The sequence below is a fragment of the Tigriopus californicus genome, chromosome 11 (assembly GCF_007210705.1).
Source record: "Tigriopus californicus strain San Diego chromosome 11, Tcal_SD_v2.1, whole genome shotgun sequence".
Classification (NCBI taxonomy): Eukaryota; Metazoa; Arthropoda; class Copepoda; order Harpacticoida; family Harpacticidae; genus Tigriopus; species Tigriopus californicus.
The window spans coordinates 5,720,349-5,864,527 of NC_081450.1; the positions used below are offsets into that span (position 1 = coordinate 5,720,349).

General features: G+C 43.2%; 6 protein-coding genes and 1 long non-coding RNA gene across 15 annotated transcripts; 4 read left to right on the top strand and 3 right to left on the bottom strand.

The window, feature by feature from the left end:
- Positions 1-369: 369 nt before the first annotated feature.
- Positions 370-73,879, bottom strand: LOC131890023 (protein turtle-like). Of its 6 annotated transcripts, XM_059239286.1 has the most exons (20): positions 73,528-73,879; positions 22,212-22,657; positions 17,484-17,617; positions 15,838-16,041; positions 15,634-15,741; positions 15,278-15,482; positions 13,413-13,700; positions 13,143-13,333; positions 12,832-13,041; positions 12,427-12,701; positions 12,187-12,365; positions 11,719-11,787; positions 11,289-11,366; positions 11,055-11,120; positions 7,655-7,858; positions 7,355-7,582; positions 6,699-6,731; positions 5,859-5,934; positions 4,749-5,343; positions 370-4,659 (listed from the first exon to the last, which is right to left on the bottom strand). In XM_059239286.1, the coding sequence occupies exons 2-20, from the start codon at positions 22,327-22,329 to the stop codon at positions 2,431-2,433; spliced, it is 5,490 nt and encodes a 1,829-aa protein (XP_059095269.1). In that variant the 5' UTR covers positions 22,330-22,657; positions 73,528-73,879; the 3' UTR covers positions 370-2,430. The 6 variants fall into 6 exon arrangements, with proteins under 6 accessions (XP_059095269.1, XP_059095270.1, XP_059095272.1 ...); XM_059239287.1 differs by lacking the exon at positions 6,699-6,731; XM_059239289.1 differs by lacking the exons at positions 11,055-11,120; positions 11,289-11,366; positions 11,719-11,787 and adding an exon at positions 7,965-8,045 and having other exon boundaries at positions 73,528-73,878.
- LOC131890034 (uncharacterized) lies at positions 22,549-24,510 on the top strand. Of its 2 annotated transcripts, none has more exons than XR_009374262.1 (3): positions 22,549-22,690; positions 23,088-23,565; positions 23,634-24,510. It is a non-coding gene; the product is annotated as an uncharacterized LOC131890034 (long non-coding RNA). The 2 variants fall into 2 exon arrangements; XR_009374263.1 differs by having other exon boundaries at positions 22,564-22,690; positions 23,360-23,565.
- Positions 73,880-77,707: 3,828 nt separating the features above from the next.
- Positions 77,708-97,741, bottom strand: LOC131890145 (calmodulin-like protein 3). 2 transcript variants are annotated; one of them, XM_059239437.1, is made up of 2 exons: positions 97,051-97,741; positions 77,708-78,297 (listed from the first exon to the last, which is right to left on the bottom strand). In XM_059239437.1, exons 1-2 carry the CDS (start codon positions 97,209-97,211, stop codon positions 77,970-77,972), a joined length of 489 nt encoding a protein of 162 aa, XP_059095420.1. In that variant the 5' UTR covers positions 97,212-97,741; the 3' UTR covers positions 77,708-77,969. The 2 variants fall into 2 exon arrangements, with proteins under 2 accessions (XP_059095420.1, XP_059095421.1); XM_059239438.1 differs by lacking the exon at positions 97,051-97,741 and adding an exon at positions 78,428-78,537.
- A 3,093-nt stretch (positions 97,742-100,834) lies between these two features.
- On the bottom strand, positions 100,835-107,133 carry LOC131890144 (putative phospholipase B-like 2). Of its 2 annotated transcripts, none has more exons than XM_059239435.1 (3): positions 106,990-107,133; positions 106,582-106,925; positions 100,835-102,442 (listed from the first exon to the last, which is right to left on the bottom strand). In XM_059239435.1, the coding sequence occupies exons 2-3, from the start codon at positions 106,816-106,818 to the stop codon at positions 100,928-100,930; spliced, it is 1,752 nt and encodes a 583-aa protein (XP_059095418.1). In that variant the 5' UTR covers positions 106,819-106,925; positions 106,990-107,133; the 3' UTR covers positions 100,835-100,927. The 2 variants fall into 2 exon arrangements, with proteins under 2 accessions (XP_059095418.1, XP_059095419.1); XM_059239436.1 differs by having other exon boundaries at positions 106,582-106,845; positions 106,926-107,084.
- Positions 103,270-106,575, top strand: LOC131890143 (cytoplasmic dynein 2 intermediate chain 1-like). Its single transcript, XM_059239434.1, has one exon. The coding sequence runs from the start codon at positions 103,637-103,639 to the stop codon at positions 106,433-106,435; it is 2,799 nt and encodes a 932-aa protein (XP_059095417.1). The 5' UTR covers positions 103,270-103,636; the 3' UTR covers positions 106,436-106,575.
- Positions 107,134-108,627: 1,494 nt separating the features above from the next.
- On the top strand, positions 108,628-142,801 carry LOC131889765 (cell adhesion molecule Dscam2-like). The gene is made up of 21 exons (XM_059238938.1): positions 108,628-109,164; positions 110,779-110,930; positions 111,014-111,192; positions 111,569-111,707; positions 117,021-117,206; positions 123,597-123,746; positions 124,286-124,412; positions 128,808-128,989; positions 129,061-129,885; positions 131,194-131,481; positions 135,393-135,512; positions 135,601-135,792; positions 135,867-137,889; positions 137,957-138,300; positions 138,518-138,712; positions 139,056-139,226; positions 139,447-139,641; positions 140,107-140,312; positions 140,684-140,872; positions 140,941-141,364; positions 141,454-142,801. Exons 2-21 carry the CDS (start codon positions 110,858-110,860, stop codon positions 141,582-141,584), a joined length of 6,339 nt encoding a protein of 2,112 aa, XP_059094921.1. The 5' UTR covers positions 108,628-109,164; positions 110,779-110,857; the 3' UTR covers positions 141,585-142,801.
- A 174-nt stretch (positions 142,802-142,975) lies between these two features.
- Positions 142,976-143,829, top strand: LOC131889766 (uncharacterized). Its single transcript, XM_059238939.1, has one exon. It carries the CDS (start codon positions 143,025-143,027, stop codon positions 143,736-143,738), a length of 714 nt encoding a protein of 237 aa, XP_059094922.1. The 5' UTR covers positions 142,976-143,024; the 3' UTR covers positions 143,739-143,829.
- The last annotated feature ends 350 nt before the right edge of the window (positions 143,830-144,179 follow it).

The following is a 144,179-nucleotide window of genomic DNA, read 5'->3' on the forward strand; positions in this document are numbered from 1 at the left end:
GAGGAGGGAGGTAAAGTTCGGCACCCGGGGGCGCAATGGACAGTGTTCCCGATGGCAGACCAGTCACGTACTGGTAGCCATAATAGGTGTGAACTTTGGGCTGAATTGCTGGAAGATACCCTGTTCCAACTTTGATCCGCCTTGGCCGTACAGCAGCTCACCCTCAAGCAACAACCGTCACGAGAAAACTTGATTCGGATCCGGTGGCCTGCTTATGGTGGCATATCCAAAACAATCTGTTTTATGACGATCCCATCGATAACAGACCGATGATTTCACCCGATCCGTCTGTAATGATTTGATGCATTTCTTTTTACCGAAGTCATTGTTCCAAGGATCAGGAGCGGGCGCAAGGCAATTCAACGTTTCTTTTTATTCCATGTAATCTGAGCTTGTTTTTGCTTCCCTTTGGTTTTTTCACCTTTATTGTTTGCCATTTCGAGGGCTGTGAATTAGGTCGTAAAAAAGCTGAAGGAACCACTGTTCAAAGTTTGAGGGACTTCTAAATCGGTCGGGGAGGGAGCTGCTACTGTGGTAGTAATCATAATGATTCATATTTCCATTCCGTCCTCGGCCAATGTGTCATTCATAGAAACGGAAGCTCGGGAAAGTGTCGGCTGATTAGCGTCTTTTGCCAAGGGGAGGGTAAAGCATGCACCAACGTTTGAACAGGTGCCATGATGTGAATTGATCGGAAGGGGGACGGATTTCAATCCAGAGTGCGCCATGCAGGATTGCAGGGTGCAACAGATGTGATGTGGCAAAATGGAACTGCACATTCTTGACGTCAGTGTGTATTTGCTAACGTTGCCATTTTGCAGAATATACTGCGTATGTCTCAATAAAGGTATCTGAAATCCGTCTACTGTGCGCTTTGTTAGAGGTTATTGAATTTTCAAATTAAATTTTAAGTCTTGAATGACCGAGAGGTTACTGAAAATGTAAAAAAGTTTTGTTGTTAAACATTAATCCGAATCAATCCTCTGAAACCTCTAACCAAATTCCAAGCTCAATCAATAACATTCATGAATTTGAGTCCATGCATGTACTTTAAGGTATAAAGCAACTAGATTCAACGTCTTGGTTTTTCGTTTGCCTCTTTGTCTGTTTTGGGAGAAAACAATTTTATGATTCTAGATTGCTTCTTCACTTGTAATAAAGGCTAGACTTCTCTTGTAAAAGAGGACGCCTTGTAGAATTCCAGAAGCGAAATTGTGATGGTATGTGCTTTCTGATTGATGTTAACGTGATCTTAATATTTAACTTAATCAACATTTTGACTGTGCGAATTATATGTGTAGAGCGCATATGTGGCGTCATAACATACCTGCGATTACTTGTCCAGGTTAGAAAGATCCGTATCAGACCAATATCTTTGTTCCTCTTCAAAAATTGTCGCAGGAGAAGATGAAGTCAAAACTTGTCAATCTATTCATTTATTTATTGTGCTGCACCATGGTTGATCATATCAAAAGTTCAATCGAAATCTGCTATTTCTCTTCAAAGTCTTCAAAACACGTTCAGTTCAAAACAAATGATAGAAACAACCACACATTCGTTAAAAAGACTTTTCAATCAAACAACATTGTCGCTAGATCATTCACGGCTGATAGCAGTATAGCTCTGAAATGAACCGCAACAATCCACATTCTTTCATTTTCATCAAGCACTCTACTCCGTGAATTCGAACTCGTCTTTGGAAATGGGAAGATTTGTGTTTTCTAATAGGGTGGTTTGAAGGTACACCACCTCCGTACAGGAACAAATGAACCATGTCTAGAATTATTCTCGCAAGTTGTTGGCTAGAAAACACGCAACCTTGGTGACAACTACACGGATGTTCGTTCCTCTGTTGGGAGGTCTCTTCTGAGACTTATTGAATTGTAAAGGAGAATGCAATCAATGGTAGGGGGATCATAAAAGCAGTCCCAAATATCACGTTCAAAGCGGGGTGGAAACGAAATCGATTTTGAGAAGCCTGGGGACAATGCAAAACAGTATTCGTCGGTTGTCTGTTCGGATTGATTGGAATGAGTTGACATTTACTTCTGATTAGCGGGTCAAGACATGAATCGATCAATGGAACTGAGTCGAATATAATAAAATTTATGAACAAGCAAAATCATATTCGCTTCTGATAATCTCTGGTATAGTTATAGAATTCAATCCTCTTGAGCAACACATCAAATATTATTGGTAGTAGACTTTATAGATTGGCTCCTCTGGGCGAGCTTTTACTTGTTATTTTAGTTATTCGCTTAAGGGGGTGGGGGGAGGAAAGAGATGATGATCAAGCACTGTAACAAACTCTCATAGTGTTCATTTGAGGCGCACTTGCTTAAACTTCTTAATATTGTTCTTTGAGTCAATAAGTCATTCAGGGAGGTGATGTTTTCTTTTCTTGTTCCAACTTGGTGCTTGAGTCACTCTTCAGATCAGACTCTCAAGTTTTGTGATGCCGAGACCATCGTTAGCTTCCGTCGAAGAATCGCCGTCTGCTCCGGTGCCGAGAGTTTCTTGATGTTGCTGCTGTTGCTTGAGCTCCATTTGCTGCTGTCGATACTCTTGAAACTCTTTTTTCATGGCTTGCACACGCTCATGGATGTTCTCCCGAGGTTCAGGTCGACCACGAGGAAACACAGGTGAGTAGATTTCCGAATCGCTGAACACTCTCTCACTTTGTGCCAATGACGCGGCCGTTCCCAATTCCAGCTCACGAGCCCGAGGGTTGTACCCCAAGTACGGGCGGTTCCACTGCCGGGGCAGGGCTTCTCGTATGTTTTGGTAATGGAGGTCCTCCGTTGGACTCCGGGCGTCAAACTCGTAATGACGGTCAATGCTGACGTCTAAGAGAGGAGCAGAATGCGAGGAGCCTGGGCGTGACTCGAACCTTGAAGGAGGTGTGTCGAGTGATGTGTTCAAGTCAGCTCCGGGAGTGACCTCGACCCTTCTGTTAATGGCCCGAGAAGCGGCCTGTGGTTTTGCCAGGAGCCCTAGGGTTTGATGAGGGGTTAGAGGAGGGAGGTAAAGTTCGGCACCCGGGGGCGCAATGGACAGTGTTCCCGATGGCAGACCAGTCACGTACTGGTAGCCATAATAGGTGTGAACTTTGGGCTGAATTGCTGGAAGATACCCTGTTCCAACTTTGAGTGGGGGCCAATTTTCATAAAATGGTTGGATAGGCTCCAGAATGGGTTCCAGAGTACTTTTGGAACTGAGATCAGGGGACATGAGAGAGGCCTGGTTGGCATTGGAGCCCGATGTTGAATGAGAGGAGGAGGAAGAAGTTTGGTGTTGCGAATTGTTTTTGCTAGGGATTCCACTCGAGGACGAGGATTCTTCAGGCTGAGAGAGACTTCCGCCGCCCAGGGTAGTTGTGGTTGTGCTCGGACTGCCCATTCGTTCCTTTGCTTTTTTAATGGCCTCTTGGACCTCTTCGAGATCATGCTGCTCGTGCCCATCAAATGTGCCACCATTGCTGTAGCTGCCCGGGGACGATGAATTGGTCAAGGCCGTGACCTCTGCGTCCAGAACTTCACTCACGAGGCTCAGCTGATCCTCTGCCCTTGAGCGACTCTGACCCGGGGTTCCCGGATTGTTTTTTGAACTAGAACTTACGCTAACAGTTGGTTTGTTGAGATCTTGTCGGTTGGCCAATTGTCCATCTATCACAGCTGAATGTCGATTTTGCTTGGATCGCGATTGAGCCAAGTCGGGAGGTTTCCGCTTGATTGGCCTGGTTGGTGGTTGCATGGCAGTCCTGCGGCCAGACATGTACTTCATGTTTTCATACTCGGGTGGAGCTTCACCGGCCGCTTCACGAATGGGTGGGGAGGATGTGGCCAAAGGGTTTTGCAGGTCCCATAAACGTGGATCCACCGCAGGTTGGACATACAAAGAATGCCAGTACGGAATGGTCGGGGTGGGCAAGTCGGGATATTGCCGAGAAGGCGATATACTACCATGTACGGGAGCGGGATAGTTCAAAGCATAGTTGGGAAACATTACGTCTGCGTTGAGGTAGGTATGGCCTGCGGCCCAATATGGGTGCTGGGAAGGAAGAGCGTAGGCCCGGGGTTGATTGGGTAAGCCTGGGTGGTGAATGTCGGCTTGAACCACACTCAGATTTTGCTCAGGCGTGGCAGAATAGGCGGGTGGTGCCTCCTCTTCACTAGGTAGATGTTCAGGAATGGTGTGAAGGTCTGTGCTTCGTTGAGTGTTTTTGAGGCTTCTGCTGGAGGCTGTGTTCTCCGCTGTTAGGTTTGGACTAGTTAAACTGAGACTGGAGGTGGGATTAGTCAAGAGGGTGCTGGGTATGGACCTCTCTTGATGACTGACAGAGCTGACGTCGCTGTAGTTGTGAATGGGGCTCATCCATGCGGTGAGCGGCACTTGCTGATCCAGTGGGCTGGACGCTCTCAATTTGACATGCCCGGCGGCCGTACCCTGATCGGCCCTTACCAGTTCAAGGTTACTGGTTCGAATGAGATTTTGTTGTGAACTGTTGCCATTAATGGTATTGATTGACGTAGAAGAGGGTTCCATGGCCCTGAGACGCTTCAAATCCTCCTCCGCCAATCGGCCCACTTGTTTGCTTCGAGGATGTGGTGGCTTGGGTAAGGTGCCAGAGCCATCACTGCCATTTTTGCCATAGACAACCTGACAGGAAGATTTCAACGCGTCAGACACCCCAATTTAGTGTACGGCATATTCAGTCTTCAAAACGAAAAATGCTGTGTGATGCTTACCTGTCGCCAATATATCGGCTCTGGGCGTTCCCACTCTCGATCCGCGCCTACTTTGTACATTCCACTTTCTACAACGAAAGCCCCCGGAGGCATATTACTATAGAGTCGTTCCGAGGTGTAACCGGCAATGATGGCCACACTCCTCGTGCGGAAGCGATTAGGCGGCAATGCCACTTCAAACCCGCCCTCATCGTTGACATCGTCATCCTCGAGATGAAATTTGCCATCTTTGGAACGTGAGATCAGGCCCCGGTTCCCCGAGCTCGAAGGGTATTCAACATGGAACGAGTATTTGACGCCACGTCGCTGTGATCCCAATTTGAACGGCCGAGCTCGTTCCTTGCCATCACTGTAATCCGGCTCATTGGACCAATACGCACGGTTGGAGTGAGTCTGCCCGTGGACGGTCTGGTTATTGTTGATTGATACGAGGCGCTCCTCTAAAGACATAATGCAATCAGCGGTTTGGTCAAACATTGACATAAGACCTTTCCGAAGCGAGAGAGATTTCTTGGTCGTTTGAGGTCGATACATGGGATGAGGATCGCTATTAGAGTGCGACATCCTCATAGCTGGAATTCCGCTCTTTCCATTTCTGAAAGAATTTGAGTCATGATTGACGTGGAAATCAAAAGAAATCAAGACCAAATGTGAGTCTCTTGAAGCTAAGTCACTCTAACACTCTACAGTAGACTACTTTTTTGAGACGATCTAAAAAAAAAACAGCAAAGTTGTGGGAGAACAAGAGCAGATATGGAATGAAGCAATGAAGAACAGGAGGATAGATGTCGATTTGAAGAAGTAAATTGAAGGTGCTACCATGTAGTAAAAAACACTTTATCGTTGTTGTGGTTGTTACTACCTTTCTCACTGACATATCCATAGGTTGGAAAGTTAGGGAGAGAAAAAGAGAAGAAATGGTCCAGGTTAGTCATCAGCTTGTTCACAAAAGAGTCCAAGGCATTTCGAATCTCGCATTTCCCAACCCATTGTGTGATTCGCGATCAAGATTCAGGTAATCGAAAAAGTCAATCACTTGTGGTTAGTTGATCATAGAGATCTTGTATGAGAGAATGTAAAAAGAGAAAAGATTGTAGACGTTCAAATTACCTCTTCAAAGGCACTTGTTGGCTCATTTGGCCACCATTTCTAGTTTGGGATAATCTGCATGCAACCATATTGTAAGCTGAAAAGCAATCAAAATAATCGAGGCTTAATGAATGTTTAGCGAGCGAGCAGAACCACTTCCACTCAAATGAAAACCACACACAATAAGGAAGGATGCCTGTGACCTTTTCAGAATTGACACTAGACGTAAAGCTTAGAATAAAAAAGAACAATCGAAATATGCTCTGTACATGTCCAAAATTTCAAAGATGTGACTGACTAAAATTGACAGGACGGAACATAATTTGACCTTGAAAGTCGGGTCTCAAGTCGGCCACGCTCCTGTTTTGTCGTCCATTCAAAATCCACTCGAACTGCGATAGAGACTTGTCAAACTTAGCATTTGGAATGGGATCATTGCCCTTGTTCAGTGCAATGTTCGAGATACTTTGGGCCATCCTTTCCGGTGCTTTGGTGACATATCTAATATTTGGTTTGGAAAGTCTCTATTGCAATTAGAGAAGTGCACGAAGGAGAATTCACATTTTTGGATTAGCGTTGTCATGGAAGCATTTGAAACGACTCTCCTTCGATACAGATCTCTACAAAACAACTCAATTTGGCTTTCGCCATGAGCAATCTGCGTGGTTTGTGCTTAGTGTCTGTCTAAGTGCCATATTTGTCTATCTAGATATATCTCTGGTTGGTCCCACATCAAACTGACTTTGATCCATGGATCTCTTTGAACTCGAGTACAACCGAGCACAATGGTAGGATCAAACAGATATATACAGGTACAATGTGATTTGGTTGGTTAACTTTGGCAGCGGTGAAACGACATACTTGGCACATTAGAGTTCTGGATCTCTTGAATGGCTTGAAAATTAGAAAAAAAGGTCTTGATCAGCATTCTCCTCGAGGTTAGTGGAAATCTAATCGATCGTTTGCATTATTGTAGTTGAGGAATACGCATTTAGACACATCAAACAAGGTTAATGAAAGGGCCCGTTGAATTCATGACTGGAGGTGGTAGAAACTTTAAGAGTTGACATTCATTACAATTCCTTAGATTTATGTTAACATGACTGCCTTGGAACCGTCATAAATCTCAATTTTAAAGAGGCTACAACGGTCCAAAATCAGTTAAGTAATTGTACTTGTGCAAACTGGCTTTGAAAAAAGGTAGCCGTCTTAAATGTTGTGCTATCACATTCATAGGGGGATCAAGGGGACCAGGGAGGTATCATCTTGGACCATACATTTCAGTACATGATTGATGCAACCACAATTCAAGTTGGTGAATTAAAGAATGTTCTTTATTTTGGTTTTATGTCCTTTGTATGCCCAACGAGTCGGAATTCCTCATCCGACACTCAAGTTTAACGAGGGTCAAGGCCAGTTCCATTATTCGTCCTCAAGGTCACCGCCTCTCCAACGAGCGATACCTGATGATTAGGTGCTGGCGAAAAGAGGACCTAGGCCAAAATAGTTCTGCTTACCTCTCTCCTGTTTCCTCCGCCTTCGCTTATTGCAGATCTTGACCGTGCACACAGAGAGAACAATGGCCACTATGAAGAAAAGAATGCCCCCAATGAGACCGGCCGTCACGGCTCGGCGTTTCACATTCTCCGGGAGATCGTAGGCGTGTTCCTCCGAGATCGAATACGAGGTCACCGAATGGCTGAACACGCGGAACAAGTAGGACTTGGCGGTGCCCATATTCTTAACTGGAACGAGAAAATCCGCCAGCCTTTGAACGCTTGTAGTTGCCCCCTATTTTCACTTTTGACTGTACTCACACATGTAGGAGGCTTCTTCTACATCGATCTTTTGATCGGTCAAAGGCTTCCATTTGCCTCCTTGGGAGTTCTTTTTGATCTGAATGGTGTAGTAACTCACATTGGAGCCCTTCGGAGGTCCCTGCCATCGAAGGACCCATCCTCCGGCTTCTTGGGTGAGCGATAGATTCGTGGCTGGAGGTGGAGCCTCGCCGGGGGGAATGTCTAATTTGTGGAAAATGGCTTATGAGTTCGAATTCTGGGTCAATAGGACGTTTTCTAACTCGTGGGATTACGATAGGTTGACTAGTGAGTGCAAGCAAGGATCTACCTTTGATTCTCGGGATCATGGGGTAAATGATCTCTCCGTTGCTGTCCCGTGGTAGGAGCTTAATATTGAAAACTGACAAATCTGGAACAAATGACAAATGCAGAGCAAAAGCATGCAAGAAAATAAAACGGGGACACACGCAATCAAAATATGGGTGAGCAATTAATATGGAGAATGGGTGCTAGTATTAACGCTTTACACTTATACACATTGGTGGGTTGAACACAATTTTGTTGACGTGATATTGATACACTCACAAATGAATATGACAGGAAATCACATCAGACCAAAGGAAAAATAAACAAGCGAAAGAAACAGAGAAAGAAGGAAAGAACAAGAGAGTTTGAAAATGGGCACCACAATCCATTGCAGATGTTGCTAAGTAAGTTGCTATTTTCAACCCAATGAAATCATTTTCAGATGTATCGAACACAAGCCAACGCGTCTTGATTATAATGATGATAATGGTAACGATTAGGCCGGCCAAAATTTGCAGAATGCAAATTTTGCCAAAATCATGCATATCCTATATTCTGTGCATTTTATCTGCAACTTTTGGTATTTTAATGCAATTTATTTTGCAATACAGTATTAGCTATATCAGACCGAAAATAACAATATTTCTGCATTGTTTTGACAGACTTCTTTACCACCCTTGGGAGTAGAAGAAGAAAAGCAGATATATTTTATTCAGCTTTCAATTCATACCGTACAAAATTTGGTATTTCATCCATTCATGATAATCCTTGAGAAATTAGGTCAATCTTGCGAAAGTTATGGGGTGAAATTATTTTTTTCCGTGCTTTTTTGTAAACGTTTTGTCACGAACTTACAAAAATGTCCATCCCACTGGACGTTATAACAGCCGTCCACATGGCTATACCCTCTTGCATATCTTGATATAGCACTGAACGTTTTCTATCTGATCATTTTTGTGAGGTATAACAAAAGAGACTGTTTTCGTATGTCATCCTTCTCTTCTCAACATTAAAAACATTTCTATGTTTGATAGTAGTAACAATGAATTAATGAAAGGGAGATTTCATGGGATAGTTAGCGTCAAAAACAAATATATTTCCAACGTTTTGGCCCAATTCATTTCTCATTTTGAGGCTAATCAGGATTACTATAAAACCCCAAAGTTCTATTTCATCATGGCCAGGCTACAGTTGACTAGAACTTAACTGACAAATAGAGTCCAAAGTATTAATGTGGAAGCAAAATCAAAATCATTTTCACTGTATGCTCTATCTTTGCCCTTATTTGCCCTTGTGTTTACACGTCACTTGTAAGAGAACACTCTTCCTTCATTATTGCATCCTAAATTTTGATTCCGATGAATTTTTCGTGACGAAATTATTCACCTTCTTATGATAAAGACTTTCCATTTTCAAATTATCTGTTATGAAAGCTAAACTAACCTTTTCAGCCCTTCTGAACTCTGTCAATCAATATAATTTAGCACCTTTACCTATATTTTTTGTGCAAATTCGGTAATGTTATATGCAATTTTGCATCCCTTGAACTTCAAATCTTGGCCGGGCCTAGTGATAATGATAATAATAATAATGATAATGACGATGATGAGAGCAGTCTCAATAATCGGTACTATCTCATATCAATGGATCATGATCCAGCAGCCGCTTAATGGTATCGTTAGCAGATCACTAGCAAGGTCGCCATCGCCGTGGACGTAAGTGCTAAATCATTCTATGCTTCGTTCAATAATTACATGTCCCGTTTCAAAGTCCATTCATTCTATCAATCTTTGACCAAACCAAAATAAGACAACAGAACCCAAACCAAAAAGCTGGGTCGAGCAACCGAATCAAAATGTAAAGTCGAAATGAACTCAAACCAAACGAAAGAAAGGAATCGTAAGCTATGAATGAATGGCGTCGGTTGGACCTAAAAATGCCATGCAAATGACGAGATAATCATATAATCAGACAAGAGAGATGTGGAGATAGAAAGAAGTTTCTAAAGAGAGAAAGAGAGAGAGTGTGTGAGAGTGAGAGGCAACCAATGGAGTGACCAAATCAAAAGAACCGACAGCAAAAGTCCCGTGACGACAATTTTCCGTGGCTTTGGAGGAACGGCAACAACACCAATTGAGTGCTTGCTTTCATCAAACTAGTCCTATCTTGGGATGAGATCGAGCTGCCTTCAAGACAGAAAGGATCCTAGTCGGGCAAATCAGGGTCTTTCTTGTCAATACACTAGTCAAGTTTCCAGGATCGATGGCCCGAGCAAAGACCTACTGGACGAGCCAAGCTTGTTTTCGTGAAAGTCACTCGAAATTCCGCAATCGTTTATTAGGTATTGCTTTTTCGAGACGATCCTTGAAAAGTTTCCTCCACAACCCTGTTAAAGGTGAGGTAGAGTGGACAAGAATAATAATATCCCCCAGACAGAGACATGCCCTTGACCGTAACAAAAGCAAAACATGTTCTTGTCAAGCAGGCTGTTTTGGATCTTTACTGAAAGTAGCACAATGCTGAGGGATTGATGAATGGCTGCTCCTTTCTTAAAGGTCTGACTTGAATCAACAATCAACAAATGATCTTCTTGATTATACATGATCTAACAGAGCTCGATGCCATCCCAATGGTCCTGCTGGACGAATGTTTGACGAAGCATCCAATCTTACTAGCGGCATATGTATCCTCCTCCTGATCGTAATGACCCTGTGTGAAGTAGACCTCCAGGTCATCATCAGTATAAAAATAGTAGGCAGCTCTACCATTCCCATTGCCATCGCCGCTTGCGCCATTATTATCAACCGGAATCAAAGCGCCTAAGTTGTCGTTTGTGTCGTCGTCACGGGGATCGGGATGCGATTTAGGGCTAACTTTACTATCGCTACGATCGGGCACTGGTAAATCGAAATTGAGGTCAATGCAGTCTGAATTGGACCAATACCGAANCTACCATTCCCATTGCCATCGCCGCTTGCGCCATTATTATCAACCGGAATCAAAGCGCCTAAGTTGTCGTTTGTGTCGTCGTCACGGGGATCGGGATGCGATTTAGGGCTAACTTTACTATCGCTACGATCGGGCACTGGTAAATCGAAATAATCTTGTTTACCCGTGGGGCCAGAACCACTGTTTCTGCAGGAGCAACCGTGAATTTCCAAATTGAGGTCAATGCAGTCTGAATTGGACCAATACCGAACCAAAAGGAGAAGTAGGAGAAAAAGAGGAAACAATAAGAATAATGGCGAAACCAGCGTTCTTGTGTCAGAACTTTGATGGAACGGAATGAAGTCAATTGCTTTTGAAAGTATTGCTTCTATTAAGAAAACTTATCATTGAGTACCACCTGATGAGAGAAGTTTCCTTCGAGCACCCCGCGGCTTTGAAGTGAGAGTACCATTTTTTCTAAGGCGACCACGGCAGGCTGCGACATAATAACAGTAAAGGAATACATCAAAAATCAGGTCAAAATCATACAAGCAAAGACTTTAAACCCCCCGCCCCAAATCAAGGAATAGGACCAAGAACATAAGTCATCAAGTTGAAAATAGCACCTTCGGATAAAGGCAAACTGGGCTGGGTTGACATTTTCAAGATCTCAAGCTGAGCTAAGTAATTGAGATTCAACGAGCTAAAACTCTCTATGTATTTATGTATGATCGATATGGCTCTGAATAACCGTGCTCATGTGTTGAAATGCAAAGAGGAAGAACGGTTTGATTGATGATTGTTCGTTTGATTCTTACTGGGAGGATAGTGCAACTTCTGCTTCTTACCAGTGGAAGTGGATTGTTCCGAGGGTGAGGCAGTAGGAGGGTACACGGACCACTCCAAACCCCCGTCAGCTGAAGAGCGTTCAAATTTCCCGCACAAAATTCATTAGATTGGAAGAGGCAAGAGCGAGCGAACGAACGAACGAACGAACGAATGAACGAACGAACGAACGGACGGAGAGGAAGGGCAAGAAGAACAAGAGGAAAGAGTGAGTCAGTGAGAGCAATATCAGAGAAAAAAGAAATGGGTGTGTTTGTGATGGATGGACGGATGGAGGGAGAGAGGGAGGGAGGGATGGATGGAGGAGGCGAATAGAGATATGATTAAGTGTGCCACAACTCCCATAGATTCCAAAGCAATGACATGGTAGCCTTGTATGGTAATGCGGCGCGATCGCCATGTAGCCAGTAGCTACATTTTGTTGTATACTGTACGTCAACGCAGAGTGTGATCGTTCACGCAGTCCTTACCTTTGGTTTGAGCTTCGATGATTTGACTGTACATCCCATCTCCATATTCATTGGTGCCAATCACTTGGAACTCGTACTTGGTATTCGATTTCAGGTTGTGGATGCGAATCTTCCTCGCATCCGGGGGATTGACGGCCAGTTCAATCCAGTTCGGGAACTTCGAGTCCTTTTCCCGATATCTGCAAGGGCAAACCGTTCAGATTTAAACCACCCTCAGGTTGACGTGGGTGTGACTCGTACCTGATTTTGTAAGTCTGCTGGCACGCGGCACACCCGCTATATCCGGGCATCCATTCGATGGTGACAGCAAAGGTCTGGGAATTGGCCACAGTCAAATTGGTGGGAGCGTGAGGTGTGGTTCGTTCAATTTTCAGCTCAGTTCGAGCCACAATGGTGGCCACCTCGTTTTCGACCACACACTCGTACACTCCGTGATCACTTTTGTGGAGAGCGTCAAGGGTCAGCTCTCCGTTGTACAATTTATGGCGTTTCCGAGGCAAATGATGCCCATCCACCTGAAAAAGAACACATCCAACATCGGCTCCTTGATTCTCATTCAGAACAAGCGGTGAAATGCATTCCTTGGCTCCAAAATAAGCCCCTCAGATAAGGCCACGAGTATCATGCTTCCCTCCAAGCGCTTACCCTTCTCCACGAGATCTTTGGTTTAGGCGTTCCAATAGCACGACAAGGCATGGTGATTTTGTCGCCCACGGATCGGTGATACTCCTGTTCTGGACGTCTGAGCATAGTTGGTGGATCCTTGATAATCACTTGCATGACTTTCGAGGACCGCCCTGTCCCATGAATGTTGTAAGGAGTACAGACGTAGTCTCCCGCGTGTTCTTGGGTCACCTGAGGAACAAAGAGGACGTTTATGGGCGTTTATGGCGGCAATAAATATTGCTTTTGATCCCAAATCCCCTTTTTGCTCCGTGTTATCGAGTTCCACTTACGCGATCAATGAGAATGGAACCATTCTCCATGGCCATCACTCCAGGCAGGCCGAACGGATCATAAATTCTTTTATCTTTGGTCCATGTGACAAACTGAATTGGAGGATTCGAATCGATGTAACACCGAATGATCCCCTGCAGTCCTCGCGGAATATATTGGACATCAGGATGGTACGTCACCCTGGCCGGATCTATTTATAGGACAATCAAATATATTGGACGTGATGGGGAGGGCCCAGATTATTTCAGACGAAAGGACATCAAACCTACATTCAATTGCTAGGTAAGCTGTGGCTTCGATGGGTCTTCCGATGCCGTTGCTGACTTTGCACGTGTAGCGGCCTTGGGATTCGGATTTCGCCTTGCGGATCACCAACGTTCCATCTGATGTAACAGACGCTTCGAAATTGGGACTCCTTACCGATTGAATCGGTATTCCATCCTTAAACCAGGCCACGGATATGTTCCCTGGATTGGCCTCACCCTTGCACTCAAAGCTGACGCCATGACCCTCGGCTGCGGTTTGATTCTTGGGCGGATCGGTTATTACAGCGGCGCCTAAAATCATCGTGAGAGACTATTTTTCAGAGAAGGTTACAATCGAGAAAGCCAATTTTTGTCTTTGGGCACCAGAGTTTTTGAGCAAAAAGAGGGTCACAGAGAGTCCCCGTGGAAGGCATTAGTTCAGGATTTATTGTCCAATCAGTGCATTCGGTGCACCTCGTTCGCTTCCAACAGATTACCTGGAACCTAGAGTCTAAATGGGCGACGCAAATGCTCATTAATACCTGGCAAGTTTCGGATCTTATCTTTTAAATTTACAAAGCACACAAACGACTGAAACCCTCTAAGAAATCCGATCTTGAAAATCCAAGCTATCTTACATCGTCGATGGTCAAATACGACCAAAAGTGAGCTTATACAGCATCCATAGTATGTATGTATTCCTCATTTCTCGAGGGCCAGCTACACCCATGTATGAAGCGCTTGTGACTTCATTGGTTTAGTTTTCAAGTACACAGTCCGCAGTCTTGTCAACGAGGTCGGTGCTGCCGAAAAGCATAAGGTAGAAAGGGAAGAGAGCTGGCGGTATCGCACTGACAACAACGAGGTCGATTTGAAGAGAGAGGGGAAAAGCCGTTGAGGCTGGAGAGGGACGGAGTAGAAGATCATTTAAGGGTCTTATCTCTTTTGCAATGACCACGAAAAAGGCATCTGCCCTGCAATTCAACGGATGCAAAAGTAGTAAGAAAAAGTTGCTGAAAGCCCGCGTTCCTCGTCATTTTTCGGGTCCAATTTTGAGAGCAGTGCAGCAAATAGGCGCCTGAGCGAACTGATACGAGAAAGAAAATGTTCCAAGTACGGATGGCCAGGCGAGGACGGGTAAGAAAAACACCAGAAGCAGCCAGGTCTTTGGAGAATGAGACCAAGTTCAAATGTAACTGGCTTGGGACTGGTGCAAGCCTCGGAAGCTTCCAAGAGATCCAGTGACAGATGGTCCAAGCAAGAAGCACTACTGAGGGCTTCTCTGTCCACGTTCTTTGCCAATGCACTCACTGGCTTGGAACGAAACTTCACAAAGAGGTGTCGAGGAACGAGGAGAGAATATCAAAAAATGTCCTTCCAGACCATTCCAAACTTCAGTGTCCTTCTTTTATTGTATTTGTTCAAGGTCGAAACGGAGCAGAGCTGGAGAGAGCCCACTCCATTCCAACGATGCTATGATGGGTTTAAATGCTTCTCAAGACTCTTAAGCTCTGGAAAGATAGATCCAAATCTCTCATCCATTATCCTGACAGATCCACCGCGCCTTCCTTTGAGGAGAGCGTTATTTCTAGAATTTTTCGAGAGAAGAACAATGAGGCGATCCTGCGATGAGAGAGAGAGAGAGAGAGAATGAAAGAGAGGGAGAGAGGCCTCATGATGCTTCCTGAAGAAAATGCCATTCCAGCTCAAACCTAAAGTGCGCCCTGACCTTCTAACCAACAAAACTGATGGTACAAATAGTGGAAAGCGAAGGGCGGGAAGGAGAAGTTTACTTCTTGACAGAGAGAAACGTTCTTTCTCGCAGTGGTCCTTATTGTCGTCGTCGTCGTCGTTATCGTCGACGTTGTTCTTGTACTTATCATATTTACCTGCCATCACAAGTTTGGTGGTAAAGTGAATGCTTCCATTGTAGACACCATTCCGCGCTATACACGTGTAATCCCCGAGATCACGCTCCAAAATGTTAGAAATCCTCAGTTCCGTCCCGTCATTGAAGACGCCGATCCGATGGGAGATCTGAATGGCCTTGTCTCCTTTGAACCAAAGGATCTCAGGCGCTGGAGTGCCCCCCGCCTATATCATGGGACACAAAAGAAAGCAGAAAAAGAAAAAGTATAGGTTCATTTCTGGGAAGGAAGTTTTTTGTCATGTCCTTGGCTAGTCTGGAGCTAGAGCTCTAACTGCTTTAGAACACTTATACACTATGTGGGTAGTCTGCACTCACCTCGCAACTGAGAATGGTCGAGTCATGGGTGTTGACGTACATGATCTCGTCCGGAGTGTCCATGAAATAGGGTGGCGCATGGACATCCATGTGGTACCAAGTTCCATTCTACGAAGAGCAAGTGAATGTAGGTATAAATGTACAGTTGATTCAAAGCAACTGGGGTTCACAGCTTGCTTTATGTATCTACAAAGGTCTTCTTACATTGGTGGTATCCGGTCCTCGGTTGAGGAAGAGAACCTCGCAATTATACCATCCACGGTCTTTCTCATTGACATTAGTGATGTTGAGGCTTGCCAGGCCGTAGATGGAGTCCATGGAATCGATTTTGCTGACTCGTCCGGCATACTCCTTGTCCACGTGGGATGGATAGTTGGCATACCAAATATAGATGGGAAGATCCTTGCCCTTGAAAAAATGAAATTGCCATTCTGTCAACCAAGAATGCGTCGGAGAAAATGGCCGAAGCTATTGAAATGCAAATGCTGACACAGAGCTGGTCTAATCCATTTCAGACAGACTCAACAATGGATGGGCCATTAGGCGGGGAATCCCCCCCCCCCCAAAAAAAAGAAGAGTTCTGCGAAGGCCGATAGGGACTCCAGTAACGATGAAACGACTTGTCATTATTCTGTGTTATCTGCCCTTCAAATTACTTCACAAAATGAGACTGGGATAAAAGATAGGGAACATGTTCCATGTCGTTGTACATTTGCGCACGGCAATCTTGTTGATGATGATGAGGTCTTCCAACCATTTGCAATTCCAGCTAATTGAGGTTAGAGCCAGATAACAGAAGCTAGGGATGAAACCATCCAATCCTTAACTTCAAGGGTTCGGAAAGGACACAACCATTCGAACCAACATTATCTCGTTCAGAAACTGACGTGGGACAAATTTCACATCGTGTCTTTAAAAGGGAGTAAAGATGTGACCCTCAATTTGCAAGTACTCTATTGTTACGAAAAAAGGCTTTTGGGTATGTGTAACTTCAATGCAGTTGAGCATGTTTACCACGAGCACCCTAAATCATAAATGTTGAGATTGTTGATCATAAGCATCATATTTGATGATTTTGAGTATGGCCTTGAAATAAACATTACAATGAATGAGCAAATTATTCGACTTCTTGTCGTGAAAGACGTGTCTTCAACCTTCTTCGAATTGCTCTGATTTTATCAGTCAGCAGTAACTGATGTCTTCGGCTCTTGCCCGAATAAACTCGACGTCAGCATTGCTTAACGAGTGCCCGTTTCATTCGCTTCTAACTCGGAAATCCACCTTCCCTAAGTGGATGATGGGATCCTCCAGTATGTGTGCACTCTGATCATGGAACGCCTCTCAAAGTGGATCGAACTTACTTCTCGAGAGTCGAGATAAGGCACGATGAGTCTGTGCTTGTTTCTCTGGCTCATTTGCTTTGATGCTCAAAATTGACATGGGATTTGGCTGGCGCCTGCCCCACTCAACGAGCATGGCCAATACACGCCCAACTCTCTCGCCTGGAGGAACGACCCAAATGGCTTGGCCTACATTGAAGGGGCTCATAAAGTGGAACGCAAGACTGGATCACGGAAATTTATGGCCGGAAAGCCAAATTCGAGCTTAGCAATGGACGACCAGCCTTGACGCTTTAATCCTTAAAGAAGGCTAGTAGCATGAGTCGGGAAACTCAGGGTGATAGTCGCACTCACATTTTCAGACGAGAGCTTATGCAGGTGGCCTGGTGGCCTTGAGGCCTTGTGGCCGTGAGGTCCAACTCAGAAACAACTCAGCACTACTCGTAACGCAAATTATCGTGATCATTACAACTCAACCTAGAGTAATACCGTTACTTTTAAAGAACTCACCTTTTTCCTGTACTGAACCACATAGGGCACGGCCTTTCCTTCGGGGAAGTGGACGTCACAATTGAAGACAACAGAGTCTCCAGCATTGGCAGTGATGTGGTCCGCTTCCGAAGGAGCGGATGGGAATCCCGGTACTGGAATAGAGAAACATGGGAGAGATTTTAAGGTCGTTGTGGTGTGTCTTCAGAATGAAGCGAGGTTGCACCGTCGAGTGTGTGCTTTGACTTTCCATTTCCAATCCTGACATGTGTCAAAAGTCACACCAAAAGATTGAGATCTTTCAGGGCAAGGCGTGAGTTTGCGAGGGACTTTGAAAGAGATGAAGAGCTATTCCATTTCACAAATATGATGGGAAAGAGTGCCAAATTCGCCGCTTTCGTCCTCGACAAACCTGTCCTTCCCCATGGAATCAAATCCATTTTGGCTAATGTGAAACGGTCCCTTCGGAGAGTTCCCCGAACATTCGGTGCCACTGGCATCAGATTCACTCGTTGACTCCTAACCCTATATACGTACCAATCAAAGCCAGCTATTCCTCACTTTTACCTTGGCTGAAATGGAGCCTCTTTCATAGGTATCAGTGGGAGTGGGAGCTTTTCATAAAAAAAGTCCCTCCCCTTCTCTCCAAAAAACATCAGAGCGACTCTTTCCGAATTCAGCGATTAACATTCACCAGAGAAGCACGAAATGCATTTTGCGCCGGATTTGATGATTTGCTTGCAGCAAGCCCGAATATTTTGTGTTCAAAAAGATGCAGCAAGCTAGCGTTAGACTACACGAAGCATCAGCCAAATGCTGCAAATGGCCAATAGTAGGACTCATTTTTCTTTCCATTTGCAGTCGTTGAGGGCAATGAATATCGATTGAATTAGGAGAACCATTTTATTTGGCTTCAAGTAAATTTACACAGGGATGCCAATTTAGAGCTTTATGAGCGTGACGGCTGATATGATGGAGCTGCGGGACCGGCAATGGAAAGGTTGATCATATCCAAACTCAATTGTGGACTTTACTTGTGTAAACAAGAGCTTGGAAGCACTGGCTCGTGATAGACAAAATAATGTCTCAGCTAGTCGAGGGCTTCAATCTGAGGGATCGGCCAGAAGAATCTTCCTTCAGTCCCTTCACCCCTTTCCCCAAAAAAACTTCATCAAAAAACTTGGGTACAACTTTCAATGGTGTGTGCGTCTGTGGCCTTTTCAGGTCCCAAGACAAGAAAAGAGAGGCTTGAAAGACCACTAAGGCCAAGTACTGGCGTCCCCCAAGTCCTTCTCCCCTTCAGCACCACCTTTCTTCGTAGTCATTTCTGAGCTTCCAACTTTTAGATTAAAGCCATTCTCCCGACCTCTCATCTTTGGTAAAATTCTTTGGGCGAATGTATCATTTTAATGAACCACAGCCTCATCGAGGTTACACAAAAAGTGTAACCCACAATTTGAAGCCTACGACCAGCTTCTTTCAGAAACTTTAAAATCTAGGCACGACAACATCAAGAATTTCGACTGAAAGCAAATATTACTGTAACTGTGCTTGAGCATTCCACAATGCCTTGTTTGAGCTCTGATCCCACTTCATGGAACGGGAAACGAGGAATAAAAGAGTTATCTGGCAGAGCGGCACCAAAATAATAATGAGCGCTTTCTCGTTTTTACATCTTTTTTCTCCGATACCGTGAGAACAAAGTAATGCTGCCAAGTTTTCAAGAGAATTCTTGTGAGAAATGAACAAGGGCAATGGGGAAACGTCGTCCTCATAGACGTGAGAGAGTCCAAAAATCATGATGGCTCATGGGGATCATCTTGGATTATGCCCAAAGTTCAGGTGCCTCGTGGATCTCTGCTCTCCTCAAAGTTTGCCTCTCCAGCAAAGATTTTACCCTTGCTTCCTCGTTCTGGCGTGGCTCGTTCTCATTGCTTCATCAAAGTTTCATGAAGAATTCTATAGTAGCAACGACTCGACTAGAAACACCTGGGAGTCCTCGCCAAATATGTACAGCTACCAACGATACTCGGACGCTCGCTCGCCTCGGCCTGAAAGATTGGCATCTCGAGATTACCAAGTCTCCCACAGAGCCACCGACGGTAATCAAAACATTAAGCCGTCCTTTTGGCCCCAAGGCTTGTTCCTCTGCGTCGACAACCGAAGGATATGCTCTTTACCGATCTGGGTTCCTAAATATAACAAAAGGTTCGGATCTGGACTATCCTCGTGTCATTTTGGAAACTGTCCAATAGCCTTCCATGACCATGAAGTCAGTGGTTCTTTGGCCAATGGGGGAGTGGAATTGGAAAGCCAAGGTTCTTTTTTCTTGTCCTAGTCTCTCGCCACGGTCATGCTACTCAGGAGCCTTTAAGTCCCAGTTTGGTGGTGAGAGATGTGGAATTATTTGTCCTCAGAGGGTGATTTCCCACTTTTTACTTACTTGGACGCTTTCTAAGAAAACAGATTCCCTTGGGACCGAAAAAGATCTGACGTTTCATGGTTGCTTTAGCAACCTTACTGTGTTCAAACTGGAGTCGAGTCGACTTTGCGCTTAGTGGGACCACTCTGATTGAAATTCTGAGTTCAATCTTATAGACGAGGTTTGGTTAAGGTTTGTGTGATGCCGAGGGCCAATACCTTTGTCGAGATAACTACGATAACTACATACAGACAATTGAATGCCTCTGGCAATCAGAGTTCTTAAGCTCAAATGCATTTTCGGTCCATGTCATTAATTTTGCTTGTCTTTTAATTTCCGATCCCGTATGTGCAACACCATCTTACTTGGACGTCTTGATGACTTCAATCTGTTTTGCTCAATTAAGGCCATTTAAATTAACTTTTTCAATTTTTCGCCGCTCAACTTTTGCAATACATGCTTTTGGAGAAAGGATTTGTACAGATTAACTTTGAGCCCCGATTATAAAACTCCAACAACCGAAATTTTGTCTAAAGTAGGCTAACGAGCTAAAAGTACAATCCTGCTTGGGTTCAAACCCATTTTAGAGTTCAAAATAAAATATGCCTCCACATAGGGAACAATGAGCTTAGAAGTCTTTTCAAAAGTATGGCAAATAAAAGGCGTTGAAAGTGGGCGTTTTGTGTCCGACCTCGACAAGGCCCTGCTCAAACTCAAGTGCAGTATGTACGTAATACAGCTGTATACTACAGAAAATGGGCCACTCTGACGAGGGCAGGATTCGCAACTTTTCCCCATTCTACTTTTCCACTTCTCCACTTTCTTCTCATGGTGAGGCCCTCAAGTTGAGCCTTGAAGCCCGATATGGGCCAGAATGGCAAATGCCAGTGGCAAATCCTTATCCAATTGGCGGGGCAAATGTTGGGGAAAGTTTCTGAAAATCTGTGTCACTTTCTGGCAAGCTCAAAACGAGGAACATGGGACGCACATACAAACTGGGATGTCTTAAAGTATCGCCTCTTGGCGAGCATATCTCCATGTTATCCTTGGACGGTGGCCAACTTTTCCACTAGGTCATTAAAATAAATCAAAAGAAACATCCACTTCCTTTAAGAACAACCATCTACTACTACTCCTCTCTCTCTCTCTCTCTCTCTCTCTCTGTCTCTCACATGCCAACACATCCGGACGCCATAAAAATATAAACAATTTAGACCATGTTAGTACAAGCATCACACATGGCACACCATGGCCTTCTTCTCGAGACTCGCTCGATTTTAGGCCAAGAAGAAAGGAGGAGACATTCTTGATCCATTCATTTATAACGAAGGCCTCATAATTCTACTAAAAAGCTTGGGCCGATGCAATCAAAGGACCGCAATGGAAAGACGGACAGAGGGAAACATGAGAATCATTTCGAGTCGACCGACATCAAGTCAGTTGAACGCATCAAGCTCCCATATTGGACATAATGATCACGATCAAGGACGATGTTCTGATCGAACGAAGCTTGTCCTTCTCGTTCGTTGGGGGCTGAAGGGGGAAATCTTGGTGACCAATGAGGAGGGAGACCTCGTGGGGTAAGTTGGTGTACTTGTTGTCGTCCAATTATGAGGCCGAGTCCATTCCAGTACCATTAAGGACACTCTCACCATAATATTCGAGAGCTGGGAAAATGATCTGGCGCTCTCCTAACCATCAAGGCTTTAAGGATGACCCCGGCAATGGAGGAGGGGAGGAACAGGGGGACACTGCAGGAATGACTAATGGTTGTCGATTCATTGAAGGGAAAAGAAGAAAACCAACTATCAAGCCAGGAAGTATGTTAACCAATGTCCTGCCTCGCCTAGTAATAATCTCACAGATCATCAAAGGCAAGACTCGTGCAAGCTTGGGATTGGAAAACAATAATGGATAATGTCGCCTCTGAGGTTGGGACCCGTGGATAGTGGGTTTAGCCAACAGGGTTGGGAACACAAGGTTGGTTGGTTGGTTGGTTATAAGGAAATGAGTTTCCATCTCTCCCATGAGACATGCTTTGAAGCATGCATTGAAGTCGGTTTCTGTTAGTCCAAGATGTCTCTTTTTTCCACTAGACCAGTACCGATGTGTTTATTGCCACCCAAGCCGCCGTCAGGCTATTATATTTCCATCTAAATTGCCCCCATGCTTGTAGCATTCATTAGATTCTTACCACACTAACATTCGTCTTGAAGCGGAAAAACAATTTGCCTGAGCATGCATTGTCCGTAACCTAGTCAAAATTCAGCACACTCACATATTGAGAAATCATCCATGAAATTAATAGAATCAGGAACTCGACTTACCAGTGTGAAGACATAGGGCAAGAATCACAAATAAGACAAGAGGGACCGAAGTTGGCATATCCGACACGCCCATAGCCTTGAATCGTCGTTGTGATCGCCCGGATGAGCTAGGAGACATTCTTCTGGCCTTGGTCCCTGACGTTGGGCCTGCTGTTGGCGGCAACCCTGACAAGAAAGTGATGAGAGCGGTTGTTGACCAACGCAGCAGCAGGCCATCCCTCAGAAGAGTGGGCGTTGTGTGTGCTATTGTGCTCGAGGCGTGGTTGTGGGCATTGTGCGCGGGGTTGGACCCTGAGAACGAGATGATGGCCTGCTGCTGGTGGCCCCCGCCGGAGGCCGCCGGACCTGGCCAATTATTCTCGGAACATCAAGGAACGGGTCCCTTTGGTCATCGGTTCAGTGTGTTTAGTAGACCCTGGCTCGACATGAAGGGCGAGTTGGCAATCCTGGAAGTATAAAAGAACCAAAAACTCGTTGAGGTACTTTCACTTTTTCTAGACAGAGGAGAGAGGGATATTTGAAGGAGTTGCGCCAAAGTTCCCCTATTTACTTGGGCGGAATCATGTTTCTGAGCGTTCTGACCTAAAGCTGTAATGTTTCCCGACTTTTGAGGGTTAATTTCCAAGAAGCTAACTCAACGATCCCACTTCATCTTGACATTGTATGTATCCGTCTAATTTACAAATACACTTCTCAGGAAATGAACTCCACTTCAAATTTCTTTGTCGGCACAGACAAAGATTTTGATCAAACATTTCGATTTCTAAAAAGATGGAGAGAATCTCATCGAACGTGAACTTAACCCGATTAGATTCCGTTCCAATACCAAGCATGGGCAAGTTCACAAGTGCGAGGAGTGGTCGCTTTTTCTTTCAGTCATACTTTGGATGTAGCTCCTATTTGGATGAGGTCAATTGAGCCGTGAAGGAGCTCAAATTTGAAGTGAATCATCGAGTTACAACATTTTTCAAGAGCTCTCAACGAACTGACGAAGCCGCACTCTTACATTGCGTATCAATAGAGATAGGGTCAGAATCAGCTTCTCACTCAAACCCAATCAGGTTGGAATCAATTGCGATTACCAGGACTCCTATTCGCGAGATTCGTTCGACACTGAGGCTTTACAACTGTCCTTTGAGACTTTCTAGGTTTCTTCATCGTCTTTGGGTGGCGCCTGCTGAGCTCCTCTCATCTTGGTCCAGATTTCGATGGCAAGTTCTTCAGGGTCTTAAACTTGGCCATGGGATTGCCAAGATTTAACCCAACGAATGACACAAAGAGGGAAAGAGAGGAATGAAACTAGTCAACCAAACCAGCGCAGAGAGCCAACCATACAACCGACCAACTGACCAAGGTCAATTACGACTTCCCCCAGAAATGGCGAACGAGAACGAGAGAGATGACCACTAATCCCAATTTCAGATCCAAGAGATTGCTACCATAGAGAGTTAAAAACTCACTCGATCCCCATAGAAAAAAGAGGATCTCTTCTTTTCCTTGACGCTGCAAAATCAAAGCCCTTCGAGTTCATTCGACCGTGGTCGTAGGATCCATTTCCCAAAGAACTGGACGCTCTGTCTGTAGTAAAGTGTCAAGCTGCCATCTGGCTCACACGACGATGACCGTTGTCATCCAACTTGGCTATTACAGAGCCAATTAACGTCTGAAACTCGTCTTAGGTTCATGCGTCATCACTCGACGAATGGTCAAACTAACCAACCTACCAACCAACCAAACCTCCAACTAAATGTTGGGCTGCCAAGGAAAATCGTTTTCAAGCACTCAGAAGGTCCAATCTAAAATCTGAACCGAAGGCATAAACCTTCCGGAGCCATTTGCTCGTTGAAATCCTTTGAAGTTTTGAATAGAAATCTTCAGTTGATAGGACTCAATCATTCTTAAACTTGTCACCTCTCTCATTGAGCCCTGATCCCAAATGGGTGAACCAAGTTCAACCAGATTGCAGGAGGAAGCGTTTGAATAATCATTAAACGTCCCTCTGAGGCTCGTCATGAATCTTTTCCCTTTATCTGCCCTCGTTTCAAACTTGAACAAAACCAATCCACAGGAAAGGGAGCTTGGCGTGTTAGGAGGTCTTTAAGCTTTTAATTGACCCGAATGAGCATTAGTTGGACCGAGTACATGGCAGTAAGAAGTAAAAGCAGAAGAAGTTGCAAACAGTAGTGGTATTAGCTTCAAAGGTTGTTGCTTCCATCCAATTGTGATCATGACCCATTTTGTTCACTTCTCCATTGTGGCGTTGTTCTGAACAATAAAACCTCATTCAACCAGGAGCGACTCACAACTCTACGACTCTTTTACTCTTCATACTTTACCGGACGTTTAAAGCCTGCTAAGACGGGTTCGTGTACTGTATTGTGAAGAAACTCTGAAACTACTACACTCTCCTTAACGGTCCTATTTGGCATTTGAAAGAAGCGCCATGTTTTTGATGAAGTGTCGACAGCTCGAGATGGATCGTTTTGCACACTTTGTACCCTAGTAGCTACTAGGTGTATTATGCGCTGAGAGGCAATAATAGCAGCAGCAGCAGCAGCATGAGCACCACCACCACAACGCTGAATGGCTTCAGCTTGAATTCAATGCCCACAAAGGCTTTCAAAGGATTTGAGCCAACCAATCCTTAGCTCAAAGCAGTTAGCGGAATCATCCAGCTTCGAGTTTATGCATGGACTTGTGGTTGGATGACTGATACACAAAGGTTGGTGGTAGCGATGTAGTTTTGGACTTCACTAATTCGATTTCACTCGGGCAAAGTACGTCGCCAGGTTTGGTTCCACATGACAAATCGTTCAATTTCAAGATCTTAATGATACCTGACGTATATTGAAAGCAAAGCGTCCAATGAATTGAAAGTGACGAATTGTTGCCATTAGCTTTTGGGAAAAGATAAGATTTCCTTTGTGTTTCCTCAACTAGTGAAACGACTGCCATTATTTTGACGTGGTCTAGTGTTCAGTTGGGTTGGAATATGTTCGCTGCCTTTGATAAATGCGAGCTTCATCTAGAAAATGTGCGTTTGACTCCGCGAATTGAATTAAATGGCCATAAATCTTTTGAGTACGTACATACAAATCTTTCTTCTGTCCCTTTCACAGTCATGTCACAACATTTCTGGCCCAATGTGAGTGAAAGATTTACTGCGTCAAAACCGCGAGGCAGTTCTCTTTTCATCTTTTTCATTTTCAGTCGATGCATCGATGATTTGTATTTGGCCTTCGAGCCATTCATGGCATCCCTGACCATAAATATGCTTAGCCATTTGTCAAGCCAATTTGGATGCGATGCCCATGTGAACCAGCATCAGAGATTGGCTTGTCTCTTTCGCTCTTTCTCTCGATATGTACGGAAATCAGGATATTCGAATGCATCGCCCGAGTTCGAAGGTTTTTTTTTTCTCTGACAACTTGGTCAGCGAAGAATGCCAGTCTAACATCGGGCCAGGATTTAAAGACAAGCCACGGTTGCCTTTGAATGGTTGGATCTGGGACATAACTTGGAATTATGGTAGTACTCGGGGGCCGTTCCAGCGGACTACCAAACGCTTTGTCCGTGCCTGGCAAGGCCGTTTTCAGCATCTGTTGGCACACCATCCAGAAATATGGAACGAACGGTGGGTGTCGTAAATCCGGAAATATGCCTCACTACGTTTTTGTGCTCTCTGTTCTTGTGCCGAGGACGAGGACGAGGAGGAGGTGGAGGACAATACAATGGATGAAAGAATTGCCAATTTGCTTACCTACGCGTACTCATATATGAGATTGCGAGGGACATTGGAATCACCTGCTTATGCGTTTCTTTTTTAGATTAAAATGAATCAAGGACATCCGGGAGACTTAGTTTTTGTTTAAACGGGAGAACGATTCCTTGTTTGAGAGTGACAAAGTCTCCTAAAAATGGCCCGGTTTGTTATCTTTAACATGGCTACTTGTCTCAAATTGGCAGTTCTGGTCCCGTCATGGCGAAGCCAATTTCAGAGGCTCTGGTTCCATCCAGATTTAATGCATGATACCATCGCTTTACTATGCCTCCATCAATTTCTTCATGCTTTTTCAGCTCATTTTTGAAACGGAATCTTGTGGTCTGATCCACTTTACTGATTTCAAATGGTCCCAAATTCATGAAGCATGAAGGGCTGCAATGTTCAAGGTTGGGATGGTTTTGAACTTCTTAAGGCCACATCAATTTTGGTCACTTTGGGCATAACCCTCCTTTAAGAATGCCTCTGGTATTTTGAGCCGGAATGAATCGAGGGCCAAACATGGAACCATGTTGTTCGACTAGATCCTGGAATGTTCATGTAAATGAACCCGGGCCAACCTGTCAAAGTTAAGTAGTGGCCTCAGCCTCATCAAGGATTCAGGGTTGCCAAGGGTGCCAAAGAAACATTCCAAGACAGACATAATCCAGCCAGATCCACCGGCCAGCGTGATCAGAAATCCTTGGGGTGATAAATGAGAACGCCATGAGAGTTGGCACCCAATCCTCTCCTTCCCGTTGTTCTTGAAGAGGACCAGACGAGTAGGGTATCTCAAGTTTGGCAACCCTGTCGTTCCCACGAGATGATCGATCTCGCAAGTTCTCCCTCCTTGACACCCACAGAGTGGCCAACATGGTCTCAACCTCGACTCATCTTGACAGGCTCTTGGAAGCTTCCTCTAGGCGTGTTTGTTCCACTCTCTGGACCTGACATGGCAGAAAATTATTATCATTCACCCAGTATTGACTGGAAATGTTGATTCTCGACTGTCTTCTTCCCTTTCCATCTGGCCATTTCGTTCTTCGCCTTCCCTTGGGTTCCAACCAAGTTTCAAAGGCGAGCAATTGTTGGAGGGCCAAAAAAGAGCCTCAATGGAATTTGGATCAAGAAAGAAGCCTCGTTTTTGTGGTTGTGGTTGTGTCTGAATGTGTTTCCTGTCATACAAAGGAGTAGATAGCTAGCAACAAGACGAAAAAGGTGTGAAGTGGAGATTGGAGGGCTCGAGCCATCTTTTGGGCTTCATTGACCTTTGTTGTGATCCGAGCAAGGACGGATGAATCAAGTGTCTGGCACTTCGTTCCTTTTCCACCTTTTATTCCATCGCCAAAAAACTCCCATCTTAGCACAGAGACGCCTTCATGGAGGAGACCATAATTCATATACTAGCCAAGTCTGAATGGGCCAAGAAAGCGCATAGAAATAAGTCCAAAATGAGCATCAAAGCTAAAAATATCTTGGTTGCTAGCTATTCAGAACATCAAAATGATAGCATGAAAAATGAAAGAGTTCTGGTGGTGTTTTTCCTTTTCGAGCCTCGCTCTCTGATGTGACAGGTTAATGAGGAGGGATTTTGAGGCAGTTCCATTGGAACATTTCAGACATGTGTTCCCCGTCCCAATTCTCCCAAGGGGTTCGTCAGACTGCCATTGTGGCTGCTCTTTCATCTTTGCTCTGGCCAGCTCCATCTTAAATCAAAATGATTTCAAAGCGTATAGACTGGACTGGCTAGTTGATGGTAGGCCAGTTTAAGCAATGAAAACATGGGATTTTTGAGCTTGGTTGGGTTCAATCCCTTTGGAATTGAAAGGTTGACCATCACTTTTTGTGTCTCTTTTAAAGCTAATTTCAATCCTCGTGCGAAGCCTTCAAACAGGTTTACGTAGATCCTAAGTACGCGGAATGGTCAAGTATTTGTTTTTCGTCTGAGGATATTTAGCCACTCATGAAGACAGGCGACCGAAGTGAATTCCGCTATTTGATCCGGAACATGTTTTTCAGCTCAATCTCCAACCGAGAGTTCAGGAATTTCATGCCAATCAGAACGTTCAGTCAGAGATTGTAATTTAGATCCCCCCTTCCCCCTCCAACCATCGTCAAGATCAACCAAGCGGTGGCAGGACACAGCGGACTCGCCAAGTGCCGAAGAGACGTCAAACCACAGCTTTCAACGGACCTTCATTACTCTGTTACGTTGAGGTTCGTTTGTTTATTATGGTGGGGAAACAAGGCCGTGATAAAATCGAATCTGCGAAAGTCAACTCGTCGGAAATTGGAAATATGCATGGAAATAGACCAAATGATGGGGCCATTTTGAAGGTACCAGCGACTCCACTTCCATGGTTCATTTTTCCTTGTCACTCCGGCAATGCGGAAGAACAGGAAAGATATTGAGTAACCAGGGGTGAGTAGAATGAGAATCAACCTCTTTCGAGAAGGAAGATTGGAACATTTGTCTTTGTGGAACAAAATACAGAATATTCATGCCATGATGGAAAGAACGTCTTTGGAGGGCTCCGTCCGATTCTTCATCCAGATAGTTTTACGTTGGATAAAAACAAGCTTCATTTTGATTGGAAAGAGGTCTGATGGGTTTAAGCGGTGGTGGGATGTTTTGGCTTGATTGGAAGCCATCGGAAATTTGATCGATTTTCTATGATAAAATCCGATAAAGTTAATGAGCGGATCGAATAGGGGGTCATTAGCTTGAAAGAGTTTAGAGGAGGATCAGAATCTCGAGTGCTTGAATAATTTGCCATTCCAATACGTTCTTGGCGAACTTTCCGATCGACCAGTTGCAAGGAAATCTCCCAAAATGGATCTGAATTCGAACTAAAAGAAAGAGTGAAGAAGGGATTTCTTTACCCCATTATGCCGTCTTCTCTTGAAGTTCAGTCTCTTTTTGAAGATTTGAGATTCTTTTATCATCGCTGATCAAAGGTTAACAGCCAGACGATGCTTCAACAAAGAGACCCAAATCCGAGAAAGACCTCCATGAACCACTTACCACTTCGCGATAAGTTCAAAGAAAGAACCATCCAACCTACCAACCAACTATTACGAGGGTCGAATGACAGAAACTAAACAATCGACCCGATGTTCGACTAGTTCATAACGAAGCCACCATTCTCGCATTTTTACAACCCAGGAGGACTCATCATCCTAGTGTCAGATTTCCGTCTTCCACAGACAATCATGTTCCCAAGCTTGCCGGGGTTGGCAGGTGACTCTCAAGCCCCCATTTCATTTCATTTCGTTTCAGTGAGCTCAATGTGTTCAAGAAGACTCGGGTTCCCTTTGTGTTCGTCTTCGTTTCGATTCTCCAGTTAATCTCCGGGATGAATCTGCATATCGGCCTACTCAAACCTACAGCCTTTATCCAGTCCGTGTCTTTCTCAGCCAAGGCGATTATTTACTGTAGATCGGGAATCGGGCTGACGAATGAATCCCAATTACTGAGCGAGAGTTTATCTCGATAATCCAAACTTCTTATTGATCCTTAAATCTGCAGAGGATCGGCCAGTCTGCCATCAACAACTGCGGTAGGCCATGGGACATAGGCATTGGACATGGCCTCTCCTCGACCCCAGGAGAGATGGCTATTGCTTATAATCAATGAACAATAGACGCTCCTCGCTAGCTTTGGGCATTCAACTAATTTGTGATTCGCCCTATCTCCGCTGGCATTGCAAGACCATAGCGGGATAGCGTCTTGTCGACTTCCCTCTTGAAATACAGATGAAGAACATGCCTAAGATCGGTCGAGCAACGAAGCCAACGTAGTTTTTATTGAAGGAATTTCTTCGTCCAAAGCCAGTCACCAGCCACCAATACCACCAAACAACAATCGAGGATGGATGGGTGAATTAATTAAGTCTGTTTATCTTTGGGATCGGTTTTAATGAGCGGAGGAGGAGGAAGACGGAAGAAAAAGAAGGGGGGTAGAAACTTATATCAGCCGTGTTCCTTGAGGGACACCGTTCAAAGAACACCTTGAATCCGCTCACGATTTTGGGGTTCCCTCCTCAAAGCTAGCTTGGTAAAGTTGAACTGAGAAACGAATGAGATCCAAGAGATTCATTGTAAGTGGCAAGAATGATATAAAGATGGGCCTCCCTCCATTCAACAGCCAGTGCTTGGATCCTTCCCTTTGAAAGGTTGGTTGTTTTGCAGAAACTTGAGACTTTTGGCACATGTAAACAACAATCAATGGAAATACATTATCTCTGGGAGGCAAAGACAACATTGAGACATATTAAGCCAAAACAAACAAAATAGCTTGACGTCATGCGGAGAAGAAGGAGAAATGAGAAACGATCAAAATATCGAATATGGTCATTTAAACACCGTTCAGCATTTTCCATGAGGTATTTCTTCCATCAAGAAAAACATTGGGACACCTCAGATCTATCTGGTGCGGAAGATCATTCATACCTTGTAAGAGTATCCGTCTACCTTTCCTTTCGCGCGTTTCTCTCTCGCTTACTCGTTAGTTAGGTTGACTAGCATAGGTGGATGGTTGGATAGATGGTTGGTGGGTTGTTTGCCTGCTTGCTTGCTTGCTTGCTTGCTTGGCTAGCTGGCAATGACCTGCTTTTGTGTGAGTGAATGAGCCTCATTCCTCCCTCCCCCACTGCATCATCCATGAACTGCCACTGCCAAACACCTCCAACATACCTCAATCGAGTGCGTATATATGAAGCACACTCACGAGTACATGGGTACCACTAGTATTGGTAGTGATGGTGGTGGTTGTTGTTATCGTCGTCGAAGTAGTAGATGTAGACGGAGTGGTGGTGGTACTAGTAGCTTTCGTGTTTACTTGGCATTGAAGTACTCCTCGTACTTCCACCATAGACGCTGTTGATGCCGACAGCCAAAATTCCGCAGCAGTGCTGGCTAGGTCTGCACTTGAAGTACTGTACGTAATACTGTATTACTGTTTGTGTACTGACTCAACGTACGAAAACTATCTCATGGCGAATGGTTGTACAGGGTTTGGCAATCTTGTTGGTACACGGTGAAAATGAACAACAACAACAACAACAAGAACAACAACCACGACAATACCTATTATAGATCAGTTTCGCTTGCAGCATTAGAGCCGATTCTTTTCCTATCTTCCTACATAGAGGAATAGCTACACATGTGAAGGAGACAATGGATGGCATCTTCGCAGATGTATGAAGGATTAACAAACAGCCCTTAAGTGGTTTCTTTGAAGCTTTGATTTGAGTTCAACAAGCTCGTTGGGGCTTATCCCCCCCATCATTGGCGTTATTATGGCATATCTGATAAAGAAAATGATGTTCCCCCGTCATCCGTTATCTCTCGACTTCTTTTAGCTTGTACGAAATGACCGCGTGAATGGTTTTTACCAACGATTGTCGATTGCCGATTGGGCGTTCCCTTCTTGGATGTGTCTCGTCTGGAAATGGCGACAGGCACTGACAAAGAAGCCTTGCGGAATGGCTTCGGAATTAGACCATTGACTACCACTAATCACTGTCGCAGCCACCTGTTGCAATGAAAACACCGACCATAGAGTGGCTATCCAACTCTCAGAGTGAATCAAATGGATGCGATTCAAGCCGGAGATACACGACAAGCCAATATCAGATTAAACCAAGTCATGCTACGACAGTAACAAAAGGTTTAACGTCAAAACAACTCAAATTAGTCCGCATATTTTTTTTAAATATGTGAGTGTGCTTTTGTTCCTTTGGCATTTGAGTGTTTTCATCTGGCGGTTTGGGGGAAATTTGATTCTGAAGAGAATGTAATTTGTCTCATGAAGTCCTAAAAAAGTCTTTGATCTCTCAGCCAATTTGTTCGTGCTTTCCAAATTCGGGAAGAAGGAAAAAATGACATGAAGACAGAGCAGTTTTTCCCCTTTTTTATCCAACATGGGTTTGAGATTGTTTGTGTCCGATTCATTCACAACGTTTTAAACAATAACATATCCGAGATTCCATGCCTGCCTTTAGTCGAACATCCACTGAGCGTTCCCGGGTTGCCTTTGCATTAATGACCTGTCACATCGATGACATTTCTGTACCAAACCAGAAGAAATCCCAGAAGACAGCGAGACAAAAGCCGACGAGTCTCATCAATCCCTCCATTTCCTCAGGCGCTGAAGACACGATGAGAAAAAGGAGCACGAGCAAAACGACACAGAATGGAGTATTTGTATCCGTATCAATATAGAGTAAATGCATTCCTTCCCGGAGGAGGATGCTTCTTTGGATTAGTTTTTCTTTCCTGCTCCTTGGCCATCCCATTTTATTTGCATAACTGAAATGGGCCCCGCCGGGGCTCATGAATTAGAGGTCTGGAATCAGGAGACCCATGGCGATGCTCTATCTTGATAGAAGCTACTACTTCCACAGAAATGTTTATGGAGAATAGAATAAAAATCCACAATGCTGAGCGCGCCCATGTTCCAAGTGGCAGCTGATTGGGTCGGAATCCCGCTGATTGATGGCAAATAGCACGGAGAAATCCAACTTTCCTAACAAAAGGCTCATCTATTTTGCGGTCTCCACTTGATCTTAGTCCTTCACCACCGTGCACCACCGTGCTCTGATATTCGTGTTGTCTTATCCTATTAGAAGTTACCAGAAAAAAGTCGTTCGCTCTACTTTAAGACCCTTGTTCGAGTCTTCCTGAGAAGAACAAGCAGCTATGGTGTACGTACTAAAAGGATAGTAGTACGTACTGCGTGGTTGCCACGAGAGTGAAGACAGAGAAAGAGAGTGAGACCTTCTCGGGTGGAAACCAGGTGACAAAAACACGTCCCTCCATTAAAAGTTTGCCAAGAAGAAAAACAGTTCCAAAAGATAAGTCCAACTCTCCCTCCCGTGGATCGACTCTGCCTGTTGTCATTGGCTTCATTTCCAAGGGCCCCCTGTCACCCCACCACCAACCCATCGACGTTGCTGTCTTGGCATTCATATTCATGCGTGTCCACATTGCTGGCTTGGTATTCATTAAGGAAGAAATGTCGATAAAGAGTTAGTCACTTGATTCAGCGACAACCTTGTCATTCCTGTTTGCCAAAGAGCTCACTTTAGATGGGAAATATTAAACGCTAAATCCTGTTCTCTCATTTCAAACAGAGAGAGTGAGAGAGCGCGTGCGTATATGTGGCTCTTGAAAATGCGATAAAAGGTAACATTTCTCTTGTCATCTGAGAAAGCAACCATACGAAGAAGGGATATGGCTTTCAGGAGATAAATTTCAACTGGAGACGCTTCAGCTCATCTCAGACATTTCGTAAAATGTGAAAACAACTCGGATCTTTAGGTAAGGCTCACTTTAGAGGACCCGATTGGAGCGACTCCTGGCGGCAGATGTTGAGTTAACCACCCTCCTTTGCGATTGTGCCATGAGCATTTTCGAGAAACCCTTTTTGGGAGTCCTAAATTCTCGTTGAATGTTCCGTTCGATCTAAGAGAGGGCCATGAAGGCAAAGGGAAGACCATTGCCAAAGGTCCCTCGGGAACCGTTCGAATGAATGGGAAAGCAAGAAGACCGTGCAGAAATACACGACAACTATCTGAGGCCTTCGACATTACTCGATTCATGAAAAGACACCGAGCCAAATGAGCACATGACAAATAATGGGGATCCCAAGCGCACACCGACCAAATATGAACTAATGGAAAGAATAAAGTGCAAAAAACTATGTTGTTTTTATCCTCCCGCATTCCACTAAGTGTCATTCGCATTTTTCTTCAACCATTGCCTTTAAGGCATCAACAACAATGGAAACTGCATTTCGTATATACTTTTAGGAAAGTCAAGCCCAAGTCTGTTCTTGAACGAAGAGAGTAGTTGTGACGGAAGCTTTGCTTGGGTGCATCATTGGTAAGCAGTGCATTCTGCACTCTTTCTCTCTCTCTCTCTCTCTGTCTCTCAAAACCAACCACAAGAAGGGAATCGGGCACCCAACCCAATGCTAAATCTGCATGGACTATGGCCGAAAAAACTGCAGGCTGTGCCATGGAACAAAGTGTGTTATCACCTCCATCCTCACTTTTGAAGGAGCTGTAAAGTTTCATGCGGTCTTGGTGGTAGTGGGAATGCTTTTGTGTTAACCAAAAGAAGGGCCTCAAAATTGGAACAAAGCTTCCGATTTCGTCATCATGGGGCCTTTGTCTTCTCTCATCTTCCTATCTATTTGTCTTGTTGTGGGTTGGTTCCACGCCAACCAAGTGATGAGGGACGAAAACTTTACTAATCCCATTGGAAAGCAAGCGCATTTATAAATCTGAAGATCTCTTGCAAACGAAACCATTGGTTCTTGTAAATTGTGAAGAAAAAGCCGACTAACCAGCGTATCACTTCGCATTCTTGGCCGAAGACAGACATGGAGGCTGAGCTGCTCCCTTTCTCCGAGGCTTGGACTCTCATTAGAGGTCTCTACAAAAGAGATCCATCTCTGATCCCGACCACAGTGCTGTTTTTCTGGTCTTGGGAAACATAGTGAAGGTTCTCTTGTAATATTGTGTCCATGGTATTCTATGCCAAACTTAATAGGAAGCTGTTTCGGCTGGCGGCTCTATTGGTTGGATGGTTGCGAGGACAGCTCTACTCACGGGCTTCTCAGCTGTTTGTGGTCTTGAGATGAAACCGATTTCATTAGCATAAGTTTCCCATTGGAAATGGGAAGAGAGGACGGGAAGTAGGATGAGTAACCATAAAGAGGAGGAAGAGGAAAAAAGGTAAAAGAGAGAGACAGACCGAGCCATGCATCTTCCAGATTCAAGTGACCTTTTCATTTGGAGACATGGCGAACAAAGCTCAATAATAGCTGCCTTCTTAAGAGGCAAATGGCTTCCAATTCGGTGATAGCCATGCTGCCACAAGCCAAGAAAAAGTCACAGGGACGGCTACTATTAGATGCTTACTTACCATCCATGCTTATTGCCAGACCGTCAGACTGACTTGGATGGATGGCTGGCCGTTTGGGAAGACTCGATTGGCCTTTAGGCCCTCCAAGAAGGCCCAACACAAAAGGAGCCACCTGTTTCTCCCATTCACAAGCAGTTCGAAAGAGGAGAAGGCAATCTTTTAATGGCCATACGTAAAGGGAAGGAGCCTTATGGACAGGCATAGTAAACGAAGAGAAACCCATGAATTGTACCACGGGCAACGGAAATAAAGGGATCCTGGCCTTGATTGGGGGAACCTGTTTCTTTTCTCAAAGAAACGGCTTAACCTGCCCACCCTCTCTCTTACGCTTTTCATTTCTGACATTCTTACCAATAAGACAATCATAAGCAGGTGTATGAATGTACATAGAGAGGCATTCAAATGCATAATAATGTCTTAATTGAAGATATGCCATTCTTCCCTCCCCAGTCTTCTTGGGCAAGTGGAAATGAAATGCCGAAATGGAAATACTCCATTTCCTTCTGAGGTTCCCTCTGGTAATATATTTTGGTGGATAATTTTCTCGTGGCAGTTTGGGTTGCTTTGTCTAATTATATGTGTAATGATTAATGAACCCTAATTAATGGGCCGGAGACGTGTCTTGGGATTTGCAGCCTATGATCCCATGAATCTTCATCTCCTTATGTTTACATCACCCACATGAAAAACCTAACCTCCAAGGGGTCCAAACGTATGTTTTGACATATGCTCAGACATATTCGAGGAAATCACCATTTCCTTGCCGGTATGAGAGATTTTAAAATGAGAGAGAGAAATTCTGCGCCAATTTGCGAAACCTCGCTTTTAATTAACTTACTCAAGCGCATGAAGGCCAGCGAAATGGAAACCTTGGAACAGAGCGACTTCAAAGCGTTTTGTATTCTGTAAAAAAGGCGTAAACGAGAAAGTGTTCAACGTGTAGAACTCCAGGAAGACTGGAAATATCTGTAAGATCTGGGCTCTCGTTAATTTCAACTTTTTTTCCCGTTCATGCAATCACGCCCTGCTTTCCAAGCAATTTCAACGCCAAGAAAGATGAGATTCCTCCGTTCCATTCAGATTATCCACGAGGTTACTCGCTCTTTAAAAATGAATGGGATCGAGTGCCCTGACTACAAATCATGGCTGATGGCGTATTCTCGCCCTCGATTGTCATTCATTATCAGTCCAACTCATGTGGTCCATTAATCCTCATTTCAAGTTGCAAATGATCAAGAAATTTTTCAAGGCCTACTTTCAGTTAATTCCTGTCCAACACTCACAATGTGATTAATGATTTAGTAGCTGCGCATTCGAATTTTGAAACTTTTCCATCGTCAGTGAATATTACTTGGCTATTTTTGCTTGCTCTTATTGAAGTGTATTAGAAAACTCAAAATGAACCACGTACTTGAATGATAAACCTAGCGTATCATTGAGAGCCTTAGAGTTCAGTGGCCGGAACGTTTTAGGGAGTCAGAATGATGAATGGAAACAAAATTGATTCCCCCTGCTGGTAAACGCGAGGTTTCCCAAAATTTGATGCAGATTTAACAGCTGTGAACACAATTCTATCGCAAAGAAGTGAGTGGCAAAGCGACTTCGCGGTACCCACGTGACATTTGTGCCTTGTAAATCGCTCCTAAAATTGTTGACCACTTGACATTTCTTGAACCATCATTCATCGCGCTTGGATCGTCTTACCTGGAAGGAAAAGATCATTTAGATGAGAATAATGGTTGGACGTGAAAATGATCATTAAATGAGTCTCTGTGCTCGATACTCATTTTGGGCTGGTGCTGAGCACTTCAAGCCACATTTATGAGGCGAAGAATGATCCACTGTTATCCCCCACTATCAAACATGAAAAGAGCCAACGAGTAAAAGCTTCTTTGTTCAAGATCGTGAGCAGGAAACTTCATGCAGATCATCAACATCTCGCCTTCTCAGACAAAAAAAACCGCTTGAATATGAATAACTTAAGGGGTTCCTCGTCAAAAATGTACACCCAAACACTTCCAACTCTATTGACGAGTTTGTCGACCTGTTAGCTACTCCCGTTTTTGGTTAACGTAGTAAAAACGGTTGCAGCTGAAACGTCAACAATGACTGTGCTTCTTCACTCAGTGTTGCTGATTGTGGTTTGTCAATAAGTTCAGGCAGGGTGCCATGTCAAAGACATGAAAGAGCTTGGCTTCCTCAAAGTGATCAAAGGGACAGAAACGGAACTAATCAAATTTGAAAGCGAACCAGAATCTGAATCCCAGGACAGGACCCCAGAAAAACACGGTGACCTCTTTTGACCACATTGAAACTCTTCTTCTATCGATTGATCTGTCCCAAATCTCGAGCAATTTCAGCACCACCAACCGACAGTGTCCGCCGAATCAATGCCATAAATCGTGGTGGCCAGCGAGATGAAAGGATGGTCTAATGAGCCTTGAAATGTGGACACATACACTTGTCGGCCTGGCCCGAAAGTCTTTCTAATTTTTAGGTCATCTCTCCCATAAATCAAGTTCAAAAAACCATTGCTCAATCATATGAAAAACCACCACACCCGTTGACTCGATCGCTCGATCCCTGAGTCTCTCGAGAGTGACACGAAAATCCCAAACTTCTGTCCAATAATCGAGGATTGTCATGTCAAGGGGGGAGAGAAACCAGATCACATCATTGTTTACAATCGCAATCAGGCTTTGGCAATTCCCAATAGTATTTTTCTCGCGGGTTTCCACCCAACAGTGTAGTGTATCTTTGTTGAAATGAGAACGAAGTTTCTGCTTGACAGAAGCGTTCTTTCGACACCAATTGTCACACAAATCATGATAAGAGCTACAGAGGGGACCATGCATTATCAATAGGAACTCACCCTTCATGGCGATAGTAAAAAAATGAAAGCATGTGAGGGTGGTGCTCACTCAATACCTGAAACCACGAGTACTAAAATATGCAATGAACGTAAGTGTACTCTTTGATGTCAGAAAGTGTGTCACTTCCGGCAATTTCGCAAGCGCAAAAAATGCCAACCACAACCCTTCGCTACGCTTGAACTTCGTCACTTTCTCAATGATTTCCTTGATTTCTCTGTCAGATAATGTTACACTTGAAAACGAGGCAAGACACTGACAAGAAGATGTCTTACAATTAGAATGTTGGCAAACATGGCAGAATTTCTAAATGTGCAACCAGGCGGATTTCATAAATGCAAAAATGGTTACTTGAATATTCCATCTATTTCGACATGAATTATTAATACCACGCCCATCCTCATTCCGACCCAGGTTTGGAATTGCACTTCTTGTTATCTTTTGCTCATGCCACTAGTTCAATTATTTAGGTTGGCTTTCATTTGGCATTTGCCATGAGGGCGAAATGTGAAACCTTCTTTACCTTGCTTTGAACGGTCGCAATATTGAGTTGTGATATGTTTCCTTGACGTTTCACTGCAATTTTCCTCGGAATCGTAATCTAGTAATTTTCGCCACTTTTGCCGTTGCTCTATGTACGTCGAATTTGTCGGTTCCGACAGACAATTGGACTCTCTTTTCATGGAAACCCACCACTTGCTTCTTCTTTGATGATGATGCGAAGCAAACCAGACCCAATCAAGGGGATGACATCACGTTCTGGACCACAGTAATCATAATGATAATAGCAGGAAGAGCTAGAGGTAGGAGCCAAGACAAGCAAAGCAGACTCTCTTTCGTTTCCAATGACTTGCTTCCTTCTCGGATTGCTATTCAACCGAAGGAAGGAAAAGATGAACTGAACTGCACCGCACTGATTTTGGCGCCAATTTGCTTGACCGCCAGAAACAGATCTTGAGCTTCTCTCCTGCCTCTTGAAAACCAACTTGGACGCTCACTTCACTCACTGGCATTTGAACACGTTATTCCGGGCATTAATATTAGGCTCAGAGTATACTCTAAACATAGAGTAGAGAGTGTTGTTTCCTTTTAAGATATTCAATTATCTTGCTCCTGTGGTGTTTCCTTTCATTCTTGGTTTATTCCAATCCGCGCCACTTGTAGATCCACACCACTTTGGAAGTGAGGTGAGCTCACTGCGAACTCCTTCAAGCAACTGACGGCAGACTAGACCAACTTACACTCTTACACACGAACCGCCTCACATGCACGCTCACCCACTCGCTCACTCAGTGCTTCCTCTCCCCCCTCTCTCTCTCTCTCCATAGCAAAGGAGAAACAGAGAGAAGAGAAGAAGAAAAAAAAAACCTTTTTTTACTCCAACTCCAACGGGTCTCAAGGCGCTTTCAAAGCCCTATCTGGCTTAAGCCCACTGCTTTACACACTCACGTCCGTACATATCGGAGAAGTTCTGAAGTTCTACGGTACCACTCGAACTCCAGATCCATTATAGTACATAGGGCGTCAAGAGGAAACAGTTGAAGTTAATGTTTCGAAGACTTAAAAGACAGGATAATCTTCTCGAGTTGAGTTGAAATTTGAGCAGGCTAAGATGCTTCTCAGGCTTAAAATGACAAGCAATGACGATTCCACCTCGTGTCCGCATCGTACAAGGAATTCATCAACATTGCTTGCTGTCCGTGCACTTTCCACATCGCATTTTTGCTTGCTTGGAGGGGGGAAGTGGATTGGGCAGAACGGATTTTGGGTTGGCCTACCCTATCCACATGAGCTCTTCCTCGGTTCTCCGTGAACGCCTCAGGTCTTTGTGTCTCCACCTGTGTTAGGGATGGTTGTGAAGGTACCAACCAGGCTGCACTCTCTGCACTCTCCATAAAAAATCTGAAAGAACCCATGCTAGTCACCATTGAAAGCGTCGGACCGTCGTCGTCGGCATCATCTTCATCATCTTCATGTTTTGGGGGATTGGGGCCAGGGCTCTGACGAGGGGATTCGGAGAGAGCGGCTGAGAGAGAGTGAGTGAGTGAGTGAGCGAGTGAGTATCTGGTGGGGGGTCCTCGCGGGTCTCTTCCCGGTCTTCTGCATTTGTTGTCGAACTAGAGCATGGGCAACAAGCTGGCCTCCAGCACATTTTTCTCTGTCGATCGCAGCTCTACTATTAGAGCTAATAAGCTACTTTCATTCACTGATAAATTGACCACCCCGGTCAGATTTCCAGACACTTTTCTGAGGCATTTCAGAGTTGGGTTTGAACCATTTTGGCATTCTATTGTCACTTTTGATCGTTGGTGCCAGCCTTTGACGTGACTATTGAATGCACCAAGGCGGTAGTGAACAGTTTTGCATGTCATTTTAGGATTTAGGATTATTTTCAGTTACAGTTCAATAGATCGAAACATACTTTTAGCATGTGTTAAAGAATCATGAGCAAGACATTGTTTTTTTTTAGTTTGGTGTTTCTTGCTATGCATCGTTTTTACATATTTTCATCTTCCGATATCACTCAGCACATGTCTTTGAATCCTTGCTTAGCCTTTGGAAGCTCGACCCTCATGCCAATACTTCATTCGTTCATCTCTCTCTTTGGGCTGGCTTGTCCATGTTTTATCCCCGCGGGGGCTAGTGAGTCCAAGGTAACCCAGTGTAGCCCCCTTGCTCCCTTCATCCTCGCCTTCCTCCAGCACCTCTTCTTGAACTTTTGGGTCATCCCAAACGCCCGAACATCCCTCAGTATATAGGGTGTGCCATAAGAAATGGACCTGCCGATGTTCATGGACATAACCTGGTTTGTTTTCATAACAAACATTCATAATTGTGAACTCTTTTCCCATTTTGGTCCCTAACATCATTCAGTTTATCTAAACCTGGAGTGAGACAGATTTTGTCGCATACACGTATGAATTGTAGACCATGTACGTATTTTTGGCCTGTATTTCAAGAAGTCCTAAAATTGTAAGGATGGGAAAATCTTGGACCTCCTCATTTTTGAATGCGAAATGAATTTCAAACAGGGAAAAATCATGGGTCTTTGTCAGGCCACACACCGTTGTCTGAGTAGTTCGTTCAACCTCATTTGCAAACGTTTTTTTTTGGGCCCCTAGACAATGATGGAAAGGCGTCTCTGCGATCCTTCTGACGTGTGTTTTGACCAATCTTCTTTGAAGAGAGCCCTACTTCAAGGCAGCGAGTACGGATAACCCTTTCATTTACCACATAACTACACGTTTCAAAAAGTTCATAAGACATCAAAAACTGAAGTTGGTACATTACTTTTGCCACACCCTGTACTCTCTCTTTCTCTTTTTCTGTTCTCCGCTCCCCACTCCCTACCCCGAAATCGTGACGTGATGGTCGTCGCTAAAGTACTTGGAAGATGACGATGGTGAATTTCCATTCAACTAGACCTGCTCATATTAGACGTTGGATTTGAGCTTCCAGACAATAATATGACTCAGGATCGTTGGGTATTGTATCTTTCCGGCCTTCCCCGAAATTGCGAGTCTGACCAGGCCTGGTTGTCTTGTTGTTGTTGACATATCCTTTGTAGGGAAATGACATTGTCTCCTCATTTTGCTTCATGCAAAAGAATCCTCGGATACTCCTGAAGCTTTTTTTGTGGATCCATATCTTCTGGCAGAGTGGAGCCATTTGGCAGAGCACTACCTTTTTTGAATTCAGGCTATTCGTATGAGTTTTATTGCACGGAGAAAAGTGCCTCCCTCATCCATTCACAACATCAAGATTATCTGTCGAGTTGAAGAAAACAATCTAACTTTCAAAGATGCTCCGAATGCATGGCAGTCGGTACTTGAATGTTGGTCGGTCCATTTTATCTTCCATACCATCCAAGTGAGACATAATAAATGTTTAAGGGGTATTTTTCTCCCATCACATGCTTTATTTTGCTTTTTTGTTGAGCATGTGTTAATCTACCGACTGACAACTGAAACGAATACGGCGTAATTGCCCAATAGTCTTGCCAACCTGTGAACTCAAGCTAGATTTATTACTCGTACCCGTTGCCTCACAAACATCCAATCCTGAGGAGTAATCGCTCTAGCGTTTCTCGCCCGTTTTTACTCTTCACTCGAAAATGAATGCAAAGTAAAACAAAAACAAATGTGAAATAAAAATCATCCAATAAACCTTGGCGAATTGCTGCAAAGATGATCTAATAGGATATTCATTAGATGCACATGTGTCAGTACGTGTTGCATTTCAAAGTTCAATTCCAGCACATCGATTAGAGTCAGTCACAAGAGACTTGAAATGTAAACCAAACCGGCCAGATTGACTTTGGATTTGAATGCAAAATGAAACAGATTTCGACCGGAGGCTGTCAAGTTTCAATGGCCAAATGTCAAATTCTGGCAAATGGATCCCCAATTGTCCAAATGTGGATGAGCAAGCCAAGCCCTGTGCGTGCGTGTGTGTGTGTGCCATTTTCATCGCTCTAACGTGATGTGCAGTATCCAGCGTATCCTGGATCGAGAAGAGAGCGGGAAAGCTGACTCGAAACTGCCATTAAGTTTTCAAGTGCACTCAGCCTTCAAAAGGGGGAATTAGACCCAAAGAACGACGAAAGAGGGAGGGTGGCTTTTGAAATGGCATTGAAGTGCGTGCGCTGTTGTGTCGAATCGCTTGGATGGTTGGTCGACTTGCGCGCCGTGGCTCTAATTCAGGTTGGACCCATTCTGGCCTTATCTACTTGCTTCGCTCTACATAATGGAACTTCCAATGAACAACAGCCTTGGGGAAAGGAGAAAAGCCAACTTTCAGATTCAGCTACCAATACTCTGATGGCTTCAATTTATACATAGGCTTCGGAACCAGATGGGGGAGACGGTTGGGGTAAAGAATATTCGCTTGGCTAAGCCAGGCCAGGCTTCAATTTCTGGCCCTTCTTCCGTCTTCTTCCCAATATATCGGAAATTGTCTTCACAAAATATTGTCGTGGGTAACTTGGGTGGGCCTGGCTTGACTTGTGGCTAGAATGTCAAATCAATCAGTCGGCTTTCGTCTCGCTTGTGTAGTTTTTTTTAAAGAAAACCCTCCACCCTTACTCCACTCTTTGGGTCCCCCGGTTTGGTTGTCAATATTATGCGATCTAAGTGGTTAGGAGGGGTTCGCTCAATTGCCGGTATCCATCTGTTACTGGCCACCCGACGCATTTCATTCAATTTGAATCGCCATGAAATAATGTCGGCAAATTGAAAAAGTAAAGGAAACCCGTCGCATCTCCATGGAGAAACTGAACACCGTCTTTCCTCCCCTTTCCAGCCTGGTTTTGGGTTGGCTGGCTGTCTTCTCACATTCCAGCTGGATTAATCTGAGAGACAGGAATTTAATTTGCCATTCCTACCTCAAAGGGGTTTGTTTGTTCCTCCATCTACATTCATTGCAGCCAGCGTGCACCCTGCCATGGAGCGAGCTGATCTTCAAAGTGTTTGTTCATTGGACGTACCGTACTCGTACATTGCAGAACGTAGTAAGAGAAGACGTCAGGAGAACCGAGGGAGACAACAAGGTGGAATGTAGCCAACTTGATTCCCTGCCAACCTCGTTCGTCGTCTCCAAAATGGCATCTGTGTCCCCCATCTCCCGAGTTCTCCTCTGTCCTCCTTCTCCTCCTCCTCCTCCTCGTCCACCACCACCACCACCACCATCATCATCACCACCACCTTCTCGTCCTCTGCTTCTTGACATTCTTCCCTCCATTTGTTCTATTGCGAGATCTTCAGGAATTCCACCCGATCTTTGGGCCATCACAAGTGAGATTGTCGATTCCCAATGAAGATCGACTTGGGTCTCGTTTCGTTCTTTCGTTCGTTCGTTCTCCAATGGCCAAGCATGTCATCCAGGATTGGGTTTCATGTGTTCAAGTTTTGTTTTCCGGCCCTCACACGATCGAGGCGGAAATAAAAGACAAAAGAACTTCGGGACCCACGGAGCGATGGGAAGCTCGCTGCTCACTCACTGTTGGTTTGTTCGATGGTGGTATGGAAATTCTTGAAATGCTCATTGAATATTTCTTTGGCAAGGCCAGCATTCCTCGGTGTGTTCGTAATGGATGATGGGTGTCTGCTTCCAACGAGAAAGAAAAGAGAAGAGAGAACGAACGTAAAACGAACGAAGCCAAAACACAAGCCAAGACGAGAGGAGACAATCAAGTTGAAACCAACCGCGCCTGGTTCGTCATCCTCCACTTAAGCCATGCCAATTCCAAGAACCGGGCCATTATTTCCAAGAAACAACATCCCTCGATGATATTCACTCTGAATTGGATACAGTACAGGCCAAGGGAGGTGGGATGGAGTCTCCCGACATCCCTGACTTGATGGTTGACTCGTTTGAGTCAACCTGTCGTGAACCTGTAACCGCACCATAACCACGACCATTGGGTAGGGTTGGGGTGGTGAATGTTTATAGGCAGTTGAGGGACTCATAGAGTACTCCGAGTGACAGAGCACACTGGTTTGACTATTCATTCAACTTCAAGAAAGTATGCACGGAGATGGTTGGTTGGATGGTTGGATGGTTGGACTCCGAATAAGGGTGGAGAACAAGGTGCTCACTCATAAGCTGAAGGAACTTAAGGAGCTCAAGCACCATAGCACGGACAACAACATCATCATGGCTCATCACCCACGAGGAATGAAGTTCCCATCATACTCGAGGCTCTCACCAGACAGTAACCAGTGATTATCAATAAGATAAATGGGGTGTGTCTGCCACGTTTCGAGGCTCATATCATATCTGCACCCACACAACAATGGGGTCAGCGATACCTGTGCTAATGAGTTTCTTCACACGATTGGGCCTAACATCCTCCCGACAACGGGAAATCCAACTTGGTCGGGTTTCGATTGTGCCTTGTCCGGAGTTATCCTCTTTCCGATTTGTTCTCGATCAGAAAACTTTTTCTCGATATCTCTCAATAACTACTTGAAAAAAGGGATACAAGGCCAGGACTTGTCCCAGTCGCCTCAGTCTGTCCCACAACGGGTATACTGTACATGCTGTACATATATATATGTATACTGTGTATAGGCCGGGAAAAAGATATTCGATTGAGATCGGTCTGTCCGTCCACTCGTCTGCCTCTTCATTCTGGGCGGGAGGTGAAGGCCTCTCTGAAGACCAGTCTCGGAATCGAGGCCCGACGAAGACCATCGTTGCTATTGGTGTTGCTGTTGCTGGCCTTGGATTTTTTTTTCATCCTTTTTAGTTGAACTCAAACGCAAGCTGCCAAGCTCTCGCTTTCTCTATCTCCTCTCACTCTCTGGCGACCCTCTTCCTTTTCTCGCTTTTCGCTTCTCTTTTCAGTATTTCGCTCGCACTCCATACATAGATAGACATAGCAAGTGATTCATCTTTATTTCCAGCGTGATCCTTCAATCGCCCTTTTTTCTCCTTCCTCTCGGGCTAAACGGGAATTACGAAGGAACTCTCCTAAAAGTGGTCGGTGCCCAAAGCCCTTTGGTACTGTTCTAAAAGAACGAACATTGAACCATGATGAAAAATGCAATCGCCTGCCAACATTTTAAAGTTTCATGAACTCCACTTCAGCCCTGACACGATCGATCATTCTGCCACGGCGATGAATTACTTTAGATCCTCCAAGATGGTTGCTTGGTTATTGGTGCATGCACGCTTTTTTGCTCTCTTTGTCATCTAGAGAGGGACTATAGAAATGAAAGCCCCTGCAGGCCTCATTTTCGATGGCCTAGTATGTGTACGTACATGTATAGTCCGGAGTGCATTGTTCTTCACTCATGATGAGCTCATCCTGCATTCCAAGAAGTTAGTGAATACTCACTATTAGTAGGGCGCATCCCGCTCTACATAATAACTGCGAGTTTGCTAATAGTAATAATACCCAGAGCTCTTCAAGTTGGTTGGTTTGTAGTGGTAGAAGTCGCTTGAAGAATGGCATTCCATGACGTCGTCTTTGAAGGAATGTTCATCCTCGTTTGGTGTGTCTTCGCAGGTGCGTTTAACCCGAGGGGAAACTCTATTTTATACGTCAACATCTTAAAGAGACGACATTGATGTTGTCGGAGCGACAAAGTGAGAAATGAAGAATGAAATATGCCCTCTTTTATGAACGAGAAGAATGGCTTCGGGGGGAATGTCTTGAACCAACAATGAACTGTCGCTGCTAAGATGAGTTAACTTTTCTTACGACTTGTCCTCGTTTTTTCTAATCTAAATGTAACACCAGCATAAGTTACTTGAGTTTTGAAAATGTTTTAGGAAAGGGTTACCTTAGACATATTACATAAAGAAACGAACCTAAGATAGTGGTTTTTAGTACCAGACAATTGGTGTCGAAATTGTTCATGGTATCGTTCTAATTCACTTCTTAGGTTTTGTTGACATCGTTAGCTCACCTATTCAAATCATGTTGAGTAGCGGAACAACTCCAGCCAAATAGGAACTAAAATCTTGAGTGCATCTCCTCTTTCAATTAGACTAAAAATGAGCCTCCTCCTTTTATGCTGTTGACTCAATTGGCATGGGGCATATAGTTCCAAAAGACGGCCAACCACATTCTAATAGCGCAAACGCGCGACGTATATTATAAACATACTTCTCACCGTATCACCGTTTTTAGTAGTCATTTCTTGTCTTAGGACAAATATCCCTTTCAAAACAGGAAAATGAAGCCTTCCATTTCGGGCTCTGACCGTTGTGTCGGAACGGTCGATTTGAACTCCAGTTGGACCTAACTAACGCTCTGAGGCGGGAGAATATGGTGGGATTGGACTGGAAATTGACGAAAAATTCTCCTCACGTTTGCTTCCAAAATGTCTTGGAAGCTTTTTGAAAATGAGGCCAAACGAGTTGAAAGCCCTTCCCACCAACCACGGAACCACACACTCAGCCAACCCGACCAACTGGCTGTTCTTCACTTCATGCTTCTGCTTCGCCTCCTCGCTCTTCTTCCTCCTCGTCCTTTTCGAACAAGTTATCGTGCCATACCAAAGCTCCAACGTGGAACTTGCCGCCTTCAACCTGAACTTTGTACAAGTAGACATTTCATATGCTGATGGCTATTACATCAAATGAAGACGTTAATGATGGAAGGAGCCATCCATGGTCACAAGGCCAACTCAAAGAAATCGACTTACGTAAACAACGGATGGACAAACAGAGCTTGGAAGGCCCTTGTTGGTGCTCGTTTGGAACATGAAACAAGCCATGTTGAGTCGGTAGAGCTGGTTTTCTTCATCTCGATCTGCCGCTCGATTATTATGAAAAGAATTTGACCAATTCGACCGCCTCGCAAACTAAACTTCTTGCAAACAAATGGGATGTTTTTAGGAGGCGTGCAGCCATAAAAAAGGTCCCATCTTTTCTTGGTCCCCCTGAAAGTTGTTCAGAACGTGGAAGGGGTTTGTCAAAGTAAATTTATGGATTGCTGAAAGGAAGGCCATTTCTCATGATCAGGAGTCTGAAAGCTACGTAGGGAGCACAGGGCCAACTAAGGAACTAAGAAGGCCAGAAGGCCAAAAGTCTAGAGCACCAACCAGCCAGCTTCAAAACCAACTCAGGAATGCCTACTCTGCATACCTACGAACATCCAAGTCACATGGGTTTGAATTCACCAGTCTGAATGTCGAGTGAAGATCAGAACAAATGTTCCTTTGAAACCTTCTCGTTTTCTTGTGAACTTTGTGCGCTAGTGCAAACTGAAGCTAGTTTTTTTTTGTTCCACTTACTATCAGTTGTCTATCTGTGTCTGACTCGCACTTTAAGAATGCCCTTTGAAGTTGGTGGAAACTTCAATAATATTTAAGCATGCTCTCGTCGTACATGAGTTTACTCAATCATTCAAAGGATGGTTTGACCTTCAAGGCTGCTTTTCCTTTCTTTCTTTCCTTTCGTCTACTCTCTAGAGAGGGAGAAACGCGGCCAAGAATTATCACTTCATAAAATGAGCCCATGAAATTGGGCCACGCCGAGGTAGCCAGCTAGTAGATGGCTGGCAGCATGAAAGAAAGAAAAGTCCTTTGTCCCCTCAAAAAGACCGAGAGAGAACTAAGCAAGACTCCGGGTTCTGGCGTCCCAAGGTGACACCGTGTGTCATCAACGATGAAAAATGGATGTCTAAATGCACCCTTCCAGGACCTGTTTCTGGAAGATCTTTCTCTCTTAACATCGGTGGGTGTCTCTCGTGACCCTTTTGTGAGAGGATCAACCAAATAGAGAAAGAAGACCCCGATCCATTTACAGAGAGAGAGAGAGAGAGAGGGAATCTCAATTCTAATTCGCCAGAATGTTCCGGATCAAGGCTAAGAGATTTTCATGAGATTTCAAGGATGAAACTTATAGTAGTAGTAGTAGTTTACAACAACCGTACGAGAATTGCACTAAAAGCACATGAATGGAGAAACCATCTAGCTTGACTGAAAAGTTTTTGGATTCATGCCAAAATTGCCAAACAAGCCTGCCTCTCACGTGAACATCTCCGCTCTAAGAAGAACCAGCAAGAACGGTGATGCACATGTTTCGTGCCTTTGAAGACCAACCAATAGAACGTTTCCTTTTGTCAGGTGTCTCTCTCTAAGGATTGTTGTTGTTGTTGTTGTTGTTGTTGTTGTTGCTCTTTAAGAACCTGGCCTAATTTCAAAACTCCCATGCATAAATATCAGCTTTTCTTGACATATCTGTTAGGGTTTTGGCATCCCTGAGGCTTATTCAGAATACTTAATACTCTGTGCAGAGAAAAATGCATCCCATTGTAAAGACAGTCCAAGGAGTATTTCTGTTCCATCGAAAAGCAATGGTAAATACATAGAAAGACGACAAAGACAGCGTCGGTACAATGTGGTAGACCTTGATCTTTGACAAATTGGGCTCGGCCTTTTTTCCTTTCCTCCCATACTATAGAGTCGCGAAGGCCAACTTAGATCAAGTCCCATGTCTGACATAAATCTAGTGCATTTTAGAAGAGACACAAGAAATCTTGATGGCAGCAGCATGTGCTAAAGGCCGTCTAAACACGTAAATCGGCCCGCAAACCTTAGTACTACATCTATGGTATAGTCAAGTAAAACTAACCCTTCAAGGCTAGGCGCAAAAAGAGCCATTATGAACCACGTGTATAGGAAAATGAGTTTTATTCGTGCCTCTGCTCGAAATGGCGAATGAGTGCAAAAAATACTGAGAAAAGGGAGAAACGAGGTCTTAGCAGATAGTTTATTTCTGGGATTACCCGCCATTGTCTTTATGAGACAAGTGAATTGGACATCGGCCACACGAGCCCCACGGACAATACGAGCGGGATACATATACCCACCACCTCGAGAAGATGGTTGGGACGACCAACTACAAACGTAAAAAACAGCCTAATGCAATGTCCACCGCCATATCTTCCAATCCCAAGGCACTGAATAGAGAGGAAAGCAAGTAAATAGAAAAACGAAAGTTGTTATGGCTAGGAGGTCGGTCCACAAATGCCATTGTGGTTTTATCCATCGCGCTTTTGTGGTAGAGGGAGTATTACAATCCATGGCAGCACAGCAATGGGGAACAACAACACCAACTGTCCAAATACATTTTACGAGCGACAAACTAAAGACGTCCCCGCTGCCCATTAAAGTGGACCAACCGCCATGAATCCTAGACTAATGCCGATGAAGATATCCAGAGACACTGCCGACCTGGTCTCACAAGGCCAACTGAGGAGCCCTTCAAATGGATCCGGAGTCGGACTTAAAATGGAACAAATCTTGGCTACTGACGACTTGTCTTGTTCCAACCCAAATGGACCCCGAGAAGCAGGAACAAACGACTCAATTGTGTGTCCCACCCGGACCAGCCTTGTTTGTTTCAATTCAGCATGAAATTAGGAAGATTTCAGAGTTCCAACCATCCTACAAGGAACGCGTGTTCCCTAGATTGACGACCACCACGTGACCTCATTTCTTCGTTCGCTCACTCGTCCCTCTCTGATCCTGACATTTCCATTTGTTGAACTCCAAAAAATGTTGGAGAGCAAATAATGGAATCTCCTCGGGCAGGGCCATTTCTCACTTCAAAACCAGTGGTGCAAACATGAAGTAAGAATGCACTGTCCAGCCACCACCATCGAAGTATCTACGTATATACCTACGTACGTTCGTAGGTACGTAGGTATTTGGGCCATGCGTTTGAAGCATTGAATATCGGAGAGCTCTGGTGCTTGTGCTATATGGTACGAAGGTGAAGCCGTTTTTCAAAGATTTCCCACATGCCCTCTTTCGGAATTGGATTTCTGACTGGAATCATTTTTCTCCCGACAAACCATCAACCACGGTGTAAAACATCCCAATTGGTGAACTGCTACTTCCACCACCAAAAACGGAAGGCCAACCAAATTCCAGTCGGAAGCTCTCGCTGTTTTTGCTTGTTCCCTCTTTTCTATTACTCTCCTTTCGAGATTGAGTTCTAGTTGGACACGAGGAAAAAAAAGCGCACAATGATGAGAATGATGATAATAACAATAGTAGGAGTAGTATTAGGGGGAGGGGGAGTAACAATCGTAACGTTTATGATAATCATAATGACAAGGCAGCTGTTTTCCAAACCGTGAATTATACAACTCCATTCTTGTCTACTTTATACTATTCATTTCTCGGAAGAAACAGGCCAAGCCGACCCAAGGCAGTGAGTGCCATAAATCTCGGGAATAGCTTGGGATCACTGTAATCGTGATTTGCAACATTCTGACATTTACAGCACAAAAACCATCCATATTTTCAAGGAGAATCCCATGCCGTGAAGGAGGAGAAAAAAAGGCGATCGCCAAAAGCAAAACAAAAGCAACGAAGAAAAGAGGAAAAAAAGTTTTCCAATTTTCAAGTCCCTAGAATTTTTTTCTCTCCTCCCTCCCCTTGTTCTTTTCTCTGAAACCGTTTCTTTTGGGGCTCTCTCCGCCTCCGGTTGGCCTTTCAACGGCTCATCCAACATTAATGCCCAAGTTATTTTTTATTATTGAAACCATGAAGGGGCTCATAAGATTCATGACTCCCCATAGAACCGCCGAGCCAAATAAGCTAAGCCGTCAGTGCCTTCTTTAACTGGAGCAAAAATAGAATCCAAATGAATTTCCTCCTCCCCACTGACGTACCAGCCCAAGTTTTGGGGAAAAAAAGACTGAATGAAAAGGGGAAATGAACAAGTTGGCCGATAGATGTGGACAAGAGAACTTCATAAGAGGAAATCTCTTTCATTTCCAGACCAATCCTAGTTGAAAAATCGTGATCGGGGCCAAATGAGAGCTTTCATTATTTCTTTTTCATGAAGGCCAAACAAAATGTTCGGACCCTTGTACGTGTGCAGGGAGCGAGTGCGAAGCTCGAAGCTCAAAGGCCGTTGGCAGCTTCAATTTGTCCGTATCAATAGTGGAATTACCTCGCAGTCACCCCCTCCCTTCTACTACAATGCAACCATAGATCAGACCGAAGTCGAGACACCGCGGGTGGTTTGGTTTGCCATTCAGTCTAAAGGCCGGTCTGTAGGCATCAAAGCATTTTGCCCTGAAGACCAAGGAGGAGAAGGCCGACACTCAGGATTCATTTGAATAGAACACGTTTCGACTTTCAAAGCTGAAAGGAGAACCAGAAGCAGAAGCAGAAAGAGGAAGCCAAGTCTACAAGTCCACCACCCTGGCTTCCATGGAGTCAGAAGTCGGTTGGTTGGTGGGTTGGTCGCTCGGTTGGTTGGTTGGTTGGAGGTTGGATCTCGACAGCCCATTTGCTTCGTCTCTTGCCTTTTCACAGCCTTGATTGCGGCCAACGAAAGCGAGTAAGGCAAAATGGGAGCTACACAAGAGAGGGGGGGGGGCAGGGCCGAAAGAGAGAGGAAAGAGAGCACAGAAGGAAAGAAGGAAGGAAGGAAGGAAGGAAAAGGAGATTCATTCAACTGGCGGATTCAAAGCTGCACTTTTACACTTTCCCAAATGGAACACGTACACTACCCATGAGCCAAGCCGACCCAATAATGATAATAACAACCAAAACAACAACAACATCAACTTTAATGTAAATAGCGAGTGTACGCCCAATAGGGTCAAATCAAATTAGGAAACCGCTACCCAACAACCGTCCACGTTTGAGCTGGCTTCATAGAAAGAAATTCAGTATAACCTGATTGAATCGATTTGGATTAGCATGGGCTTAAACCGGCCATTCACGTGTTCCGTGCGCTACGTAACATAGAACTCGCTTCCGGATAAAGTTCCAAAGAACGCTCGCTACTCATATCGTTATCAGCATCACCACTTCCACTTCCACTTCCACCCTCATGAGTTTACTTTTCATTGAAACTTTGTCAATTTGCATTTAGGACCAAGCTGAGGCGGCTCAGCTGAGTTCACAACTTCTCGGGGCCAGCCAACTCGGGTCCTGACTGTACACGTCCATGTCCCGTACAATCCGTTGAAGTTGGTGGATATTCTCAAGATGCAACTGTGACATGCTTCACTCGCGCAAACCAAATGTTACACTTGGGAAATTAACGTGTTATACACAAGCCACTTGCCTTTGTCTAGAAATGTGGGAAAACATGTTTCCCCTTGTCTACCGTTCCATGGAACATTATTTCACAACGAGGTAAGGCTAGCTAGAATGACTATTCGTCATTTTAATATCATCCAATGGCAGGAAAACATTCATATACCTTTACAGTACATTTTACTAAGCTAACTGAGAGAGTTCACAAGTTGCAAGTTGTCCATACTTTTTATGTGACAGGTCAAGGGAATCGTTGGGTCTCTCTAAGGAGTTGGATTGTGCGTCCGCCCACTTCAAGTTCCGACTCGAGTGAGTTTGGAAGTTCGTCTCTGGACTAGCTCGATAGCTTTGTCAGTGTTTTGATGGAGAAACAAAGAAGCCTACAAAGTAGGGTCTTGAAGGCCCAAGACAAAAGAAGTTGGAAAGTTTTCACGTTCCATCATCAAGGGATACAACACCTTTGGGTTCATCTTCATCATCGTTGCTTCTTCAATGATGGGCTCGGGTGATCCTTACCTACAAAAAACGTGGGGAACAAAAACGTGTTATTTCAAGAGGACATGTCACTTGTCATGTTTTTGTTCCATTAAAATGCTGGCATGAACAGGAGAAAGAGAGAAAGAGAGAACGGGAACACATGCAAAGTGAGAACAGGAAGACCCATTTGTGATGGATGAACGTCTGATGGAAAAGAAAAGTTTCGGAACAGGAGCGTCCTTATTCAAACACATTTCCATCATGAAAAAAAGTAAGGATAAGGGAATAAGAAGATAAACAGTGAAAGCCTTTTTATTTCTACGGTACTCAATAAGACCGTTGAATTTCAACAAAATGTTCGCCTTTTTCCCATGTTTTTGTGAGGATGAGTAAAATTGGCTCTGAATGCAAACTTCCCAGCTATCAATCATATCTTGAATGGGGATTGTAAAATCTAAAAGCCCTTTGCTTGGTCCCGGATTACCATTCTCATTCCCAGTGTTCTCCTCTCTTCATTTTATGTCCCACCACGTTCCACGTTGGAATGGAAGAATTCGAGGAAATATGAAATATAAAACTTGAACTTGTCTGAATGGAGAAAAGAGGCCAAAGGCAGCACAAAAATATTGTAATCCATGAATCACGAGAATGCCTTATTCTGACGAAGAACTTGGTTGGGACTCAAGCGAAACAAAGGCAGTTCAAATGGCTCGAAATAAAATGGCAACGGACCCTAAATCTTTAACAACCCTTTCTTGGTTTCCCAACAATGCGCTCCAAGAACTCGATCTGAAGTGCATTTGCTTTGTCCTATTAGCAAATTCAACCGATCAAGCTGTCCTTCGTACGCTCTGAACTTGTCCAGAACTCTGTCTTTTACTGACTGATCAGAAATATCACTCCCTCCTAGTCCTCCCTTGCCCTAAGAATTGCGATTCGGATGTTGCATTGCAAGTCTATAAAATGGAAAGAAATTGAGAAAATTGCAACTTTCATTTTAGATTTGCACCAATATGCCAATAACAAGTACATCCACAATGGCTAACCGTTCCAACTCAAGGGCTTCTGATTGTTCCGTGTGCTATCCCCTTCCCTAGCTGTTTAAATCCAGAAATCGGCATACCAATTCACAGGCAAGTGAGAATTGCTTCTTCTTCCAAATGACGAGCTCCTTTCCTACCTTGATTAAGCACTCATGATAAAATGCAGAAAAGTATTTAGAGTTGTTCCATGACTACCATTTTAGATCAAAATTTGCATGCTTTAACTTGGATACCGAAAATGCTTCTTCTTTAGATCCATGTTTATTCTGACTTCCTATCCAAATCTACGTTGGTCTGTTTCAGACCAAAGAATTCTTTTGTGGTGATAATGCACGCAAGATTAGTCGAAGGCTATTATATTCAGCGTGACGCTCCTTAAGCATTGATGAAATAGATCTGTTTCGCTTGCGAGAAAGCGAATGACTCAAAGAATAGGATTCTGTACTATGTTGCCCTCACGTTCCTTCTACCTATGTCGACCATAAATGAAAATACAACTGTATTTCAGTGGGATCGGTTGTGACGAACAGTGTAAAAGACTGCGGATGACGTGGTTCCAATCTTCTTTTTCCTTCAGTGTTCCATTTGTGCCTCAGTGTAACGTCCCCATTCCTTGTTGATATTGGTATTATTGTATTGCTCTTCTTGCTCTTTCTGATGATCATGTTGATGCAATTGATAGCCAAAAGAATCGTTCGTTTCCCCGTCATTTTCATTGGCTTCTCCACTCAATCAACATTGGAACATACTAGCTTCAAAGACAACTCGCATCTTGGACGGGCGTCTTTATTGTGATTCATGGCCCGGCTTTGCTTCTGATTGGCCGAGATGTCGACCCATCCATTGGTTCAGATCTCCATGGTGAGCCTGGCACCAGCAGAACGATGAAAAAGATCATTCTCTATCATATCGATAACGATGTTGGAAGCTTACTGACAACCTTCTCCGTCCTTCACTGGGTTACTTCCGCTCCGAGGTTCCTCACGAACCTTTGCTATTTTCTAACGCCAATGTGGATGGAAATGGCGCAATGTAAGAGTACCGTACTACGTAGGTACTATATAACGCTGAATAGAGAACTCGACTCACAATTCTTTGTTTGAACAGGACCAAGTGAGACATATTTGACAAGCAATGATTCACCAGTCAACTCGAACGACCTCCATTTGTCAAGTTGGAACCAGCGCTCGGGATGCTGATCCTCTTGAGGGTATTCATTGAATGCGCCAGGTTTTAGTTAATGACTAGGAAGACCGGTTGGTTCGGTCCACTTTTGGGATCGTAGAGCCTGCCAACCTGCCGATTCCCCTGGAGACCGGAAGAGCAAAGTTTGCACAAGGGCCGTGGTGCAGATCCATCCAAGTGGAACGAAGGAAAAGCTGGGGAGGATTTCTCATCTTTATCCTCGTTACGGGAAAATCGTCAGAGATCTTGGAGAACGCTCCATTGTCCCGTGAGGATCAGGTCCGCATCCACTGGTGTGTTCCATTCTCTTTCTACCTTGGCCTAATAACACCCTAAACGACATGCATTGTCGTGAATTTGGTAAAATAAAAACTGAGATCAACCAATGTTTTATTTTGTTAGATCAAATCTACTGATTGTACAATACATAAATATCAGCAAAACTTTTCAAAGCTTCCTCGTCCTGATTTTGTCAACCTTTAGACACGCAATAGGCATGAATTATGGAACAACTTTATCTCTTTCGGACTCAAACTCCGGCCAAGAGCTTTATTCTCAATTGTCAACATACGCAAAACATCATATTGACCAAGGCCGACAATCATCAAGATCGGAGAACTTTGTTATACAACCCAAAGGAGTGCTTCAAAGGCGTCCTGGCACAAGCCCAGTCAGTATCTGTAGCCCTAGGGCCAAGCACACTGACAGAGATGGAGCGAGCGAATCTCCTAACTGGAACATGAATCATAATCCCAAATCTAACAATCCAGTGCACTAGACCCTACCAACGAGACGAACGATGACCATTCATATTAGTACGGACAGCTTTTGTTCCAAAACCAACTTGTTTCGTCTCTTTGGGTAAAATGTTTGGAAACACAGAACAACGCTGCTGGGAGGTTCTTAACATCTACCTAACGCTAATTGAATGCCAACTTCAACTTCACTGAATGTTTGAATGCAATTCCAAGATTGACGAGGAAAACTTGAGCGGAGCGAGTTTCAATGCATGCACTCGACACGGATCGTTTGCTTTGCGGTTTTCCATGTTCCCAATGCAAGTCAGTGGGCACTGTCTCCCTTCTCCTGACTTTGGCATCCTACTATATTCATCGCCTGACAAGCTAGCAATGAATAATGGGCCTGGTAGGATCCCGAGCTCCCATTCTCCTCCTTTCTCGCCGTTGTGATCTCTCTCCAGTTCTCGCTCTCTTTTGACAAAAAATATATATTAGAACTTTAAATAGACCTCTTCTTCTTTCTTCTTCCTCTCTTCGTCTGTTCCCATGTTCCCAGAGCCAGAACGTCAAATGGGAACAAGCTCCTTTCGAGCTTGAGCTTGTGACATTACACCATGCGGCTGTGGGAGTGCGGCTGTGAATGGAGACAATTTTGACAAGTTTCATCCTCCAAATTCCAATATGGTGATGGATGATGGCCGTTGGTTTTTCTTCAGCTCCAAGCGACTGATGTGAGTGTGACTTGAGCTCAGAATTCCAAAAATTTCCACGACGAGTGAGCCGAATATTTTAACCATATCGTAGCCAATGTAACAGAGACCCAAGTGGCCATACTCCATTCACTTTGGCATGGGTGTAATGGTCTTACTGGCATCTATTCCACCATTTTCCTCCCGCAATAAAAGCCACATTTTCCGAGTCATTTCTCAAAATTGATTCCCCATGTAGAAGTTTGCTTCCACCGCACTGTTGGTATTTTTTCTCTCTTTCTTTCTCTCTGTCTTTCTGTCCTTTACGCCTTCTCTCTTTACGAGGTTCGCTCGGCCTTGACTTTTGGTGCCTACAAACCCAAACTAGGCATCTTCCATCAAAGCCCAAATTTGGCCTTTCCCTTCGGAAAGTTTATCTTTTATTTTTTTCTCCGGGTGATGGGGGGCTCCAAGTCTTCCATCCCATGGTCTTCGGTATTGTAAAAGCTGTTATTGGCTCCAGTTTGGAGAATTTATGGATCTGCAACACCAAATAATGTACATCCGCTCTAGATGGGGAACACACTCGCAGCCTCCAACCGTCCAATGTCCATGTCCATTGGTTAGGTTATTGGCAAGTGTCGAGGCCGAACCCCGGGGTAGATGGACTTCCCCGGTTATTGTCCAAAATGACCCAAATAAAGCTGGGATATAAATCAAAGTTTGCCAGGAAGCCTGGCTTTTGAGGTGGAACAAGAATGAATGGAGGCTTTCTTCCAGGTTTTCCCCTTTGAACGTGGAAATTCAAAATGGGCAACACTTCAAACGCAAGCCCCACATGTTTTGATCTGGTTGGCCGATCTGGACTAGCAGAAACGGCTATCTTTTCCACGGTGTATTTCAAAGTTTCCTTGACTATTGACTCGATCAAACTTTGATTTTGAGCTTGCCAGACTTTTGGTCGGGCTTGTGGAACGGCCGGTCGACTTCGTTGAGATCCTTTGTCATGGGCGCACGTTCAACTTTAACCTCATATTGGACGTGGCTTTGTCGGTTTGGAAGTGAATAAAAAAAAACTTCATCAGGATTGGTTTGCTTCGTCAGGTTTTAACGCTTCGGCTGAGGTACTAAACTTTTTTAAGAGGGTCAGTTCACCCATGCAATATAATCCATATTTCAGAAGGTGTTATTACAAGCAAAATCAAAACCGGCATTGCATAACGAGAAGCATTCTTTGTGTGGTATGTGTCATAACATTTGGTACCAAGTCGGTCCAGAAATGAGATGTGGGTTTGATGGGAGCGACAACTTGAAGATGAAGTGTGGAACGTGATCCCACTGGATGTCCCGACGAACATGATGACTTGGAGAGGGAAGAGGCAAAAGCTGGAACGTCAGGTTCCACTTCATCATCAAATAAGGAAGGCGAAGCAGTAGCCAAAAAAAATCCTCCCGCCTCCCATGGAACACTTTCAAAGAAGTCTTAATTGCAAAAAAATGGAAGACCTTTCTCACGTCTTGAGCCTTTGACAGCCGCCAACCCACAAAACTGGACCACCAACCCAACATTAACAACTAACTAACCACCCAACCAAATGGGACCAACCTTGGAAATATAAAAGTTCCTCTGCAAAACCAAGACAAGCGTGGATTGTTGCGTTCCAAAAGAACCCCTTTCACCACCGCTGAGTGTTTGTCTACTATTTTGTAACCTAACATTCAAATAAGTACATAAAAATGCTTTCCAGCTTGTCAACATTTCTGAGCTTGACAGCTCTTTCGTTTTACATAAGGTCCGTAGTGGAACAATTCCAAGGAAAATAACTATTTCTGCCGTTCAACTTCGAATCGTTCAGGCAAGGGCAAAAGAGGAGCCTAGGAACTTCTTTGACAATCAGTGAGTTTCTACGAAAACGATCGCTGACTCGTCAAAAATGTCTAGCTTCAAATCTGATCAGGAAATACGTCTTTGCGATAAATGGAACCAACTTGATTGTCGTTACGATGTCCGATTACCCAATCTAAAAGGTCGTTCCGTATCGATTGCAAACCTTTGTTGGAAAGCCTGTTTTACCTTGGCTTGGGAATTCGATTTTCAACCAGGTAAGCTTCAATGGCAAAAAATCCATGAACCTTGTTTATCCAGCAGCATTTGATATTATCATTGTGCAATTTGTAGTGTAGTTCCATGTAAAAAGTGCGGTATGGAAAAATCAAAATGCTTCAAACTCCCAAAAATACACTCAACTTTTGGAAGATGGTTACAGTATATTCGACAATAAACGTCCCCACAATATTTGGTCCTCCCAAGAGACTGTTGCAAAATTTGACACCCTGTCCTAACAGACCAAATAAGCCATATGAAATGGAAAAGAAACTTTTGTGTGACTACAGAAGTCGAAAGGCATAAAACAGAGCTGGTTTGCACAAAAACCTCGGCCAAAGGGTGGAAGCAGAGCCACCAAGATCCAGGAACCAGATTGGAAATGCGAAGAAAAACCGGAATAGCGAAAGCATGAAGCATGCGTGTGTGGGCGTATGTGACTGTAGTATGTGAGCGCACTTGTATACAACAAAAAGTGAAAAGAACGATCAAAGCACCATCTGATTGTTCTCTGGTACTTGTAGGAATTCTGGCCGAAAGAAGCTTCTAATTTGGAATTGTTAGATGCTCAATGCCTTAACTTGCTCATACAGTTTTTAGTTCATTGGGGCACAAACCCTGCCAAAAGTGAGCACATCTCGTGCTTCAAACCGAAATGGAACAAAAATGCACTTCCATCCCTTTGCTTTCTTCTTTTTGTTACTTGCTTCACTATTGCCCATTGTAGAACGTAATATAGGAGATTCTCGGCACCCTTCTTACTTTCAAACACATAAAGCGCAGTGCTTCTACAAAAGTGCCGTCTAAAGGTCTACGTGTAGAGATGACACAATCCAATGGTCAATATCTCTTTTGTGGTGTTCAGACATACGTGTCTAATTGATGTTGTTAGGTTGGACATGTAACAACCCCAAAAAAGAGACGACTTTTAAACCTTAGTGTTCTGGTGTATTCTAGTGATCTATCCTAATGCATTCTCGAGAAAGAAATTGGAAGACGTGAGACGGCGAACTTGATGAAAGAATACGTATATGTCCATAGGGAGAAAAAAAACTTGGCTCTGCAGACATGTTAGTTTTTGACAATTTCAGTGACCTAAATCGACAAAATGATTGTAATGAGAACCTTTTAATGCTTCTTCCAAGATAATGATTTCAGTCACTAGTAACAGGAATCCGCCGATAGGAGAATTCCTACTTCAATGCAGTATTAATCAAATGACATTAGCCATTCTGGCCTCGTTCGCAAAGACTGCAGTTCTCGGAAAGGCCCTCTGTCAGTCATCAGGGGAACAGGATCAGGGATAGGCATCGCCTTGCTGAGGCCGACCTCTCAGCCTGCTCAAGCCTACTCAGACTCAGTTGTGTCCACCAAGGGTCGTTCCTGCATTAGCTACTATGACCTCGAGATAACGCATTGTTCGTAAAGGCTCAGCTGGCGAAGTGTGCAACCTTGGCTGAATATCGGATTAATGTTCAATATCTCAGAACAATAATTGCATCTTGAACTTGCATCTCGGCTAATCAAATCAGCCAGAAACAAGATGTCGCAAAGCAAATATGAAATAATCCAAAGGTTGGCCCGGTTTCTATAATGGCAAACAAACCAAGATAAAAAATGAATCATGAAAACTAACGTTTAGCAGGTGGTAAAAATAAATGAGAGTTATCTCTCAAAATTACCATGTAATTTGTTGTTGATGCACTGAATTTATACATTCTTTCAATTGTCGAAAATTGTCGTTTTATCTGCGGGATTTCCGTCTTTTTGACGGACGCGAGAGCGGTACAAGACTCGAGTCTGGTCAAGAGCTCGAGTCTTTTGTTGAACGCAATGCTGCCAATTGCCTGTTTTAATTTTTCAAGACCACATCAGGCTAATACAATCCTGTTTCAAGGACTCGCATCTTACATGGTCAATTTGTGACGGACATAGGTCCGAAGTCGAGTATTTCTAAAAGCTCAGCTAAAAGACTTCAGTGCACTCGGACTTAGAACATCTTTGCATGGGAGGATCGAATATCTGAGATTTTCCATCACATCTTTTCCCATGACAACAAAGTGATGAGATCAATGTCATTCCCAGAGCAAAGAAAACAGCGAAAAATTTGAGGGAAACGAGTAATATCTCATTGAGAGAGTTTATCGAATCGTTCCTCGAGACGAGACGATTCAAAGGTTTCAAATGGAAAAGGATGGTTTCAGCAACTAAAGACAGGTTCATTCACTGATCTCAATTCGATAACTTGATTTCTAGTAAGCTCATTCCGTAACTGCAAAGAATCCAAAGCATCTTTTATATGCATACAATAGTTCCTTGATTCACACTGAGGTTGATTCAACTTGAAGCAATAGAGGTCTTCCAAAAAGTGTTCAGACGACTCTCTCTTGGAATAGGTTCTTCGCTCTGGCTTTTCAGTCTCCCAAGAAAAATCATTGACGTCTATAACCGTTCTCGTCTCCCGAGGAGAAGTGAGAATCCTTCCTGGAGGGATGGATAAATGCAGAGACCCAATATGCAATGTGTGAGTTGCTTACGAGGACATGCAAATATTGCCCCTGCTTGAACAAATTGTCACAATCATACGAACATACGCCAGGCAACTTTCCCCCTTCCATAACACCCCCTTAGGACAGAAAGCCCAATAGCTTGGAAGCACCTTTTTATTTGTAAATACAGTCAATACATAAAAAGGTCTGTCAGGTGTAGATCAAGTTGTGCTGTGATGGACGCAGGAGCAGACAGGATTGAGTCAGATGAGAGTAGGCGAGTAGGTATCGCATCGTCGGGTGAGAGCATTCATTGGTAGTGAAGGCAAGCGTAATGGAACAAGAACTGCTACAGCACACAGTGTACGAGTATGTATGTAGTGTCTCAAATGTGTCAAAACATTGGCAAGTTTTCTCTCGAGGATTACTGATCAGATTAAGAGCGAACCTGTCCAAACGGACAGATCGAATCATGCTTCCTCTCATGAGTGATTAAGTGATTAGCCAGAAAGCAGTTATCCCTTAGAGAAATGCTGCAACCAATGGGTGATCCAGGTTTGTTCCACCTTACTTCAAAAATTCAGTTAATAATGTTTAAAGTCGACAAACGAAGATGAATTATGTAAGGGCAATTAATTGGTCATGACATGACTTCGGCAATTTGGGGGATGAAACAAAGAGCTCGATTCTCATTTGTTCAAGAATGTGTACTTATCGGTGTAAAGGATTCACATTATTTATTCCATAAATGTGGTAACTAACCCAGTGTCTTTTAAGCATGGTCTAAGTTACCAAACATTTTGAAGGCGAACAAAGACCTTGAATAAAACAAACCAATCTCTGTAATCACAAGGCCCCATGAGTCAATTAGGGAATTGAGTGGGGAGGACGACCGACAGCTACGTGGTCGTCTTCCCGACCGATCCCTTAATTGGTCCAAATCCACGAGGCACAAAATGAGGCCGTTGCACTTTCTCGACTGCCTCCAAACTCACTCACTCATTACTACTACGACATTAAGGAGAACATAATAAATGAGCACAAATAGATATCACAGTCAAGCTCCAAGTGAAAAACGATGTGAGCAATGAGTAATGACTAACGACCTTCAAAGACATTTAGTGGTTATGGGAACATTGCGACTAGAAACCTCCACACAGCCCAAAATGAAAAGGTAAGCCACCTCATGGAATCAGCAGGCTGTTGTTCCCTTTGGAACGCTTCGATAAGGTACAGGAACCGGTGGGTGGGAGACCTTATTTAGGAAGCCTTGGAGACTATTAAGAGGTGGTCCTGCATATGGTTCACATAATTTCCCCCATTTCAAGACCCCGAAACCCAAGAAGCCTTTCTTTGAAACCGGGAGGACTGAATTTACTCTACTTTACTCCCTTTTTCCTTCGTCGAAATAATGGCCCTTTTTCTGGTCAACCAGAGTTGCCAAAATTTGATTCGTCGGCTTTTATTCGACTCAGAAGAGGTTTTTTATTGAAGCCAGATCAAAAGCGGAAAAGTGCGTAGATTGAAATAGTTCCATGTCAGTAAACATCATAAATGTTGCATCGCCTTCCACCATACGTGCCCTTCGGGGCAACCCTGGTGAATAATCGACAAAGATGTGACTAGTCCAAGGACGAAGGTGAGTGTCATTGGAACCAAGAAAAAGTTGCTTCATTGCTTCCCCGAGCGTCGTCCTCTTTCTCTACTAGTATTTCAAAGGCTCTCGTTTCTTCGCTCAACGTTGTTCGTACAATTTTGCGAATACTACACCCACATTCATAGATGGAACAATTGAAGTGGAACTGTTCCATCCAGATCCCATCTCGAGTTCCCCTTTCAAGTCCAACCCAAAGCCCAAAGAAGAGCACAACTTTCACATTCAAGAGCTTTTGTGGCTTTTTCTTACTCTCCCTCTAAATGGAGAATGACCTCGATAGGGAGAAGTCTATGTTTTTAGAATAATAATGAGCTCTTAATGTGATAAGTCGCTCTCTCTCCTTCTGCATATTACCTCTTCTGCCCTTTACATCGAGTCTTCCCCATTCACACTCGACGAACAAGAAGGAAATCTTTTTCGTCGGCTTGGCGTTTTCGCAGTAGTCAGGGTACATTCATCCACAGCATCCATCTATCCATCCATCCAAACCACCCACCCACCCATAGAGCACTAAATGGCAATGAGATCCCCATGTAATGTCGCGTCTTCTCGCGGCCTTGGGTGATGATCTGGCCAAAGATGATCCAGTAGTGTTGCCTTTCAAAGCCAGTGATGCATATCTGATCTTGGAGAGATCCAAGAAGGAACCCACAGGCCACGAACCAGTAATAGATTGGCTCCACCGTAGCAATATGCAGATGGTTGAAGGAAAAACGGAATGCCAGCCGAAGACGGCCGTCTCATTGGTAGGGCTAGTGGATCAAAGTGAATTTGGGTACAGAAGGAACGCCCAATGACAATGTTCCCTCTCTTTGACTTGGGAAAAAGGGATCACTTTTTGACAACGCGAATCCTTATCTAAAGGCAGAAGTCAAAATGTTGGAATATAGTCAAATGAGAAATCCGAGCGCCTATACGGAGAGGAGCAACTTCTTGAATCAAGGTTTAATCGTGCATTTTTGTGGTGATCCCTTGGGGAATGAGCGAAGGCCGTGGTGAGCTCATTTAAAACTCATCAGATTGGATGAACGAGGAGGAGAATCCTCTGGTGAATCAGAGACCAAGATTGAGCACGAATATGTGGTGGTGGTGGAAGAACTTCCATCTATATCCTATGTACGTACGTAGTTCTAGTCGGAGGTCGGTGGACGAAGCAGAGCTCTCTGAAGTTCTGAGAGCCGAAATGAGAGCCGACTCTCGGAAGATGAGGGTTAGCGAGTTGGCCTGGGGGGTATCCAAATGGATTTTCAGGATAAGGGTGACAAATATTTGCTTTGAAAGAGTGAGTTCAAATCTGTGGAATTTGTTTGCCTTGGAAAAGAGAATGAATTATGCGGCAACAACTCGCTCCAAACACAACCTGCTCCCCATGCATGACGTTCCAGGGAAAGTCAACCAATAAGCGAAGACGAGCGCCTACAAAAGAGAGTTGCAAAGTACATCAGTAAATATATTCGATTGATGCCTGGAGGTCTTTTGTTGGAAGGCTCTCATTCCTACACTTCATTTCTACACTTTGGGCTAGATGGAGCCAGACTTGACTCCTTAGACAAGCTAAGACAGCCCAGCTCAATTGAGCTCTTCTCCCGTTTCACCCGTTGGTGGGAGGGTATGCCCTAATGAAATTGCCTTCCGTTTGAGCCTTGTGTTTGTTTGTTGACTTTGGTGGAGTGTCCGGAGAGTCTGGATTCCTCTTTTTTTTTGGTCTGCTCCTCCCTCTGATGTTCCTTCTGCCTTCTACGTATGCCCAACGAGGATGTATTCAGTTCCAACGACCAATTTCGGAACCAAGGAAGAAAAAGGTTCTTAAGAAACCTCCTCAATTCAGAGGGCGACGATCTCTCGGCCTTCTAGGTTTGGAGCCCACCACCGCATCTTGGTATCTTGGACAAAGGCTGCGGCGGAGCCACCAGCACCACTTCCTAACCACCAACTTATCTCCTCTCTGCTTGGATGGCTCTTAGCACACACTCGATGTACAATTTAGGACATCCCTCTTGAAAAGAAAACAATCAAGTTCCTTTGGGTTTGCAAATACACTCGGCGCAAGAAAAAGGAGCAACCTCAACTTTGGCTCTCCATCACTTTCCTCTGGATTTCTTCCCTCCATCGAACTTTAAGGAACAAATTAGTTGCAAAAGCGGGGGGAGGGATGTTTCCCACTCCAATTCCACTGTTTCCGCTAAAGCGCTCGTTGGCTGGGTTTCTTTTTCAGAACTACTTCCTTGTTATTGTACTTATACTTGTATGTAGGTACCAGTAGGAGGGACCCTCGATAGCCAAGGCTGTGAGATGGCGAGAGGAGGGGAGAAGTCCATAACCAACACTCCTCTGTTTCTGCAACAGTCCGAACCATGAAGGCAAAGTGCTCCATCTAAATAAGATGGTGCCACTTTGATCTATAGAGTTTTTCGGAACAACGATGCTGAGTCAGTTTCGAGGGAAGGGCAAACAGATAGACCCAAAACGAGTGCAGAGAGAGCAGAGGACCGAGGACGAAGAACAAGGAGGAAGAAGGAGAGAGAACGAAGAAGAAAAAAAAAAGGCCAAGGAAGGCACGCTGAATCCGAGAGCCATCCAACTCCTCCCTTTTTCCCCTCCTTGACGTAGTACTCCATTGACTTGTCTCTCGTCCGACCTTGATTGTTCCAACTGAACGGAGGAAATTGGCCTTTTCTCATCTCAGCAAGATCCGTGAATCTCCAGCTCCAGCTCAGGAGAGGGCCAACAATCGACTGGAGGCAAAAATCAATGCTCATTTTCAAGCGGGCGAGAAACCCCAATTTCCTCCTTGTTATTGTGCGTAGAACTACAGACTTCTGGAACAACTGGAAACTTGCAGCAGAAGGGAAATCAAAGGCTGCCATTTCCATGAGCCATTGGAATGGCCGATCCTTCAGATTGCTTTCTGAAACATAATCAGGAGGATTGACTACCATCAAGAGATTCCATCTTGAACGATTACTTCTCGGAATTCGCTTCATCTCTTGACCTGTTACAATTGGAGACCAAAGAGATCGTTTCATCGAAGTGACCCTTTTAAGAAAGAAAAAGCGTTTGCGATTGCCAAGTCTGGATGACCAGCTTTGGATGGAAAATCAAATTTTCGGAGGATCCTCACCATAAACGAAAGGCAGATCTGTTGTAGCTTATCTGACATGCGTAATTCTTACAGGTCATGCACATTTTCGTTTCGAATGCAAATAAGGCCAACGTAAAGCATGTTGATTTTAAAACACCGATTTGTCTAGAAGATACAATCTGTGAACTGGTGATTCTGAAGATTGTGCTAAAATACTCGGCGTGAAAGCATCGAAATGTACATATTCTCACCTCAAGTTAGACATTAGCAATGATGCCCAAGCTGCGATCGATAGAGGATCAAATTGCCAGCCAGATTGTTCCATACCGGAAATTATCTTCACTCTTATCCCTTCCCAATGGTGGAACAGATCGAGTCCCTCGCCTACTTCCCCACTACTTGCCAGCCACTCACTCACTTACTCACTCACACACTCACTCAGTTAGTCAGTGAGCCTGTGGACCTTGTGCCTCTGGCCACCAAAGGCCAGAATGAGGAGAAGAAGTAAGAGACGACACGAGAACACCAGATGGTCCAATACCAACCTTCGTACGTGGTACGGATGTACGTAGAGCCTGGCACACCCGGGCCTAACATCCTATAGTCACTCCATATAAAAGACGCCAGAGCACCGAAAACGTGCAATGCATGAAAATATGTCTGGCACGGAACCCGCTCCATATTTCCACCTTGGCAGAGGTTTTAGTTACATCCAGGGCCGAAATGGTGGAACCTCGGAAACGAGAAGATGAATGACTACAAACCGACATACTTCGGGCTGTTGGTTCCTATCACCGGGGGAAGTACTAACACATCGCTTCTAAATCATATTTCAAGTTTGCCAACATTGACTCCAATATGTAAGTGTTAGTCAAGTCAATTTTCTCCGAAATATTCACCCTCGTCCCAGCGATCTCATATCTACCCCAAGAGCGTTTTAACCAAAGGCAAAAGTGGACATACTTACAAAAACCGTAGGGCGCATACCCTATGTAGTAGTACACTACTATAGTACGTCTGTACGTTCTTATGCGTACGATTTGTCAATGAGATTACAGGATTAGAGCGGATTGACACTTGGATTACGTTTTTATCAGACTTGCCCAGACCTCTATTTCTTCATTCTGTGCTACTCGTTGCCCTAATGGAAATGATCCATACTATCGACATAACCCCAAACTCATTGGACTTCAGTCCGAAACTAATCAATATAAATGACCATCCTAGGTGAACAAGGCTGCCTTTGTTGCCTTTCTCAGTGAAAGAATTGACCAAAAATACCCAGTCTAATCAGGATGAGGAGGCTTAAATACTTAGAGGGATATTTAGGTTGAAAGCTCGGTAATTGAAGACAATAGGACATGACATGATGCTGTAGTAGTCAGGGTCAAATCCGTCTCCGTTGCACTTGACAACATGATTGGAAATCATTCATGTCCGACCTTCAGGTAATTATCTTGGTTTAGGACCAAATCATTGAGACTGTGAATGCGTCTTGGTACGATCACTCAAAACTCTTCAATTATCCGACATTCGACCTGTCTCTCATCCAGGTCAAACCTTGAGGGGGGCTTAAAACAATAGCTCAATAATAATCGGCCTTTGTTTGTCCTCACTTCTGAATAGATACAATCAATGAAGGTTAGCATCGCTTCAATTCGAGCAACAAAGTCGGATATGGTGGTCAAGGTCAGTGCAATATTGTCAGTAACCATCCTTAAATAACGTATATACAATATGTAGCAATGAAGCAACCCTCCAACACCAGCAATGACTGCTTTTGTACAAGGTTTGGAAGACATCATTTAGATTTGAACCAAGCAAGGAAAACATGGGACGCACTCCAACCAGAACAATCTAAAATCCACGTATACTTTAAAAATGGAAATGAAGAACCATTTATCTTCCAACAAGATGGCATCCATTTGTTTGCCAAAGTTTGGGACGCTCCGTTCGAGCGAAAGTTACCAAGGAAAGCATCGTTGGATTCGGACCATGATCGTGTTTATTCCTTTGTATTGCCTCCTCGTGAACGGTAGTACATACCTGTAAAAGTAGACGAATAAATATAGGTGGCTTACTTCAAAAAGATAAAAACAGCCATTTGGCTGGTTTTCATAACCCTTTTTGGTCAATATCTTCATCGTTGGTCAGGAATTGTGGTCAAATATCTCAGATTTTCTCCTTCCCTTCAAAGTTTTGTTCACCCTTTTTCATATCAGGTCATTCGAGTCCGAAATGCACTCGCAAAAAAGTGGTCCACAAACACAAGTTGCAAGACAAGGACGAAGCATCAAAGTGTCTCCAAAGGATTGGCAAGTTTTCCCCAGTGGGCGAGGACTTTAGTGGATGGACAATGGATTTGGTGGACCGACTTTTTTCGATCCTCTGCGCTCATCTTGAAAACTTCAATCAGAACTCGTCTGACTTGGACTATGAGGAAACACGGAAGAAAAACAGGAGACTCGGAGGAAAGACGAGGACTTTTTCCAATATTGCCTTGGGCTGGATGGATCATGGATCTTCCTGGATCCGTCAAACTCTCTCCACCCATGTGTGTGAGCTATCTAGTGCGGTTATTCGACCGCCGGCCAGTTCATACCACATGGATGACAATCTCATTAGAGGTGACCAGCAGAACGAACTTTCTCCAAACAGGTTGGGCTTGATCTGAGATCCGCATCACTTTTACAACTTTGTTCCATCGCGATCTCTGAGATGAATTGCTAGGAACCTGAGTTCTTAGTTTTAACTGAACGTAGGCCCATCTCTGTCAAGCTTCAAACGTGGATGTTTGTCTAGATGGATCAAATTCACTCTTGATTAGATAGCCGGATTTGACTCTATTGACTTTCGAGAGGTTTGTTTATGAACTCTTCAAGCTTTGATAATTAAAGGTTAGCGGAGAAAGTTAGCGTGATAGGTTATTATTATTTCGTCTCTTTCAATAAAATGTCAACTACTTGTGTTGGACGATATTGATTTGTTAGCGCCTCTGTGAGACAGTTTTCCTGGCACACTTTCGTATCAGCACATATTCTCGCCTTAACGAAGTTGTGTCTTCTAATGCTCTGAATACTTTGGAGGAGGGAAATGTCCCTTTCAAATTCCTTTCTACTGCCAATTATCTAATTGGGAACGTTCCAAGCCTTGTGGAATACTTGATCCCAGGCCACCTTTTCGTCTCTACCTCAAATATCATCTATGTAGTTGTCAAGAATGAGCCCAATTCATGATTGATTTCCGTAGAAACCAATTGCCTCCCCCCTCTTCCCTTTATTTGTTCCTCTTCCGCACGCAGTAAGTCATTTGAAGCCATTGACGTTATTCATCTTCGTTGTTCAATAAAACCGACCAAACTCATTCATGTGGATCACAACTATCGCGACAATCGTCCCCGTTTCCTTTTAATCCAAAATTCTAGGTAAACCCACCACACTAAAAGATAGAATTTAAAGGGGATTTATGGCCTTCTGTTGCTTTTTTTACCCTCAAAAAACGTCCAGTAGGGTTGATGGCTATCAAGAGCAATTATCAAACTCTCCCCCTCGAGTCGACATATTAATTCGACCCAACTCAAGTAGGCTCGTACAACTTCGCAAGTGTTTCTTCCCCTCGACTATTGACAAGTGGCAAATGAGAGCCGATAAATAGCATACAATCACAGAACTCAGCTCGAGTTGGTGGCCACCGGGTGGCCCAAACAGTGAGTGGATTATAATCCCCCACCTCGAGCTCTCAAGTCAAAGGCAGAACCCAAAGTTATGCCTCGACAGCTGGCGTCAACCTTCGGACGGAGAAATGGGTTCGCAATGGCAGAAACCTACCCAAGATAGACAAGAGTCTGGAAGTTGTCGTAAATCATCCTGATATTCTTTCGTGAGTTGGAACAGTCCACCCGAAGGGAACAGAGAGCCGAGTGTCAGCTGATGGAGCGGAGTTTCAGCCTGGGGGTCGAATTGGAGAAACACACGAACCCTCTGAGCACATCCAGTTGGATGTACGTTGAAACTTGCCGAGTTTGCCAGGCAACGAAATTGAAGAAAGGGATTGTCAAAGAGGCGAGCGAGCTCGAGGTGCCTATTTTGGTTCATCGAGAGCCTTCAGAGCATGGTCTACAATTTCGTTGCGTAAAAAGTGAAACTCTCAGGGAGATTACACTCAGGGACAGGATTGGACCTCGGACTGATCAATCAAGGCTGTAAACGTGATCAAAGCTTTGGACACGTAAAACTATATCCGTTTACGTTGAGATGTCTCAATTACAGGAGCTCAGACTACTAAAAAACGAGCCTCTCGCGGATTATTGGTCGATCTAGAGTGGTATCACTTCGAGGAGTTCTTTTTCAAAGCTATCTGAACCTTTAGAAGAACCTACAAGGCTCTGCTCGTTTCCATCTTATTCCATCTACCCTTAAGTCATAAAGGCCGGAGTGAATCAACGAAGGAACGAGGGCCCTTCAAAAAACGACCTTTTTGAAGGCCGACGAAACGAGTCTTCCGACAATATTGAGAGGAAAGACCCATCAACGATGAAGCTAGAGATAATCATCATTTAGCAATGTCGCCTTGTTGGCCTTGGCAAGACCACCCAATCATCATTATCGTCATCATGGGTGTCCATTGGGGATCTCTTCAACCTCCATCTCCCTCCGTTACTTCATGTCGTTACAACACAAAGCCTCAAAAATATATCAGTGCATGAGCTTTCAATTGAAGGGTTCTTTTCTATTTGTCCTAAAATGTTCGTAAATATTATCGAATCTTCTTCGTATAATTGCACACATCTAAAGCATGGAAAATTATTCCATGCATCTCAAACATTGCTCCAGCATTGTCAGCATTCACTCGAATGTCGTTTTTTCGCACTTGCATCTGACAAGCGACCTTTTTATGACTAAGCTCTTTATTCCCCCTAGATATATCGTTCCACGTTTCACATGGTTGTTGCAGTGCACTGAATGCCAAGGCTCCAGCAATGAGATAGGTCAGAACCACATGCCTGGATGAGGGTAACTTATGAGGTACTCGAGGCAATCATCGGTTGCCTGACAAAGAACGAAGGCTGAGGTGAGGCCAAGGCCGGACAGCCCGAACAATTTACCAAGTTTCTTCTACCAACATATTAACATGCAACTTTATTCTCCCCTAACTATTCATTTGCTTAGAGCGAACAATCGAGTCATGAACACGGCCATAAGTACCTGGCCAAGGGCACTGGATGCTGGCAGCATGTTTGCCAGCCTGGTTCGCCCAGTGGACTCATTCAACAATCAACCACGTGTAAAGGATGAAAACGGCACACATTCTTTTGTACCTTGGAACACGCCTCGGTTGGAACGCATTAATTCGGCGGCATTCACTTGCATGTTGGCTGTCCGACTGCTGCTGACTTGGGATTTTTTGTCCGTAAATAATGTTGCTCAATGCAGTATTTCCGACCGCTCCCCGTTCTAGTGGCACACTTGGAACAATGTGGAGGAGGATCCACAGAACCACTTGAAACAACTTCAAGGGTGTTTTTGGTCTGGTAATTCAAGAATCATGGCCTCTTTTTGTTCCTCGTCCCACCATACGGCCAAATAGTGCACCCCGAAGATAAATTCCAATTCTGACAATTTTGTCGCAAAACGACAAACGTAAGAATAACTTGCTTCAAAAACAATGATTGCGCTCCAAAACCAAAGGAAGACAACTGGGACCATAAAAAAGTGATTTGCGTCAGGATAAACAACCGAGAGAACAAAACTTGGTTTGATTGGGACCTCAGTGGTGCGGAAGGCTGGTCTGCTTCTCTCGTATTTCGTAATGCAGATGATCTATGCTGTTTAAGCTTTCAGTCCTTTATCTAGTCTTCCCTCTCCTTAACTATGTTCTAGAATTGCCTCTGGGTCAATTATCACAATGACCATGTTTTCGTCAAATGCGATATAACCTCCAAGGCCGTTTTTGCGTCCTAACCCATGGGCTCAAGTGGCCATTTCCTGTTCCTATCACCTTGGTGACAAGTCCAATTGATTCCATAATCGTGGATCTAGGTAGTCGACACAGTCTTGCCCAATAAATTGAAGACACTAATCATTCCTGATAGAGAATGACAAGTATAATGGTGATAACATCCCCCAACAATAGTACGAATATCATATTGTACCTCTAATGGTAAGGCCCTTCAGGATCTACATTATTCATACATGGTTTTCTCTTTCTCGTCCGTCGTGTGTTCAAGGATCGCTCCACAAATTGGTGCTAAGACGTCCAGAGAGTGACATGAATGACGCGTCGACAATTCCACGCACATCCAAGGCACTTGCTCATTGAAGGGTCCTTATTGAATGAGTACCCTGGATCCTGGCTCAGTTCTGTTCAGCCACCAAGCCAGACCAGACTTGTTTACTGACACATCCAGCGACCAAAACTGAGAAAGAGCCTTCATTGACCCAAGCCAACAACACAGACAAAAAGACAGACGGACGACTTCTCTTCAAGTGGTCTGAAATGTTGACCAGAGATATGGACTCTTTTTGTCTACAGATTCATTACAGATTTAATCGCAGGGTGCCTCTCAAATGAAGCCAGCCTAATAGATGAAGCGTGACGTTGTACACCCAAGAGCATGGGCATTCGCCTTTGTAGCATATCAAGTATTGGGACAAGAATGTGAAAGGAATTTCAATGACCTTTGATTCATCTCCTATGACCAGAGTACCCTATGTTCACTTATGTATGAGTAGGTGGAAAGGCGTCGGTGAAAGCAGAAACAGTACGACCCAGCTGATAAGCTTTGATGCTTACTCCATGATGATCTAATTTAATACGTTCCAGATGGTGATCCACCACAGAGCAAGGAATGCATCACTGGTTTCTCTTGGAAAATGTTTGTAGCATGCCATTGATCAAAATTCATGAGCTCTCTTCCAATCACCATGTGTTTTCCTCTTATCACACACGCTTTGCCATGGCATAACTCATTCATGGAACGATCCATTTGATCTCAAGTGAATCTTCGTTTCACACTCCAACGTTGGTTTTAAACACCCACATATAATACCTACAACACCACGACAGAGCCCTCAATTGAACATCATATTCTCTAGATGACACCATTGGATCACACAGGCACTGATTTGAAAAATGCAAATGGAACTCATCAGTGGCAAAGTTAGTCAACCAGAATGGTCGACAGCCGGAAATGATAGGGATCAAGATCAGGCACTAATTCCAAAAGTCGAGGATAGGCAGTTCAATCATGTGAAATACTGTAAGTCTGCCTGAGAGCTGTTCCCCAGAACTTTTCTGGATCCCTGAGAGCACACATTCTCACATTCATTCGCTCGCTCATCCTTGTCCACATACACACATACACTAGCATTGCCTTGTCAGGAAGTGTTCCATTTGTGTTCTATCTTTCTTGTCCACACTAGACACATTTATGAATGGAGCCACGAATCAAGTACCATTAGTTTGGATTAGTGTAGTGTTTTGAACAAGGTCATCGCAAAGAGCCACGCGTCGCTCTCTACGTACATACAATTTGAGCATTTCTATGGAACCCTAAGATAAGAGAACAAACGCAAACATTAAAGGAAAGGGAATGAAAAAAAGCAAATGATGGTCCAGTCAATCCCTTGCTGAGCGAGAATGTGATCCATAGTCAGAAAGAGCTGACAATCTATTCATCCTTAGGTTCATTATCGAGATATATGGGTCTGAGATTCACGTGAAAGCTTGACCCCTGGTCATGAAGTTTGTACTTCGTGGGCTTACCTTGACGTCCGTTCGGGCATTCCTTGAAAGCACCGGGATTTCACAGTGTTCCACTGATTTCACAATGTTCAAGGACTCAATCACAGAATGCCGGTTTTGCAATAGATTAAAGTTGGTTATTGGGAAATGACTGGAATCACTTGCGTTTCTTTCCTGATTATGAAATGCACAATCAATTAGGCGAACCTAGAATTCCATTTCGATTTGTTTTCCTTCACAATTGAAAATGGGAGGAATAGATGGCCAAAAGTACAGAGCAAATTCCTTGTGTTCCTTTTCACCTCTTTCTCACACTTGCAATGCAATCCAAAAAACTTTGGGATCCCAAAGATGCCAGAAGAAGAGCCGCTCCAAAAGCACTGGTGCGAGTGAGAGAAGGAATAGAAATTGTAGTAGTAGTAGTAGCAATAGAAGTACTAGTAGTAGTACTACTACTACTACTACCAGTAGTAGTAGCCGCGGTAGTAGAAGGAGAAGCGGGGGTGATGNTCGATTTGTTTTCCTTCACAATTGAAAATGGGAGAAGGGCCATTGGAAAGAGGAACAATGAGCGCCGCCGACATGTGCAGCCATTTATTTTCCCTCTCCCCTTCCCTCTCTCTCTCTCTTTCTTTCTCCCTCACTCCTGCTTCCTTCTCTCCCTCTCTTCCTCCCTCTCCCTCTGCAATCCCGTGCATGTCCCTGGCTCCACCGTTGCTGTGGTCCTTGTGTTCCACTCTTATGCTCAGCTGTTGGGTGCCAAGGACTGATTATGGAGCGTGGAAGAGCCGGCCGGTTCCATAAGCCATGGGGACCACAAAGATGGAGTTGGAGCGTCCACCAACCGGCAAAAGAAAACGAAAAGAGTTCTCATGTACCGAGAAACGCCCTCGTCTACTTGAGGGCATCAATGTAGGAGAGAACGAGGCCTCTTTGCCAACGACCGAGTCCGTAGGGACTCTGAGACTCCAAGTTGAAGATCCACCAGAATGTTGCCGTTCTCGCGGCGGAGGAGAATGGTTCTGCAAACCGCCGGGGAAACTCTAGCTTTTACTTCTCTTCCCTCTTTCGACGGCTCTTAATTCAAAGAAGGCTAGAACATGAGAATGGAACAAGAGAGCTCTTTTTTCACGAGCTGCTTTTCCAGGACTCTAGCGAGATACGGCGGCGGTTGTTCGGATTGGACGTACATTCGTTGAGAACGGGACGTGTAGGTTTCCTGGACAGAGGAATCGCCAATAGAATACTTACAGAGTGCCTTAATACATAATTTACAATTTACAATAAACAATTTTAAACGAAATTTGCAAGTGACAAAAAACACTGCCCCATTTCACCATTTTGAAGATACGGTTTTATAAATATTTGAAACATGACCTATCCAATCATGAAAGTCAAGGAAGGAAACGGATGCTACAGACACGGACCCACATGTCACTCTTTTCCACCACTATCTGTCCTTGCAATTCTTGGTCAAAGGAAACCCGACCACCAATAACAAGCAGGAATTGAGAGACAAACTGTACAAAGCATTTCAGGATCACGATCGTCCCTAATTCCAATAAGGGTAATCTTTAAGGCTTCAAGCGAACGATTTGTCGTGCGTCCCACCATCCATCTTCTCGAGAATAGGCTAAATAAAACAAACTCCATAGGATTCAGATCGAGAGGAAAAGATGGTGGCAATTTCTCTTCGGACTCATAGCTGAAAAAAAGACTCGTTTTGACAAAACAGTTCTGGTGTTTTGAGATGCTGTGAGTTGGATCCAAATTTCTACTACTCTGCCTTAAAGACTGCCCTTATTTGAGGCTGGGACGATTTTGATTGTGAAATGATTGGTATTTGATAGGACGTAGATTCCCCCGAAACTTCGACTCGTTATTGCTGGTGACTATTTAATCAAAAGTTCATTAAAAAAAATCCATCTCAGGAATTGGTATCTTCCACATTGTCTTGTTAATTGTTCTTATAGTTAGGAATTTAAGAGAATACAGTTCATGAGGGAAGTGTACCATGATTGCTAAGCGTTCCAATGGCCATGTCCACTGGTTCGAGTTGTCCCTCGTTAATGGGTCCGTACACACGGGAAGTGCAAAAGATGAAGAAGAGTGATACCCACGAACTAATGTAGCACTGTGCTGTACTCTATATAGTAGAAGAGGTTAGGAGTAGCCAAATGAAAAAGCCGTCGGAGAAGCACGATCAGAGAGAGAGCGAAAGTGGAACAGAATGGCGAATGGCATGGAAATGGCTGGCACGGGTTAGCGTTGAATCACCCACTGTGCTCGCGGGATTGGTCACGAAAATATCTTCTTCGTTCGCGTGCTTAGTGCAAACATGACAGAAATTTGGCATTGAAGGCGCGTACGATTGAACCTTTGGTGTGCTCTGCATGACGCCTGCTTCGCTTTGACTTAATGGGTATCTCCACCTCCTCGTTATTTAGTTGATACACATGGGTCCCATTCTTCATGAGACTCCATTCCCCATGAGAAAGGTCCATTGCCAGCTAAATTCAATGAGAAACTATAAATACGTATATAGAAGGAATTTCACAACATTTTTCCAATGCTTAAAGGGCATCAGAAGTTGTGAGGGCCTAACCTGCCAGCTTTTGGGGATATTGAATGAGTTTTTGTATTAAACAATTTGTTATTTCGTTAACTACTAAGATGACTGGGGCTTTTTCATTGTCACGTTGGCCATGACTTTTTTCCTCATGGTTAAATATCCTAAAATCATTCAGGGTATCCTCCAAGCCATTGGATTAGGTTAAATTAAATGTTTGCGCACTATTTGATACTTTTTATAGCCTGGAGGGCAGGGCAATCAAGGGAATATGAACAACGAGTTTTCTCTTGATTAAAAAGTATGTAATGCTTTTTCAATCACACTTATATATGATTTTCAAATACCTTTTTTTCTTGTTATAGAACACTGGCCTCTGACTCTCACAACAGAGTGAAAAAGTGTCAACTATTTCATGATCCTTGAAATCCAATGTCAATGATCTTGAATTATAAACAATTCAAAAAGTGGAAACTGGAGCATAATGGCCGGAAATGATCAGCAGTAGCCTCTTTGAAAGGATGGAGGGTGAAAACCGATCCAAGGTCAGGCCTACATCACCGTTTTAGCCCCGTTTCTTAAAGAGATCAAAGCCTACCGAGGTATCCGACGACAATTGGAAAGACCTCCAGTTTAATTGCGACCTCCATGATTCAATGTACTTTTAAGGTATGTTGTTTACCCTTTTCATGAAGAAACTAATTGGCCGTCCATATATTGTGGGTGACATAAAAATGGGCTCACCGAAAACTGAAAGAGGCACACCAAAATTTTTGTTTAGCACATACATATATAAATATCTTGTCCATGCATAGTTAAAAACATGCAAATGCATAAGAGAGCCCACGAAAAAAAACAGATTTTGACACTCCGAACTATATTTCGGTATATCAGACAAATTTTTGATATACGAAAGGACCAAACCAGCATACAAACCGAAAGCACCTACACACTAAAAAATTGGCTTGCTGGTGATGGCAAAATAACCAAGTGCCCATATGTGGGTACAAATCATAATCAAAGCTGGATGACTGAGGTTGTAGAAAGACCACTGATTGATACTCTGGTGACATTCTAATATATTGTAAATTTTTTTTCCGAATAACTGAGAAAAGGTTGAAAAACTGTTTCGAAAGATTCTTCCCGAGATTTATTTTTCAGTGTGCCTCTTTATTTTTTGGTGTGACTTTTTGTTATTTGATGTGTCACTTTTATGTTTAGTGTGCTTTAAACCCTATTTTCGTGTGCTAGGATCGAGTGTATTACGGTTTTTTTCCTATTTGTGCGGCATTTTTTCACTTCGTGTGCACATCTTTCAATTCACTGTGCCAATTTACACTTTTGGTGTAATCCTTTTCATTTTCGGTGTGCTCGTGATTGCATTTGACAATCTCTTCTTTTGGTTTGCCGATTTCAATCTAACTTGAGTTTAAAAGATACCTATGAGTGTGTCAACATTTATTTTGTCACAAGTAATGGCATAAAAAATACCTGCTCGCCTAAGACGTAGTTTTTTGCGCAAAGGATAAGTAAAGTATAACGCAACCTCAGCTTCAAAAAATTGGTTTATTTTGAGATTGCCAAATTTTGAAGCTTTGCACCCAGGACAATCTTAAACACAAAGAATTCATGTCCAAACCATAAAGTTTATTTGTTCCATTTTCTTGCCATTACAATGTTGAGCAACGTCGGCTGGATAGCTAACATATTCCATTCACAACCCACAAATTGGTTTAGCATTTCATCGGGACCATTTGATATGCGTTTTGTTATTTTGATTGGAATCAAGAATGCATAATTTATCCTCCTAAAAATCAAAGTGTTGGATCAAAAGAACAGGAAAGTATGAGAGATGTAGAACAATGAAGGAATGGCTCTTTTGCGGAACGAAATACTATTTATGAGCCATTTCCGGGGTCGCGCTGCCATTGGGTGAAGATGAGGCGGAGTGTTTACGGGCGTTCATCATGCCACAAAACTCGAGATAGTTCAGCTTTCCATTGCCAGCCTTGTCAAATTTGGCAAAGGCTGCCTCCACTTGTTCCGTTGTGAGGTTGCGACAGATCTTCTTGAACTCAGACTTGGTTATGAATCCGTCCCCATCGCGGTCCATGGCCTTGAAAGCTTTCTCGATTTTGGTCTCTAACCCGACAAACTCCTCGAAGCTCAGGAAGCCGTCGTGATCACGATCTTTCTCCGCAAACATTATCTCCAGCTCCTCTCTGAAATATAAATGAGCTCGGATTTTAGACGTTGTTGTTCTAGCCCATATAATTTGATTGAGGAGCATCACGGAGCTTTGATCAGTGTTCAGTCTAGCAATTGTTCTCTATAATGTTAAAAGCTTAATACGCGGTCATTTTTCTGTCAAAGATCCGAAAGACAATGTCAAAGACCGAGTTAGAGAAATATTTTGCTCTTTCACTCATGAGCTTCGTTGCTCTTGAAAATGATTATTGATCTCATGACGCAAAATGCTGTTTTGAGATCACTAAACTTCGCAAAGAGTTTTGTGATACGAAAGCTAGCTCCGGTATTACGCAAATCTATCCCCCCATTCAACATTTATCTAAAAGCAGAAAATAGCATCTTGACTGGACGGGTTTCTAATCTTGGATTCTCTACTAATGGAGTTGAATGGAAGCAAATCTTTACAAAGAGAATTTCGATGCTAGACTTCCGACATTCAATACGAAAAGGGTATCAAGCACTGAAAGAGAATATTTAACTTCCTCCCCAGCAGAAACAATGGCCTATTTCCAACTTCTAAATCTAGGTTCTGTCCAAGCAGACCACGCCACAGGGTGATCAGGTTTTAGGCCGATATTACCAGCTCAAACTAGATTAGTGCCAGAAAATTGCCAATTGCAATTAAAGAATATTCGAAATTTACCACATTTACCACAATCCAAACTGGAATATTACAATGGTTCACAGTTTGAGCAAGCTAATGATTGAATTGTTCAAAATATGATATTTTCGTGTTGTTTCTGTCATTTGGTGTACTTTTTTTTTGATTCTTCGATTTTTATCAACTTGATCGACATTCAAGGCTATGATTTTTCTGTTCGATTTTTCACTCTTTTAGAAACTTCTTGAGTGTATATGGGCAAATAATCGTGGGGAGAGAGTTCTGCAATCCACTGACATTTACATATATTTAAAGCTACACGAATGTTTGAAATTAATGGCTTTGTCACAATACACTGAACAATTTCACCAACTTCTAGATTTCATACCATCAAATTTGTGAGTGGTGCAGGATTGGAAACCTAATATTGGGTTTGTGGCCCATGGTAAAGCGCTGGATTACAAAGTATCTCCACGTTCTCCTTGTCCCCTCAGTCTATTCAGCCAGTAACGGCCAATTCGATCAAATTGGCCAAGAACCCAGAAAAATAAAGAAAAGCGAGAGTTTTGAGTCATATCTTGCGCTATTGCTTCAATTTTGCACTTTTTTCATTAATTTGGGGCGAAAACTTTGGCTTGATTTCTTACCGAATAGTGCACTTTTGAACACCGCACTAACATAATACCATAATGTTTCATCTTAGGACTATTTTTGGCCACTTGTTCGAAAACGGAAGAGTAAGCTCGTGTTTTGGATCGTTACTTCAGTAATGGCAGATCAACTAAGGCGTGATTCACACCACTTTGTAATCCACCGCTTTGACATGTAGTTCACGGGCCTGGGAATCGAAATTGGCACTTTCCTCTCCCCAAAATTCATAGGAAATGTCAATATGGCTCTCATTTTTGTTCGAATGTGCTAAATTTCGTGTGGAGTTTCACTGGCTTATTTAATTATATGCTATTTTATGTAACCCCGTTCACATCAATGCCTGACGGAAGGCATGACCTAGATGTGGATTACATGCTGATCAAAAGGTCGATCCTGTGATGTATTGGACCTGTTCTCCTTGATACGTGCAATCAAGGAAGATTTTGATGAATAGCACGCTTTTGCATTTTAGAGTACATTTGAATAACCAATCAAAGTACAACTTTTTGAATCCCTTTCTAACTTAGTTCCATATTTTTACAACTTATTTCGACTAAATATTGCAACTTACTTTACGACCCTCATTAATTGCAATTTTAAACTTGGAGTCTGGCTCATTCTTAGGGTTCCACTTTTCACACAAATAAAGTGCTTTACAAGCACTTTATTTAGCAAATTGGTTGATTTGCATTATTATATTGCGAAATCCCAGAAATATCCCTGGAGCCAATTTTACAAGGCTAGATTTGATATGTTTGACATTTTTTAACATCTTCAAAACCTACAAATGGGAGCCAATCAATGCTTTTAAAATGTGGTTTTCAATCAATCTAATGTCAAGAGCGTTTATTGCAGGTGTGGTTGTTACATATTTGAGAACAAAAGATCAATTTTGACCAGCAGGTCAGCCTTTTCGTTCCGAGTTTGTAGTGGTGACCGAAGCAGTTCGGCCCACTAATAAATTTTAGAACCCTGTATTCTGTAAACCTGTATTATATATTCAAGTATATATCTGCTTGATTTATATGGGAATATTAATGGAGATCACGCGGTGCGCTCACACTGCACTTGGCACCCCTGACACACATGACTGAGCACAGCAAGGCCGCATTCTGCTTGTTGCGCCACAATATCAGGCATTCAACATAGAGGCCCCAAAAAGTGTTTCTACTTGGTGTAGAATAAAATCTCATATTGGGCTCAATGTCTTTGTTAACTTCAAAGGTCTTTGGAAAAGGTCCCCATGCTGTAATAATAATTTTTGATTCTGAATTTATGGTAAATTTAGGAGGCTGTGATGAAATAAAGTTACTAGAAGAATATATCTTTAACTTTGTTAGCTTATATTTAATAGGAAATTGATGGAAAATTTCCTTATTCATTAAAATATTTCTCTTATTTTTTTTAAACTTGTACTTTTTGACCAAATTTGTAAAACTGTTAGTTTATTATGTAAATGTCCTTCAGCATATAATTACCCTACCCATCTCATTAGATTTTGATATTGACCAAGAGTCACTTCCTTGTATTCTTGGAACTTTTTTATACTAAGATTGAGGTTCTTAATGATATTTTCATGCTCTGCAATCCCAATGTTTTCAATGCTAAAGGATATTTCAACCAAGTTTTGTTGCAAGACTTCAAAACTATTCAAATGACTTCTTCATGTGGAAGAAGTTCACTTAGTAAAATTCCCATATTGGCTTGAAATATTATATAATTTGATTGAAGAATATAATGCAGGCTATCATAGAACAATTAAACGAGCACTAGTGGAAGTTAATAAGTCAAATGAAGGTGAAATTAGAGAATTATTACAACAAAGCCCACAAAAAAGTAGAAAGCAACAAAACCACAAAAGTAACAAAATACCAAAATGGTCATATAGTAAGAATATCTAGGGCAAAAGGTATTTTTGATTAAGGTTATCAGTTTAATTGGTCGGAAGAACTTTATAAGATAATGAAAGTCCTTGAAACAACACCTGCTACATATCATTGAGGATATGTCTGGAGAAGTAGTTGAAGGTTGTTTCTATAATGAAGGTCTCCTCAAAATAAAATTACCTAATTATGCTAGAATAGAAAAGGTATTGAGGCAGAAAATTGTTGATGGTAAGGTATATTTGAGAGTGAAATGGAAAGATTATGATAATAAATTTAGTAGTTGGATTTTGCAGGATGACAGTGTAAAATTTTGGATTTTTGACTTATGAAAATTGTTCCTGGTGAAATAATTGATTACAGAATACAAAATATTACAAAAAAGTAATACATTAAGAACAAAATGCCTGGTACAATTAAAATAACTGAACCAAATGATGATTTGGAAGGACGTAAACATTATTGTAACAATGCTGCATATCATGATGCAGATTATGCTCAAATAAACCAACAAAAATATTGAGAGAAAAATCTGATCAAACAACAGTGACATGTTACTGCTGTGTACAAGAAAGAAATACTTCATGAGGCACGACCCCAGCCACTCATGCTTGCACACAACGGCCAAAGGCCAGATCAAGCAACTTGAATAATATAAGTTAAATCTGGTAATTTTAAATTTATATCCAACCAAGGATATAAATGTTTTATCCGACAGTTTCAATCAATTTATAATGTCCCAAAGCTAAAGTATTACCGATATTTTGTGATGGTCAATGACCAATCCAGACTCGTTCGTCATAGTTGTTAGATAATGTTTCTTTGTAGATAATCTTCATAATGAATATTCTTCTTTGTATTTATTCTAGTAATTCCCTTGGCCCTCTTCCTTTTCATCCAAAATTTTAAATGCATATTCTTTGCTTCTAAGACCTGTGAAGTGGGTAATGATTCTAGATGGATGCTCGTCCTTCATATAACCAGGAATTTTCTTGTTTTTTGTTGAATGCAGGAGATGATCTGTAGGGTAATTTGAGCAATCAAAATGCTTGCTCATTTTTTGCAATTCCATATCTAAATCTTCACAAAAGATTTGGAAGATAAAACTGTCAGTATTTGTCATCAATATACGAATATTAGGACATTTTACCTTCAGAACACCATACCAAAATCTGTACATGTGTAATTTAGACAGTTCTAGAATCTGAAATCCTTCATATATAGGGCGATTTAAGGTAACCTTTAGTTTTCTCTTTTCTACACCTGAAAAGCAATTTTCGTTATTGTCACATTCAATGCATGACTCATCTAGTTCTTGGCGTTTCTTACATTGAGAATATAAAATTACATTCTTGATCCAAAACTATTTTCTCTGAAGCCAGTAGTTGAATGCCTTCCCTTGCGTGGTCGCCTTGGGAGGCTCTATCCATTTGAAGTCTCCAATACGTAGAGCTTCCATCATTGCACAACCATACAAATTATTCATATCAATGTAAGAAATATAACTTGAATGTTTATCTTTATAATATAAATCACCCATGTCTTTGTTGTTTGCTTTTGCATGTTTTGTTGCAATGTATGAAACATCACCACGAATACCTCATCTTACAAAATTATACATATCAATATCAGTAAGTAATTCCAATGTCACTCTATCTAGTCTTTTTCAAAGCAGCTCGCCAAGTCATTGATGCTGCAGAAACGTAATAAAAAGGATCTAAACCATAATGTTTCAAGCCCAACTGTCTGTATGAGTTACATACATCAGCGAGCTGAGGAACATCCGTTTTGAGATAGAGTTCCAGATACTCTTGAAAATCATTCAAACGCAGTGTTTTCATGACATAAAGGTAGTGCTGGTATTCATCTTCAGATATATGTTCTTTAGTCAAATTATGAAAGAAATATTCTTTTAAAAAATAGTTTGTTCTTTCTATCGTTTCCACATTTAAGGATCCATGGCAGCCGAGTGGTCTAACTTCCCCGATGGGGGCACGACATGTGTCCCCTAAGGGCTTGGGTTCGAATCCCGCTATCGGAGAAAACCTTTTTGCGTGACATCTCAGTTTCTGATGAGATGCTCACTGGTTCTCGCTCCTGTTTTCTCGTACTTGATGCGTTGCATCTTGGATCAGGGCAAGTTTCCATCTTCACTAAAGTTAGCTCATGTTGTTCCAATTTTTAAAGGGGGCGATAAGTCGCTCCCCAGTAATTACAGGCCGATTTCTCTCACTTCGAATATTGCGAAGGTGTTTGAGAAGATCATGAAGTTCAAACTTGTTGAATTTCTTGATATTCGTGAAGTCCTTCCTCCTAGCCAGCATGGGTTCCGAGCACATTTTAGCACGGTTACCCAACTGATTGAACATATTGAGCGGGTTATTGAGGGACTAGAGAGTCATGAATCAGTTGATGTAGTTTATCTCGACTTTGCCAAGGCCTTTGACAAGGTAGATCATGGGCTTTTAGTTAACAGGCTCCATGAAATTGGGATCCAAGGCAGGGTTCTCAATTGGTTAAAAAGTTTCATTTCTGGTAGGAAGCAATTGGTTAAGGTTGAGGGATCCCTTCGTGACATACATGATGTCAAGTCAGGTGTTCCCCAGGGTTCGATCTTAGGGCCCCTCTTGTTTATAATATTCGTTGCCCCGCTTCAAAAGCTTAGTATCACTGCCAGTCTCTCTTCTTATGCTGACGATACAAAGTTAGTTTCTGGTAGGAATGGCCAAGATTCCAGTAGCCTTGCAAAGGACTTAAATCGAATCTACTCTTGGGTAACTGAGAGTAATATGGCCCTGAACGGAATGAAATTCCGCTCAATGACATTTGGGTCAACTCCTTTAAATACTCCACTCGTAGATAATGGAGGTAAAGATATTGAGCAGGTCTCATCTATGAAAGATCTAGGTGTAGTCCTCCAAAATAATGGAAAGTTCGATGAGCATATCCAGCTGAAGGTGGGTAAGGCTTTTCAAATGTGTGGTTGGATATATCGCACGTTTAAGTCCAGAGATAGCATCACGATGCTAACTCTGTACAAGTCGATTGTCCAGCCACATCTTGAATACGCCTCACCCATTTGGGCTCCAATGAGTTCAGCAGGTTTGCAAAAGGTCGAGCAAGTCCAAAGATGTTTCACTAGGAACATCACAGGATTGAGAGAGCTCTCATATTGGGAGAGGCTAAAAAAGTTGGGACTGTACAGTGTTCAGAGAAGGTACGAAAGGTATCTGATACTGTATGTTTTCAAAAGCATCCACGAGCTTTGTCCCAGCCCAGGATTTAGGGTCAATGCTAGTGACCGTAGAGGCCTAACGTGCGTTTTGAGAGCACCTTTAAGCCCTCGAGAATCCAGGCTACTTAAACCAATGAAGTCCACATCTCTTCTTTCTCGGGCTCCTTCATTGTTTAATTTGCTTCCCTCTAATATTCGTAGGGAATACGTAGGCCTTGTTGATCCGGTAGCATCTTTCAAGTCAGACTTGGACAATTTTTTCGATAGCAATCCAGATCAACCCTTCATTCAAGGACTAGCTCGGTCTGCCAACTCAAATTCGTTGGTGAAACAAATATAAAGATTGAAAGGTAATAAATAGACAAATTATAACCTTTCATTTTAATAGTACTGGGGATTACATTCCCTGTAGCGGCTAGAAAAGCGCGTGAAAAACCAAACCAAAAAAAAAATTGTCAAACCAAGCATAAGGGAATACTTCTTTCTTGAGAAGTATCTTGAATATATCATCATTTTCATATTTCACTGACATAGTTGGAAATAATTTCCTGAGAATTTGAATGTTTGTCATTTCTATATGTTTAGCAAAGCCAGCAAAGACTTCCCCACGAGAATGAAATTTTCGTGATGGTTGATAGTTTGCTTGATTTTGAATCAAGACTTCTAACGGTTGAGAATGATGCATAAATGAACTTATGAATTGGAATTTAACATGATCACCATCAATAGTGGTATTCCAAGACATTGTTACACATTTAGGTTTTTCACCGTTTTCCATCAGTGGAATACATTCAATTACTGCAAAATATTTCATTTGCAGTAAAATAGATTTATCATAACCCTGAAATTATGTGACACTGCTTTGATAGAAAATTATTTCAAACAGTATTTGAGATTACATTCATTGTGAGCATAACCTCTCAATTTGCCAGAAAAATTACAATGATCTTTAACTGCTTTGTCACCAGTCTGTATGATTAATTTACAAATATGACATTTCATACTGTACCTTCCTTATGGGCTATTGATTCCATTTTCTCCATTGGTTCATTATAGCTCATAAGCTCATTGCCGACAAACATCCTCAATGTACCCCTGGCCACCTTGAAAAACGCCAAAATGCCCATCAAGGACTCGGATGGGACCTCCAGAAGGCCTGGCAGTAGCAGCCACAATAAGAAGAGGATTGTGACCTTGTTGGACAGAGTCAAGGGCAAGATAACCGTAAATCTGACAAAGTTCATGGATGCACAGCATGGCTGCCCCCAAGATTAACGCGGACTTGAAGACCATAAGGAGCACCATTCAGGACGATTTAGGCTTCAAGAAGTATGTCAACACCCCAAGCACCGTCTCATTGAAGCCATGAATGCCACGAGGCTCAAGACGTGCAAGAAGGTTGTCAGCTTCTACAAGCACAATTGTAGCACGGTGGATATCTTCTTAGACAAGAAGATCTTCACAAGATGCAGGTTTGAACCACCGAAATGACAGATTCCTGGTGAAGTCACTAATATATAGAGGACGTTGAAGGCATCTATATGGCAAACCATTAGGCCCAGATCATGGTCTATAGCGTCGTAAGCTCCGACGGCAAGAATATGACACCATAATTCTTCAAGCCCAAAGAAAAAATCGGGGCAGATGTCTTTTATAAGATCCTGAGGTATACCATTTGGCCTTGGCTCAAGCATTAGTTTCCCTTAACCAACCACGTGTATGTTGGCCAAAGATGGTGCCCCGGCCCACACGTCCAAGTCAAGAACTTCGCGGCCCTCTGGCCTTATGATTTCTGGCTGTCCTCAAGTCCCAATGCGAGCCGACTCGATTTTTAAATCTGGGGTGTCTTGGAGCATGAGCCAAACAGAACTTCCCATCGAAACGTGGACTCCCTAAAGGTCAGCACTACCAAGGAGCGGGACAAAATGTCCTCAGCCTTCACCAAGAAGAGTTACGCTTTTGTTCGGCCTCGAATTGAGGCCTTGATTGAGAATACTTGAGACCACATTTAATGAAAAAGTTAGATCTCAATATGCCAGACTAGCCTTGTTTAGAACATATTTTCCGAAGTTGCTTTATGCATGGAAATGTGATTTTAGTTCCCTTCATGTAAGGGATATATGATCCTTCGCTTTTCTGTCACTAATTTTTTATTCGTAAAACAATGGAAACATCATAACACAACTATTTTCTGCTTCAATAACAAGAGTTGGCTTTGAATGGCACCAAACACTCTTTACTCAATATAGAAAGTGAATTCTTTAATTGTTGCATATGTTTAACAGATAGCACGTCCTTCAGCATGCCTTAAATTAGATGTAGCTAATATCTTTAGCCGCTTTCGAGAAGGTACCTAAAGCAAATTGAATCTTAACAAGGAGTCTTAGATATTGTTTTTTCATTATTTGTTACCTGAAAGTATTTTGCATCTGTAAACCACCAAACAAGAGAGAAAGGTCGGTACACTTCTTTCATGTTTTTTATTCGTCTCTGTTGTATTGATTTGGGATCTATGGCAGGAATATGAAGTATAACTACGTTACAAATTGAGGCAATGCAAAATGTTTCTCATTAAGCTTTGAGTAACGAGTTATCCAATTGTTGTTAAAAAAATGCAATATCTCAGTTGTAGACAGGCTTCCGGACTATTCAAAAAGATCATGTGGAGGTATTCATGTGTTATAATAATTAGTAGTTCTTATACTCTATTAAAAATCATTTCTAGCCAATGAAAAACCTTGAAATATATTGTTTGAAACGTCTTAAAAAAAGCGAACGAGAAAGTGGCGTAATTTAGAGCAGAGGGTCCTTATGATAAAATGGCTTGAATTTGATTATTTGAAACCCTAAGAATAACTTCATTTTATTACTAAAGTATTCTGCTTTTATTTGCCTCGTTGCATTCAATACTAGACAATAAGCTCCAGGAATATTGTGGAGATGGTATCATGCCATTCGTGCTTTAATTACAAATTTAACAAACCACGAGTGTGTCTTGTGACTTCGACCAGTTTTTATAACGCATGGTTAACAAATAGCTGAAAGACTACTTGGGTGTAATTTCTGGCAATATCCATTTATAGTAGCCCACTGTATTCAATTTACAGCTCTGCCCATTCATACATGCATTATACAAGTTTCCTCTTAATTATGCCATCAAAATGTACAAAAGCAGAATTTGAAATTATTGCAGTGTTAAGTTTGATTTTATTTAACTTTTTAAGGCTAAAAACTCACCGAGGATAAGTTTAATGTAAGGGCACGTACTCATGCCCATCAAAACGAAGTAAGGGTATGTGACTCGATTGATTTCAATGTTTCTGGAAACGCCTAGTTAATGTCTAGGAACCATCCAGATTTGCCCTCAAAGATTACAATTTCATTTACTAGTGAGTTATCGTAAAACAGTTTTTTGCTTCATGCTTCTCATTACTTAGCCCAACCAAAACTTTCAGACAAAGAAGGTCTTTATTGACAGAAAATTGGCATAATAAATCCCTGAATTTGTACAAAACCTTGCAAATAAACTTGCCAAAACATAGGCACCAAAAAGTTCTGTAAGAGCTATTTTTACCTATCATATCAAGCAATTTTTAGATGAAAAGGACTGTTCTGTCATAATAACTTCCCGCACTAGAATTTGAACCCACTTATCTGGAGAGAAGATTCTTGCCTTGTTCACCCTGCCTCTTAGACTGATTGGCTACACCAGCATCTTGTACATCCTCAATATTGCATGATAAATAGAAATCTGAGTTCAGCGACAGCATATTAGTAATGTCAGAGTGAAACTACTACAGAACAATTTTGTTTGTGTTTGAAACTACATTTCATGGCATGGCAGATATCAGATTGCTTGGGGTTTCACGTTTCTTAACTAATTAATTGACTACTTGAAAATATTTTGATGAAAAATTCTAAAATATAGCCGCGAAGCAATGGGAGATTATTTCCGCTCAAAAGGCAGCGACTTTAGAAATGAATAAACAATTACTATTAATGCTTGTTTTAAAATTAGGAGATCCTTAGTATGATTTTCGGCACCTTTTAGCAATTTACTCACTTCCGGAGCAAGATGCTAGTCAAAAGGCTAGTGATATTTGTCATGACATTAACAAGTGCAGTTTCGGTGTAAGAAATAATTTGGTAAACTAATGCTAGGACTTCGACACAAAAGAACTGTGATTCATAATATTCAAAATCTAGTCATAAAATCAGAAATTCAGGTCTATACATCTAAGGGCAAGTCATTTAGTTAACATTTTATTGTAATATGGTTCGTTCGAAAATTAAATCGTTAAGAGCTTATGTACCATATTTACATGAATATATATATATATGAAACCATATTTTGCTAGATGCAAAAGTTTTTGAATAAAAAAAAGCCACAAAAACGTTGTAAAGTAGAAAAGACTGTATACTCGTTATTGAAGAAGTTGTATCAATATTTTTGTAAATTTTTTGTTCGATTTGTTTCTTTGAAATAATCAAGAACATATGATTTAGGAGTAAATTTAAGGAATGCAGAAAATATTGTGAACATTTCCTAAAAACTACACGTGAATATGAATATCACACATTTTCCTGCCTGGAAAATATAAAAAAGAGCAAAAATGTGTACTTTCGGGCATATTTTTTTTACTTCTTGCAAGATCTTTATTTACTTTTATCATGTCCTCCAAGGACGTCATGTTTGAGTTGGTACTAAATTCTTACCTTCTTTCACATTTACTGATACTGACCCAACAACATATTACCTTAATTAGTCCTGGATTACAATTTCATTAAACTTGAAAAAATAAATCTAAACTTGGGAGTTTTGTGTAAGAGTCTGGATTAAGATGTCTTTTCTCTTTAATCTAAAGGCAAGATGAAAACATGTTTTGCTCACCCTAATGCTTCAGCAGAAATAGCCTTGTTGAATTACCAATCAAATTTTCAACTTAAAAAAAAATTGTGACATAGTTCCGCAATTTCACAACTTATTTTGGTTAAATATTGCAACCTAAAAAAAGTACCATGACATGAATAGCAACTTATTTTTCCGACCCTCATTAATCACAAGTTTTACTTGGAGGCTAGCTCATTCTTTGGGTTCCACTTTTCACACAAATAAAGTGCTTTGTCAGGTTTCTTCGTTGATTTGCATTATTTTCTTGCGAAATCCCAGAAATATTACTAGAGCCAATTTTACAAGGCTAGATTTGATTTGTTTGACATTTTTTAACTTCTTCATAACCTCCAAATGGGAGCCAACCAATGCTTATAAAATGAGGTTTTCAATCAATCGAATGTCAAGTTCGTCACAGGGGGAGGTGTGGTTGGTACTTATTTCAGAACAAAAGATCAATCTTGACGAGCATTTTTTGACAAATCTCACAGACACTTGGTCAGCTGTTTAGTTCGGAGTTTGTCGCGGCGACCGAAGCAGTTCTGCCCAATAATAAATGTTAGTGAAAATGACACAGAAAATAATTCTCATAAAAATGTTATAAAGTGGACCAAAAAAACATTAGATGACAAAGATATGTTCAATTCCAACGACGACATTGATTTTGCATGGATAGTCCGTTTGGATCGAATATTTAAAAGAATCTTCCCCACACTAAGTAATGGGTCTGCGCCTAAAACAGTGTAATAATAAGACATAATCAAACCTTTGGTCCGGGGGGCATTAATTATTCACGACTTGATCAAGATTTGTCCCCTACAGGCTCTCTCTTGGCATTGTGGCAACTCCTGGTTCTGCAACCCTGGATTGGGTGGTCCAAGGTTAGTCCCAAGCGCCAGCACCAAGACAACAAAGCAAATACAACAACTCCAACTGATTTCGAGAGCCCGGGAAGTTTGAGTGGAGACCTGGAGCGCTTGAACAGCCTTGCACTATGATGAATACTTTACACATACACAGACGAGAAATGTCCGCGTTTCTTGAATGGTTTTAGTATAATTACGAGGACTGGCTTCGCGCTTGCTTCGGGTGCATGAATCAAGGCATTTCCTCACGTTTTAAGGCTGTTGGATGATTGGAGTTTTCGAACAAGCGAAGTCCTCACAATTATGTATGCCAAAGAAAAGTGCATTTGAGATTGATCGGTCACTGTTTGGTGCAAAATGGGCTGATCACCACCAACCGCAAAAGGACATTTAGCGTTGGACTAAAGCATTGTAGGGAAACAAATCAACTTGGAAGAGTTGCATGCTTTATGACAAACTAATGCATTTGATGGACTTTGAAAGGCATTTCAACGGGTAAAAGAAATTCGATGAGTCTGACAAAGACTCAGTTTGATTTTCCCTTTAGTTACCGAGATTTATTTTTACCAAGCTAGAGGGCAGGGCTTCCTTCAGTTCATGAAATTAAGGTTTTGTCGTTTCTTGTCTCCCGTTGAATTGTTGTGTGAAGTCAATTTCCTGAGAATGTCAATGCTAATTGTGTGTTTATTCTCCCCTAGAAAATCAATTTCCAAAAGAATACGCCAGCTTCAAATCACAGGGAAATTAGTAGAACGTTGAAATGTGTCATAGACACGTGAGTTAAGTAAGTGCCAAGACAGTATGCGTGCATTTTTACTCCAAACTATGCTTTCTGGATAATCGTTTATATACTTGAAGTGTGAGCATATTGCCAGTGCTTCCAGATTAGTTGAGTGGAACGCTAATATCTCAAGTTCGCTATCCAGTGAAGGAAATGGTTTTTTTGTTGTCGGGCACGCCCCTGTCATTGAGGGAAAAATAGTCATGACGTAACACTTTTATGACGTCATGGTGAAAAAAATGGGAAAACATTTCAATTTACAAAAATTGTATCATAGAGCTATGTAGGTGGGTGTTGCTTATTGGTAGCAATATTTTTGATTCAAATCTAGTTGCTTGCTTGTCCTGTTTATATGACCTTGATCTTTGTTTACAAAAGCTTCTCATTGGCGCACGTTTACGTTTGCTAATGATTTTTTGGTGAAGTTTTAACATTGACGTTAACTTGCATTTGAAAGACCTGGTGTGTTAAAAGTTTGATCAATTTTCTAAGAGTTCCTTCCTACTGGTTTAAAGTGACCTCAAGCATCAATAAGAGCATTTCGAAGATATTTTTCCTAAAAATGACCCCTATCGATTAGCTGGCTAGTCATTGCTTTGCAGAAGTCCTTGACAGAGATTGATTAACTTGTTGAACTTTCACTTGAGCAAAGAAGGAATAGAAGTTTCCACTCCCTACCATTGGTAACATCCTTTTCTAAGACCAAAATCAATCGAAGCTGGACCAGATGACTTTTTCGCATGTTGATCCACGTTTCCATGTTGATTAATACACTCTACTCTACGCCAACGGGAAAAGGAAACCTGGACGTGGAACTTTACCAACCACTAAACCAATTCACGAATGCCTTGCGTGTTCTTGGAGGAGACACTCCTTTGTTGGACCAGTTTGGAAGGTACAACTTATTAAGATATTACTTTGTCTTTAGTTACTAATTTGACTTTGGCTGAGTCAATTGAGGGCGATGGAAACCAGACCTGCCTTATTCAAAGAAGCTAGGCTTGTTTCGATCCCAGTTTTGGACAGAAATGCGGAATCAAATCTAGTGGATGGGCTTCACGTAAAATGGATAGTAGGTTTTACAATGCTGTCGAATCATGATTCAAGTTTGCTCTAATCAAGGGACAGGAAAATGTGTGTGTTTACGGGTGCTTTTTCAAAAAATATATATTTTTTAGATACAAATGCTCATACTAAGATATTTTTTTATGACCTCAATACGCATTTGGGGTTGTAATGTTTGTGACATGATTCATTGTAACAAATAAACAAAGCCCTTTGTGCAGGGACGGGCGCAGTCAAAGCACTAAAATCAAAGTTTTCTCACATACCTAATGATTGCTAATTTTGTGAGTGCAACATTTGTCTTCAGCGCTAAATTTGAGATTTGTGTTCAATACCTCATTTTCCAAAACTTGCATTGTATTCTTTTGATTTAGTCGTTAAGCCAGACAATTTCTCAAAACCATAATACCAATTCAAACTTGAAAAATTATATTCAAAAGTGGAAAGGTATGATATTTTTTCGTGAAAATGCGTAGATATTTTTCCGAAAATGTGCTCTTTGTGTGCAGCATTATTTCGCTTCCAATGTAATACAATCTTAGGTGGCAATGAACATAACAATTGATCCAATCTTTACATTGCATCGATAATCTTCATTGTTTGTTACATCGTTGTACAATTCAAGATCAATGCTGGCCTCACTTTCACACGTAAAATATCGTAAACATCCTAAATTGTTTGGTCTGCAAATTGTAGCCTTTTGCTCAATCGTACATAAAGGGTCTAAGAAATAGCCATTCATTTGCAAACTCCTATACGTTAATCCAGTCATACATTTACTTTATCGTCAACAAAATCAATCATTTTTGATTGTTCTACCATGAACTACCCTATAACTTATATAGCAGTTCATGGTTCTACCGATAAAACTCAATATCTGGCAATGGCTCAGTTGCTAATGTCGATAGGAAAATCAAGTTGAGTACAATGACATAAGTCAGAGATTAATTGACCATCAGAGGTCGCATGGGGGAGAGTACCTATGAAGCCAGGATGACCCAATGATCAGCTCGTGAAAACCCCAGACTCGGGTAGTGTGTGAACATCAGTTTTTTTAATCACAAGAAGCTAGACTGCCAATCAAAAACACCTGGGCATTAAACAGGCTACAACAGGCGCAAAAAGGTAACTAATTTGGAAGTTGTGTTCCTAGAACTTCCCAAAACTAAGGGTTTCCCCCCTCCTGAATCTGAAGAAACCGTTGACAAATTAGTTGAAGTTATTAATACCTATCTGAAGCTTTCTAGCAATGTCAGGTTCAAGTGGTCTTGGAGAGTAGGCTTCATTAAATGAGGATAGGTGAGCAAGCTTGGTGTTTGTACAAGGCGTTTTGCTTTACCTGTAGCTGCAGTTCTGCGCTGTGCAGCTTTCAGCTTTGTTGGGATATCCCCTCCCTAACTCACCCTGGTGTCAAACCGCAGAACGTGATCTCGACGTCTGTCATTGAAAAATATGGAACTTGTTACCTGCCACATCAAAATCAATCTGATCACTGTTGAAATATACTCTCATGGCTTACCAAACTCAGTTTTCAACTCACATAATCCCTTAATTTGGGTTTAAGGGACCTTGGAAGGACCTCAAAATGTATGTACTGGGATCATGCCCAACAAAATTAGAGATTGTCTTTAAAACCAAATCTTGTTCGCAGGTTACCTCATCAGTTCGGCATGTTTGGAGGTTTTCCATTGATAAATGGTCACACTTAATCCAAATAGTAAGTATGCAGAGGAGTCTCGGAAAAAAGATTCTTTCTAATCAATCATCCCATTCTGTATTCCAGACTTAAGCCACTGACAAGTCCGGGTATAAAATCAACTAATCTACAAACAGTAAATGCTAAGATCAAAGCACATGTGGCAACACATTCAATTTTGGCGGAAAGTTTGGAAACATTTTCATTGGAGCAAAATACTCACTCCCCAAGGAACAAGCTAACATTTACTTTTCTCACCCATGTTGTTTGCTCCAGCAATCAACTTGGACCTTCTTCAATCCAAACTTGACGCGGTTCGTGTTCGGCTGTCGTTATTGCTCATATCTGCGGCCCTTTTCGAATCCTGGGATGAGAATATTACTTTTTTCTTGCTTCCTGCCTTCAAGGTTTGATTGCTCTCTATTGGACACGCAAACTTGGTCTTCATCTCAATCTCGTTCCACAATCGGGCAAATCCCCAAGTTCAAAGTCTAAAGGGGGCCTTCTTCTCTTGCTTGGCCAAGAAAGAGACTCAAGAGCCCGAAACCAATAATCAATGAAGGCTGTTCTTACTTACTCCGGGGCTTTTTCTATTGCTCAATTTGGGTGTTTGGGCGTGAAGTTTTTTTCACTTACAATTACCTCAAGCGTGTTTGGAGGCCTACTTTCATATACGACCAATGGATTTGACAATGGTTTTGTTGTGCTTTGTGCAATCATTTTTGATGATGATGATGAAGAGGCCTGCACGTCTGAAATGACTTTTTAAAGGGAATGCACGATGTTGTCAATAACATGCCGTATCACGAGTGACAAAAGAAGCAAGGTTCCTTATATTTTCTTAAAACACTGCTTTTTGGTCACTGCCAAACCAAAAAAATTACCCAAAATCCTTGATTTAGCAGCTGCCAAGGAATTTAGTATGAAACAAGTAAAATTCCTCTTCTATATTTAAGTCGAAATTTGTTGATGATCAATTTCACAATGAACTGAGTAAGCCCAAACAAGTATCAATTGTTTGTTTTTAGAGATTATTCGAGATTTTCCAATTTTCGATCCTTTGTTTCGGTTTTTAGTTTGAAGTTAATGGGCGTTCCATAATTGCGGTTACTCAAGAGCATGCATCTTTGTCATTATCGACTTCAACGAGAACAATAACATTTAACACCCTAATGGGTACATTCATTTTGAATATTTGTATCCAATTTCATTTAACATTGATAAGTAATTTTGAAAAGATCACTAAAACTATTGCTTCATCCTAAGGCCTTTTTGTAACCAGTTCTTGGCAGGCACCGGGTGTTCCTTCAATCACTGTACATAGGGTCCCCATAGGTAAGCTTAGGAAGTTCCTGCTGCAAAACCCTTACACCTGTAGAATAACAAACTTCTCAGCAAATTGACTATAGCCTTAACAACGACTGTAACAATTTTTGGGATCCTAACTCCCTGTATAGCAAGTCCGCGTGCTGGAGGAGGGAAAACTTCAACAAGATCCAAGTGATGAAGAGGATGATGTTGTCCATGTCAAGTAAAGCGTTCTACAACTTTTTTTTATCATGTATGCAGAGCCTGTGTTTTTGCAGGATATACACCATTTCTTATTTATACGAAATAAAAAGACTTGATGAATTTGTAATTGCATTCAATGGTACATAAAAAACACCGGCCCATTGTCAGCCTGGCCTCCCGGGGTGTGGGGCCTTGTCGTTGGTCCCGGGCCTCAAACTACTTTCAAACCTTGGACTCACCCGCCTGGATGAGGACAAGTGCTCAAGGCCATCATTAACCATAAATCTTGCCCCCTTAGAAGAGGTGACTAATACCAGAGTTCAGACCAACTTGGAGGCCTCCAAAAAACAAAAGGCCTTGAAATGATGCGATAATTTCAGTGACAATTTCAAAACCACCCTTCAAAATTGGACGCTTTTTGATATACGGCATATTCACCAAAGATGTGGCTACCAACGTGCCAAGGCTTCCTGTTCTAGTTGAATTGGTTAATGAGTTAGATAAATGTTTTCGAGTAGTACGTGTGGTACGTGTTGCTCATGTTTCAAATGGCCCCCGCCCTCCCCTCACCCCATTTCGAGGACTGCATTCATGAAATGAGGAATGGAATGGGACTTTGTATATCAGTGGTAAAGTGCTTCAGGATATTGATATTCGGTGTTGCTTTGAGATCGTAAACAATCGATCACTAGGTATCTTATAGGTATCAGTATACAATAACAGCCATGTAACAAGTGTTTCTATGCTCCGGCCAAAAGAAATTTTGATAACTGCTCCTCATTCAATTGAAACACATATCCTCTTCGGTCCATATTGGACGTCTTTTTTTCATTGATAACACGGACTTGACACATTATCTACATTTCACCCGAACAATTGTAGGCTGGGAGGAAAAAGTCTTTTCTATTGCGTCACTCTTTGACGTGTGTAGTGAGTCATTTTTTGAAACTGAGTACATTTGTTTGGTAGCAAATTCACCTGAAAAACACAAAAGCGGTTAAAGCTCATATTGAGCCAGTTGTTTTCAGGCAGTAGCTAGATCTCTTGGGAGCCCCTACGCGTTTTGGTCTCTATTTTAGCCACCGTGAACCGATCTCCGTTTCAAAAAAGAATAAAAGGTCTAGGAAAGAAAATTAGAGATAAGCCGAAAGCTTGTTTTGCTCTTTCCAATAGAAAGCCACCCAGTCCTATAAATGACTGCGGCTTGAAACGTCTCCTTGTATTAGATGTTTTAGCAGTTTTATAAATGCTTAAAACCTTAAGTTGTCTTTTTGTTTATTACAAAAACATTTAGCATTCAATATGATGTTGGTTACATTGTACATGGTTTCGGTCTAAAGCGTATCTGGTATATCACTACAACAAACCCAACAAGCCTATGTTTGCTTTTCGAAGATATGAGGTCAAAGCCGTATTTACCCTTGTGCATCAAAGGCACCAAAGGATGTGACCAAATGGTTTCGGTTTAAACCCACACCAGAGGTACACAAACCTTTCCCAAGTTTCTTTTGGCGGTGTAAGCTCTGAAATTTTCCGGTCCTTACCTGCTCATTTCATGGCCAGAGTCCTTCATTATTGACTTGAAATCATCCGGGGTGAGCTGGCCATCGCCATCGGCATCGTATTTGTGGAACGTGTCTTTTAGGTCTTTGAGTCGACCTTCCCTCTCCTTGTGCTTGGCCTTCAATGCGAACATGCCACTCATCTTGACTTTTGGTTGAGTTTTGACTTGGATCAATGAAGTTCTTGATTTGAATATAGTTGATCGAACCCCAATCAATGTCTTCTCAATCCACTCAGATCAACTTTACAAGCACCAACCAACAGGCACCTCCAAGCAACAAGAGAACTCTTTGCAGTAATCGAAGGGATTCCTCAATTGTGATTCAAGTTAAAGGTGGGCACGAGGGATTCAAAACAGAAAAGCCCCCTGCCTGTGTTATCGGTGTTTCGTCGCTGTGTATTTCCTTTACACTGGTTTCCCTTGAGTTTGTCCCTCCGACCTAACAAGAAGTAACCAAGACGAGTGCAACCAGTTTGGGCCGGTAAACCCACTGGCGTTCATTGCTTAAAGAGTGCGGGTGGATGGATGGATGGCGTAGCTCCTCATGGACAGGAAGTGGGATTGAGGTGGTCTTGGCTCTTCGACTTGAGTGGCCTTCATCCGTGGAACACGAGGGAACTCACGACCAAAAACACTAGCCAGAAAACAGGCGCTCGCCGAAACCTCGCACACAAAGGTAATTCTAGTGATAGACTGACTTGGCCACTAAGTAGTGATTCGAATCAAACTCGATCTTTTTGCGGACTTCCTTGACGCTACTGAGAATGGGATCCCCAATAGTTCTAGATGAAAGAGTTGTATATCTTATTTAGCTCTCAATTCATATAATATCTGATTTACAGAGATCTGATATTCTGCACAATTTGCTGGACAAAACGTATAGCTGATGGGAGCAAAACGGTTGTTCCTAAACAATAGTTGAAGCACCTCTCAACAGAGTTCATAAATATTCTTGATTCACATCCAAGAATGTTTAGATTACAGTTACCACTTTTCTGGTGCAAAGTGGCCATCATTTTGGGAGAAAATGGCAATAATTTTTATGGCAGAGGCGTTTTTCGTGCCAAAGTTTCCTTCATGTTTTTACTCAGGCTTGCAGAAGTGACACAAAGTGGCTTCTTTTAATTTTCTTGAAAGTTGTGACAGTAGTGAAAAACGGACTGAAATTTCATCAACAGATAGCGCCGTAGCAGGAGCAAGCAGAACGAAAATTGAGCAGAAGTAAATTTGAATCTGCTTTCAGATCGAAATTTAGAGGATGATGTCAGTTATACTGCCAGAGACAAATCCTATTGAATTGATCCATCTCTAGTGCCTGAAGGCAAAAGAAAGGTAAATCAAGGCTTGAGGTCCTTATGACAAGGCGACAAGGGGCAAAAACTAGAGCCTCTTTTGATCCACGTCTTGTAGGAGAATGCTAGCTAAAACGCGCAATCCCTTGACAATAGCTGAAGCACACACACACACGGTCACAAACGCACGTTGGTGAGGTCTGGAAGCATTATCAACTATGCACCTTATCAAGAGAAAAGGATTATGTTTATGTTTTGACTTTGAACCGCCGGATACCGCTCCATTTCCCGTTGGCTCGCTTCCTTTGATTTGACAGCCAGATCCGAAAGTGGTCGCAATTTGAACTTGAGGCTATCATGAACCAAAAGGGGCCTACAACAAAGATTTTGAAGAGCCTGACAAACGCATAAAGGGGCATGAGTAATGCAATTCACACTAATGGCTTGACCAATTGAGCATGCATCAGGTGAGGTTGAGGAATGAGGCTTTGGCTTCTATCGTCACTTGGAATGCTTAAAAAATGCTTGCTGGTGGCAAGAACACGTGTCACTTGAAGTACATACAACTTACAAAACAACTATAATAAAAGTGACGCTCAACCTGTCAAAAACCCGTTTCAACCTCTCAGAGCTATTAGGTAGATAGAAAGAAGAACCGGAACCGGAAAGTGTCAAATGACATACTAAATGAAGGCTCTCTCCCAATGTTATGGCTACAAGGTCACACTTACATTGGAACACTCTAGCTTCTCGAGAGGTTCGAGCTCACAGTTGGATAATTCTTTTAATGACTCCGAAAAGGCCTGGCTTGGGCCTAGCTTGGGCCTGGCTCCGAGTGGGAAGTAATCACGACGACCAATCAACAATCTGAAAGTAAGCAAGCTTCGTACAGACCCTCGATGGCATGGACTCGGGCCTCGCAATAAAAACGGAAAACGACGACCGCTTTTGTATCCTGGATTAGGAATTAGAGCGACGGGCTTCAATTGCGACCAAAAGTGAGCGTTCCAACGACAGGGAAGACAAGTTGCAAAACTTTGAACTCAGCCTTTAGTGCTAGTACGAGTACGACCTGGATGGTCAGGTGTCACGGCAAACTGTTCGAAAGCCATAATGTACGTAGATGGAAAAATAATTTGGTTCTTAAATTAGATTAAAGGTAATGCCACAGGGTCAACCGATTGGGCTTTCACCAACCACTTGAACTTGCAATAAAAAATAAATTGACCTCATTGCTTTGCTACAAAGATATCTCGAGTTGAAGTAGGATCCGTTCATAAAGAAAAGAAACATTATTTTGATGCTGATGCTTCTTTCTCACATTTCAATTTCAAAAAAAAAAAATAGTAAGGGCAAATATCACTGTTTTTCTGCTTTTTACCTGAGATGTAAAAGGTGCGTCGGGATGATTGCAACAATCTTTTGGGCCTATTCGGGTTTAAAGTGTCGTGTTATCCTTGAAAGAAAAAGTAGCCAGGCTACCGTTGGGACCAACGAGCAACGAAAACCTTCCTTTTTCAAGTACAAATTGTAGAACTCGAACGCCTTGATAAAGCTTCCAGCAATATCCTTTCAACTTAGCGTTAGGACTATAAATCATCAATTTGAAAAAAGCCAATGAAGTAAAATCAAAAAGCCTAACCATATCTGCAAAATGAACAATCTTCCTACGATCCATGTTTCTACGACATCACACTGGTGATGATTGCCACACCGAATGATTACCAAGAAAAGCTATTGTCCCAAGTCTAACCTCGACTTCTCTTCCCTTCTTGGAGCCTTCACGGGGGGCCTGAACAACTGTCCGCTTCAGTACGATGATGCAGACAAAGACGGCGAAAGGTTCTTGTTGTCTTCTAAGGGATTCCATGGAGAGCGACACGAATGGTACCCACTGTACTTAAGAGGAGCCTCTCATCAGATCGACGCTTCAATCGAGGAAAGGTCTTTGCGTGAGTTTGGAATTACCCGGATCGCATTTGACAGAATATACAAACAATGAAGAAGATACGAGTTTCTCCGACGAAGTTCACTGCGGATCAGATGTCACGATTTGTTTATTTACCGCTCTCACGGGAATGCGTACGAATGGGCCAAAAGCTTCGCTCCAACAAGCGGTGAAGCACTGGCACATGCTTGTGAGAAATACGAACAGCCATTGATTTATTTCTCTCAGAGACCTTCGACCTCTCTGGGTCGGAAGGAGATATTGGTGTCAGTGCTTCTTTTACGTTGTAAGGTATGACGTCATCATTGCATGAAGCTTCCCATTTCACCTGGAGCAATGGACAATCCTTGGAAGGGCAATGTTTAAAGAATGCGGAGAGACCTGAGACTGCACTTTTGTCCACCCGAGTCTGGAAAGTTTCATCGTTAAACCCTGTGATTGACCTCAGCTTGAAAAAATGCATATTCGGTCAAAAGTATGCGTACATTTCCCCTTGAGTGACGAAGGAAAGCCGGAGCGATAAGTATCAGCAGGGTTGATGTATTCCAAGGGACTCTAATACGTCACACTTGTAAAAGCAAACGAGTCATGAAGAGGAAATTAATGAGGGAGCTTAATTAGTTTTGGCGTTCAGTGTCACCAAAGAACATGAAATAGGCGTCTAAAAATGGGTGTTTGCTCGGAGCCTTGAGATGTTTAGGTGGCATGGACCACACATGTTGAATGGGCTCAAATTGCCAAAGGTCAGGTTGACCCAAATGAGGGCAGTCTTTTTCAAAGTCCACTTGACTCCATTGGAACGGGGGCAGGTCTTCAGCCGTTGGACCACTGATGCTCATGAATCGAAGATCTTTAAACATGGCGGAGGACGTGAGTTTCATATCCGTTCCCCCATGGGATCGATGACCTAGAGCTCCGAATGGATAGGTTCCGTTTTTAGGGTTCAAGTCATTTCGAGCTGAGATGGCGTTTTCGGCACTAAACGGTGGATCGCATTCCTCACAACGACTTAGGGGGTCTTTCTGGTAATTGTTGTAGCGCATAACCTTCATCATGGATTTGAGGTCTTTTATGGAGCGATGATCTCGTTTGAAGATCAGTGCTCGAGGAGTTTTGTCGTAGGTGAACCAATTGCCGAATTTTTCTACCATAGCAGGGTTGCCACTCATGTTAAAAATGTCGGAAAAATAGGGAGAGTTGTAACTGGGCCAATAGGATTGTTTAGCTAAAACGGACGTCATATCTGCCGATCTGATATGGCCGGGGAGTTGTTCCAGGACCCAAAGTAAGTCACTTTTAACACGACTCATACCGGGCATGAACTTTTTGTAATCCACAACCATCCATTGGTTGTTGTATGTTCCACTATTCTTTCTAGTAAAGATCTTGGTCCATTCCTTCCCATTGGTCGCCATTCGATTTGCCACTGTAGCTCGAACACCCTCCAGGATTTGACCTTCAGGCTTCACAAAATCCCACAAAGCAGGGTTGCTATTTCCAATAGTGGTCTCGAGCACGGCTAAACCAGAGGAGGTGAGGGTGAAATCGTCCCCGGAGTAGATCACTCCGGGATATGAACTGAACGTAAGTTCAGCGCCAGGGATCTGTTGCTTGTGATCCGTATCGGTCATGTGGAAGCCGAAGGAATATCGCTTCAAAATACGGATCATGGATTGATAGCTGTTCCACGTGTCGTGTGCAACAAACAGCTCTGAATTTCCGGGTAAGAGTTTGATCAAAGCTGAGCACGATCCCGTTCCGAGGACTCTTTCCAAGGTCAGATTGAAACGCGATGCAAACACTTGTTCCAGGTCTTCAAGGTCACCGAAAACGTTCATCCAGAAGATATTCCCCCGTGGAATGGTCTTCTTGGTCCTTCGAGCCCAATCGTTGTAGCCATGGACCACACCCTCGAATTGGTCGTAGAAGAGGCCGACTTGATGCCAGTACGGGTTCTTGGAGCGATGAGCGGCGATCTTGGTCTTAATCCACCTGGTGTTGGACTCTAAGTATTCAATGACTTTTTCACAAATTTCCTCTTTGCCATTGCAATATCCGTCCACGGTGTTCACCCAATATTGGTAGATCTGTTCAGCCGTGTAATATCCTTCCAAATATCCGGCAGCAAAGGCCTGAAATAAAATGCAAAATTGCTTTACATATTCACTCTATGAAAGGTACTGGACATAATTTTCCTCATGCACTTGTCGTTGTTACGTATCTATGGCATGTAAAAGCTACAGTTAACTGTCTTAAGTAAAAGCATACAATTTGTTCCAACACGCTTGCCAGCAATCGGTCAATTTCATTGGATTTCTCCCAAATTAAAAGCGAACTCTCATCTTTGCGACAATAAAAATGACATACCACTAGATGGCCTTATCACAATGTAGATCAAACTTCATGTTTTTAAACAAATTTCAAAAGTGTAATGTCCTTGAAAGAAATAGCGACTGGGTATAGCAAAACTAAAGGCTCAAAATGTCGAATTTGCTTCTCCTATTCATGGTGTCAGAAGCCGAGCTTAGTTTGTTTAGCCATCTAGTCTTGATTACCAATGACAGACGTTTGATAAAGTTGAATAACTACCCAAATGATGCATCCCAATACGGTACTGTCACAGTCACAGGTCTGTGGTCACAGTCAATGCGTGTTTGAGAAAACCTAACGGAAAGTTGAACTTGAGACTTCTTCAACCTCTTTTTTCAGCTTTGGCTCTTGCTGGAACCACTTGATAGTCTTTTCTAAAGAGGGCTAGTGAATATACAACACATAGTGATATAAATACTATGCTGAGTTGAGTTTTCAACTCTTGATTGACCCAACCACGGAAATGTGGAGGGTCAATGATATTCGATGAATGTCAATCTTCTCTTGTAATATTTAGTAATAAAATGTAATATTTGACAAATCAAGTACTATGACGTAAATTGCTGATATCGATGGAAATCCATATCTCTAGAAGTCCGCTGCTTTGCCCATAGAAACCTAATAAGTCCCATGAAGTCAGTCTTTTCTTTCAGCTTGCATAATTTTGGATCGTCCTAAAAGCAAAACACTGACTACTTGGAATTTCTGTTCCAAAGGTCCCTTCTTCACTACGGCAAATGGAAAATAAATCCATATTCATCCAGGCATGTAAGACAACCCCATCTTGTGGCAGAGCCATGTAAAACCAAATGTGGTTGGTTTGAATAAATTACCTGATATACCTGCATGACCGATTTTGACAGGTACAAAAGAGAAAGCTTGGAATTCGCATGGCAAAAGAAGGGCTTATGTGAATCTATACTTGGAAAGAACGATTGCTCACTTTGACTCTTGAAATGTCTCGTCAACCCACCCGAACAAGAACATCCTCCAAGAGTGGAACTAGAGGGGATGAAAAGTCCAAGAAGCCAAGTGGACCCGCGAATAAAGCAAGAGTTGAGAAAGACGACAAACGATCCAAAGTGAAACCAGCCGACCAGGAAAAAACATCGAAAGAGAAAAGCCGAGATATCAAGACAAGGTCTTCCACCAAAAACAAAGAAGAACGACCTTCAAGGACCTCCAAAGCCCCAACCGGTCGATCAAATGCGAAGGATGACAAAGATGCAAGCGGTCGCTCGAAGATTCGAGACAGCAAAGACTCAAAAAGCCGCTCAAGGTATCGAGATGAGAAAGATTCCGACAGAAAGGGGAGGGAAACCACGAGTCATAAAAAAGATGTCAGACCTGAGAGCAAATTAAGCAAAGAATCAAGTCGCAAGGCCAAAACTGACCCATCTTCGAAGTCTAGTAGTGACGTTCCTCGTTCCTCGTCCGGAACTTCGGCCAGGAAACAAAGGCTCTCTTCACCCCCACGTCATAATCATGACCATGTGGAGGAGCCATTGGCAAATTCGGGGCGAAAACAGTGGGACAAAGATCACATTGCCACTGACTTGGCCCAAGAGTCCGAGTTGCCAAATCCTCAAGAGGCTGCTGACGAAGAGGAACCGGACTATGATGACGATTTTGAGGATTATGATGAAGACTTTGAGGACGAGGTTGAAGAGGAAGACGAGGAAGAAGAAGAGGACGAGGATGTGGAAGAAGAGGAACATAACGACGACGATGGTGGAGAAGAAGACAAAAAGATGGACTCTGGAACGTACGACACGACGAGGACAGCCTCTTCTTACTCGAATAGGAGGGAAACAATGGAAATGGAACAAGTCAAGGCTGCTATGATACGGGAAAATTCGGCTCGACATCCAAGAGGGCAAGCCCAGGTCATTGAAGAGTCGGATGATTCAGGCAAGGGATCGCCGGGAGTGGAAGAACAATCTCCCAAGAAAGAAGCTCGGGTTTCATCTGGAAGAACGCTTATCAATTTCAATGTGGCCAAGAAAAAACAAGATACCCAGAAAGCGGCAGGAAAGACCAAAAAGAGGGGTGACAACCTCAAAGGGATGATTAGTTTGAATGTGGTCCGATTTGATCTGTTGGATCTGCCACCCATTCGTTACGAGGCCTTTATGAAGTCCTTTGGAACTTCTAACGCAAGACAAGAGACCAGCCAAACTGGAGACGATGATTTAGAACAAGAAACTCAGACCGAGGTGATTGAGACGAACGAGAAGTGGACTCAAAAACCGATAGCCATGACCTCCATTGGCGACTTGGATGACCAAGAGCTTCTTCTTCAAAATATGAAAGGAGTGGGTGGGCCTTCAAAAGAAACGAAGGACTCCCAAGGGTTCGTGAGTTTTAACGCTCATTCTCATTCCCTCAGATTGGCTCAGTTCCTTGAAGGAGCTAGTCAAGTGATGCTTACACTCATGGAAGAGCAAGAGGAGCAAGTCCGCGGATTGGATCTTGAAGGTATTGAGCAAAAGTCCGTGGATTTCGCCGACAAGGTTACAATACTCAACACTGACATGGCCTTCCTCCTGGATCGACCAGTGACCAGTCTGGCCTTTGCCCCAGATCAATCAGCCATTTTACTCACCGCTCATGGCAATTTAGACGTGGATGGGGAACAAGGAGCAACAACGTTAGCTAACTTTAGTGCGAACACCTATCTTTGCATCTGGAATGTCAGCCAACCTTCAGCACCAAGCAAGGTGCTCATGACCCACAATGTGGTAACTAGTTGCTGTTTCTCTCCACACAAAGCATCGATAGCTTTTGCGGGTCTAGTCGATGGCACAGTGGTTGGCTGGGATCTAAGAGAATCCCTGAACATACACCAGGAGGTGAAACGCGAAGTCATCGACAATGCGGACTTCATTTTCCGATCCCCCACCTTCAGCACAAATGCTGGACCGGATGAGCACAACTCTACCATCAAGTCAGTAACTCCATTGCCGGAGATGAAGAGAGAGCAATCTGCAGAGGGATACAATGACTTTGGAGGGGCTTTCCAACTCATCTCCGTAGAGGAACAAGGCTGTGCCATCATCTGGACCGTCCTTGACAACCAGCACGATTTCGATCAGCATGTCGGGCAAGCTCATTGGGGAACCATTCGCTTGGTCCAATCTCAGCGAATCGAATTAGACAGCAATCTGTATGGAATCACAGTCAATCCCCACGATGGGAGTCAATTGCTCTTGGGGATGGAAGGTGGAGCGATCCACCATGCCTCCACCAAGTCCAACCATAAACCCAATCCTCGACAATTCCTCCCAGAGTTCGAAGCCCAATCCAACCCCCAGTCAATCGCATTTTGCCCTTTCGGACACGGGTTTTTCCTTGTTGGGTCTGATGATGGCACAGTCAGACTCCATGCCACCACCAACATGAAGCCACTTATCACTTGGCCTGGAACTGTGGACGGTGAACCTGTCGTGGACCTGATCTGGTCCCAATCGCGCCCCTGTGTCTTTGTGCTCTTGGATAATTTGTCCCGGGTTCATTTGTGGGATCTGGGTGCCGGAGACATCTATCCGGCTCACACCGTACATTTTGAGGATGGCATTGAAGCTATGGCGATCAATCCGGACCTTAAAGATTCTCGCCAGAAACAACTTTTGGCGCTCGGTATGGAGAATGGAAAAGTGGAGGTACATCATCTCAAAGGAGAATACAAGGCAGACGATTCTGAGAGTTGTCAGAAGGAACTCAGCCGGTTTTTGCACTACGTTTCGATTATATAGACATGTTTTGAAAGCCCGCACCTGTGATACATCTAGAGATTGGCGATCTATTTTCACCAAAAAAAATAAATTGCACAGGGCAACAACAACTCATATTATGGCCGGTAGAAAAGGATGAATAAATTATGCCTAATATTTCAACTCACCTGAACTTTGTCCTCGAATGCCGGGTCTGTTTGCACTTCTAAATAGCCCCATCCAGTTTTGTTGATATGATTTGTATAATTAGCCCAAGCCACCGTATCGTACATTTGCCTCAAACCGCCGTCCATAAGTTTGAAACCACCAGCTGGTGTCCATATTAACGAACCCAAACGTGGATCTTCCGGGATTCCTTGCACACAACTCGCCAAAAACATGGCTATTAGCGTCGAGTAGAACATCTTACCCAAATGACAACCCACTGACAACTGAATGAGTAAGAGGACCCACAAATAGGGAAACAATGGTGAGGTAGAAAATAATGGAAGCGATCGTCCTGTCACCTGACCTAAATGACAAAATCAGTTGAGACTATCACCCCACTAATGGGTGGCAATCTGTTGTTGCAGTACACCAAGGCAATTATGAAAACGTCTGTTCCTCCTTGCGCGTCCTCCCTCGGAGATGTTTTCTTTGTGTAGGGAATCATATGACTGGAGACGTGGTGCTGTGTGTTGAATTGGGGGAAGGGTGTCAGTTTTTCTTGCTGTTGTAGATCATGAATGATGCGTAGCCACTGACACAAACGTCTTTTATGGGAAAGACATTGTGGACACTCATCTTTTATCCAAAAAAGTGCAGCTGAGCTTTGAAGACCACATACTCGTAAACCGGCTCAAGTGAAAGTTTTTGGATTTACCGGGAAGTGATTAAGTTGGCCAATTGGATTCATGCAAAACAAACAATATAAGGGATTCTTCCCGCGGCGTGGATTGAACCCATGACACCTGCCCTTAGACCGCTCAGCTACACATATCTATATCTATATCTACAAGTATATCTACTTGGTTATTATTCAAAAATAATTCCCAAAACACATTTGATACCTCCCTGTTTTCAATTGTTACATTTCCTGAAATTCATCCACATCAATGAGTACCAGTGATTATTGAATTGTATCTAAAATCATTATCGGGAATGCACTATAGTTTTCCATGCACTTTAGATCTGTTTAATTCTATCAGTTTGGCTTTTGGATTGATGTGTTTCTATTCCCTGGAGCAGGAGTCCTGTTTCTGGTGACAATGATGAAAACAAACCTATCCTACATATATTACGATTTTTCTGGCATATTTCTATCACTTTGTCGGGTGTCTCTTAACAAATATATACAGCCTATTTAAAAAAACCGTGTTTTCGAATACCTTTCTTGTTATATTCTAAGTGATCTTAGACATTGATTTGAATTAATAAAAAATCCTAAATTCCAAAATTTGGTTCTCTTGTTTCAATGACAAAAGAAAAGTCTTGTGTAGGCAATCTAGTAAACACTTTATGATATATATTAAGTGGTATATATATATATCAATATCACGATCTACATTATGATGCATATTCCCTGAAACACATTTTTTGACACCAAAGTTACCCAAAATGCCATTGTTGTTATGGTTCAGAATGTGTCATTGAACCTTGAAAACTTCAAAAAGTTTACTCATTTGGTACAACTTGAAAGAGAAAGAAATTTTCATTTTACGTCAATTGACAATGAATTGCTTGACATAAAAGCACTTCAATTGGCACCAAGATGAAAAGGGAAAGGGAATAAAGAGTGAACAAGCAAAGTTCCATAGACCTGAGGGATACATAGAGTACATGCAGGTCTACTTCCATGTTCCAAAATAATTTACAGTGTATGCAGTGTAGCGTTTGGCTCAGAGTGGAAATTATTTCATGCCTTCACTTAAAAATCCTGACAACTCGACATTAACAAATACTGCACCATATCCCAGAGCAATAAATATCCTTTTGTCTATGGTTCGTTGGGATGCATCATCCCCTTTCCAAAACACCACTTTGGCTCATGGATCAATGTTTTGTTGTTCCCTGAAACAGCTGCCCGTTCCAAACAATGATTGGAAGCAGAGGGAGCGCGCGCTCTGCCCTGGCTCGAGCTTAGAACTCAATGGGCGAGAAAGCCCTGTGCTCATTACTGTACCTCAAACGAGTGAGGACCACAACATGAGCACGCCAGCCGGGAACAGTAGAAAGAGGGCGAAAGGAGAGCGCTTGACATGGCAAGCCAATACTGAACAACTTCCATCCAGCTGGGTGGGTATTTTGGGTGGTGCAAGCGGCATAGTTTAAGCGTGCTGGCGAACTGTCCGACGTCTGTCCGTCGGACTTGAAAGACCCTGACGGACAGTACGGCATCATCATCATTCGTGGAGCTTGTGGAAGAAAAGTGAATTGGTGGTGCTCAAGCCTCTTTTTTCTTGGATGTCCTCTTCAGTGCCTCAGAGGAGGGAACGAATGAGAGACCACCGACTGAAAGAAGCCAGTAGAGGCTTGATCAAGTGAAAAGCAGGCGACAGACAACGACGACGACGACGACGTCGACGACGAGTGCCCAAAAACCTCGACAATCCTCAGTGCCAGAGAGGGATGATTCACTAAGGCTCACCCCAGGATCACAACAATCCGACTGAACCTCGAATTCGAGGCCGTTTGTGACCCGCACAGTGAAGTGAAGTGTTTCTTGTTTCCAGAGCTTGCATTCAACTACATTATCTCTACCTTTATCTCGGGTAAGAGTTCAATGAGAAGGCCCCAGGAAGGATCTTTGATTTTCCACCCGCTCATCGAAGGGTGGAGCACGTTCAGGCGCAGATGGGTGGTGGTGTGGGATGATGGGGCGGGGCAGAAGATGGACGGTGGAAGAACGTTAGGACTGGGAAAGATGGTGATATTGATTAATAAACAACCAACGGCCACGGGTGCGGAAGGTTCCCCTGGAAATGAGAATTTACTTGAGATCAAGAGAACATTCTGAGATTTTCTTATTGCACCTTTTTTATACATTATGACATATTATTGCCCGGAATTGAGCCGTTTTTCCTACGCTCCCACTCTCCACCGGATGCCAATTGACTTTGAGAGAAGGCGTCGTGTGGGGCATAATTAATTAGTCAAGTTGCCTGCGATACGTTTTCAAGTTATTTGCATTTGAGTGAGTGTTCATGATTGGACTGATATGAAAAATCAAAGATATCGGAAAATGGCTGCTGCTGTTTGCATTGGCTTTTACAAAAAAAAAATGAGTCCAAACCTGAATGACATTTTCCAAGAATGGAATACGCCTGAATTCGACAATGTCATTGAGAAAGTGGGTGGGAGTCTTTTACTTTTGGTATTTGATTGTATGTAGATACCGCCGACATCCGAAATGGTTGGGTTTCAAATTTGAGTAGGCTCCAGATCTTCTTCCAACTCATTACCGGTTTCCCAGAATTTTTCCAAGAGATTGTTGAGCGACAGTCATGCATGTATCCACAGAGGCTTCCCCTCCCTCCCATAAAAAAGTTTTGAATGGGTCATGCAGAGGTCATGGAACTGTACGGAAACATTCTGATACGTTTTTGAATCGCCATTAGGTTCTTAATAAACTGCTCCTGGCTATTGATCTTGGCACTGTTTCGCAAACTTTCATCGCTCTGGTTGAACCACTTAATGTATCAAGTAACGACCTAGGATTTGATCAATCCATCCCCTTGCTTGCGGTTCCAAATGAGACGGTTTGTTTCCGTACTTTCTTTCCAATTGTGGACGCTGTGCCCGTGAACCTCAATTGTATTAAAAGCCGGAAATTGGGGCCATTTTTCTCCTCTTCTCATTGTCATTTTCCGTTATTAAAATTAGAGGCCCATTCAAGCAGATGCCCAGAATGAATGGCGTCTACTTTCAATCCCGAATGTCCTTAACATCATTTGTCAATTCTCTCTTTTTTTTCTTCTCTTCCTTCCCCCTTTTCGGTGTGGTTGGTGGACTTGATTTTTATTTCTTTCCCCAATGGCACCTCTCGATTCAGCCTGGTTTTGAAATGTTCTGTCGAAAAGGGAAAATGGCGAATGGGCTAGGGTTCATAAAACAAAAACAGGAAGGATTTTCTCCCATCCTGATTATCATGCTAATTCCATACACAATGTTTGACAAACCACCATTGTATGACAACAAACGAAGTAGTCCCCTGAAACGGGTGCGTGTGTCAATTGATACAGTTCAAGGGCTTTAGGACCAACTGTATAATCCCAATATTTGGTCCTTCAGTCATGCGTAGCAAAGCGAGAAAAACATGAACTAGAACTCGAGGAGGAGGATTTCAACTTGAATGAATGAATTCAACATCTCTTATTTCTTTTTAGTCTTTGATGTTGCTTTAAGCACGTGGAAAAGCAGCGTTACTTTGATTCGAGTGAATATAGAATCGTATCTGTATTGGTCATGAGAACCCTAGCCGTTCTCTGGACCCCATTCGCCATGGGGATCCTACTCCTCTTTGCCCACCTACTCCAAGGTAAGAAGACGATTCAAGACACATGTTTTTCGTACCTTTCTTGCAATCTGACTATGACATGGATTCTTGATTTCTGTTTTCAGTGTCTGCTCAATCTGACACCTCTGGACCTGTGTTCATTCAAGAACCTCCCAACCAAATGGATTTTTCCAACACAACCGGAACCGAAATTATTTGCCAATCTCGTGGAACGCCCATGCCCCAGATTACCTGGGTGAAGACCGATGGATCCATTGTTCAAGATGTCCCAGGATTGAGAAAGGTGAAATGATTCATTCTCTCATCAGAGGGAAAACCTCATCGTCGGTTGGACCGAATGCTTGACGAAATTATGACTCTCGGAAACGAATCCGTATCAATATTCTGTGATATCATGCGAGATGAAACCTTCTAATTCTCAGTCTGTCCGCATGAATTTTCGTCATTTGACGATTTACTCTCATTCCTTATCTTCAAGGTTGAGCCGTAGACCAAAAATTAGTTTTGATGTCCCCATGCTATTTGTAAAGTTCTAAATTGCGTAGCATAATTGGTACTTGAGAGCTAATGAACCTGATCCATGTCCCCGTCAATCATCCGTTCATCCTCGTTAAATCAACTGATACTTCATTCTTATTATTGTGATACTCGCTTTTCAGGTGTTGTCGAACGGCAATTTGGTGCTTCCTCCATTTCGAGCCGAGGATTACAATCAAGAGGTTCACGCTCAAACGTATCGATGCATCGCAGAAAACTCTTTGGGAAAGATTCAATCTCGCGACGTTCAAGTTAGAGCAGGTACAGACCGGACTTTATTACAACACCTTAGTGGGAATTCAATGCTCTTTCTGACCACCCGGGAGTAATTGCAACATCCTTATTTGATATCGTTCTGGTTCGAATGATTTTTTTGTCAGATTTTCCGAAAATTCACAAAGATGTAAATCACTCTACTTTTGACAAAGACAATTCCGAAATAGGCATGCTTTGTCTAGAAATGTTTCTTTATGGCCCGGGTTGGTATGTAATGTAACTATGGAGGGGGGCCCAATATTTTCATGTTTTGACCACATGCAAAATGTGGCATGCAAAAACAGTCCCGATCTCCAATTTCTAATGCCTTTTTTGTTGCGGGAAACTCCCAGTTGTATATCATAGGTTGAATACCAACAGTTTTGGTGGCCGATTAAAGGCCAAACAGACCATTACTGCACACATAACCGCCATGACTAGTGGCATAAAGGAGGTTTTTAATATCCCATTCATAATCATTGATTTCCGGGGGAGGTTTCCTTTTTTGCCGTCTTTTGTGAGGCAGTTGGGGAAAGTTGTAGGGCGAAAGAAAGGATCATTAGCGATTACTCTTCGTAAAATGAATCCGCGGAAGCATATGCCAAAAATAAAGTACTCGTTGACAACCGCTTAATAGGAAATTTCATATCAAATTTCGTCTTAACACTGCGACCAAAACTTTCTGGAGGAGCTCCCTATCAGAGTGGTTGAGTTCGCGATATGGCTGGATTCTCGATGGGTGTGTGACTTTATGAGAGAGCTTTGCTGTGTGTCTCTGTATGTATTCATGAAGTTTACTCTCCACATTTTTATTGGCCACTCCGCCAACTTCCGGTCATCATCATTGTCGTCATTCGAAGGCTCAATGAGTTTGTAGTCTGATACACAATGTCCATTGAAAATCGAGTTTACGAACGCTGCGTTGAAGAGTTATTAGTCGCGATCACAAAGAATGTCGTTGTCAATACATGTGGGACACATGTGTTTGGACTTACTTTGCAATGAATCCGCTCAATCTTATGCGAATGACTTCAATATTGTCGAGCGTGAGAACAAATTGTCCAACAATCTCCTGCTTTACCGGCATTGAATGGTGTTTGTTCAGTGAATGACAAATACCATTCCCTCGTCCTGGAATGTCAACGGTAATAACTCTGTTCGGCGTTGATTGAACGAGCATCTTTACAAAGATCTTCTTGATTCGTGGTGCATGGCAGGGTTTGGCCTGGCGAGAAGGGTAATTGCTCATGTTCCATATTTATCAATTACTCTCGCCACTCCTTGTCATCGTTCTGGTATTGATCAAATGACATGTCTGTTTTTGTTTCCAGAGAAAGATCAAAACCAGAGCAATCTTCTTTTCGAGATCGTAAGAAAATGAAGTCATGAGATCAAGATATAAGAGCGTAGATTCAAGTTTCGTGATATGCATGTCTACGAAATGTTTTTTGCGAGACGACCTTACAGTATGTGGCAAGATGACGTGGGGGATGGATGAATTGTGCGAGAATGGTAGTCGCAGAGCTTGAGGGTTTTTCGGTTTGGTCAGGATTTCCTGTGATTAGAATGAATCTCATCTGATCTCGAGAACAGTACGAGTATCTCAGTCCCCGCCAAAATGTACCAACTTGCCTCTTGCCAACGTTGTCCATGATGTTCTGAAGTAGAAAGAACTTGAACGCATGACACAGGATGTAGTGCTTGAAAAGCTAGCTGTTGTTGCTGTTGTTGTTGCTGTTGTTGTTGCTCTCTTGTAACTCTCGTCTCATTGTTATTTGGATCTGAAATGGTTCTGCATTGCCTGAAACGCTGCCTTTCAACCCCAGTTGAGGAGGGTGGTTTATGGTGGAATTCAGTTCAAACCAAAAAGGAATTATCGAGAAATAAACGTAGGTCGAAGGAGAGCTACCGAATAGAACTCCGTGGTGAGTCAGCTTCGTGAGAGAGAGAGAGGGCTTATTCGCCGGAAACCACCTGCCCAAAAGAAGGTATTCTTGGAACGACCCTGCCAGCCCCTCTGGTGCAAGTAGCCATCAAATGGCCATAAACAGGCGTCTGTGTGCTATCTGGTACCTCTCAAAAGCGTTTGGTTGAGCAAATCCACTTTTTTGTATCCAATTTTATGACATCCTTTAAACCAAGGATCATAGAGGGAGGTATGCATACTAATCCAATTTGCAAATTGTGTTGTTTCCTTGCCATTAGTAAGCCGATCTGTGGGTTTCTGCCTGTCAGTCAGTCACTCAATCTTCTGGGTCGCCCTTGACTTCCATTTCGACAGGGTTTCGAATTTGAAGTGCCACACAACCTCCGGCCATTGCAAGTTCAACCATCTTATGATCGCATCCGCTTCCACGCGTTGTTCTTGAGCACGTTGCAATGGGCAAAGAATTGATTCCTGCCATTGATGCTCGCACATACCTAGCTACACCGATCTCCTCTAATTTCATTCTGATCTCTGGCAGTTTTTCCGACCAGAACTCGAAAAAGGACTGACTGCCACTTGGCTGCATGGTTGAATGGATGATGGTGGCTGATTGCAACTTGCACCAGTCCCGTGTTCTGGTACTGTATAGTGTAGTATACAGTTTACAGTATCCGCCATCCATGAATCATGGTTGGCTGAGCAACCGTGAGAATTTTAACCGCACTGGCTCAAAACGAAATGCGCTGATGGTTGGCATGTAGAATACCACAATATTACTGCACGTCTCTGAGCATTTTTGATGTACACACACACACACACACACACTACTGCAGGGTTGATTGTACCTTGTTGACTCGGGAGGAGAAAATATGCTTAATATGAGATTCTTGGCGATGATTATCTGTCACAATTGGCTCCTCGCATCAAGTACGAAGAGCAGAACCTGGAACTGAAATCTTTTTTTTCCATTGTCTTGAGCTTTTCGTGGGCTTTTCCTTCAACAGAATCAAAATTGAATGCTTGGTAATGAATCCCTCCTTAAGAAGAGAAGAATCGAAATGTGAACCACAAGAATGTTTTTGCTGGATGAGGAGGATTGGTTGTTGGACGGTAAATCGTTAAGAAGCGTGCATCCGCCTTGTCAGCGACAATAATCATCGAAATCTCTCAGAAGCCTCGCCATATGTCATCGAAATGGCATAATTCTGTACTACACAAGGCATATCTGAGCATGCAATTTATTCAAACCCTCGCTCTTCCACAATCGGAGGAGTTCCATTCAAAGAAAGACACGATTCTATCGATCAGATTTCTTCACTCGTGAAAGGTGGCTATATTTCCCACTGTTTAGGAGCACATTCATCATCGTTGGCGCCATTTGTCGAAGAGAGTGAACAAAAGCCATTTCATGTCGATGGCCGGGAGGTTTTTTCTTTGGGCCAAATTGATAATGTCAATGTCAAGGGAAGGGTAAACCCCCTGTACTTTAGTTAAAGACCAGTCTTCCCTACAAATAGTAGCTATTTCACGATGACAATCAATACCACTAAGATGCTTCTCTGCCTTGTTTTCTGTACTGCGTGTGTACTGAGCCATAAGAATGTTTGCAGTGGTTCACCAATCCTACACGGCCGAAATCCTCAATGAATATGTCATCTTGGGCAATGATGCTCTCCTCAAATGCAACATCCCTTCATTTGTGGCGGATTTTGTGGGTGTGGCTCATTGGGTGTCCAATCAGGGCGACACCTACGCCATTGGACAAGACTATCGGGGTAACCAATTCCCATTGACGGATCTGCGTACATATTAGATTTTAAGGCATATGCTTCCAATAGACATAAGAAACAAAGCGTGTCAGGGTGTTGTTGACGAGATTTCAAAGCAAAATGAACTTGTTCTAGTGGTCCACCCCAAATATGACGTGTATGTTGAAATGGAACACGTCATCTTGGGCAATGATGCTCTCTTCAAATGTAAGATCCCATCCCACGTGGGCGATCAGGTCCACATTTCGGGATGGGTCGATAGTCAAGGCAGCGACTTTCAGAGCTTCATGGACAATCCAAAAACAACGGGTAATTCAACACCTAGGGCGTCGGTTAAGTGTAAATAGTTAAGCCGTGAACAGCTGATGAACAACGATACTCCCCCGGATGATAATCCATTCATGACCTCCATTCATTCAAACGAGGACCCATTTTCTTAACTTAGCGGTAATCCAATCTTACGAGACGGATGTGGGCAAAGAGTACGTGATTTTGGGGAACGACGCTCTCATGAAATGCTCAGTTCCCAGTTTTGTGGCTGACAACGTGGAAGTCACCTCCTGGCATGGCAGTGATGGCCTTGAAATGAGCCCAAATCAGGTTTATGGTAAACAACCTCAAAACCCGCATTAGGTTGTGATAGGAGCGCACAGTAGATCTGATTAGATCAATTCAATAATAAGTGAAGGAGCCTTGTTCATAGCCCATCAAAATTTACTTCAGCCTCTCTCCAATGTTTGAATCATACTTGTATGGACCATTCCGTCTAGCTTTTTCTAGTTCCGTGAGTTCGCATTTTCAGTCGTTGCTCAAGCCTATGAGACTCACGTGAATCAAGAGTATGTCATCAAGTCCAATGACGTCATCATGAAATGTGGTATCCCAAGTTTTGTGGGCGATTTTGCCGTCGTGGTCAGTTGGCACGATAACGAAGGCCAAACCTTCATGGCATCCGTTGCTGGTGGTAATTGAATGGTTTCTTTCTTTTCTTATTTTCAACGTGACTAGTGGTTGGGCAGAAGTTTAAAGCCCATGTACCGTTGGAGACCTATGTGATCCTGGGCAATGATGCTATTTTGAAATGTGAGATCCCCAGTTTTGTGGCTGACCTCGTGCTGGTCGACTCTTGGATTGACAGCATGGGACAGAGTTTCCTTCCGACTAAACATGGTAAAGACACGGATTGGGCGTTTGACGGGATCAATCACGTGTTGTTGGTCTCGATCTTAGTTATTTAAGGAGCACTGCAAGGGAACGCTGACCCGGCTGAAATCAGTGATTATGACGGATCTTGAATTGATAACGATAAATGAAATGAACTCAAAATTCAACTAGTTTTGAACAATTTGATATCAACAGCTGTTGGCCAAGACTACAAGACCTATGTGAATCAAGCCCACGTGATCAAGGGAAATGATGTCCTGGTGAAATGTGATATTCCGACTTTTGTGGCGGATTTCACTCAAGTCGTGGGATGGTTGGACAACCAGGGCAACGAGTTCCTGTTGACCCAATCCCAAGGGGGTACTTTCTAACTCAGTAAACCGTTAGCTTAAGGCCAATGGAATCTAGGAATGAAAACTGATTTGAGGTCGATCTCAGACACGTCCTTCACTTTTACAGTCGTCACACAATCGTACGAGATCTACATTTCGCCCGTTCATGTTATCAAAGGCAATGACATCCTTGTCAAATGTGATATCCCCAGTTTTGCGGCGGATTTCGTCCAAGTCGTGGCTTGGACTGACAATGAGGGACATCACTTTGTCCCCAGAGATCTTAGCTCGAGCTCGGCCCAATCGGTCCAGGGTAAATTTGTCTTGGTCTCTTTTCCTTGGTTTAAGAAGCTACTTTAGTTCCAAGTGGCTAAAACTTGAAGTGACCAATGAGGGCTGGATATCGACGGAGGGTTTTGACTGGAAGAGAAAAGAAATCAATCACCAAATGCAATGGCGTCATGGCCGGTTAGATTGAACGAGAACAAGAATTGTGTATGTGTGTTTGCAGTGGTTGTCAACCAAAACTACGAGGTGGATGTGTTCAAAGAGACCGTTATTCTGGGAAACGATGCCTTACTGAAATGTGCCATTCCGAGTTTCGTGGCCGATTTGCTCACTGTTCAGAGCTGGATCGATTCCTTAGGCGTCACAATCGGCGCCCAAAGCCATCCCAACGATGATGGGGGTAAAGCAACGCTCAACCACAAAAATGTGTACTAGACGTTTACGGAAGCTTGATGTCATGCTTAGATCTAATGTGGAGCTAATTGGTCTGTCGGCCACCTTAGAGAGGAAATATCGGCTCTTAAATTTTCCCATTGTCAATGATCACGATATTGGAATGTGAGTGTCTTCTGGACATGCGTAATCCTGTCAAGTCGAAGTCGTGTTCATTTGGTTGACCAATTGAGATCGGTTTTTTTAGCTGTCCATCAAGAATACACGACTCAAGGTGAAGACGAGTATGTGATCCGAGGAAACGATGTGATTCTCAAGTGCAAGATCCCCAGCTTTGTGGCAGATTTTGTCCAGGTTGTGGCTTGGGTAGACAATGAGCACCACACCTACTCAATTCAGGGCAACCTGAACCATCAGGGTAAAAACAAGGGCTCTTCAAAAACTGTTAAGATTAGAGTCCTACATTTAAGCCAGTTCCTACCCCGGAATCAGACCTTGTAGAAGACTTGACAAGTAGAGTGTTTTCAAGCCCAAAGCGCGTATAATTACAGCCATGAATCAGGACTACCAAACCGGCCCAATTGACGAATATGTGATTTTGTACAACGATGCTCTCATGCGATGAAAACAAGGGCTCTTCAAAAACTGTTAAGATTAGAGTCCTACATTTAAGCCAGTTCCTCCCCCGGAATCAGACCTTGTAGAAGACTTGACAAGTAGAGTGTTTTCAAGCCCAAAGCGCGTATTATTACAGCCATGAATCAGGACTACCAAACCGGCCCAATTGACGAATATGTGATTTTGTACAACGATGCTCTCATGCGATGCACAATCCCCAGTTTTGTGTCGGATTTTGTCCAAGTCGTGGCCTGGGTTGACAACGAAGGACACGAATACCATCATCAGGGTATTCTTGGTCTTTTTACATTACGTAGCCAATGGAATCAATGAACTAATAGCGTTGCTTTGAGTGTGGGTCTGAAATCGTTGGCTTCTTTTGTTCCATGATTACAGCTGTAAACCAAAACTATCAAACCGAACCCATCAACGAGTACGTGATCTTGGGCAATGATGCCCTCATGAGATGCTCCATTCCTAGTTTCGTGTCCGATTTTGTCCAGGTGTTCAGTTGGCTGGACAATGAAGGCCACGAGCTCCATTCTCAAGTGAACCATCCGGGTACACGAGTTGTTTCATCCCCAATTGTAGACTAAGAACAGAACGCTTAAGCACTTAAAAACCAACTCCCCCAATGTTGGACCGTAATATGGCAATCGATGATTCCCTCTCCTCCAAAGCTGACATAATCAACAAACTGACCAATGTGTACTTTCGTTTAGTCGTGAATCAAGCCTACAAATCTGGCGTGGAAGAGGAATACGTGATTCTATCCAATGACGCCCTCTTGAATTGCAAAGTGCCGAGTTTTGTGGCTGATTTTGTTCAAGTCGTGGCTTGGGAGGACAGTGAAAGCAACCATTTCAGACCCAAACCCGATCGTGGGGGTAATTGTCGTAGATTACCGACTCTTTAGCATCTACATACAGTACATCTAATAATTCCCCTCCCATCCCTTAAGACCTTGGAAAGCTGATCTTGACGGCCAAGATGTTTTTTTATTTATTATAGCCGTGTCTCAGGATTACGTTTTGGAGACGCATAACACTTACGTGATCATTGGCAATGGAGCCTTGTTCAAATGTGAAATCCCGAGCTTTGTAGCAGATTTCCTCCAAGTGCACAGTTGGCTCGATAACACTGGTCAAGAATACTTTGCTCAAACCAACAGTAACGATGGTATCTTTAGACCCAGGGCGTCTTTATGTCATCTACGTACAAATACTAGAATAACCCCCATTAGAGCGAGCAATGGTTGATGTGTTTCTGGAACATCTTTTTTTAACCCCACGCCCCTTGTTCCAGTTGTCTCTCAATCATACACGCACGAGGCCAGTAACGAATATGTGATCATTGGCAATGATGCTCTCTTCCAATGTGAGATTCCAAGTTTTGTGGCGGACTCACTCGAGATTGCGGGATGGGTGGATTCCGAGGGCAACGAGTACACACAAACCAACCATCTTCCACAGGGTAGAGAGAAAGACAGTGATGATGGTGACATAATACAAGTAGTCATGCGACAATGGTTTTTTTGTTCGGCTCATAATCATTTGTTTTCGTTTGAACAAGGCTCTTTGACTAATTGAACGGTAATTAGCTTTAAGCACATCAGTCAGTCGCACGGGGCTTTGTGTGCGAGTGATTTGAAAAATCATCATTCATTTGAAATTCTAAACGTGACAAGAGCGAGCGGTGGTTTTCAGTTCCCATTCTAAATACAAACATCTATATTTCTCCATCGCTGGTCGACACTGTCCTCTTAAACCCTTAGACCTTACTTATTGATGCAAGTTAAATGCCTTCACACCTGCGGCTATTTTCATTTGCTTTATCTGTCAGTGGTTGATCAACCTTACGAGACACGCGTGGGTGATGAGTTCGTTATCATTGGCAATGATGTCCACGTGACGTGTGATTTCCCCGGATTTGCCTCGGATTTCCTGGACGTGTTGACTTGGCATTCCATCGACCAATTTGACGACCCCATGAACGTCACAGACATCCAAGCCATCAGTAGCTCCACTGAGAAAGCAGACACAAGTACTAATGATCTATTTTGCTAACCCAATGTGTTCGGTGCTCACACGTGTCACGTCAGGAATGCCTCTTACCCATAGAGTATTACAGTACACAAACTATCAAATTTCAAATATCGGGATCCATCCACCTCGTTGTATTGAAGAACGATGATTAACCCATCAACATAGAAATTGAATGGAACCTTTTTAGCACTGCTCTTGGTCGAAATCTGATCCTAACAACTATCTTCGCCTCAATTTTGGAGCAATTTGTGCGTCACGAATTTCTTCCGTCAAATCAGCTTTTCATTGCTTGCTCCAACTTAAGTTTAAGTTTACTCCTAAGCATGGCTGCATTTGGACCAACTCTTAGATTTTCGAGCCATTTTTGTGGCTACATTTTAAGAGTTGTTTCAAGTTGTAAGCCAACTACTTTTTCCTAATTTTATTGGAAAAGGTATATATTTAAACATTTTCTATTCTAAGGAACATTTAGTGAATTGTGCTTCTAAACACGTCGTTTTTACATAAAGAAGAATTAAAGTTGTGGATTTTCCATACAGTTTGACATGCCTACTAAACAGCGATTCATTTTTGAACTTGAAACCACTAATTCGTGATCGAAGAAGTTCGTTTTCTTTCTTAATCACTTGATTGAGATTTGATTTTTATTCATTCTTTATTGTGGTATCAAACTAAGGTTCTACGAATGACTCGGCTATAAATGAATGGAAAATTCCAGAGAACGCTATGTTTGCCTTCTTATTACGTTTTGCAAGTTTTTAACCATCATCGTTATTGACACTCTGGAGTGTCGATTTTCTTGTTTGACGCTTCATCCAGCTCGAATTGAAATCGACGTTGTGCATTTAAGTCTTTAAAAGGCGTAAAACATTTGAATCCAAATCAATGGGCTATCTTTAAGCAATTTTTCACATGTTGCCCGATGCTTAATGACAAACGTCAATGTCATAACCAATCGGCAAGATATAAAAGAAACAGTGTGTCTAAGGATTTCACGAAATGTTCCTTCACCTCAAATTGTGATTTATCATAGATCCCAAACACATGCATGTAATGGGATATGTTGATCTTTTGACCATGAAGAAAAAAACATGAGACATAAAGCCATCTCGAATTATCTACGTAGAATGGACGAGGTTGTGCAATTGCTTTAAACGCTTGGGGTTTTACCGAATCTGAAAGATCTACCTGCATTTGCCAAATGGATCGATCGTTCGATCAAAGTCGTTACGCGTTATCATGTGCAAAACTCTTCAATTCTAGATTGCTTTTACTTCAAATGTTTCCCATTGTCTCGAAATGAGTTTTCGTTCGGTCAAAACGTCGATAAATTCCAATGAGTCCATGAAAGCGAATAATGTGATTACTAGTCAAATAAATCTTTGCATCATTTTATTGTACACTTATAATATCAGCAAAACCTTTAACCCATAACTGATAAGATGTGTACATCAAACATGAAACAATGCCTTCAAATTGAGTGGAAAAAAACTACATCATGGGTGACTTCAACGATCGATATGCTGTCGTTTTGAAAAGGAAGTGTGTCAAACAGATAAAGAAAGCAATTACAAAAAGCATCGCATGAGTGAAAAACATGTTACGACTCACTGTTTTATGCTTGGTGTGCACGAGTAATTTCCGAATGAAAGCCAAAAGCTTTAAATTTGAACAGAGCAATTGAATAATTAAGACAAATAAATCCCAAGTTATTCATCTTTTTTTTACCATGAAAATACAACAGTTGTACTAAAGTGAGTCAGGCAAATTAAATTGATATGTACCCCGAGTAAGTATGATTTTTAAATGGAAGGGTCACTGAGATCAAGACAAAGACGATTTCGCCATTGGACGGAGAGGGTGGGTTAAAAAAAATTGAATTTGTTTCCCAAGCAATTAAGTACACAGCATTTGCTTCGCATAATTTTGGGCTCTATGCGACAAAGAAAGCGTCGCCAATTTACAGGTCATTCCAAAGTCTGTGCCGAAAAGTACTCACTCTGAAATGGTAGTAAATAGAGTAGAAAGCACACAATTATGACAGGACCTTTTCACCCTATCTATGCGATTATGATCTTTCCAACTTTTGACAATCATGATTAAATGATTTAAAACGTGAAGTGAGTTTTGAGTGCACGGTAATCGTGAATATTTGGAGTCAAAATGTTTGTCGAGTAATTCAATTTTGAATTGTTCATTTTCAACCCAGGCATGACCCTCCAAAACGAAGACGTCATTAATTATAAAAGTGGGACTTTTTTTCATTGAGGTATTGACTTTGCCTTATTCGCTTTCGTTTGAAAATATGTCATTAAACGAAATGGAAATGTTTTCGACTAGACAAGGGGCTGGCAACAAATTAGGGTCAATGCCTCTCAACCTTGGATGGGCGTGGGGACAGTAGAACTACATTGCAAGCATGCAGATGTCCATGAATTAAAGCCCAGTCATCTGAGGTTCTTAGAAAGCCATAAGGCTTACAACAAATCACTGCAAAGCTCTTTAGTTGCTGGCCTCTAGTCTACATAGACTACAACTTGAATTCTTTTAATATGTCTATTTTACGTATATAAGTTTAGCCATTTGCATGTGGATTTTTGTTTCAAAGTTTGGCAATTCCTAGTGCTGGAGAAAGTCTTTTACTTGATTTTGGAGGAATTGGCCGGACTCAAGTCCGAACTAGTCAGCAAAAATTATATTTGTTTATATGCACTAGCAGTTCCTATTTTTATTTTTATTAAATTTCAAATTATTCGGAGGGATATAGAAAATGCTGCATATCTCGAAATGACAATTCATTCAAAATGGCTAGATTTGAATCTTGTTTAAATTTCGGCCAAATGAAATCTCAATGACCTATTTTTTTTAACAGGGCGATCAATCCAATTCGTGTTCAATAAAGAGTCCAAGTGTTCTCATCCAAATATCGTCTATTGCACGTTTACTATGGATGTAGAATTGAATTGAATTTGAGTGTCCCAAGATACCCCACGTGATTTGTTCATCATTTACTGTTCAAAGAAATATTTCCAGGGTTATCGCTCTTTGGCCGAATTTTGAACTTATTTTGTGTTAGCTTGTAAGATTCTTAACAGATCTAAGAAGAAAAACTGTCCTCTTTCAGGGAAAGCGTAATTTGCCATTCGATCCCAACTTGTGGGTCCATTATTTCTAATCAGTTTGAAAGAAGGCACTTTTCACACGCCTGTTATTCAAGATCAGGCAAGACAGCCACAACAAAAGATTCATGATAAAAAATGCATCCTTTAGATATCGCTTTTCCTTGGTCTTGAATAATTGGGAGTAGTTCTGTAAGTGTCTCATTGTTCGAAGCTTAACATGTGATCGTGGTATTTCAGATGGTAAATACGTGGTTTTGCCCTCGGGTGAACTCCAAATCCGCAATGTCACAGCCGATGATGGTTTCAAGACCTACAAATGTCGCACCAAACATCGCTTGACTGGAGAGACAAAGTTGAGCGCCACTGCCGGAAAACTCGTCATCACTGGTAAGCACATTTCACCCAATCATCAATCTCGGACCCAAACCAGTTCCATCTAGCCCAATTTATTGGGGATTTGGAACTGGTTTGAAAGAAGGAAATGTAAAAGAAAGGGTTAGGCTAAGGCTTTTGAATCTCATGCACCTTTGAGCAATCATGGTTTGGGTGCAAAATTCTGAAGTCTTTGCCTAACAATTGCCCGTGGAGAGTTTACTAACATTTTTATCATTCTGTAAAGTACATCCTTCTTATGCTACTCCACGTTTCCATGGCATGACTCTGGTGTAAGAAATATGTTTATGAATCATGTTTACCAACTCACCATCATCCTCTGCCTGAATGCTGGGATGGGTGCTCCTGATGCTGGGCAAGACCAGGTTACCTTTGTTTAGCACTTGATTCGAGCTCAAATTGTAATGCTCCAATACTTGGACACGGGTCGAGGAGAAGGCCAAGTCTTGAAATCAACCTCGACCCGTGTACATACACAAAAAATATCTTTTGATCTTGCATTTGAAGTAAGCTGTCTTTCACTTATCTAACAGAGCCCATTGGCGGGGCCTCCCCGAAGTTTTCCTCCAGCTCAAAATCACTGGGTTCCTTCGAAAAAGCCTTAGGAGAACGGATCTCTTTACTCTGTCCTGCTCAAGCCAAGCCTTTGCCCGCCTTCAGGTATGGAACGTTGACAGGGACCCTGGTTTCATTAAACTGGTTAGAACTAGTCCAGAAGGGAATCGGTACACAGAGTTCATTCCTTAGGGCAGAGGGTCATGGTCGTTCAAGGACACTTGTAGTCTTACCCTTCTTTTTCTATTACGAATCATAGAGCCAATTGGCACTGCCAAACCCAAATTCCCATCAATGTCGGACATATCCTCCATGAGATCTACTATGAGCTCTCCTTTGAGCATCCCCTGTCCGGCTCAGGCATCGCCTTTGCCATCTTTCAGGTACGATATCGAAGTCAGGCTGAGGGACACTTTCTTTTATAGTAAATCTATATTGTAGGAATGAGGGAAAGCCAAGGAATCTCGATTCAGGTGGAGCGATGTTGGTTAGAAAAAATTAGATTGTTGAGCGGTTTTTATGCTTTTAGAGCCGATTGGTGGGGCCAAACCCCAATTCAGTTCCCTATCCCAGACCTCGTCTTTTCATATTCAACAAGGAGTGAGCTTTGCACTACTTTGTCCAGCTCAAGCTTATCCAGTCCCAAGTTATAGGTAAAGACAATTCAAAAGCCCTACCCTGATATACGATTATGAACGGTTAGGTTAGAAAAGAAAATAAATTCATCGGGCGCCTTTATCCCAGCACTTTCAAGCAAAGGGGAGTGAGAAAAGAACACCTTTTATTTCACAATTGAAGCCAATCAATAATTTTAGAACCTATTGGTGGAGCCAAGCCTCAGTTTAGTTCCATGTCCCAATCATCGACGTTCACCATTAGACGTCAAGAGGAATTTGCCCTTCTTTGTCCGGCTCAGGCCTTTCCGGTACCCGCCTTCAGGTACTTTTGAATAAATTGTCCAGCATGATTGGTTGTAGCCATCTCAGTTAAGGCCGGAGTGAGTTGGGTTAGACCTGTGCTCATCTTCGTTTCCATTCCATGATTCATGATAAGAACCCATTGGGAGTGCCAAGCCCAAACTTTCCTCCAAGGCTGATCTTCAAGCCTTTACTGAGTCGTCTGACAACTCCTTAGCAATGTTATGCCCAGCTCAAGGGTCGCCCCTTCCAGCCTTTAGGTAGGTCTATGAGAGAAATGCACCCATCCTCTACAATCGCTTTCAGAGCCTATTGGAAGTGCCAAACCCAAATTTGGGTCCGAGATGGACTTGTTTGCATTTCGCAAGCAACTCGACGAGTCCATTGCTTTAGTTTGTCCAGCACAAGGGTTTCCCATTCCTGCATTTAGGTAGGAATGACCAGGATCTGGTCGAATGATGTGTTTCGTATCTGTAGAGCCAGTTGGTAGTGCCAAGCCAAAGTTCTCCAATGAAATTGAATCGTCTACAATCAAACGGAGGCAACACGATAGCTTGGGTCTCGTTTGTCCAGCACAGGGTTCCCCCGTTCCAGGATTTAGGTAATTGAATTGTACACCCACACATCCTAGTCTAGTATTCTCTCTCTCCAGAACCAATTGGTAGTGCTAAACCCAAGTTTTCCTCCAAATTGGATTCGTTGGCATTCACAGAGAGAATTGATTCGACCATGGCTTTGCTTTGCCCAGCTCAAGGAAGCCCAATTCCAGCCTTCAGGTAGAGTTGTTTTAATGGCAAAGTGAAAAACCTTTGTCCTGTTTTAGAGCCTGTAGGCAGGTCGGTGCCCAAATTTTCGGGCAAACTTAAGTTCCAAGGCATTGAAGAGCAAATTGAGTCTGCTTTTGCACTGACATGTCCGGCTCAAGGCTCCCCTATTCCAGCATTTAGGTAATTCACCCCTAGCCCTCTTTATGATGCGATATTTTTAGAACCCATCGGAAGTTCTGCTCCGAAGTTTTCCTCCAAAGCCCGATCTACTACTCTCGATGAATCTATTGGTAGAGGCTTTGCATTCACTTGTCCAGCTCAAGGGTCTCCCATTCCATCATTTAGGTAGGTGTTTGAGCCCAAAGGTCAACGTCCTGTTTCCTCCTTAGAACCAATCGGTAGCTCCAAACCCAAGTTCTCTTCGATCTTGAAATCCAGAAGCATTCACGTTAGCTCTCAACAATCATTTGCACTCACTTGCCCAGCTCAAGGATCCCCCGTTCCAGCATCGAGGTAGGATGATGAAATTGAGTTCCAAAACGACTTCCTTTGTAGAACCTCTTGGAGTTGCCAAACCCAAGTTCTCGTCGATCTTGAAATTGTCCGCTTTCCAAATGAAAGTCCAAGATAATGTAGCCCTGACTTGCCCAGCTCAAGGATCGCCCATCCCGGTGTTCAGGTACCATTCCTTCCCTCCTAATTGCCTTTCTCCCCCATTTTGATAGAACCCATTGGTTCGGCGAAGCCTAAGTTTTCTTCCATTCTTGAGTCTTCTTCATTCAAAATGGTTGTTGGCTCAAATGTTGGCCTTACTTGTCCCGCTCAAGGGTCGCCCGTTCCCGGCTTCCGGTAGGTCCCTTGGCCTCTTTTGGATTTTTCAAATAAACATCTAGATTGAAGAGCTAGTTCTTCCACCCTGAAGGACTTATTAAAGTAAAATGTAAGGGAATTAGGTTGATTGTGAGTTTTTGAACATGGTCAGGTTAAATAACTGGCGTGTTGACGTGTTGAATTAAACCTTCAGAGCCCATTGGAGGAGCCAAACCAAAGTTGTCCATGCGTTACGATTCTTTATCCTTGAGGGAAATCAAATTCAAACCGTTGGCCTTGATTTGCCCAGCTCAAGGGTTCCCATTACCAGCATTCAGGTATACATAACTCACCCTCTTGGCAAAACTTTGCAGAACCTATTGGAAAAGCAAAACCCAAATTTTCGTTGGATTTGAACTCCTTGAGCTTTGATCGTAAACAGACCGACTCGTTATCCTTGACTTGTCCTGCTCAAGGCTCGCCAGTTCCAAGCTTCAGGTCAGCATTGTCTTGCCCTCATTGAAACGGTTGGCTCATTATTCACAGCATTCAAAATAATCAGGCAGGGGTTGTTGTTGGGGTGAGGTGTCTCCACCTCAATTGCTAATTCATTTATAGAGCCAATTGGAAGTGCAAAACCCAAATTGTCTACAGAGGACGGCTCTCTGAAGGCTGTTATTAGAAATACCGGAAACTCTTTGGGATTAGCTTGCCCTGCACAGGGGTATCCCATTCCAAGTTACAGGTAATGGTTACTCAGGCCTCAAGGTCTCTGTTATGAGTGGATTAAGGGAATATATGCCACCCACGTACTTAATTCAAATCGTCGTTTTGGGCAGTTGGATGATGGTTAGTCCTTGATATAGGTTAAATCAAACGAGAATCTCTCTTCTCTTAATGTAGAACCAATCGGTAGTGCTAAGCCCAAATTGGTTGGAGACAGCAAGATTAATCTGGCCACCCGAGTTTTGGGATCCGTCTTCAGTTTGATTTGTCCAGCCCAAGGATTCCCTCTACCATCTTTCAGGTTACCGCTTGTTTTGAATTACTTTGGCATTCAAGAGTATAAAAGCTTCCTTATCTAAAGCCATTGAAACTGATCAGCTTGATTCAAATATTGAATCAGACGCGTTGTATAAAAAGTAAGAATCAACACAAAAGCAAGGAGTCCCCATCTTAGTAAAAAGGCAGACTTATGATGAGTTGAACCTTATGTCTCCACCAATCTCAAACTAATGGCCTTTTCTAGAACCCATTGGTTCAGCCAAACCCAAGTTCTCAACGTCTGACAAAACATCTTCCTTTGATTACGATCGGGGTACTTCCATTGCCTTACTATGTCCTGCTCAGGGAGCACCCGTACCAACCTTTAGGTAACGCCTCTATTTGAAAACGTGGCCTAGGACTTTCAATTCAGGCACCAGAAGGACGATGGGGAGTTAGGAACTTACTTATCTGCATTTGTCGTCTTTGTACTAAACAGAGCCAGTGGGTAGCTCAGCACCAAAGGTTCCCAAAGAGTCAAAGTCGAACACGTTCTCCGTGGCTCAGGGTATTTCTCAATCGTTGTTGTGTCCTGCGCAAGGATCTCCATTGCCTAGTTGGAGGTAAACAACTTGGTGGTAGTTTGACTATATGTTATTGAGGACATCTATTGTAATAAGAATTTTAAGGGTATTGACGACTTTGGCCTCTTTACATTATGATTCCGCTAAATCATCTCCGATGTGTACGTAACAGGAAAAAATAGTCCAAAGAAGGAAGGCATGACTCCCCTAACTCTCTTTGATTTTTTGGTCGTGCTCATGTAGCTTAAAATTGGCTGGAAAAAAATTATGAAAGAAACTGCACACGGCCTTTGATGCCCATTGGAATTTAAATACCAACGAAAGTAGTTCCAAATGGCAATGGTTTAAAGCAGCATATGAACCCCTGGAAAACATTTAACGGAATCATTCCCCGCCACAAATAACCTGAGCCTAACATAACGTTTTCAAAAATTGTAGATGGTACAAGTTCATGAAGAGCAATAACAACAAGAAATTGGTCGATTTGGATGATCGCGTTAAACAAGTTGGTGGCACACTTATCATTAAGGAAGCCACAGTGGACGACTCCGGAAAATACCTCTGCATGGTGAACAACTCAGTGGGCGGAGAAAGTGTTGAGACCGTGTTGACTGTCACAGGTGCGAATATGGTTTGGAAATCAAGGCCAAATTAGACCAAGTTTTGAGTATCTTTTTCTTTCAACTTACAGCTCCTCTATCCGTTGAGGTGGAACCCAAACAACAGATTGTCGATTACGGCCGCCCGGCCACGTTCAAGTGCAACTACAAAGGAAACCCTGTCAAATCCATTTACTGGCTGAAGAATGGCGAACCCATCGACCACACCGAAACCACGCTCAGGATTGCCTCTGTTAAAAAAGAGGACCGGGGGATGTACCAATGCTTTGTGAGAAACGATCAGGAAAGTGCTCAAGCCACGGGCGAACTCAAACTGGGTGGTCGCTTTGACCCTCCGGAGTTTGTGTACGCCTTTGATTCCATCACCACTCAACCGGGTCCAATGGTGTCCCTCAAGTGTGTGGCTAAAGGTGACCCGGCACCGGAAGTGAAGTGGTATTCTTACAACAACGAGGTGGAAAGTGATGGTGTGCTCCTGACCGGCTCATTCCAGGCGGATAACGGAGATGTAGTGTCCTATTTGAACATCTCGCAAGTGCGCACCAAGTATGGTGGCAGTTATGAGTGTCAGGCGTCCTCGAAGGTGGGATCTGTCAGCCATTCGGCCAAACTGAATGTAAACGGCGCTCCTTATGTGCGGAAGATGCGTCCAATGAAAGTGGTGGCCGGCAAGAGCATGTTTGTGACCTGTCCAGTCGCCGGGCATCCCATTTCGAGTGTGTCTTGGGAAAAGGATGGTCGGCAACTGCCCTTCAACGACCGGCAGACCGTGTTTCCAAACGGCACTTTGGCGATTGCCAATGTCCAAAGGAAAGAAGATGCGTCCACCTACACTTGCGTGGCAAGAAATGATGAAGGATATTCGGCCCGATCTGACCTCACCGTCACTGTCATGGGTAAGAAAACTGATGCTAGCCCGCATTATTGGGTTCATGAACAATGTTAAAGGGGGGCACTAATGATACTTGAGTGTGTGAGGTCTCATCCACACTTGCATTTTCAGCTCCTCCCGAAATAGCCCCTTTTTCGTTTGGTTCTGACCCCTCGGTTAAGGAGGGAATTTATGCTCAGATAGCTTGCATGGTGCAGAGTGGTGACTTGCCGATCACACTCAGCTGGAGCTTGAAAGGCGATATCATCTCCTCAGAGCCCGGTCTTACTACGAACCAAGTCGGTGCTAGAGCTTCAATCTTAAGCATTAAATCAGTTGGTTATCGACATAGCGGGGTCTATACTTGTACGGCCAGAAATGCGGCTGGGTTCGCTCGTCAATCGGCCGAGCTTAAAGTCAATGGTAAATCAGGGGAGAGGGACAGAGGAAGAAAATTCACGGGAGAGGCCCTGTTTTGTTTGCAGACCCCCCGCAAATTGTACCCTTCACCTTTGGAGCAGACACTGTGGATGAGGGGGTATACGCACAAGTCTCTTGCATTGCTCAGCGGGGCGATTTGCCTATGAGCATCACTTGGAGTCTCAAGGGTGATGTCGTGTCGTCTGAGCCTGGAATGACCACTTCTCAAATAGGACCCAGAGCTAGTATCTTAAGCATTCACTCAGTGGGATACAGACACAGCGGGACTTACACTTGTACGGCCAGAAATGTGGCTGGAACGGTGACATATTCAAGCCAACTTCAAGTTAATGGTAACTTCTTTGACACATCAACAAACACAGAGAAAGAGCGAGAGGGGACAGAAAAAAAAACCTGTGATGATTTGCCCTGTATTTTCTCCAAAACGATATTCAATTTGGTTGCAGAGCCGCCACGCATAGTTCCCTTCTCATTTGGCCGGGACGTTTTTAATGAAGGAGAATACGCTCAGATTTCGTGCTTTGTCAGTAGCGGGGATCTGCCATTGTCTATTACTTGGAGTCTCCAAGGGTCCACCACCAGTGCCGGTGGATCGGAAACGGGTGTAATGACATCCCCCATGGGTCAAAGAGCAAATTTTCTTGCCATTGAATCAGTTGGCCATCAGCATAGTGGGGAATACACTTGCATTGCTAGAAATGCGGCGGGGAACGCAACCTATTCAACTACTCTGGTTGTAAATGGTAACTAAAATTTGCGAGGATAGTGAGAGAGAGAGAAAGAGAGAAATGGTAGAAATTGAAACAGGAAAGAACTATTTTTAAGAGGTCCCAGTAATCGAGCATATTTGTTAGAAAAAACCTGATTCCCAACGCATCTTTTTCAATCAAAGAACCCCCGGTCATTCTCCCTCTGACGTTTGGAAAAGAAATCATGAACGAAGATCAATTTGCTCAAGTGGTGTGCATTGTCACCGAAGGCGATGAGCCTTTGACAATTAGTTGGTCTTTGCAAGGCGAGGCTGTGTCATCCGAGCCTGGCCTGTCCACCACCTCTTTGGGTACGAGAACGAGCATGCTCACCATTCAATCTGTGGGATATCGACACAGTGGTACCTACACTTGCACTGCTGCCAACAAAGCTGGTTCCACTGCCAATTCAGCCCTCCTTAAAGTCAACGGTGAATAGAAATCTAAGAGAGAAAGAGAGAGTGAAGGGACAAGGGTCCGTGGGAACTGCAGCTGGAATACTATTTGTCTTTAACAACTTTTAGCTCTTGATTGTTTTTTCATTGGCTTTTGTACAGATCCTCCAGTTCTGATGCCGCTCACATTTGGCGCGGATATTCTGGACGAGGGCCAGTTTGCTCAGGTTGTGTGCATTGTCGCCAAAGGTGACGAACCATTGGTAATCTCTTGGTCATTGCAAGGTGAAACCGTATCGTCCGAGCCAGGTTTGTCCACGACTTTATTGGGGACACGAACCTCGATGTTGACGATTCAACGCATTGGGTACCGTCATAGTGGGACGTATACTTGTACCGCCGCCAACAAAGCTGGCTCGGCATTTGAAAGTGTGGAACTCAAAGTGAATGGTAAACAACTCGGTCAACGAGAGCGAAAGCAGAGAAAGAGAGAAAGAGAAAGGGAACAACAGGCTCATGAACCACTTGACGAGCAATGTTATTTCCTCTCCTCCAATTTATTTACAGACCCACCCGAGATTGTTCCATTTAGTTTTGGTCAGTCGGTGGTTAATGAAGGGGACTTCACCCAAGTCACTTGTGCCATCTCCCGAGGGGATCAGCCCTTGAAAATTACATGGACCCTGAAAGGGGACGTCGTCTCCTCCGAACCGTCTTTGACCACGAGTATGATAGGAACTAGGACCAGCATTCTCATGATCGATAGTGTCGGATACCGACATAGCGGGATCTACACTTGCCATGCCTCCAACGCCGCTGGGTCCAAAACCCACTCGACAGTATTGAAAGTGAATGGTAGATACCTGGATGGAAAATTATCCACAGATACAGAGAGAGAGGGAAAAAGAGAGAGCCATTGGGAATAACTGGGTCCCGCTTTGCGTTGTGACTGTCAAATACCATCTATCTAGGATACTTATTTTTCAGAACCACCCGAAATCCTTCCCCTGACATTCGGGAAGGAAACAGTTGATGAGGGCGAGTTTGCTCAAGTGATTTGTATCGTAAACAAGGGAGATGAACCTTTGGTCATTACCTGGTCTTTGCATGGGAGTGTGATCTCCTCTGAACCGAGCGTGTCCACCACTCTCTTGGGAACACGGACCAGTATGCTTACCATTCAAACAGTGGGATATCGTCACACTGGTCACTACACATGTACCGCTAAAAACCGGGCAGGTGTTGTTTCAAGTACAACAGAACTTAGAGTCAATGGTATGTGGTGAAGTGGTTTAGCCAGGGTCAGAGAGAGAGCGAGAGAGAGGGAATGGAGACAGGTTATTGAAAGGATCACGCTGAGAACTGATTGGAACACCCATCTATTGTCTTATTCCGTATAACTGAACGGAATCGCTTTTTCAGAGCCCCCTCAGATTGTGCCATTCTCGTTTGGATCTGAGACTGTGAACGAAGGCGAATTTGTTCAGGTCACTTGCAATGTGAAACGAGGCGATGAGCCCATGAAAGTGTCATGGAGTCTCAAGGGAGATATCATTTCGTCTGAACCGGCAATTACCACCACCATGATTGGTACTCGCACTAGCATCTTGATTATTAACGCCGTTGGCTATCGACATAGCGGCGAGTACCGGTGCATTGCTCAAAACAAGGCTGGTATCGACTACCATTCAACAATGTTGATGGTTAATGGTAGGCTGCTCAATAAAAGAGAGTGAGAGAGTTTGAGGGGAAGAAATCTAAACAACGCAGTGTATGTCGTAAATGCCAATGGGAAAAAGGTTGTGTTGAAATCTCAATATTGATGTGGAACGCCCCTCCTCCTTCCTGCAGAGCCCCCAAGCATTGGTCACTTTGCTTTCCCATCTGAAATTGTGGATGAAGGCACCTTTGCTCAGATTGCGTGCTCAGCCACCAAAGGTGACGAGCCTCTTTCGCTGACCTGGCATCTTCATGGAGCCACCATTTCATCCGAACCTTCGATTACCACCACGATGGTCGGGACTCGAACCAGCATCTTGATCATTTCCTCCGTTGGCTATCGCCACTCAGGGATTTACACTTGCAAGGCAGAAAATCCTGCTGGAAGTGCCACTTATTCCGCTGAACTCAAAGTGAATGGTAAATGCTCCTCATTTGGGCATTCAGAGAGACAGAGAGACAGAAACCGAGGAAACCAGGAACAAGCCCACTATGAATTTCAATGGAACCTCAAAAGAGAACTTTCACCCTTCTTTTTAGAACCCCCCTCAGTGCTGCCCATAACTTTTGGCCAAGATATTGTGAATGAGGACGATTTTGGCCAATTGGTTTGTACTGTCATTCGAGGTGACGAACCTTTAGACTTTACTTGGCATCTCCATGGGGATGTTGTGTCCTCTGAGCCAGGATTGACCACGTCCCAACTTGGATCGCGCACTAGTATCTTGATGATCAATTCAGTGGGTCACAGACACAGTGGGAAATATACTTGCAATGTGAGCAACCAAGCAGGATCGGCCAGCTCTTCTACCGAGTTAAAAGTCAAGGGTACATAAGTAGCCTGTGAAAAGGACACAGAGAGAGACCAATAGAGAGTGTTTGGGAGGGAAAATGTCAAAAAGTTGAGTTATACTGAAAGTTTAGGCGCTTTCTTTCAGAACCGCCTGAAATCGGTGGATTCAAGTTCGCCAAAGAAATCATGAATGAAGGCGACTTTGCTCAGTTGTCGTGTTTTGCCACTTCGGGAGATGAGCCTTTGTCCCTGAGCTGGTCATTTCATGGGGATCGCGTGGGCACAGAAACGGGTATCACCACCACCAATTTGGGCTCTCGAATGTCAATCTTGGTCATAAATTCAGTTGATTATTCACATCGCGGCAATTACAGTTGTAAAGCCAAAAATGACGCAGGTTCACAATCCGTGACTGCTGAGCTGAAAGTCAATGGTAGGATGATTCAGAAGAGGAACACAGTCAGCGAGAGAGAATTGGGACAAAGAGGACAAACGGGGGACCAACGCTGGATCCTTTTCATTCCTCCTCAAGTTTTAGGATGCCCCGGTTATATTTTCAGAACCGCCGAAGCTTTTGCCATTCACGTTCGGTTCCGAAGTTCTCAATGAAGGCTCGTTTGCTCAGCTTTCTTGTGTTGTGAGCGAAGGAGATGAGCCTTTGGTTCTCTCGTGGTCTTTTCACGGGCACAATTTGAACTCTGATCTGGGCATTGCCACGTCCAATGTGGGTCCGAGAGTGAGCTTTCTGATGATTAATTCCGTGGGTCACCGACACATGGGCAACTACACTTGCGCAGCCTCGAATGTGGCAGGCAAGGCCACCTATTCGGCTCAACTCAAAGTCAATGGTAGAGACATACATCCCCGATAGAGACACAGAGAGGTGAAGGCGGGGAGTGGGTTGGGGACCAACCTACTGGAGCTAGAAGTTGTTTCGACGCCATTCCCAAGAGGCTGTTCTTCTTGTTCGTTGCAGAACCGCCTGAAATTTTGGCCTTTGATTTTGGCAAAGACATCATGGACGAGGGGGATTTTGTTCATGTGTCTTGCATTGTGACCAAAGGCGATCTTCCTCTTAGCATTCGTTGGAGCTTCCATGGCCATACAGTGGGTGCAGAGTCCGGGATATCCACCTCGCAAGCGGGTCCTCGGGCTAACTTCCTTAGCATTCCATCCGTCAGCCATAAGCATAGAGGCCTGTACACTTGTACAGCGACCAATGAGGCAGGGAATACGTCCGTGACCACTCAACTTAAAGTGAATGGTAGGGCTCAAGAATTTTGACCTTCAAATGCAAAGTAATGTAAGATCCATGATAGGAAAGAGTTCCAGTGTGTTCCTGTGGCCGTTTCTTCCCTTTCCCTCTCTCTCTCTCTCTGTGTCCGTAATGTTTATATATTGTGGAACAGGGTTGTTAATAATCATATCATTTTAGTTAGTCCACGTTGGACAGTTGAGCCCACTGATAAGCAGTTTGCACAAGGTAGCGATGCCAAGATTGATTGCAAGGCGGATGGTTTTCCCAAGCCTGAGATCACATGGAAGAAGGCTGTGGGTAAGTGCCATCAAATGAAGTCTTGTTCCTGGCCAGTGGACAGCCAACACATGGGTATGAAGCATTAACAATCGATGTTACGTTCCAGTGACCAACCCTCAAATGAGACCCACCCCCAACGATTACAACGACTTTGATGCTAGTCAAGACCGTAACATCAAGATCATTGAGGGAGCCCTTATCATCAAGAATATTAAGAAGGCCAATGAAGGGTTCTACCTGTGCAAAGCATCCAATGGAATTGGAGGTATTTCTGCGGTGGCCAAAATTGCTGTGCAAGGTATAGTATAACATTGAGTTTTGTTTAGGCAATTTACAATCAATTATGCGGATATGCTGCTTTTCTTTCGTTAGCTCCACCATCGTTTGAAATTAAGAAGAGGACTCAAACCGCTCTGATCTCTGAAAACACCGTTCTGCAATGTGAAGCGAAAGGCGAAAAACCAATCGGAGTGTTATGGAACATGAATAACAAACGCCTCGACACCAATGTGGATCCACGATACACGATTCGCGAAGAGTCCCAGGAAGACGGTATGCTCTCGACCATTAGCATCAAACGCACCCAAAGAGAAGACTCCGCTTTGTTTACTTGTGTTGCGACCAACGCTTTTGGCAGTGACGATACCTCCATCAACTTGATCATTCAAGAAAAGCCCGAGACTCCTTATGGTTTGAAAGTTTTGGACAAGACCGGACGAACCGTCAAACTCTCCTGGCAGGCACCGTACAATGGAAACTCCAACCTCACCCGATACATAATCGAGTTTAAACCCATCAAAGGAACCTGGGCCAACGATATCGATCATGTTCTCGTTCCCGGGGATCAAACCATGGCCGGTGTATTCAGCCTCCGACCCGCTACTAGTTATCACTTCCGGATTGTGGCTCAAAACGAAATCGGAGTCTCCGGACCCTCTGATACGGTTACGATTGAAACGGCTCAGGAAGCACCAAGTGGTTCCCCGGTTGACATTCGCTTGGCTGCTGTTGATCAGCACACTTTGCGCGTCTCTTGGAAGCCTCCCCTAAGTGAGCATTGGAATGGTGACATCTTGGGTTACTATGTGGGCTATAAGAAGACCAGCTACGGCGAAGATAAGCCTTACCTATTTGAGACAGTAGAGTTCATCAAGGAACAGGGCCATGAGCACCAACTCCAAATCTCGAATTTGGAGGTGTTTACGGAATATGCTGTGGTGGTGCAGGCCTTCAATAAGATGGGCCAGGGTCCAATGTCTGAAGAGGTTCTTGTTCACACGGCCGAAGGAGCACCCACCCAACCCCCAGAGGGCGTCATCTTGACCACACTGAGCTCACAATCCATTAAGGTCACTTGGTCGGCGCCTCCCCGAGCTTCAACCAATGGAGTCATTAAAGGCTACAAGGTGATCTATGGACCCAGTAAGACGTGGTACGATCCTGCCACGCGAAACACCAAGATCTCGTCCGATGCTAAAACGGAACTCACCGGGTTGAAGAAGTTCACAAATTACACGGTTCAAGTTCTGGCATTCACCAATGGAGGTGATGGCGTGAAAAGCGATGTTCTGACCTCTACCACAGAACAGGACATCCCTGGCCCTCCATCTTCGGTAAAGGCTCTTGCTATGTCTGATGAAGCCATTCTTGTGAGTTGGCAGGAACCTGAAGAACCCAATGGAAAGGTTATTCAATACACCGTTTACATCAAGGAGCTCGATCGAAGCCGAGACATGGCCCCCAAAAGCCACAAAGTAAACGCCTTACAAATGAGCCACCAAGTGGATAGTTTGAATAGGAAAGCCCGTTATGAATTCTGGGTCACGGCACACACGACCATTGGAGAGGGTTCACAATCATCCCAGGTGACCTTATCCCCAACCAATCGGATCCCGGCCAAGATTGCCAGTTTTGACGACGCCTTTGTGGCCGTGGCCAAGCAAGACCTGAAATTGCCCTGCATTGCTGTCGGAAGCCCAAGTCCCGAACTGCATTGGAAGATGCGTGGACAACCCATTCCCGAGAATGACCGCATTCGACAACTCCCCGATGGATCACTTCAAATTACCCGTGTCATAAAGGAAGACTCCGGAAAGTACACTTGCATGGTGAACAACAAATATGGCCAGGATATGGTGACCCATGAGCTCATTGTAAACGGTCCACCTGATCCACCAGAGGTCACCATCACCTCACAAACCACCGATACCATCACTGTCAAACTTCGCTCTGCAAATCCCAAGGACATGACCCCCGTCCATGGCTACACTTTACATTACAAACCCGAATTTGGAGACTGGAACAGTGCTCAAATACCCTTTGGATCCGATGAGTTCACTCTAAACTCCCTGAATTGCGGACAACTATATCATCTGTATATCACTGCCTACAACTCGTAAGTCTTCAATCAAACCCAATTTGAATTGAACACTATGTTGAAAATACGACCATATCATTTACAGGATCGGTGTGGGACCAAGATCTGCCCAATTAACTGCCAATACGAAAGGTGTGAAACCCACTATCCCAGAGGCCCATCAATTCTTAGAGGTTTCGGCGGGCAGTGTCACGTTGCATTTGAATGCTTGGTTGGATGGAGGCTGTCCCATAATCAATTTTGTGGTGGAATACAAGCCCAAAAATCAGATGGATTGGACATTGGTCTCAAACAACGTGAAAGCGGGTGGCAACTTTGTGGTCCTGGATTTAAATCCAGCCACTTGGTACAATTTGAGAGTGACTGCTAAGAACAATGCAGGCTATTCAGTGGCCGAATATGAAATTGCCACTTTGACCGTAACCGGAGGTAAGATAATTCATTATTTCTGTACCTGAGACAAAATCTTGAACATTGATGGACTCCTCAAAGAAATACCCTAAAGAGCAACTCGACCTGAGACCTGGTTGTCAAAATAATCCAAATTTGGGTTTAGTTCAATTGAATAGTTCCCGGAGGGCGAAAGTGGCTTAATGATAGAGCAATTGAGAAGAACAGCTCCGGATCTCTTCTTTGGTTATTGCAGGTACGATAGCGCCTGTACGAAAAATAGATGGGTCAGGATCAGACGGCAGTGGTCAAAGCCCCTTTGAGGAGTCCATCATGTATTTTCTAACCAATGTAAACCTTGTGGTGCCGGTGGTTTCGGCCATCGCCGTGATTGTCATTGCCATTGCCGTGATCTGCGTGCTTCGTAGCGGACGGCGAGAATTCCCCAAAGGTGAGGCCGTGCTCTAATTCATCAGTATTTTCAGGAAGTATTGCACCGCCATTGGGGAAGGACCCGACGGCCACCAAGGCTGGATTCCCCGGTCTTCCCGACTGGCTTGACCTGGACGTGATTGTCCCGGTTGTGGCCACGGTGATCGTGATTTGCGTAGGCATTCTTGTGGTCTGTGTGGCCTTGACTCGACGAAAGCATCCTCCTCCTCTTATGCACCCAGGTTGAGATTGAAGCATTCGCATGCATTAACGATTGATAACGATCTTATTGCTTCAGTCATCCCCGATTGATGACCGGCGCTTTCAAGCAAAACTTGTCTAAAACAGATTGCTTCTTTCAGAGGAGTACGCTCAATACTACGGACAAATGAATACAAACGGCCGGATGATGACCATGAAACATGACGGTTTGCCCTATGAAGAAATGGGATACTGTCCTCCACCCAACCGAAAATTGCCCCCCGTACCCGGTCAACACTCGAACTACAACACAATTGATCGTATTAAGAATGGTAGGTTAAGAAAGGGGTGAACCATAAGCTGGCCAGTTAATTAATCGTCCATGACTCAAATGAGGAGAATGGTGACTTTTCATCCAGTGTTTACTCATCGATTTTGTTTGACTTGATTCTGCTTTTTGAGTTCCTGCCCTTTGAGTTTGCGAGTGGGAAATGAGGGGACAATCTTATTTATGTTCCTTTGTCCTTAAACTTTTGCACTTGTCAAAATCAGGTCACAAGAATAAAGCTTCCGCTTATGCCACCTACGATCGACGAGCATCCAAGAACGGAAGTCAATTGCCCGGAGAAGGGCCCCAATACGACGAGATCCCTTATGGCGATGTGGGGCCAAATTTCAGCGGTAAAGGAAAATTGCCCCAAGTCCCTGATGATTACTCACAAGTGCCCCAAATCCCAGCCAGACAAGGTTTGTGTGTATTCTACTAACTCCAACCAACCAGCCACCAAACACCCAACCATGAGGTCAGCCACATCCAGAGATGATGACTGAGGACCAAGGCAATGCTCTCTCTTATCTTCATTGGCACGGTCATCATGCTCAAGGCCTCTCTTTACTCTCGTAGCATCTACCGCTCTCTCTCGCTATTTCTACCGTGTAATGGCTATGATGGAAATAGACTCGTCAGTCTATCTTTCTGTCGTTCTCCTGTCAATTCGGACTGTCAACGCATCTCACGAGATCTACAGTAGATGGAGCGAGTCAGTTCCGAATTGGTGTTTCCGTTTCTGTTTCCATGGTTGCAGTGTGACTTCCCTTTCAGCCTGTGACTCATACTACTAACTACTGTACTCCTATGCTCTCCCTTGAGCTCACGAGCATTCGACCCGTTAGTAACCATTGTGCCATATCTATTTTTCTATGACCCTCCAGTGGGTGGATCGATTGCTAATGGGGAAGAAGATATCAGTCCCTATGCCACTTTCCATCTTTTGGGCATGCGCGAGGAGAACAAGGGCAATCCCAATCCCAACGCCGCTGGTGTTACTGCTGCCAACTTCCAAACACTTCCCCCGGGAGCAGGAATGGGGCCAAATGGACCGAATACACCTTCCAGGCACATTTCCCAGACCATGAATGTAAGGCTCCCAAGGCTCTTTGAAGTGCATGCCATGACCTTATCCCCTATCATTTCAATAATGAAAGTTCCCATCGCGACTTCAAGAGCTGATTGGCGGGGAAAGTTTTTCTTCAGGCAATTACCGGTACCATGGAGAAAGATCCTTGTCGTTGATAGGAGTGCGAGAAAGGCTGATATGTTCCAGTTGTCGCTCTCTCAACATTTCCGTAAATATTATAGATAAGAACCCAAATTAAAACTGGATTGTTGGAGTATTAGTAGATCATTTTAATTGACTTATTAGGTAAAATAGTAAGCAATGCACCACAAGTAAGTCGATTCGTCTATTGATTACGCTTTGAATTGACATAGTGCCCTCCATTATTTTAGCCTCGTCGAAGCTTGGCCAACCCTCCCCCTGGTGTTCCAATGCAGACAGCCGTGTATGATTCTGTCAATTGCGATTACGAACCCGGATCCATGCTCTACCAAGGCCAACCTCAGAACTTTGGCAATCCTTATGATTGTCCTGAGGGCATGTACGGTGGCTCCATGGTGTCAAGCGTTGGATATTCCAAGGTGTGTGCATGAAGATGTAAAATAAGGCATCAAGGAAACAAACTGACGCATTGTCGTCTTGCTCTTAGGTTTCTGATCATATGGGCGGACCTGCGGCGCATTTCAATCCCAACGGAAACATGCCTGCTCGTGGAGGTATGATGCCTCCCCAGCCGCATTTCCCCCAACAACAATTGCCACAACCTCCACACCATGCGGCAGGTCACAACCAAATCAACCAAGCAATGCAACAAAGCTATCCTGGTGACACCGGCACTGTTATTTTCAAAGGAGGCCCTAACAATGGGGCGGCTCGTGGCCCATTGCCAAACCACCCCGATGAAGAGCATTTCCCCCCTCCACCTCCTATGAGAGGTGGAGCGGCGGGTGGGAGCGTGGATACCTCCTTGAACGACTCCAATAGTACTACTCAAAGCAACTTGACCTCGGAATGCTCCGAGGCCGAATGCGACCGGGAGCCGTTAGTCAAAGGCAACCAAGCTGGCAACAGAGGTAAAATAGTCCTTCGCGACTGCATTGGTGTCATTATGATGGAAGTCGTCTCTTGGTTTACTGACAACATTGAGCTATCATTTTTTCAGCTTCCGTAGCTTCCGAGAAGGAATTGTCGAATGACGAGATGCGCCGCCTTTTGGAGCGCAATGAAGTGGTCAACACAAATGGTGGTGGCAACATCAATCCCAGCAATCCGTACGATTCAGTGAATGTCTAAAGGTTTTGTTTGTACCATCAAACTTTTGGCATAGCATCATCGATTGTCAATTCTAAAGAGCAAAATCACCCCCAACCGACCCCATAGCTCGCATTATCGCCCCCCAGAGCTGCACTTTATTGATTCTCTTTTCTTAATATTGCCATTAGTTTGTCAAATCTTTTCCGATTTTCAATACTTGCTACTATTATTACATCTACTAGTGCTTTATCAAAGCCAGGATATTCTTTATGTGCGCTATGAATGTTTTAGGATCAAAAACGCTCCTTGCTTTAGTATGTATGTCCACCGCTTATCACATTAACTGTTCATGTGCCATAGTGCTTTGCTTGCATAAAAATCGAATGTTTCCTTGAACCCAATCGGCAATTACATTTTACATAAACGTAGAGCCTCAAACTAATCTTTCATAACTTATCAACCGCTTACACAATGACCACTGCGCTCATCTTTGTCAAGACCCAAGATCGCCCTAAATTTGAACTTGTGCGTCAACCGAAACTTCGAGATTCCCCACTGTATATATGAAAAAACACTTTACCCTAAGCCTTGAAACCAATATTTAAATGCCATTCTTTAGAATGATCCGACCCCGCATGAACTGAATGCCTCTCGAGGAGCAATCAAATTCCGAAAAAGCTTGAAGCAAAATTTAAATTCGCTCAATTCCCCAGTGGATGCACCAAACCCCAAGCAAACGTCGCTTTTGGACCTTGTAAATAAGCAAATCCCACATCCTGCGGCGATTCGGATGTTGGGGTCTACTAGTCACAACGTTGTTTGTCAAGCTATTGAAATGAATCTCCCATTTCCTGTTCAAGCCGTGTACCCCTAAAATGAAAAGGTTTGATTTTATTTGGAAAGTTTGTCTTATATACCAATTGGCTACGACTATTCAATACTTTCAGCCCTCGAGATTACTGCCCAGATTGTATTTGTTATTATTGGCATATTTCCGTCTCTATATTGTTTGTCTATTCCAATAGATGGTTTCAGTCCTTTCTGTTCCCCAACATAGAAATCAAATCGCTATGTTCCTCCTAAATTCCAGTTTCAAAACCTTAAAAAAAGACCATCAGAAATTATCCGTTTGCCCTTCAATTGGTTGCAAGTCCATTTACTGAATTATTGATTTTTCTTTGTGCTTTCTTTTGAGGAGCATTTTTTGTACTATGGCTTGTCAATTTGTCAATAAACGTATTGAGGCTCTTTTCATATATTACCGGTCTCTTCTCTTGTTTGAGAGCAATGATTTGTGAACAAAATGTATGTTATCTTAATTTAACCGAACAAACACCGTTCTTGGTATTGTCTGAAAATCCAAGAATTGACTTACCTTTAGAAAAATACGTAAATTTTCAAGACTGAAACGGAAAGACATCAGGTTTGATAGTATACCGCACAACTGAGCGCAGTCCATTCCTACCGCTTACCAAAGAAATGGGTCGTTGTCATTTAGCCTTGCTTGTGATTCTCTCCACCAGTTTGCCCCAAATATCAGCCTTTGAGGTCACTGCCATCAGCCCCAAAAGCATTTCAGTCAAAGAAGGCAAAGACCTTGCCATCAAGTGCGTTGTAGATGATTGGTGGGAATGGTGTACCTTCAAGCACTCCGGACGAAAATGTGACTTTGAATGGAGCAATCAGGCTCGCAATGTGACAGTTTTGGATTGCCAAGACTTTGAGGGACGCTTTGAGTTTCATGGCCGTTACAACAATTACGAATGTGGAATAGTCTTGCACGGTGTTGAAGAAGCAGATGCTGGAGAATGGACTTGTCAATTAGAAAACTATTACAGGGGGCGTTATCGTGGCTATGGGTATAATAGCTCAGCTCAGATGATTGTGGAAGTGGAGATTGAAGCCCCCGTCACTACCAAGAGCACAATAACAACGACAATAAATACCAAAACCACCGAAGGTGCTCTAATACCGAAGGGCACTTGGCCCCATGACCGTCAAGCCAAGGATGGCTCATGGAGCACGGCTTTTGGAACAAGAATAGATTTACTCAACGATGACACTGAAGTCGCGGCCCAGTCTGAAGCCGAGGGAGAGTCTCAACGTAACGGTGGAACATTCAAGAAGATTCACGGAATGCATTGCCTGTTTGGTCTGACTATGCAAATAGTTCTGAACTTTTGTATTCTTTGATTCAGAAAACAGGGGGTACTTTTAACATTGAACTACTCATGATTCATGGTTCTTACAATAAATATACCTTTCGACAACAGGGTAGGACGTATTCAAATAGACATCATTAATTTCAGAATCCACACACCCCATTATAGTTCACAAGGCAACTGTTCTGAAACGTGGCTTATTTCAAACGACTTAACTCTTGAAAAAGTTGCCATTAAATGATGGTCCCGTCCATGAAATATTTAGGGATAGTCCTCCAAAATGATGGAAAGCTTGACGAGCATATCCAGCTGAAAGTGGGCAAAGCTTTTCAGACATGTGGTTGGATAAATCGGACGTTTAAGTCCAGAAATAGGATCACAATGCTAACTCTGCCTAGAGATCCTGGTCAGAGACGCGCGAGGTTTAACAAGTGGCTCCACTTCAAAAAAGTAAACGATCAGATGAACTAAA

What these genes read in the sequence shown, in the direction of transcription:
- LOC131890144 (XM_059239435.1), bottom strand. Translation starts at nt 106,818, where the DNA reads ATGTTCTACTCGACGCTAATAGCCATGTTTTTGGCGAGTTGTGTGCAA. An exon ending in CATTCGAGGACAAAGTTCAG is followed by an intron (nt 102,443 to 106,581) that starts GTGAGTTGAAAT and finishes ATTTTATTTCAG; the next exon opens with GCCTTTGCTGCCGGATATTT.
- LOC131890143 (XM_059239434.1), top strand. Translation starts at nt 103,637, where the DNA reads ATGTCTCGTCAACCCACCCGAACAAGAACATCCTCCAAGAGTGGAACT.
- LOC131889765 (XM_059238938.1), top strand. Translation starts at nt 110,858, where the DNA reads ATGAGAACCCTAGCCGTTCTCTGGACCCCATTCGCCATGGGGATCCTA. An exon ending in AGCCCTCCTTAAAGTCAACG is followed by an intron (nt 131,482 to 135,392) that starts GTGAATAGAAAT and finishes ATATCATTTTAG; the next exon opens with TTAGTCCACGTTGGACAGTT. An exon ending in ACATTTCCCAGACCATGAAT is followed by an intron (nt 140,313 to 140,683) that starts GTAAGGCTCCCA and finishes CCATTATTTTAG; the next exon opens with CCTCGTCGAAGCTTGGCCAA.
- LOC131890023 (XM_059239286.1), bottom strand. Translation starts at nt 22,329, where the DNA reads ATGTCTCCTAGCTCATCCGGGCGATCACAACGACGATTCAAGGCTATG. An exon ending in GAGGACCGGATACCACCAAT is followed by an intron (nt 15,742 to 15,837) that starts GTAAGAAGACCT and finishes TGCTCTTCGTAG; the next exon opens with AATGGAACTTGGTACCACAT. An exon ending in CAGCAGACTTACAAAATCAG is followed by an intron (nt 12,366 to 12,426) that starts GTACGAGTCACA and finishes TTGCCCTTGCAG; the next exon opens with ATATCGGGAAAAGGACTCGA.
- LOC131889766 (XM_059238939.1), top strand. Translation starts at nt 143,025, where the DNA reads ATGGGTCGTTGTCATTTAGCCTTGCTTGTGATTCTCTCCACCAGTTTG.
- LOC131890145 (XM_059239437.1), bottom strand. Translation starts at nt 97,211, where the DNA reads ATGAGTGGCATGTTCGCATTGAAGGCCAAGCACAAGGAGAGGGAAGGT. An exon ending in TCTGGCCATGAAATGAGCAG is followed by an intron (nt 78,298 to 97,050) that starts GTAAGGACCGGA and finishes TTTATATTTCAG; the next exon opens with AGAGGAGCTGGAGATAATGT.